The sequence below is a fragment of the Diadema antillarum genome, unplaced genomic scaffold, assembly GCF_040938485.1.
Source record: "Diadema antillarum isolate AM-2024a unplaced genomic scaffold, OU_Dant_1.0 scf00000109, whole genome shotgun sequence".
NCBI lineage: Eukaryota > Metazoa > Echinodermata > Echinoidea > Diadematoida > Diadematidae > Diadema > Diadema antillarum.
Window position 1 is genome coordinate 477,708 of NW_027270998.1, and position 132,859 is coordinate 610,566.

Below are 132,859 nucleotides of genomic sequence, written 5' to 3' on the forward strand. Positions count from 1 at the left end.
ACAAACTCACACAAATTACATATTATTCTAAACAAATTGATTTAATTTTGGTAAAAAAACAAAACAAAACAAAAAAACACTAATAATCTTGCACTGATAGCAAAGACAGAGTTCAGTGTACGCTACCTTCAATAGGTTACAAAGATGTACATGTACAATGTACATGTGTAGCTACCATTGGGTAGGCAGCTGCATGTATTTAACATTGAGTCTCCCATATCCAGCCAAATCCCTCATCAGGATGAGCGCCAGTCCAGATATGTCCGGATAGGAAAGGTCAGACTGTATGTCCTTGAAACTGATAACTATAACTGCAGTTTTTTTGCCACTTCAAAATGTCACGACTTCGTTAGTTTAAATCCCAGTTTGATAAAACTTTGGCTGTACTCTCAGTCTAATTTTACTAATTCTACTGAAACCAAATCGTTTCACATGGTGTTTTATTGCAGTTTAAAGGTTTTATAACATACAAATGCATATTGATTTCTGTTGATTTATGATGCCCGTAACATCACTTTTAAGGTGAAATAAATATCTAGAAACAATACATACATTTTAAAAATAATTTTTCTTCTATTCTCCTTTAGATTACTTGGATACGCCCACAAAAAACCTTCCGAATCAAGATTCTTGTTGTGACCTCATCTGTCAATCACAAAGTACTGATATGTCTTAACAAAAGACACTGGAATGCACCTTCCCCTCGACTCGGCATAACTCGCATGTTTCTGTGATATTAATATGACTAACAAAAGACATGGTGAGGGAACATGCAAGTTATGCTCGGTCTCAGGCATTCCAATGTCTTTTGTTCATATTAGTACTTTAGCAATGATTGACAGATGAGGTCACAACAAGAATCTTGGTTCAGGTTTTTTGTGGGCGTATCCAAGTAATCTGAAGGAGAATAGAAGAAAAATTATTTCAAAAATATACGGATTGTTTTTAGATATTTATTTCACCTTAAAAGTGATAATAACGGTATCATGAATCAACACAAACCAACATGTATTTGTATGTTACAAAACCTTTCAATCTCTGACTGCTATGTGCGACATTTCATAGAATTTTATGTCGCATAATCTTAAAGGACACTACGGGGCCAAGACAAAACCACAGGATCAAAGAACAATGCTTGCATGTATATCATATTTATTTTAATACAGCCGATGATATCCCATCTCGTTTTGAAACAATACATGATCATGATGAAGGGATTTTCTGTAAACACAGCTACCACATATCTTTTTTTTTTAAATACATACGAAAAAATACTGTACATGGTTGCAAATATATATATCAACACTGCTAGGAGTCACGAATTTCATTCACAGAAATTCATCAATTTTACACATCTTGTTGAGCAGGCAATCAATAATCTTAATTTCATGAAAGATAAATTCAAGTAAGGAATGAGTGGGTGGTGAAATGTCTTGCAACTTAATAAAGTTCATGTTCAGATGAGTTTGCAAGAAAAAAAAAAATTTCACCCAATACCACACCAGCCTTTTGGAGTTGTCCAAGGTTAGATCACATAATATCATTTATCATGAAGTGAAAGTACCATGTGACTGGGATACCAGCATCAAATGAACAGGTAATTTACATCTGACTGCAGACAGTTATTCGCAATTGTAAGAGGGAAGAAGGTTGATTTTTTCAAAAAAAAAAGGGGGCGTACATATGTTGCTTGCTTCTCATGGGATCATAACTTTTTAAGGAAACGGAGGATTTTGGTCTGTATGATAGGAATGGGTAGTGCAGTTTTGGAGGGGATTGCCAAGAAATCATGATCAGGACATGCGGTTCTTGCAAAAGAACCCCCCTCCCCCCCCCCCCCCCCCCCCCGAAAAAAAATCACAACAACAATCCATTTGCCAAACAAGGTAACCCAGAGCAACAAAGAGAAAGTTGTTGAGTGCTGAGATGAGAAATGAGACTCATCCCTCCCTGAAAGTATTAAAGGGGAAATCCAGCCCAAATATAAGTTTGTCTGATAAGAAAGAGTAAAATATGAGTTTAACAGTAAAATTTTGATCGAAATTGGATGAAAAATAAGGAAGTTATGACATTTCACATTTTTGGTAATTCAGCATGTCATTCCCTCAGAACTTGCCATACAGTTTGTACATAAAATTTTGAAATTTCCAGTTTTTCATTCAAATGCAATTACAGTGTATGCCCGAGTCTCAAATCCTTATATATCTAACTGATCACTATTCTGAAGTTATTCAACCAGGAATAACATCATGATTCAGACCTCAATGACAGAAACATTGAATTTTCATTTTTTTTTTTTACACGACCAATGGAAAATTGTGAGGGCAGGGCTCGACACTAACGGTGGCCCGGTGGCCCGGGGCCACCAAAAATGAAAGTCGGGCCACCAAATTTCAGAAAAGGGCAAATTTGGTGGCCCACCTTGGGCCACCAAAATTTTTTGAAAAGTGTGTCAATAAATTCGTAACTTTTTGCGCCGGAAATGCATAAATGCATGCAGTGAGTGTGCGACTTATCACAAAAAAAAATGGACTTTTATCAATTTTTTTTTCGGGCCACCAAAAATTTGAAATTGATGATTTTGGTGGCCCCATCGGGCCACCGAAAAATAAAGTTAGTGTCGAGCCCTGGAGGGTATGACATGGTTAGCTCATGCATTTGCATATTCATAGCCACTGTACAAGAACTGTTATGCAGAAATTAGCAAAACTTCAAAATGTCATAAATTCCTTGTTTTTCATCCAATTTCAGTTAAATATTTATCGTTAATCTCATAAGATTTTACTCGTTTTTTTATCACACTAACTTATATTTGGACTGGATGTCCCCTATTAAATATGCATCCACTGATTGGACTTCCAGTACTTTCCTCAAGCATATCATTCTAGAGTATTCCAGAATATTCTGGAGGATGACCAAGTGACCGTTGAGGCATACTGCCATCAAGTTTCCGCTTGTTATCTACAGATATTTTTAGCCATATCCATGACATCCTAGTGGACCCAAGTGATCAGGCACTCTCACCAAGACTTGATTACCTATTTAAACTCTTCAAACCCATGACTTTCAGCTCAAGGTCAACTTTCGCCCAACAGCTTGAAGTGTTCTTGGGTGGGCATATTAAGTACATACCAGTGCAATGACAGGAGAGGTCAAAAGCTCTATCACAACATTTTGTCCGCTCCAAATGGATTCCTCCTCAAAAATACATACTCCTTGTAAGCGGAATCTATACACCATAATCACATTTTTTTTTCATGAATATGCACCTCTTTGAAAATAAAGGAGCTTTTAATATGCATCATCACAAAAATAAACTATATATCATTGCAACATTAAGTAAACATTTTGGATTGTTGCTACCTTTGGAATAAGTCTGATATACATACGCAATCGCAAAATATCTATGCAGTTTACATAGTCTGCATTTGCACAATTTGTCTTCCTATCTGGTATCTTACGATGACATATTTTTTTTTTAAAGGCAATTATTCCACTGGCTGTACTGTGAAGTTAATGCCTATTTCAGTTCTCCTGTGATTTAACAATCTTGCATGTTGAAGATCAAGTGCTAGAACTCCCTGTCACACTTGCATCAGGCAGTTTTCATAGTTTTGTGAAATTAAGTAGTCTATTTGAGAGGGAAAGTGGGTAGCAGGGAGACTGTGACATAAAACATTAGCACAACTTTTTAGCAGGATGATAATCAGAAATCCACTGAGAATTTAGCCAGCCCAACTCTATATTTGTTTGTTTGCTTGTTTTCATTTCAGATGCATTAAGAGTTTTCCATTCATAAGTGCTCATGGCCATGAATATACCAATTGTAATGACGAAACACAGAATGTTTGGAATTGGTGAGAAATTTGGGACACTGTCTTTTCAGTCTAAGATATTCTTATCCATGTCTCAAGTACATCTCAAATGCAGCCACACTGATCTGTATATATGCATATACATACATACATATATATATCTAATACTGCTGCTAATTTATATACGTTCAAAATGTACAGATATATAAAATACAACTATCCAGTTCATATAACTTCTACATCTAAACAGACTGATCTAAATGTCCCCCTCTGGAGTCTGAAGTGTTTCTGATTATGTGCATTATCATGAGACAATCTGAACAAATCATATAGTGGTTGTGGCTTACATTCATATTTATGTATGTGCAAATTCTGGTTGATACATTATATACACTCAGATATTCAGTAGTAATTATTTGCATCAGAACGACACCTGTGTCAGTAGTTGGTAACAATACCTCGATAATTTCCACATCATCAGCACTCATTATACACAGCATCAAATTAGTGTACTGGTACATATAATATCATCATCATAAGGAAAAAAAAAAAGAAGGAAATGGACCAAGATTCTTCACATGTCAGTGATGTTGCACTAGCTGAACTAGTATGTGACACAAAAGGCACACATACTTATATCCTAAACTACGATGTATGTACAATACACGTGATGAGGCTCGACATTAAAGGTTAGCACAGACACAAAGAGAATAATGTCGAAGAAAGAGACACAAAAAGAAATTATAATAATACACCGTGAGGGAATCTCCCAAAGGAATGCATACCAGTACTTTATCGTACAAGATATCTTCACAGAGCATAAAATCACTCTCAAATTGATTTACTGCTTTCCCTTGAGGATCGATTATCGCAACTACCTGACTATATATTTATAACATCCATCTCAATCGATGTAGGCTCATCAAAATGAATCACACACTTGAACATAGAAAGGGCTTTGCGTACAGTAGAAATAAAAGCAATTAGAGGGAAGATGTCCGTGGATGTTGTTTCTACGTTATTTTCTTTACAAAAAATGAGACATACACATTGGCAAATCACACAAGTCTCTAGCACCTTGTCCATTAAGACACTTTGTCAATGTTTTGATGTTGCATTGATTTGCTCTTAAAAGATATTTCCAGGATTTCATTGCTCTCTGACACCACAGTGATTTACACCCTTCAAGGCACGTACATGCAAAAGACTGCATTCTGAAACATGCAAGATTCTAGTCTCTGGCATGTCTTGTCATTCCTATAAATACACGCAAAATGATTTCGTAGAGTAAGAATATACTCCACAATCAGGCAAAATTTATAATTGTTTAAGAACTACCTGCCATTCCTACTCCTATAAGCATGATTGCATCAAAGCACATTGCAATGATGGGCTAAGGTTGAGATCTGTAATGATTTTGATGCTGTGTAAAAAAAAAGTAAATCTATCTTTTTGTCTGCCATCCATTTATAATGACTGCCTCACCTTGGATTTTTGGAGCATTCAACTAATCAAACCATGAGCTGTCAATCGAGATTAATAACTAGAAAGAAATTAATAACTTTTTGTCCACCCTGAAATATGAAATACATCAGGACATCCACAGGTAAGAAGCAAAACAATACAGTCCTTTACACAAAGAGTTCTCCAAAATCAAAAGCCTCTTTTCTATGCTGTATAAATGCATCATTACTTTGCTTGGACTCTTTTCACCCTGTATGGCATGTAATGAGTTGTGGCATCTAGCCATCTCATCTTGCATTCACCTGGTCCTTTTTCCTGGGTCAACAATCACGAGACAGCATACAAAAAATTGAAATGTAAACTCCGAGAAAGGTAAAAAATGTAATCCTTCAACCATTTTCTGATTTCTGTATTACACAGATCCCACATCACAGCTTTCTGACGTCTTTATATTTCTACAACAACCTCTTTCGATACACAAGACACATCATTGGTGACATCTCGTGCTTGGCATAAAAAGCACAACACACCTTTCATCTTCTTGATAAGGAGAGATATTCATCAAAGTAATCCTAGCCCGGCGTCTCAAGTGGTTCACAGCTTTAGGGAGATCAACAGACATAATCAGTGTTGCATGTATACAAATACACCTATACCTATAAAATATATCGGTATATATACATGTATATATATATACTGCATATGTACACACTTATATGATGTATGAACACATGGTATCGTTCATAAAAAAAAGACCAGATGCACAAGCCAGAGAAGTGACACATAATATCACAAAACCTGAGTAAACGAAGGTCGTTGAATAATAGAGAGGCACCAATAGGTGTCTGGAGTTTGTCATACATCTCTTAAAGGCCCTCATCTTGTCATACAGTAATAGGCAAGCAACAAACAAAGTACCAGGGAGGGACATCTCCGCATATTTTGCACATGTCAAAAAAATACAAAAACAAATCTAGTTGCAAGTCAAGGACTGAGCAGATGTCTGCATTGCGAAAAGAAGTCTCCAAACAAAAATGAGAAAACACTGCCCCCCTCCCCCACAAAAAAAAAAATTAATGCATACATGTTCATATTATAAGCATACATATTTGCTACCTTAAGTCCTCTCAACATAAAGATAAAATATTTGCGCTCCTGCAAGATGAGAAAACAAAGACATAACTTCCGACTCGGTATGTTTTTGTTTCGCTCACACAGGAGCAGTAGAGCTGAACTGAAGTACTCTACATTTCAAAGAAAGGACAGGAAACGGGCCAAGTGATGCTCCATTGACAACTCTCAATAGCGTTGTATCTCATTACAATAAATCTTCATTCCCTCGTATGGAACTCCCCAGAGAACATTGTCCCCACTAGAAATGACATCATATAGCATCATCATTTTCCGTCATCATTGTGTGCTTCTCGATTTTCCCACCTGCAAATTTTCTACAATTTTCCTCTCGTGGATTTGCAAGAGCCATTCAATTAGTGACAAAAATCACAGCGTACTCAGAATCACAACAAAATACAGCCAAGAACTGGCAACCAACTGAATTTCTCTGCACACACTTTTCCTCAACTTATCCCTTGTCCTCTTCTTTTGTGCGAGCACAACGTGGCAGATTCTCCCACTGCCATAAACATAATTTCTACAAACTGCGTTATCTTAATACTTTTTCTAATTCTTAGTTTAGGCACCCAACTTCAGCAGTTGCAGTCCGTATTCGGCTTTACATTGTCACTCTGTCACTTTCAGTTGATTAATTTCTTTGTTAGACAACCGCTATTCAGGTGTAATCTTTTTTTAATTTTGTCTTTGTTTGGGAGGAGCTGATTTTCACGTTCAGATTCAAAATTGTGAAAAGAAAATAACTCATTGGTAGACACCTTGACATTTTGTCTAGTAAGTCATGAAAAAAAATTAAAGTTTTTTACAAAATTTTGATAGTATATTTATGTACAATATGGCATAATATCTATGATCTCTCCACACACAGTTGTTACACACAAAATGCATCATATTTTTCATTTTAAATGTAAGTTCTCAGACTGGTACAAGTACACTCTTTCATCCATCCTGACCGCTTCCCACGATGCAAACATTCACTGCTTTGGAAAATCCTTTTTGAGCACGAGCACATTGCGCAGACTACACCGTACTCCATTACTAATTATACCTATTCATCACTTTGGCAACCCCAGCCTTGGCAGATTTGCGAAGACGTGAAACAGATTCTTGCAGACTACGGTGGAGAAGCTCCGTATCCATCCAACAGCAGCGTGGCACGCGTTCGGAAAGAGTCTAGGTCCTACAACGTGTATTGCGAAGGACGGTTCAGTTGAGCTGCTTGGTCCTGCTCCTCTCACTCTATCATCACATCAACAGGAAAAGATGTCAACACCCTTGTTCCCTGGGTAAATATGAGCCACAAAAATTCCACATTTCCCACAAAGAAAAAATAAAGTGAGAAATAGCATTCCATGATGGCTAGAAATGCACAGCAGGTGGTGTTTCCACTCAAGGTACCAGTGCACTGCAGGGAGGGGTGGGGGTGGGGGGAACATGATAGAAAATACTGTACGTTGTGCTTGTTTGGGCGGGGGAGCAAAGGGGGTGACACTGGCCATCTTGCTGCTCAAGACATGGTCGGGTTGGTGAAGGAGAAGCCGCGGAACTGGCGCTGGTTGATGGAGCTCAGCATGGACGTATCTGTCGGGGTGAGGCCCACTTTCTCCATGGTGAACTCTGGGTCAAAGTTGCCAGCATCACCATCACCTTTCTGTTGGTGAAAAAAAAAAAAAAATCAGAGAGAAAATCAGATGTCAAAATACAATATGTAATGTTTAAGTAATTAGACCATAATAACAATACCATCTGATTAAGTCTTTGTGGTCATGGTGCAGTGACAGGCTCATCTTATCTATCATGATCATCTCAGTCACCCTTATTAACAGACCAGTAAAATTTCTCCTCTAATCTCCACTCCTCTCCATGTCCCTGAGACTCATCCCCACCACTCCTACATTTTTACCCTCATCATCCATATATTCACAATTTTCATTTCCACCAGAACTGGTGTAGTACATAATACCCCTGAGCTGAAATGAAGTTCAGTCTCATATCATGGCCCCTCTTGATACCTGTTAGTTCTTGGTCATAGAATGAGTCGCAAAAATTTAGAGAAAACTAAATCGAAATAATGCAACCAATTCTTCTCTTTTATTGTCCACAATCATTACTCCATGGATTAATTATGTCTAGTTTACTACCTTGTAATATGTACAAATTGAGAGACGATGATGGATATCACATCAACAACTTAGAAAGCAAACCAGCAAAATAGTAAAAGAAAATAACAACCCAATCTTAGTACTGTAATATATGGAGGGAGCTGTGTTCTGTCGAAGGATCAAGTCAACAAAGCAATGTTTCTTTAGTTTGGTGCTGTATGTATTATCTCCCTTTTGACTTTTCATTGTTAATGTCTCATGAGTTAGACTAAAAGGGAAACTCTTTCATTTTGTTGTTGTTGTTGATGATATTGCTGCTGTTGTTGATGTTGTTGTTTTGGTTTTATTTTTCGTTTTGTTTTTTTGTTTTTGTGGTTTTGTTTTGTTTTTCCCCTACCACCTCAATGGGCGGGCGGCACTACTTACGATTTTGGGCTTGAATGGGGGCGGAATCTCCCTCTTTTCTAGCCTGTCGAAGTCGATGGATCTAAAGAAGGGGTGCGCACGGATCTGGCTCTTCACTCCAAGACGAATGTCTGGATTGCGTTCCAACAACTGCAGAGAGAAGCAACAAATTGATAAACATCAACATGTTATAAAATGGGTTCAAGAATGTAGCCAATAGGAAGCGCTGAAATGAGACACACCTCCTTCCTTTACTTCAGTACAATTGCACTGCCTGTAATCCTATGGTAGATCGCCGATCGTCTGTGCGCGCGGCGGCTCCTTTGATGAATTGCATGCATACGCGCTGTCAATCCTGTAAACAACTTCTAGTTCGGGCTGCCGGCCGGCTGGCCTGTCTTCCCTTGTGCATAACATGTGTGGCGTACGTACGTACATATACTCTTACTATACGTACACTTTGTACAGTACAGTAGACCAAGCGTTATGGGACCGGACGCGTACATGGAGTCACTTTGAAGAGCAAATCCAACGATTTAGCAGTTAATTCTCACGCCGTTTTAAGAGTATGTTGTCTAGTAGGCCTATATGAGGAGTCTATATCAAGTCTTTAAAGGACAAGTTCACCTTCATAAACATAAGGATTGAGAAAATGCAACAATATTAGTAGAACACATCAGTGAAAGTTTGAGGAAAATTGGACAATCGATGCAAAAGTTATGAATTTTTTAAATTTTTGTGTTGGAACCGCTGGATGAGGAGACTACTACAGCTTGTGAGTCATATGCGTACAACAGTATAAAGAAAATATAAAAGAAAATTCAACATATTTTCACTTTTTTCGCATAATAAAAGAGCAATTGACTTGCCTCTTTCTAAGGGCAGGGGGAATAATATTACCCATAACATGTATCGGTAACGAGTCAGGGGAATGTGTACTTTTTTCAAAAGATCGAAGTTTGTGAAATTCTCTTTATATTTTCCTTATATTGTTGTACGCATGTGACATCTAAGTTATTCATACACTGCAGTAGTCTTCTCATCCAGCGGGTACCGCACAAAAACTTCAAAAAATCATAACTTTTGAACGGATTGTCTGATTTTCCTCAAACTTTCAATGATGTGTTCTACTAATATTGCTACATTCTCTCAATCCTTATGTTTATGAAGGTGAACTTGTCCTTTAAGGTAAAGGGTGCATATTCTATGTAAAATAAGTAAGTTTTCATGCGGGAACTTAAGTGTCCGGAAACCCAACCCCCCATTATACTTATACTGTATGTGCGGGACTTCCGCGAGTGCGACGTGCGTAAATGTTTGGGACGAACATCTTCGGACGTCTTGACCCACAAAGGTACGTGAAAAACGCTGAAAAATGATGTTAGTTTTCGAATTTTCGACCCATTTTATAAAACAAATGATGCACAGGATTATTTCGTGGCGTTAGTGGAGGCGTAGCTCACTCTCGGGTATTTACAATGTAGTGCAACATGCACTCGGCTTCGCCTCGTGCATGTTTCACAATTGTAAATACCATCGAGTGCACCACGCTCACACTAACACACTCTATCCTGTGCATCATTTGTATAATAACGCACGTCTTGCGTGAGGCAGAAGCATGGATTTTGTGGGTGCAACCGATTGTGGGCAAGGGGGGGGGGGGCGATAACCAAGGCATGGAAGAACTTATAGTTGCAATGACAAAATGATAGAATAATCCATTATATGCAGTATATACAAGTATTTAACTCTGTCATGATGTAACATCTTTAACAAACACATATTTACAGGGGTCAAAACATGCAAATAAGATGGAAAAAAAAATCTCTACAATCCAAAAGATCTAATTCTCCTTGTGTTGTTTCATTTCTATCATTACATCTGTATGATGCAAACTGGCTCAATGTGGGGAGATATCAGAAACCATGGACAACTGTGTAATTGATGGTTGTGGCTGATAGTAGACTCACACGGATTGCTGGCATACAGTCAACCCACTGTTCCACTAGAGGAAATTGACTAAAGGTTGACGATTGTTCACTTGTATGTACAATACTGCGTACCAAGACACTATTAAACAATAGACAGGCTAAGTCTCCATCTCGACCGTACCTGAAGGAGACACGAGTGTGCATCCCTGGACAGCCATCTGGGGTAGTGTGGTGCCTCATGCAGGATACAGTCAAAGAGTTGGTCCTCATCCTCGCCATGGAACGGAGATTGGCCGATCAGCATTTCATAGAGAAGGACCCCAAATGACCACCAATCGACCGAGGCAGCATACTTCTGGCCCTTCAGAATCTACAAAAAAAAAATGTTTGACATTCAAGAATATTTGACGACATACACAAACCAGAGAAGCACTCTGAGTGCGCAGACCTCCGCCAAGTAGCTATAATTTCCACCAATAATTATCTTGTTCTGCCATGGAGATCAGTGATTTCCATCCATTCGTATGCATGCTGAAAATCGAACGATTTCCCAATATAGAAGCTGTTACGTCATAAACCTTAGCTGCGCGGCGCACCTCACCCTAGCAGAAACTAGAGCACGCACTTTAGTGCATGCATGAAAACCTCAAAAATGCGCAGCTTGAACTCCCAAATTCATTGACCCTACCTGCCAAAATATTGAAAATCCTTCATAAAATCCATGAAAATTTCTGGATCACTCCCAAAATTTAATCATCTGTTCCTTGAGTCATTCTTGACCTTTCCTGCAAATTTCATCGAAATCCGTTTCCAACTTTTTGAGTTATTTTGCACACGGACAAACAAACCAATGGTAATGAAAACATAACCTCCTCCCTTGACGAAGGTAAATATAAGCAAGTCTTGGCAATCCCTAAAACTGTATTTAGAACAAAAAACAAAAAAAAAATCAGAGACAAAAAATGAAAACCTAACTGAGAATCCTGTTGATTATTACCACTCAAAAATGAGTGACTATTCAACTCACAATCATCCCTGAGACCAAAATGTTTGAATTATGGTTGACAAGACAGGATGATGTGTGAGGTAATGTCGGCCACTTGGCAATGGGGAAATACGAAGAACGAGTTTAGCAATTTTTCCTCATACCTCAGGAGCTATGTAGTCCGGTGTACCGCAGAAGGTGCTGGCCTTCTGGTCTCCCTGGATGTTCTGCTTGCACATACCAAAGTCTGCGATCTTGATGTGTCCGTCTCGGTCGAGCAGGACGTTGTCGAGTTTCAAGTCGCGGTAGATAATGCCTCGTTTGTGCAGGAACTGTAGACCACAGATGATCTCAGCTGCATAGAATCTGTCGTTGTGGCAGATGAAAAAATACATAATATTCTCTCTTCTCTGATTAACTGTGTCCCCCTCTCTCTCTAACACCATATATTTTTAACTACCCTCTCATGTCTTTCATGGATTCTGGCTCTTGAAGCTTGCAAAAGTCTTGTCTGCTCTTCAAACCGTTGAGGACGGGCTGATTTTGCTACAACACACATTTCCCATAGACGCCTGCTCGCGTATACTCGGGACTAGTCTTCAACGGGTTAAGAGATGAAGCTCTTCACTCAGAGCACTTTCAGTGTCTTTAAATAGAGAGACCTACAGTAAATATCCCACTGCTTCTCAAATCTGGTGGTGAGAAGAAAACATTCCAAAATATTTTTGATACATGTAAATTCCTTCTCAGCATCAAGCCATCTTTCAATCAACTTGTCACAGAATAAACAAATGTTCTCATGTTATTATCATGATTGTTAGGGGGAAAAAAATGGCCAGTTCCCTACACCAATAAATCTTATCCCAAACCACTAAGATGAAATACCAACTGCTGGTATGTCTCTACTTATTGCATGAATCTAAAGCAGTACCACTAGCAAGAAACAGTCCTGACTGTGTCGTGGTGCTTTGTTTTGGCTGTACCCGAATCTCAAAACAGCCAACAGCTTACCATGGCATATAACCCTTACCTTGCTCTCTTCTCCTCAAATCGGATCGAGGACTGTATATGGAACATCAAGTCACCACCGTTTAAGAACTCCATAACAAAGAACAGATGTTCCTGCAGAAATGAAGAAAAAAGCAGCAGAAACATTGAGGTGTTGGAATATTTTGACGATGAGATTCTATATATGTAGTATAAAGAGCAACATGAATAGCTTAAATTGATACAATTCTATCAAAAGAGCAGCTCACAGGAAGCTCCACAGCTTTTCTCCAATGAGAACATACCTTATGTTTTTCTCTTCTTAACCCGTTCCGTACGGGAACCTGGTGGCCTGCATATTAAGTCTATGGGGATTTTAGAATTCGGTATGGAATGGGTCAACTCTATCCTATCTCTTTTGGCATGAGATCCACCTTTTATTAGGACCACTTTGTTTTGTGATATCTCAGCTATTCAAAATTGATTTTCATCAAATTAACTTTGAATTCCACTTAAAATTGTATGCTCTTTCATATTTCATAGGTGCCATGGTTTCTCATTATCTTTCAAAAATTTCAGAAACCTGAAGCTCAATCTCAACCAAACCTATACCATCCATTTAAGTTTTTTTCTCCAACATAAAAGGAAAGTAATGACAGAATGAGTACAGACTGAAACATAACATAATCCCATACATATTTTGAGATTTACACACATATCATGAGTTGATGCGAAACTCCATGCATTCTGTAATGGGCAAATTCTACCCCCCAAAAAATAATAATAATAACGAATTAAAATAAGTAATTAACGAACTCTGAAAGAAAAGGCATCTTGAATTACACCATAGAGAGACAGAAAAGTCCTGACTCTTCTCCCCTCGATATGACTCCTATTCAAGTTTAAGATCAGACATAATCATCTTGGAAGGTGGCAGAGGGGGACTGACCTTGCTCTGAAAGGTGCAGTAGAGGTGCGTGAGGAAGGGGTGTGCCCAGGCCATGCCCAGGACGTGACGCTCTACCATGGTGCACTCTATATCATCATCCTCCAGGACCACCTCCTTCTTCAGGGCCTTGATGGCAAAGAACTTGCTGGTCCCCTTCTGCTGGGCAAGCATCACCTGCGGGGGCAAAAATTAAAACAAAAAAATGCGGAATATGACACTGCACTTTGGGTATAATATGCCACTTCATTCATCTTATTATTTTCTTTCTTCCAATCTTATTAATCCTGGATTGGAATGGATTTCGATATCACTCTACACATTCAAGTAAAGAAGCTATCAAGGGATTATCAAACACAATGTAAGTCACAGAAATGATTTCTCTTGCTAGTCTCCTCCCAATGACCAGCTGGCAGGGATAAAATGTCTTGGCTCGGAGAACTATTACTGCTGCCAATGGACTTGAACAGAGAACCTCAAATCTGAGAGTCTTCAATCCTATCCACTGAGCCACAACACTGTGTATTCTTGTTTCCTTCACTTCGTGGTGAAGGAAATTTGATATGACATTATTAAAAAAACAACAACTGACCAACACAAACTCAGGCATGTAATATCACAAATGGTTGACAAAAATCCACTAAAAACACAAAGTATCATGTAAACCATGTCTATGTCTTGTTAAACACAAATAAAGTGTAAGAGTTTTGAGGGTGAAAGGCCACAAGGCTTACATTTTGGCATGGTGATTTGTTGAATGCCATCCAGACAGTTCCATTAACCAGGAGCACCAAACAGACACTTTTTTCCAACCATGTTTGGTCAATATTACCAATAACATCACATGTACCTTCTCTTCGTAAAGGGTTATCACACTCGCACCTAAGAAAAGCACTCGGAGAGCGCAGATCTCCATCACGCAGCTCATTTCCACCCATACATGCATGCTGAATATTGCCCAATTGCAGAAACTCCAACTCCAAGCACCTGATGATCTGGAGATTCTACCACCTGAACCCCTCGCAAGCGTGAGACTCCAACTTGATGTGCGCGAAGCCCCTTGGGTCATAATAGGGTTCTATAGATGCTCTCTCGTGCTATCTCAGGCTTATTTTCAACATACGATGGTACTAAGTAAGCAATAATTCTATGAATCAAATAATATATTTTGGCTTTAAATAATAAAACTTCATTTCATATATCATGTGCAGATGCTCTTCACGCATGTGTATTATGAAATTGACTGGCATCTACAAAACCATACAAGCGGGTGACACAGAGCAAGGGCAGGAGAAATCAAATCCAAGCGGTGAACGGAAGATTTTGTGAAAATGGGTTTTCGGCGGGAGATCTCCCGTCGAAAGCGGGAGAGTTGGAGTCTCTGCAATTTACCCAAAGAAGCCCTGTGTTTACCTCATCAGCTTCCTGCATGCTGCGTGGCGCCTCGAGCAGAGCATGCGCTTAAGTGCACGTATGCAAACCTCAAAAACGCGCAGCTTGAACTCCCAAGTTCATTGACCCTATTTGCCAAAAGATATTAAGAAAATTCTTCAAAAATTTATACAAAATCCCGGATCACTACCAAACTCTAATCATCTGTTCCTCGTGTCATTATCAACTTTTCTTGTAAAGTATCATGTAAATCTGTTCACAACTTTTTGTGTTATTTTGCAACAGACAAGCAAACAAACAAACAAAACCTATGCTCACAAAAACATAACCTCCTTGGCAAAGGTAATAATACATTTCCAAATGTCAAGAAATCTGGCACAGACATTTAAAGTCTGTGCCTCCAACAAGCACTCTTGTACAACAAGAATTGACTTGAAAACAATTAAAAAATGAATTGAAATTTACTTTACTAAGTACACAAACAAACAAAAAACAAACAAAAGGACACCACTACTATTGTATCTGCCCCTTATATCTCACAGCTAGACCAGACTGAGACACCACGTACCTTGCCAAAGCTCCCCTTTCCAAGTACTTTCAGAAGCTGGAAGTCCTCAATGGCGTACCTCCTTGGTGGACTAGTAGGTTTGTCAGGTGGCCCATCAGTGGTCCATAGAGGCTCATACACTGCCCTGGAGAGTTAAAAGGGGAGGGGGGGGGGTGGGAGGTTTGGAGGGGTGCAGGAAGGGAAAATCAATAAAGCATTAGTCTCCACATGAGGAAAGTATAGTACATTTTGGGTTGATAAATCAATGACATGAGAATAAAACATGTCTCCCTCTAGTAACAATTTCAATTTGCTTTTAGGTGATTGATAACTGATTGATTGAGAAACAAAGATGGTCTGTCCATGGACTGAGAAACACTGGTGCAGCCAAGAGGTAACTCGCAGCAATTCTGAACAGAATCTTACAAACACAGAAAAGTTGCTCACAAATGACATATTTTGATAATAACTTTTGTTCAAACAAATAAGGGAACTTTACGAATATGTGTCGTGGTATATTTAGATTAAGTTATACTGGCAACACGTGTGTGTGGGGGGGGGGGGGGGGGGGGGGGGCTAAAGGTTAGTACCAGTGAGTAAACCCACACTACATAGTCCACACTACAAGTGTTTGACCCTGCCCAACTGCATTCACATTGCCATCACACTTACTCATCGAGATCCTCATCGTCGTCTGGATCCACTGGGGGGAATGTGAGTTGGCCGTTGCCCGCGGCCCCGGGTCCCGCTACCTTTCTTGCTTTCTGCGAGTATTCAAGCAAAAGAGTGCAACCAGTTATCGTACTGATGTTCCTCCATACACTAGATAACTTGGAAAATAGGATAGAGGTCTTTTGTCATATCCTCATTTCTTGTCACTTTCCTACACATTCCAAACTTACGTCTCCTTAGCTGTACTGATGTAGCATTTCTACTTACCTCGTAGAGACAATGAACTACTCACCCACAATTTAGTATGTACCATCTACAGGATTTGGGTAGATTGCTATAAGTTATTGAAAACATTCATGTCTATTTGGACTTTCCTGACTTCGTAAGATCAAAAGTATACTCTGTATCAGACTTTTCTGACTTCTTAAAATCAAAGCTTCATCATTCTTTTTTTTTTTTTTTCTTTTTTTTGGGGGGGGTCTGTTGTTGTTGTTTTTTTATTATTATTACTGTGAGATACACTTGCATTGTCAACACATTTGCCGAACAACATGACTGGTGTGCCTTGCATTTGAGATAGTCACACTTTTTTTAGCTTCAGGAACACTCTCATATAAAATTGACTGGCACAAGCAATACGATTTTCAGCATTAAAATGAGCAAACGACAGCATATGCCGAGTCTCTAAAATGTGAAAAATGATTTGAATCTAAAGCAGCAACTATGTCAAGAGTTACACATTTTACAGATTGGGTGATGAACCAGAATCTGTTGAATAAGTAATACATCAATGCTCAGAAATGAGATCTACTGGGGGCCATCACATTGTGAAATGAAAGTCTAGGAGCTACGGCAATTACATACTCGATGTGACATGCTTGTGATGTAGTAATGCCCTTGATGAAATATACATGATGGAATGCACACTACGCAATGCACATCATGATAATGTCATGGACACAGACTAATACACAATGTACACTTAGACTATTAAAAAAGAATGATCGATTTACAAAAGTGTACACACTAAAATGTTTTTGAATGGTTGAGGAAGAGGAATACATGTAACCATGAAATTGATGAAATTGCCATCTTCACTTGATGATCTTACTCCCATGTCATCTCCTCTCAAGGACAGTCCTGAACTATGCTTGCCTGTAATCATACAGATTTCCTTTGGACTGATGATGATTCCTTTTTTTGTCATAAGAGTACCAAAATGTGATGTCACAGCCATAGTCTGGTTCCCGACATCCTCATCTGGCCCAAATATCTGAGAACACTAACTGTTCCTAACCATGCTTGCACCTGGTTTCAACCCAAGCTATAACAAAAGACCGTGACATCATCACTTTGATACTCTCTAGCAATTTATAGAGTGGAAATACACACAGCTGCTTTCCATCTCCAGTAGATGTATGTTACCATGGTAAATACGAAATAACAGTACAAAAACAATGAACTTTAACATCAATTATCTACATCACAAATATCAAGAATAAGTGTGTGTGTGTGTGTGTGTGTGTGTGTGTGTGTGTGTGTGTGTGAAAGAGTTAATCATACCCTATATATGGTGGTCTGTTACACACTAATTTAAAATGGAATTTAGAATACCATGTTACAGCTTAAAATGTGGTTTTAACATGCCTTTCATTTCATGCATATGAGCTGCAGCAAGATAAACTCTTTCTCACTTCTTAGAAGACTGAAGCAGCTCATAAAACATGCGAGTAAAATTAGTAAGTAACAAATTATGTACTTTGTGCAATTTGTGCGATTCCATCCTCTATTCACCAGGTGTTCTTTTTTGGGGAGGGGGATCGAGGGAAGGATGTTAAGAAATAAATATCTTGGAGAAATTCTGAGTTATAGCAAAAACAAGCAAAACATAAACCAAATAAACACAGGTAAAATTGTGCCTCCTTAATTCCTTTATTGTTTATCATTATCAGCCTTTTCTTTTCACGGTGTAGGTAAGGAGGTGGAGGGGGAGAGAGAGGGGGAGTGGGTGGAAGGTTAAAAGATGTTTCTTGTCATCTCTCTGCATCACCTTTGATTAGGGGTCAAGTACTGAACACTCATGCACACCTGTTTAGTCTTAATAAGTTTGAATTATGCCTCTGAAGCATATTTGGCATTAAGAGCAATTATAGCTAATAATTTACTTCTGGTTCTTTTTCTGAAATACTCCTGTCAATTAAGCTACTTGTGGGTCATTCGCATTTTTCTCACTTTTCCACTATCACTTCAAATATCATCCTCTCTCTCTCTCTCTCTCTCTCTCTCTCTTTCTCTCTGTGAAATGAAAATGTATGCAACACCAGTTTGATATTTGTGGCCATATTTTGTGATTATGGCATGAAACACACAAGCATGTGGTGTAATGTTTTATACAGCACTGTATATGTTTCTATGTTTTCCTCAGATGGACAATGGAGTCTGCCATGGATATGCAAGTGATTGTGGTATATATACAGCACTCTGTCCTTGAATGCATAACGACTACTGTAGTAGTATTCCAAGCAGAAACCTACAAATGTATTGAGCTGCAGCAAGAACTAGTTAACCTTTTAAAAAGAGAGTGCATGTTTTCACAGAATGGGATTTTGACAGAAGAAGTATATTTTCTTTTTTTCTTATTAAACAATATGGTTCATGCCATGCAAAATCATTGGACTGAGAATGCCTTTGTAATATAGTCAACTATATGCTTTTATATGGCAAAAAAATGCATACTATTGTTTAATAGCACTTAACAGTATGAACATTGCTTACGATACACCAAAACAAATTACATGGGAACAAACTACTAAATTAAGCTATCATATAACAATAGAAGGCAAAAAATATATAATGGTTTAAGCACGAGTCCTATTTAGAACAACAAAAAGAGTGAAAAGGGAATTCACTCTACATTTCAGAGCAAAAAAGGTATAAAATATCAACTGCCAAACTATCAGGTAGACTCAGATACAACGATGCTTTAAATGAAAACTTAACAGCCAAATAAACAAACAAAACAAAACAAATAAACTAATTACCTTATGTCAAGCTGCCACTTATGATCACTTAATTAATATGGTCATTGTAGTGACACTGTAGCGACAACTATCTGAGAAAAAAAACTGGACTCTGTTGTGATGTTAGTGTGTTCATTTTTCTTTTTTTTTTAAGGGAAATCGGGGGCACATTTACGTTAGATCCTTTAAAGAACTTTCATTCAAACAGATTATGCATGTCATCATATTTTACTGCTTGAAAAGTTGAGAGTGTATACACCATGACAGCTTACAATAAATACGTAAATGAATAAATAAATAAATAAATAAACAAATAAATAAATAAATATGTAAATAAATAAATAAGTAAATAAACCAGCATTATTTCTCACCAAAATTAATGCTACTCACCACACTATTGTGAGGAAAAACAATATTGGTGCACTTATGCAGCATGTGCACACAAAAATTATATCATCAAAACTTCAGAAATTGTAGTTACCAAACAAATTATCATCCAAAACATAACATTCATTCTTCGAAAATCACAAGTTTAGATTATTTCAATATGCCGCATATATTTCTCTGTTAGTTGTGCATCTTTATTGGCCGGGATCCATTGTCAAAGATTTCATCAGGGACACGCTGTTACTAGTAATGTCATAGTTAAATTGTGTGCGTTGTCATGCTGTACCTAGTGCTGATATACCTTCACAGCCCAGCAGATATAATACCTACGAGCATCTTTAATAAATGGTACTGTCTGCCTAGAAATGATGAAATGAGGATTTTTTTAAATCACAAAACTGCACAAACTGAAGAACGCTCGCATGGGTTTGGTTTGCTGTAACAGTAGTGATACACAGGTGGCAAGTTCTTTCATTTTTCTTTTTTTTTCATGAGGCATGTGAAATAGGGGTAAATATCAGAATCACTTTCTTACCATAGATCTGGTGACCTATTCCATATGAGCAAAATATAAGACAAAAAAAAAATACAGCTCAGAAAAAGATTAAGACTGAGTATCATCAGAGGATTAATTCTACATAGAAAGAAATCCTGATATATATTTGTGAGAAAAAAAGAGGAAGAAGTTCATTGAGGAAATGCATTGCATTTCACAGATCATTTTTAAGAGTTCATCTGCAGGTGTTGATTAAAATGCTGTAGCATTTACATACCATTCACATTATACATACATGTGTATATCAGGGTTTGACACTAACTTCATTGTCTGATGGTGCATTCACGCCACTAAAATCTTTAATCTGAAATTTTGGTGGCCTGAAATAAAAGCAAAATAACAATTCAATTTGAATCTTAGTCGCCCAATTAAGCCATGAAAAGCTCAATCTGATGGCCAGACACCAATTTTTAGTGGCCCCACTGCTAATGTCAAGCTCTGCCTATATGGGAAAATATATACAGCGTATACAGAAGAAAGGCATTCCTTCTCCTTAAAGTTCACCTAAAAGGGGCTGTTAAGTCCTCTGATGCAACCGTCATGTTTAGCAGATTGAAAAAAACAAAACATAACACACACATGTTAGATTTATCAACATGGTTGCATTTATGTTGAAGGTAACTTACTGTCAGCTGAAGATAGACAGATTCTTTCAATTAAATGCATCAGACTGTGTCATCAAGAAGTGAAAATTGTCGCACGTTCCCAGCAAGGGGTTCAAAATCTGGACTATGATGCACCCATTGCTGACCACCTGATGTCTTTTGGGCCTGTCCTATGACGCAATAATGTCAATCATTCGATACTGTGGCCTGTGCCAAAACATATCATGACAATCTCCCTCATGAATATGTATTAAACAGACTACCTTTGGATTCCCCCCAAATGAGGACCATTTCACACGCCATGTTTCTCTCACCTCAATACTTGTGAGGGCTTCTGACAGTAGCTTCTGGTTGACACCACATAGGTTGGGCACCTTGCTTTTACACTTATGATGTACATTCACATTACACACTGCAGAGACAGAGAGACAGAAAAACAGACAGGTAGACAGACAGATAGATAGATAGATAGATAGATAGGTAAATAGATAGATAAATAGATAGATAGATAGATAGATAGAGAGAGAGAGAGATAGATAGGTAAATAGATAGATAGATAGATAGATAGATAGATAAATAAATAAATAGATAGAATGACAGGATAGATAGATAGAAAGATAGATACATTGATAGATGGAATCATAGATAGAGATAGACAGAAAGATGGATAGACAGATAGATAGACAGATAGATAGATAGATAGATAGATAGATAGATAGATAGATGGATGGATAAACAGAGAGGGAGAGAGAGAGAAAAAAAGGTCATATCAACATTCTGTTAACAGATACATTGTTGATATATCTACTGCTGTGGTTTAGTTGAATTATTCTACTTGTGTGGCATGCCAATAGCTACACTCTTTCATAAATTGAAACTATATCTCTTATCCTATATACCGGTATAAGTAAATGTGGAGCCTCTGGACCATGTATTCAGCCCAACAACTCATATGAAATAAGTATTTTAAAAGATCATTGTGTAAAATATCAAATGCATGGTTGCATATAATTTATGGAAATTAAAGCTATATCGTATCAGAGACAGTATGTTTTGTGGCTCTACAAAAATTCTGTGTCAGATTGAAATTGAAACGTAAACAAAAATTAATGTACAACATGAGCACTCTTATTAATGTTTATTAATTTATAATGTTATTAATTTTCTTTTCTGGCTCAATACAAGCAAGCTTGAAGAACCTCTACTCCTTGCTATACCAGAGGCCATGATAAAAATTTGAATTTCCCAGCTCTGACATCAAGTAACGACAGTAACGGGTGACTCAAAACGCTCACCTTCACATTTGACACCCTGCCTGAATAGACCATAGAGCATAGTCCCACAATGGTCGCAGAAGGTGGGGCTCTTGTAGTTGTTCACCTTGAATCTGTGCGGCATGTTTATATTGAACCTCTCTTTCAGTTTCTGGGGGGGACGAAGACAACAGAATAAACACACAAAAGCTGACTACCTGGTAATTAACATGCTTAACCCATTAAGGACGGGCTAATTTTGCTACAACACGCATTTCCCATAGACACCTGCTTGAGTATACTCGGGACTCATCCTCAATGGGTTAAGGTCTTGGGAGGAAAAAAAAATCTTGCTTTTCAGGTGACACTTAAGTGATGTCTATCTGCTTGATGAAAGATATTGGAGCTTATATCCAGCACATATATAGGCCTATTCTTCTCTTTGAGTTTATGTACATAACAATACCTACCCTGCCCTATAATCCTTTAACTATTAATAAGAAAAAATGTGTCCTTAAGAGAGACATATCATCAAAAATCAATCAATCAATCAATCAATCATACATACATACATACATGTACATAAATAAATTAATTAACAAATAAGTAAATAAATAAATAAATGCACACTCACACACACCCACACCAAAAAAACAAAAACAAAAAGAAATAAGACACACTTTATCACAAATAGTGCATCATGTGTTGTGAGTGATAGTCTTTGTATACATTGCTACCAATTCTTTCTGAAACAGTATTTGGAATCAAGGAAACGTCTCACAGCACTGACTGCTTAAACACAGCTTGACAGTGCTATGAGTGCATTGTGCGCATTGAGGACGCTGTCAACTATTATACCAAAACTGTGCCAGATTGTCTCCACGCCTTTATGACCTCATAAGTTAATGTCACTAGACCATCTATATAGAAGACGTCTCTAAATGGACTGGAAAGATTTTTCTGATATTCAAGTAATCTGATGATACACATCTCACGTCACATCATAGTGAGCAGTCTAGAGTGTGTGCGTGAATGGTTTCCATGGCGATACCTTTGTTTCCATCGTGTCCTTGCCAGTACCCGGGCATTTACTCAGCACTGAATCGAAGCATCGCTTGTGAACGGAGAGCTCGCATTCTGCAGAGATGACAATAGTCATGAAAGTTGAGCTTAATGAGGAAGAATCAAGTTATGTACTGCATCACATCAAAACAGCATGATAACTGCATGGGTTTTTTGTTTGATGTTGTTGTGCTTTGGGTTCTTTTTTTTTACCACTTAGTAAGATATACCTTACAATGTATGTGGCTTTTTTTTCCATATGACAATAGTACATGTATGTGCACTTTAAAACAAGATCATGAGATCAAAAGACATTTTCATTATTCAACTCTGACTCTCACCAATTAAAGTAAAAAAAAGCAGTCCATTTGTAAGTCTTTTCACATGGAAATGTTTTCATTGCAAGATACTACTGATATATGAAAATGAGATCTGAGGCCAGTTTCAAAGAGAAATGAACAAATATTGAATATTCTGAAAAGTACATTTTTCACAGCAGTATCTCAAATTCTCCAGGTTCCTTTGGCTGCTGCTTGGCTGCTGAATAAAAGGTAACTGTGATTACTAGATGCTGCAATAGAGTACTACATCAGTAACATATTCTGAAGCTTAAAGCTAACCCTGTTAAGCTATGTCAAAAGTGCAGGTTCATTTTGGTCTACTTTTGTGGGTTTTGAGAGAGGCAGTCACATGTGATTCTTAATCTTTTTTTTTCTTTTTTTTTTAGAAACAAAGTTACAACATGACTTTCATGGAAAGCAAAAGACTTTGAAGGATCAGTAAAAATAAAAAGTCTTACCTTGGCAGTGGTAACCCTGCTTGCCAACGACACCCCTGTCACAAAACAAAATGGAGAAAACTCTCAACTTGATAACAGGTATTCCGTACATTCAATAGCTGTCACATTGTAGTTACTACAAATTGTATTCACCCAAGCTCATTCTTTCTTTAAACAGTTTGTGCTAACCTTAAACTGTGTCATCAGCCTTCAAAATTTTAGCATTCATCTCAGATTATGCTCTATGTAATTGCACTTGAATATTATCTAACAGTCACTCATTTCAATCTTCATCCTTCAACAGTGAGGGTCAGATATGGTAAAAAGAAAAAAATAAGTGAGAGATAATGAGGACATACAACGTGATGCTTAAGTTAGTGAATACTAACATTCAAACAATCTAACCTATAGGCACTGTTGGCTATATTGTGCCTAAATATTCATTGACCTGCTAAAAAACTGCAACTTTTTGTACACATTAAGGATACATGTATGTCTTCTTTTATGGCTTTGGGGACCTCTCTGTACATCATTCAACTTACCATAGGAACTCATTACAATAGGAACAGTACGCGGGAGAGCGGAAGTAGTGCGCGATGAACTGATGACCCCTGTGTTCGTGAACTTTGGCCTTTCGGATGGCCACACGGCGACGGGTCAGCCCACCTGTGTCATCCTTGTTCTCCATGCTGGTGTCTTGGCGAGTCGGGGCTCTTACACTGGACATGGCATCTGACCGCAGAAAGTGACCAATGCACCAAAACATCATTAATAGTAAAGCAAAATGGGATGCATAGTGTGCACACTTAAACTCAGAAATGCAACGTACATGTTTAGTGTACACCAAAGGGGATTTAACCATGATGATCCACAAAATTCATATGGCAATTCTTTCCTTTAATAAAACACAACAATAGAGAGAATTTGATAGGATTGAAACGTCATTTCCACGGCACTAACAACAAAAAGGAGAAAACATCAAAAAAGATTAACTGGTATTTGTAGACCATAAAGTTGTATCTGTTATTTAAGAGTGAGAGGACACTTTAATCTTGACGGTCCTATGTTTACTCAACATCACCAGAAAAGTCAAGTGAAAGTGAAAACTAAACGCTGACTAATTTCTCCTGAAAACCAGTTTCCCTGAACTCTGATTGTGTACCATTTTGCAGATCTTAATGTCTGCTCCCCCCCCCCCCCCAACCCAAGGAAAAAAAAAATCACATGCTGTTGTCTACATTCTAGTTTGGTTGAGCAAAAAAAAAAAGTGAGGAGTAAGGAAGAAAAATAAGATTCACAAAAAAAATTTCAGGTGAATAATTTCAGACAATACAGTTACATGGAGTAGATGATGTTTCCTAACATCATAATACAACAAAAACTCCAGGAGCTGATAAATATTTCTTATGTTTGAGTTGGTCAATTAACAACTTTAATGCCAAAATTGCAATCAAGAGAAGCACTGGTAGTCATAAAAAAAAACCCCCAGAACTATTATAGTCAAAGGGTACATCTCTAATTACAGTTGGGTAACAAGTTAATATTCCTCCTCTCCTACCCCCCACCCTTTGCAACCTCCCACCCCTTCCCCCCCCCCCCCCCCTTTCTCTCCCATTAGTAGAATCATTCATTCTTCAAACAGGCATTTGAACTTCCTGATCTGGAATAATTGCTGTGTGTGCCCAAAGATTTCCACTTATAGATTACATGAAATGTAAATCAGATTCCACTTTCTGGTGAGATGAGAGCTGAACAAGACAATCATTCTTTTTCTTGTACAGTGAAAGAAGAAAGTGAGAGTTGTAAACTCCATTCATTGTGTGGACAGACAAAACATTTCCTACAACACTTCCTGAAAACATGACTATACCAACCCCAACAGTCTTGACAGTCCCTGGTATTGGCCAGAGCCAATTGTATTTATACAAAGTGGAGCAAAATGTTTTCTTTGAATCTTTCAATTACTTCTGATTTTCTCCCCATCCTGCTTTGGTTTGGTTTGTTTCACTTTTTATTCATATAAGTGGCTGGTGGGAGGATGGGGGGGGGGGGGGGGGGGGAGGGTAGGGGAGGGCTAGGGGTATGTGAGAGCATGCAGACAGTTTGTATGCTTGGCTGTTCAGAAGTCCCACCCCCTCCAGGCATTCATCATGATCTCCTCACCTCCGCCTGATCCCTCCTCGGGAAAGCATCGGAGCTGGACCTGTAGGCGGCCGCTTGGTTTTAACTCCAGCTGGAGAGAGAGAGAGATAGAACACGGATTGAGAAAAGAGACAAACACACAGACAAACAGACAGAGAGACGGTGAGAGAAAGACGGACACAGATGTAGAGATGGAGAGAGAGAGGGGGAGAAAGTCCATTTAAGGTCATTAATCACGTGGTTATAGGAGCTAATTTTGACACCGCTGAGAGTCACCCTCATCACCTGATGAGATGTAATTATGCCACTGATGAGATTTAATTTAGTCTATTAAAAGTGAACACTTCTTCTTCTTCTTCTGCTTCCTGTACTGTGCAGAACCTCTGAAGAGTATACTCGCACATTTGATAGGCTCTCTCTACTGCCCGCAGTCATTTAGAACAATCACCTTAAGTTTCTTCTCCACAAAGTGAGTAGTGGTTACAAGAAGCGGGTGTTCATGATATTAAAACAACAGCTACAAGAAATATGACGACTGGAGGTTCAATTATTAATCAATATTAGATAGAGCAGCGATACACATCTAATTCCACTCTCTTTTAACTGTAACATTCTTGGCTTGTCATCATGGTAACACGTAAGGGATTGCATCACATTAACCCAAATAAGCATTCCATACAACTGTATGAAATGAAGCGGTGGATACTGTGTTATCATGTTCAACTGAAATTAGCAGATAACACAATCAATGTTATGAGCATAGATGTCCCCCAAACATGCTGTTTGATAGATCACAGAATTTCTGGAATGTCTACTCCCGACATGAATTATTCTTGTTCTGCAGCTTTCTCTGTCCTCTCGGATCCTTCCGATTACACCTAACCAGTCCAGTATCTCTGGGCATAGTAAGAAATGTCAAGATATGTGTACTCCACAAACACATTGTGTATTGTGAAGAAAACTAAATGTTGTTTAGCATCCTGGAACCATGCTTCTCTACCAGTGGGCTGTGAAGCTTTATCATGTGGGTAATAATGTTGGACCCAAAAAAATAAATAAAAAGTATTTATTTTTTATCTGACTGAGCCTCAAAAGAAATTTAGAGTAGCCACAGTGGGCCTCCAGTTCAACAGGTTGAGAAGCGTGATTCGAGAGTATTGTTGATCAAAACCACTATCAATGAATTACCTCTTTGGACTGATAAAAAGTGCGAAATTCACTCACCCATTTTGTTTCGATTTTCCCTTCCATGCCGCACATGTCGGCCAGGGCGTTAACCTTGAAATTGGCCTCGGCGATGTAAGACTCGGGCCGGTTGTATATGATGATCTGGATGACGCGGCCATCGTAGAGATGTGAGTCGAAGCACTTGTTCCACTCCACGTAGGCCGTCTTCCTCCGCTGCCGAAGCTGGGACTGACCATCTGAAGAGAGACAGAGATTGAGGAGGAGCATCAATGCATAGACAGCTTTCTATCATCAAGGAATCTCTGATCGTTTGGGATGCCAGCACGCTGGTGGATGTGATGGAGGTTGTGACTAAGGTGGTAGTAGTGGTTGGACAAGGTTCAACATACAAGCCGTGGTCCGGGACCATTAAAAATTGGTGTTGGGCCACCACATTCTCAAAAAAAGGCTATTTTTTTGGTGCCCCAACTGGAAACATAGGAGTCAAAATGGATCAGTTACGTTTTCTTTTATTATTGGCCACTATGTTTTTCTTTTGGGGCCACCAAAATGTCGGTTTTATAGATTCTAGTGGCCCAAATGGGCCATCAGACAAAAAAGTTAGCGTCGGGTCCAAGCAGATGGGGTACAATGGTGGTGATATTGTTGATAAGACAATTATCGATAGAGTGGTTGGTGTGTGTAAGAAGTAGCAGCATTTACATCTCATATGCTTAGTGGTAGAGAAGACTGATGTAGAGGTGGCAGAAGTGGTATAAGATTATGTCAGTGATGATGATAGCTGGTGGCTATTGTGTCATGGATGTGGTAGGAAAAGCAGCGTTAATGGTGGCTATGGTAGTAAAGTTTATGAGGAAGAGAAGGCGAGTCAAGGATTGTGGATTTGGTGATTACTGTGGTAGTGGTGACATTGGTGGACTCCGGTGCAGGTGGTGATGGCAGAGACACTGGTGGTAGAGAAATTGATTGAGGTGACAGAAGAGTTGTCCTATGGGAGTGATTCATCGAAGCCTTTAGAGGATTTGGTTTATTTACTGGTAGTTAAGGTCATATTTGTGGTAAAATTAAATTGTCATGCTCTCATATTAAATCACTGTATATTACTGATTCTTCAAATTCATTTCACGACGGTTGCAGTGCAAAGATACACGAAACCCCATATTCAGTGGTCTTAAAATGCCTACCAACACACCATACATACATTCAAACAAGATTTCAGCAGGTTATAACAAACTCTCTTCATAAAGCTCATTTGTGTCTGCTAAATGCACTCTCACCTGGGAAGATTTCAATATTGAGTGATTTACGATACTAAAAAGATACTACACAGTACATTTACTGCACTAACATCACTTTGCCTCTGAAATAGTTAACATGATAATGTAATTCACGCTACTATTGCACAGAACTTTGGTCATACTAGTAAAAAGTACCAACAGAAAGATGGCATTGTATTTGAACATATTTCAAACTATCACAATTAAGCACACCACACAATCTGCCTAGTACGTAATATACATGGACCCATCAATTATCCAGTCACTGCTGAAATGGCACCTCTGAATTTCACTTTAACATCTGAAAGTGGAGATCAGAAAGATTAGATGAAACTGGTTAGATTCATTCAATCTGCAACCCAAACTCAGCCTGAAGTTTATCAATGACAAATGCCAATTTGAGAGAAAAACAGCAACTTTGATATTTCAGGGAATGTTGCCAATTCACAAATACATTGTAGGTTGATTTCAGCAATGATCGAGACTTTAGACAGTTCTGCAACTGTACACCTAATATGAACAACAAAGGGCTCAAGTGAACACAGTTATTATCATTATTTTTTTTTACAATTTACTTTATGATATACCAACAGTGAATAGTACATAGTCAAGCACTCAAACATAAAAAAATGTGGTTGACTTGTTGGGTTAAGAAAAATCTACATGCAAATCAATGGCGATCATGGCAGTTATCAACTATACATATTGTATGCCTAGGATGCCATTTTCCCCCCTAACCCAGTACTTGTGAGAGGGTGGTTTATTGCTCTGAAAAAAAAGAAGAAGCAAAGTGTATATCAATAAAAACAACAACAACCATACCCTCTCAGGGAAGGAACAAGTCCTGGCAGAAAATGAAGTTACACCAGGGAGCACCTCCCTGGTTACACCCAATGTATGTACACTAAAATATAGCATGTAATCTCACTGTAACAGCCTATTAACTAATGCCTTTGGTTTTCCCATAATTTTAGTTTACTGTTGGACTAGCACTCTTCCAAGAATGCAAACATATTCAAATTTCTGTCATGACATCAACCTCATAATACACGACCTTTACTGAAAATTGGGATGTTTGCTTTGCCTATGATGTTTTATCAAACATCGATTATCAGTACAGTGAAGTACTAAATAAACAGTCTGTTCGTTCTAGTTCAATCTACTGTAGGCAAAGCCCTACTAATATTGACATTACAAAACTGATTTTTCCTCAACCCTTGGTATCAGATCCTGTATTAGATTTCAACAAAGCCCACGTAATTCTCAGATTTCAGTTTTAAAACAAAATCTAAAGCAATACCAAACAACTGACACAGACTGTCTCCAAACATGTCCACGATTATGAATTGTTTGCTGTTAAAATTCTACATTTAAACACTGATCATCTTGCACAAGGGAGAATATAAAGGCACGAATGACAGACTGGCTATCGCCATAACACGATGACTTTTTGACAGCTACACTGTCTTTTTTTCAATCTTTGAAATACAGTCTGAAACTGTCTGTTGAAGATGTGCATAACTTGAGCCACACTCAACTCTGACACAGTCTCAACTTCCATTTCCTTACAATAAAAACTACCTTGCTGAGAGCAGAACTTGCTGTACAAAAATATCTCTTCATTTACACAAGACAAAATGCAACCTGCAATACATTTAATGGTTGTATTTCCTCTTCAATTGATTTCTTGTTTTGACATCAATCTTCATTGAAGCTATATTTGAAGGATATGGATTGTACACAAATCTCTGTTACAAAGTAAAAAATAAAAAATAAGAAAATGCATGATTTGTAAAGGCACAGCTGACAGCAAGTAACAGAATGTGTTAATTTTTATTTTGCGTTGAATTTCTCCTCAACACATCCCCCCCCCCTTCACACAAGCACAATTGATTTGAATCTTGCATCAACACCTTACGAGTGACTGCCAAGTCGATTCTCACTTTCGTTGGAAAATCACTCCACAAAGACATTCTCAGTGTACATGCATGAATGCCGCCCTTGCGCCTCAAGCGACATTAATGCTGGATGTGGTGTACCGCAGGAGGGCGGATGTATTATGTCGCAGCTAATACTCAGCGGAGTCACGTTGGCACGTATTACCTTCACTCTCTAACTTCAAGGCACAAACACACTCTTACAGGTGTATTATATACTCCCTTCATAATCTTAGTCTGTCACACATGCATTTCATCCTTTCCATAGCATAAGATCAAACCCACCTCCATTTAAATGTTTGTGAGCTGAAGAGATGTTTCCATGCTGTACTGACCTACACTTTGCCAAACATCAGAAAAATGATGTACCTGAGACCGACCATATCATTTCGAGCACAAACGGTTAGCCTTCCAATATATCATTCAAGAAAATATGCATGCAAACTTTTATCAGATCTTAAGGCTACATTATCTGAATATATGAATCCTAAGTGTCTTTCATTCCTTGGAAACTTGCAGGAAGGACTGACTCAAGATTCTAGCAATGGGATTAAATATGGGCAAAGCCCCTAAAACTTAACCCCCCCCCCAAAAAAAAAAAAAAAATCAAAATGCTATGTCATGACATCATCACTTAAGATGCCTCTATCTCTCTTCTTGTTCCTGTATGTATCCTTCCTCTTTTCCTTTCTATCTGGAAATAAGGAAATTCTGGTGAAAACATTTTTTTGAAAAAAATTACTGACTGCTAAGTAATGAGTCTGCACATTTTTTCTTGTACCTCTGGAAGAAACAGCCTGAAAATGCAAGACACATTGAGATGCTTCCTCTTTCCACAAACTTGTCACTTCGTTTCGTTCCTTCTTTTCTGACGACAGACACACCCGTGGCTATGCGAGGCAAGCGTTAAAGGCGGATGCGAGCGTTCACGGTGCGTGAACAGACTGAATGGCATGCCTAATGGAATAACTGCATGGAACTACGGCAACATGAACACGCCAACTTTGACAAAGTTTATCCCATCGACTGCTGAATTTAGTACCTTTACATCACAAGCTGTATTTACACTGGGCATATAATGCATTGGAAAAAAAACAACACACAAACGTCAGCCTCAAGGGGTTAAAACCAGAAATGTTTGACATTCTGCATTTCCTGATTATGCTTGGTTGCTTCTCGGTATCAAAGTCTTTTGAGTCCAGAGAACCTAGCACTGGCATTGGGTGCAGCTATGGAGTTTTGCTAACACCTGCTTTTCTGCACATATCCTTAAGGATCTGCTATATTTGTGGAAACTCTAACCAACATCACAACCAAAAGGAATGTGTACAACAAATGTGCTTTTATAAGGTACTATTGAGAATATATGTACACTCTAAACCTGCAGAATATTCTTTGTTGCTGTGGCTGCTCTGGGCAAATTTCATACCGCAGACATAATAAAGGGGAATGATTTCTCCATGACAGTTTTACCAAATATCGATATTCAGAGTCAGCATGCGAGAGGGGGCTTTACAGAGAGAAGGTCTTGCAGGTGGGATAACATAAAAAAAAAAAATTACAATAGCTCTAAATCACTGTTCTAGGGTTTGTGTAAAGTTTTTCTTTTTTCCCTGTGGCTAATCTTAGAGTCTTCAGAGGCAGATACAACCAAAACAATCACACTATTTAAGAGAAGATTTCAAATGACAAAATGGAGGGTGCTGGTACTAAATGACTAGCTAAACACACTATGTCTGAATTAAAAGCAACTTTGTAGTTATGCAGTCATAATGTAAAATATGAAGGATTTAAGGATATCTGGCATTGATAAATTTAATACCAAATCTTGCTAAAAAATGCAGGTTTTACAAATGACTTACCATATACTTATACTAGTATAGTAAACCAAGAAATGTTATTATGAGGGACTCTTTTTTTAATATTTTAATATAGTTTTTATTCATTTGATAACAACACTTTTAGTCCTACAGGGAAATTTCACTAAATTGTGACTAACATCTTCTTCATTACAATCAAGAACCAAAAGAGACACTTTGGAGTGTTTGTGTGTGTGTGTGTGTGTTTGTGTGTGTGTGTGTGTGTGTTTGTGTGTGTGTGTGTGTGTGTGTGTGCGTGTGTGTGTGTGTGTGTGTGTGTGTGTGTGTGTGTGTGTGTGTGTGTGTTTTGGGGGAGATGTTGTGATTGCTGTTTTACAAAACTAGAGGCATAGTTATGGCAGTGATAATTCATGAAAATTTCATGCTGTGAATATTTCTAATGTACTTTGTGGTAGATAGATGATAAAATACATTTGAATTTTGCTCACTTTATACATCTTGCTCATATCTTGCCACTAGAAATCTTTAGATAAAAGTCCTACACATACACATGAAAGAAATTGAATAATTACAGTAGATGTCATTACAAATAAAGCACAAAGTGGCAGATATACATATATTGTGAATTAAAGTCTTCTATGATGCAAGGCCAGTGATCCAAACATGTAGATATGCCTCAAAAAAAGAGAACAAAAAAGGGGGGAGTCAACGAAATTTGCGCAGGGAATTACAGCAGAAAAGGAGCAAGCACTGCAAGTAATATGGAATGTGGCTGCACATAGTAGAATTGATTCTCCCTCGCTCTCTTGAAGTGACTTAAGAATAGGAGTAGATGCCCTTGAAGGAATGCTGAACATTCTCTATGCCGTTTGAAATAATCTGGATACTACATGTTCACTATGACATTGATTTTCCACAGGCTGGCTTTCCTGGTTAAAGCACTGTCATATCCATACTTTGTCACAAAAAAAAAAAAAAATCATGGATGAATACAATAATTTCAACTGGACTCTGCCCAACAGTATCCATATTTATTTTGTACTCCCCATCTAAATCTAATCAATAAGGGTGACTGAAAGTGGAGAAATGAGCTGAAAATCAGTGACTCCACTTTCTTCTGGTCAATAATCCACATTTCAGGATGTCGTACTCTAAGCTAAAAATGTCAAGAGATTCCCAGCCGTGGGAGCCGACACAATGTGCTCAGTATATTTTTTTAGCTCTCTCTGAATTCTTTTCAAGCGATCCTTTCTCCCTCCACAGACTTCTCCTTTCTATTTGAATCTTCTCATCACCAAGATAAATTCCCTTCATCTAACCATTTCTTTTCCCTCCTTTCCAATTTCTACCCCACTTCATTATTTTTCGAATAGCTAAAAGCAAACAAAATCTATTAAGACACTAACCAAATAAAAATATATACTTGAAATTACTTTACAAAAGAGTGGTTTTCTTCCTTTAATGCAAGTATTCACAGAAGAGTAACTGTTGTAAAAACAGGAGAAATATCCTGAGCCATAGGTATCAGTTTCCTGCTATCATTCAAATATTCCTTTATAGAACACTGATCAAAATTTCACAGAAACATGTGCTTTCTCATGGCTAAGAGACAAGTATGTGAGCTTACCATGATAGCCTATGAGTACAGGTAGCTAGTAATGTCTATCATCAATCACGCATTGATCAGGTTCTGTAATCACAATACAGTGCTCACCTAATAATTGGGAACCACTTTAGCGGAAACGCCGCTGAAGTGCAACAAAATTTATTGCAGCAAACATTTTGATAAGTTATTATAACCACTTAAACGGAACCACAAACCGCTTTACAAAGTTGTGCTGTCTCTGAACCACTTCCATCCTTCCTCAATAATGCCTAAAAAGAAATGACTAAATCCTTAGAAATAATCATGGGTAGAGATTTCATTTCCTTGAATACCAGAAGGGTACACATTTTCTGAGCAATCCAAGATATATTCTGCCTATTACATGGTCTAAACATTTATCGTTGGTCAGTAGGGCCCTGTGCTGGTGGTAACACACTTATCTTCTACTCATATGCAATTCAATGTAAATATGGAGTCACCTTCCTCACGTGCGGTTCATACTATGATTCTGTGTACAACATCTGAGTACAAGTAGCGTGTGTGTGTGTGTGTGTGTCATTTTCAGAGAAAGAAAGAGGGATGATTGGAAAAAGATTGCGAACAAAACATGTTAGTTGGTAAGTTTCATCAATACTGCACATGTTAACAAAAACAAGATCAAATTCAACAGCACTGCTGCCTATATCTTGGCACTAGCAGTGTCCTAGATATAATTTGAGAGATGTATAATTTGATGTGTAACATGACCTCTGATGAGGTTTGTTTTGTGAGGGAAAAAAAAATCAGTGAAGGTTTGCTATAGCAAAGACATTTGTCCACACCATAGTATGAGACTGTTGTGTGATTTCTTATCATTGTTTCATTTCTAGGCATTTTAATCAGGCATGTGTACTTGTTGTCATGGATACCAATGGGATAGATATCTGTGCATGGTTTAGTGTAAATGCCAAGATAAGCGTGTTTTGTAGGATAATATGCCCCGGTCAATACCAGTCACTGTTAGAACGGGAGAAAAGTTTGTCTACAGATCCCTCCCAATTGAAATAAGCAGGTGGTTGTATTGTACTGTATGATTATATGTCTGTGTGTATTATATGGGCATATTGATGTGTGTCTGTGTGTATGTTGATGGTGTGTCTGTGAACACACTTTTCATTTATTCATTCATTCGTTCGTTCGTTCGTTCGTTCGTTCGTTCGTTCGTTCGTTCGTCCGTCCGTCCGTCCATCCATCCATCCATCCATCCATCCATCCATCCATCCATTCATTCATTCATTCATTCATTCATTCATTCATTCAGTTTTCCATGTACCTATGAGAAAGAAGCAGTGTAAGCATGAGTCATCTGTATATTGCCTAATCACTCCATGAAACTAGTACAATTCTATTACTCTATTCATTCTTAGTCAACTGAAACATGGGTTGATCATTCATTTCTATTGATCTACAATGTATGTCTCTGCTCTTGCCTAGACATTTGTGGAAATCCAGCACATGTACAAATTTGGCATACAATGTATATTCATCCAGTTCATATGTGAATGCACTGTGTGATATTATGCTTGATTCTACAATTCACTCATACTCAATATGCATAGAATACAAATAGACTGTAGACAGATAGCACTAGCCGGTGAACCACATAGGATTGGGGACTGAATAGATTTAGAGGGATCGTATAGTTTTGCTTTGTCATCTGGCTTCAGGTTTCTAACTTTTTGGATGAGATAATGAGATCTCTCCCATGAAATATCAAAGAGCATGTAATTCCAAGAGAAATTCAATGTTTACTTAATAAAAATTGGTTCTGAAATGGATGAGATTATACATCCAAAACAAAGTGTCCTAATAAAAGGTGGGACAATCCTTTCATTAGGATCACTTTGTTTTACTTTGTTTTTAGATATTTCAGCCATTCAAAAACTGATTTTCATCAAATAAACTTTGAATTCCTTGTTGAATTGTATGCTCTTTAATCAACCAATTGAGGACGAGTCCCGAGGTGTCTATGGGAAATGCATGCTGGAGCAAAATCAACCCATCCTCAACGAGTTAACATTTCATAGAGAGATTTCTAAATATCTCACAAAACGTTAAAAGCTGAATCCTCACCTCAACCAATACTATAACATCCCTTTAACTCCTGTCCTGCTGTGACCATTTCCTCCCACCCCACCCCCACACAGGAAAGAAAAACATGAGAAAACAAACAACCAATTAAGACCTCATTGTCCCACACTACAGCTGGACTGTTGTATAGTTACCTCCAATGAGGAAATGTAACATTGCTTGAAATCAGGAACTCCGAAAATCACACAGAGTTTACCACACAAGGATGATATATCTGGCAGGAGGTCAGTAGGTCAACAGGTATATACTGTATTTGACCAGATACACAATTCAAAGATGGAAACAGATGGGCAGATAAACAAATAGCTGAATACAATAAGGATGTTGTTATACTGTATACGCCACATATTTACCAAGTCTAAATTTTTGGGACTTCCCGACGATTTCGCGAGTGTTTAATTCGCGATCGTGGCGTACTGTACTGAACAGAGAAATGTAAACCTGTGTGTCACATTCATATTGGGATCAGAGTCATTATTTTCGCGTGTCTTTAATTTCGCAAATAGCACCTGACTCATGAAATCCGAGAAAATAAAGACCTCAAGAAATATTCGCCATACAGTATTTCATCACACAGAGAATTTAATGATACTCGTCAAGAGTGATATGTAATCAAAAAATGGATGTTTCGAGAGTAATTGAACGCGAGATAGTCTGGCTAGTCAAGTAGAGTGATGGAATTTAAGAAAGATGAATTGGCAAAGACTATGTAATTGTAAAGGAGAATTTAAGATCCTGGATTGGACACAGAATGTTTGGACTTTCATGTAAATGCCCAACTTCAAAGGAAACCAAAACTCAAAGAGCAATGTGGATTGAGTGAAAGTAGCAACATTAGTAGAACACATCAGTGAAAGTTTCAGGAAAATCAGACCATCACTGCAAAAGTTATGAATCTTTAAAGTTTTGGTGTTGTAATGACTGTATAAGGAGACTACTAGAGTTCATGATGTCATCTATGTGGACAACAACATAAAGAGAATATAAAGAGAATTCAACAAAAATTCATTTTTCATTAAAATTACACATTCCATCAACTTGATACTGAAATTTGTTAAGGGAAGTAATCATTCCCCCTGCTTTTTGAAAGCGGTTTGTCAAATGCTCTTTCATTACGCTAGAAAAGTGAAAGCATGTTGAATTTTCTTTATATTGTTGTCTACACATGATTTCATAAACTCACAAGTAGTCTCCTTATCCAGCGTTTCCAATACCAAAACTTTAAAAATTCATAACTTTTGCATCGATTGTCTGATTTTCCTCAAACTTTCACTGATGTGTTCTACTAATGTTGCTGCTTTCAGTCAATCCTCATTTCTCCTTGGGTTTTGGTTTCCTTTAGCAAAGCCTGGGGGAATCTTACTTGCGTCTTTGACGGTCTCCTTGACGTTCACGGCGACAAACGGGTCGAAGATGACTTCATTAGGGAGCTCAATGTCCTGCTTGTCCACCTGCAGGACTCTCACGCGAAGAAAGACCATGACAGACAACGGGATCCGTCACCCAGCACACCGATAATCGCTTGGCTTAGGTTCGCTCCTCCACGGTCTTCTGTTACGATTGAACACCAGGAAGAACACACAGTGTAAATTAGTGAATGCCATTCACAATAGTAGGCAGTCTGTTGTGTCAACATCAGGAAATGAACACACAGCTTTCAACGCAAACATGAAAGTGAGTAGAACACTACACCATTAATGCCAACCTTGCCAATGACTTTGTCTTATCTACAAACTAGTACATGTATGTAGTCTGTTTTGAGCAGACCCGCTGCAGTAACTGCATCTGACTAAGAAGAATGTTTCCATAATATGTTGATTAACAGCTTTCATATACAACGCTTACAGCTACTAAAGGATTCATACTACACCCAAAAAGCTTGCCAACATTACAAAACTGCTGAATGGATGCTGGTAGAGCGGGTTTTGTTTTTGTGTTGTTTTTCCCCCTGCGATGTTCATGTTCTATGAACAGCTAACAAACAATAGCCTCAACCATTCCTTTATACATGCTTTGGTTGTTTTGTTATTGTCATAGCTAAGGAATTCTTTTGTCCTAAAATAGATATTTGTGCTCTCAAAGTGATTCTTTTGATGTACTCTATTCCTGAAAAAACTCTGGGAGGGTCCACCAGGAAAATATGAAGAAATAATACTATTGACGACCAAAAGGTGTGAAATTCAATTCCTTTGTTCAATAGCGCCCAGGGCATTCTTAAAAAAAAAAAAAAAAAAAAAAAAAAAAAGGAGAGAGAAAAAAAAGCCAGTGGGGACCAGCTTTCAGAGCAGGAAATGACTTCGTAACATGGGCAGTCTATGGTATGGCATGGCAGTATTCCACTACCTTTACTGTTTGGGAGCCATTCTTCCTGATGGAAACGGGGCTTTTGCCTTGGCCAGTTTCCTACTGCCATTTTTATTAAACGCCATAAAACTTTGTTTGTGAGTTGTCTTTCTTAACCTCTCTCCCCCTCTATCCAGGAATTGCGAAGGATCTTCTCTCCCTGTATTTTGATGCAAGCAGGCAGAATATCTACTGATTTGAATACCCATTGTTCGTTCCCTCATGAATATTCAATGGTTACACTGGAGGCCACTGTTTAGAATAAAAAAATCAAAAATTCTCTCTACCTCATAGGGCAAGTCGTATTACCCATAAATCATACACTATGATAACTGCTCTTGAGGTGAAATAGGATTTTTAAGAAAGCAATATTTTACATGTTGTTGTCCCATTTATCTATCTGCAAAATGAGATGAAACAGATTCCATGCAGATAAACACATTACACACTGATACAATGTACGATACAAGGCTCATTTTGTGGGTTGGTGTGTGTGGGACCATTTTCATGGACAGATTTATTACTTATCTTATTTGTTCAAGGATGCATTTCTGACTTACACACTCATGATATCTTTCTTGGCACCCTACAATTTCACGTAATATTTCTGTTGTACACCAAAACATTTATTGGTACAATATGCACTGTCTCCTAGTATTTTTTCTCAACATACCTTATAAAAATAGAGTTAACTAGAAGTAGAATAAAATGTCAACATTTTTGCTTTCCAAAGTAGCAAAGGGTTTGTCTGAGTTGTGTTATGATTTACACATTAGATCTGGGCAATGTATACACATTCACAGCACATTCCCATCACTGTTTGTATAGTGAAGTCCATATCTAAGTCCATGGTGTCCGTTGAAGCAAATGTCAAAGTACTGTGCATTCATTTCTTCAGATTAGGCCAATAATCAACCTGTAGTCCGTGATCGAACATTGTGGTTATCCAAAGACACAGATTTTAATGCTGATGTTTTGATTAATCTGGCCCACATCTTACAAAATACAAGACATGCTCTACAGAAAGAGATCAAGGGGGAAAAACAAGTTGCAAGTAGAGTGTAATGAGACAAATACATTAGCTAATTAAACATGTGCCAGCTTCCTCATTGACAAGGGCTGGGGTCAGTTTACAGTGTTTCTTCGAAAAGGTCCCAGGTCTTATTTATTATCATATAAAGGATCTAGAACTCAAAAAACAAATTTCTTTGGTCTCACAGAGCATCTATTACAACAATCTATATCTCAATTTTTATTAGGTGATCCGAGTATCCTCTCGGATCACCTTCTGTATCTGTACGGATTCTTTGTTTTTCTTCTTCTTCTTTATTTCTCCTCAAAAGTTGTGCAGAGGTTAGCTCAGAAAGTGCATTGCCTCTCAATGTCAGACTTATACCATATATGTATCATGTCGCAAAGACGACAGCGCAAGTAAAATCATAGTGATCAGTCGACCGTGACGTCACTATGACGTCATTATATGAAAACACATTTTCATGCATATCTCATTAATGGAATGGAATGTTTCAATGAAATTTACGTCACATATATTTCAAGTCAAGCGCATTCTACTCATATTCTCAAAATTCATTTTTATCTCAAAACGCGCGCGTACGCGCGCGTTGAAATATTTGTATGCTCAAATCCAGCTCAAATATTTTTTTGCACACGTTTCAGACCATTTGGAGCATTTTTTGAAAAATTGAAAAAATTGGACGGACGCGTACGCGCGCGCACATATACGCACGCACAGCTAATATGAAATAGAAATTTTCAATTTTTTCACACGGATCGGATGTCCGAAATTTCAAGGAATATTTCTACCAAGTTTCAAGTCGATCCGACTCAATATGACGTCATACGGGCCCGTCAAATTCAAAATTCCGCGCGTGCGTCAATGGGGATACACAGTGCAACTATGCCAAAAAACCGCCAATTTTAAATCGGATTTTACTCGTCAGGATGGACGGTGACCCCCCATTTTCTTTACATATTCTGAAAGGTGATGAGTTGTACATGTCATTTCATGGGCTGGCTATGCTGATAAAATGATTAAAAGATATCAAATTTCTTAATAAAGTAAAAAAAGTAAATTTTCAAAATGACGTCATCAAATTTCAAGTTTACTCGAGCGTATCTCACTAATCCTTTGCCAATTTTCACCCAAATTTCAATATGTTGTAGCTTATGAAATGCTCTTTCATAAATGTGATTAAACAATTTTGATTTGATGACGACATCACCTCGAAAAAATGGATTGAAGGTAACCTTGTCAAATTTGACCAGTTTACGTGTAATCTCTATGGGAGTGCAATTTTTATGGAAATGAAAATTGACATGACTATCTTTATCAAGCACTAGCTCACTTATGCTTCGGTGAATTTCTCTAAGATTTTAATATGTTGTAGCTGAGATGTAGGGCTATCGTAAGTGTGCCCTTCGTTTTTTCATACGTTGTCGGGATCACGTGAAAAAACTTGGTTGAAATTAAAGTTTATCTTCGATGTATTGAAATATTTCTTTCTTTTTGCAACTTTCTTTGCAATAACTCAAGAAAAACAGCCCCTATCACCTTCATATTTTGCACATGTTTAGTTCATGTCACGAAAATTATTTCATAAAATTACAACTACTTGATCAGACGCCATCTTGGGTATGTAAATTAGGGTCAAAGGTCATAGATGTTTCATCCTGTATATTGGTGAATACATGTCCTATCTTTCCCATATTTTGCACACGTAAAGACCATGTTACAGGGATCATTTCATAAAATAACCACTTTTTGCTCAGATGCCATCTTGTCTGTGCAAAGTGGGGTCAAAGGTCATATGTACTTCTTTTTCTATCTTTGCTATGACATGTTATCTCTATGGGAGGGAATTTTTTAGATGTGAAAATTGACATGACTCTCTTTATCGAGCACTATCTTACTTATGCTTCGGTGAATTTCTCTCAGATTTTAATATGTTGTAGCTGAGACTTTGCAGTATCAGGACTCGAATCATTGATTAAAAAAAAGATCGGATCACCTTAATTTGTCAGTGATGACAAATTACAATCTCTAGTTATTTGTTGTTACTGTTTCATAAAGTAGAATAAGATTTCTCTTCTACTTGAACCCAATTTTGGTCATTATGCACATTGCAGCTGTTTATCATGGTTGCAGACCTATCAAAAACCTCTAAATCATTATATCCATACTTGTACCTCATCATTAAATTGGCAATATAGCACAAAAGAATAGAGGCAATCTGTCTGTCTCTGATTAGTAAATTGTTTACATTTATTTTTTTTTAGCACTCCTATAAAACAGGATACACAATAAAATCAACACTCATACAAACAGTGGTCAAACACGCCTAAAGAAGTAACAAAACAAAACAAAACAAAACAGGTCAGCAGAAATGCTGCCAAGGAAAATATGATTTGTAACTCTACCAATGGTAGGCATTGTGTTCATAAACTGCATGCAGAGTTACCAGAGATCGTCATATTCAGAAGCACTTACTGTACAAAACATATCTGAGAAGTGTGGGAGTAAAAATCCCTTGAAAACAAAATGAAACAAATTAAGACTACACATGCAGTGTGCTATTACAAAGTAACTATGTTGAGCCTCATGTAAAAGGAAGTGGGTGTTGTGATCAAAGAGATATGATATGATCAAAAAAAAAAAAACTACACAAAACCATCAATCGTACAACGGTGTATCTCTTATACTTTGTGTCTTTTCCTATTCAAGCTATGAGCATGTGCAATGCATGCTTACCGGAAATATCATGGCATTTCATGAATGACAGCAATACAAAGTCAGAGACTCCAACTCTCCCGTTTTCGACGGGAGATCTCCCGCCGAAAACCTATTTTTGCAAAATCTCCCGTTCTCCCGCTTGAGATTTAATTTCTCCCGCCCTGGCTCTGTGTCTCCCGTTGGAAAGGATTTCTTACTCATTGCTATTGTATGTTGAAAAAATAAGCCTCAGATAGCACCAGAGAGCATCTAGAACCCTAGGAACTTGGCGCTTCGCACACATCAAGTTGGAGTCTCCCGTTTGCTAGGGGTTTCAGGCGGGAGAATCTCCAGATCAGAAGGTGCTTTGGGTTGGAGTCTCTGCAAAGTAAATTACTGCTGTATCTATAATCAGAGCATGATTTCGTCAATGAGAACCATGCCAACAAATTACTGTGGTATTCAATACCATGGTAATTCTAACATGAAGGCACTTAATATGTTGCATAAACCAGGAAGTTTAATATGCATCACAATAGATGCACAACTGGCTCACTGTGTTGGCACCCAAGTGACTGAAGTCCCACAAACACCACATCAGTGTAATGTTATCATTGTATGTTCTGTTCCAATAGCAGCATCATGCGTATGGTGTGTTGCACCGTTTAATCCATGTGCACTGAGCCAATGTCCACTTCCCATACTGTACGCTGCAGAGAATCTACATTTCTACGGACGTCTCTGGTAATCTGTGGTCAGTACAGACGTACACAATTGTACAATGTATCATTAGCTGTTGAATATGTGCACTGATAGCGTACGCGTACAGGATTACAATACCCCAAACAAGTATTTGTGTGAATTCCCAGAATGCAGAAATAGGTCGTAGAACATGTCTGTGCAGTTTGAGGAAGATTGAATAATACAAGTACAATAAGAATTTAATGACTTTTTACAGTGTTTTGATTAAATCCATTCACCATCATCCCTAGATGACAAAGCTACAACAAAAGCTACAACAATGGTGTCAAGTAGTGCAACGAAATAAAGAAAATATCCCTTCCGCAAAACTGAATTTTATAAAACATTTACACACATTCCCATAACTTGTTACGATCATCTAACAAGAGCGGTTTTACTCCTACTGCCTTCTGATGGCAGTAAATGGAATTTCTCATTCACTATTCTAGAAATATGAAAATATGTGAAATTCTCTTAGTATTGTTTTTTATTTCACTACTGTGATATCATGAAGTGTTGTAGCCTTCTTATCAGACAATGACGGTAAATCGATGACACAAACACTTTACAAATTCATCACTTTTGAACAGATGGTCTAATTTTACTTAAACTTCACTAATGTTTTCTCGTGATATTTCTGCATTCTACTGAATTTACATATTTTGGATTAATTCCCCTCTTTAATAGTCTATCCAGAAGTTGAAACCTCCACAAATTTCAGATCCATTTTCTTTTTGCACTCCACCTCGAAACTAAACTGCCTTCTACCTTAAAATTATTCTGCTGCTGAGACCATTCTGAAATCACACCTGACATTCAGTGATTGGCCATCTATTTCTGTTGCTGCCAATGGCTGCAACATTACACCCTTAAAGAAATGAGGCAAGTGGCTTCTCTAGCCCAAACCAAGAACCAGCTAAAGAACAACAACAACAAACAAACAAACTAACAAAAAGTGCCAACTTTTACAGTCATAAAAATGAAAAGTGCAAATAAATGCTTGGGAATACTGTATCCGCCATATATTTAGCAAGTCTAAATTTTCGTGAATCAGGACTTCCTGACAATTTCACGAGTGGTTAAACTTGCGACCGTAGAATACAGTACTGAACGGTATGCGAGAACAAGAAATATATACAATACATGCATGTCTCACTCATATCGGGATCAGAGTCAATATTTTTGTGTGTCTTTAAAATTGTGAATAGCACCCGACTCGCGAAATTTGTGAAAATAAAAACCTCACAAAATATTTGCGTATACAGTAAATCAAATGACTGCACAGTTAATTTGACCCTTGGAGAGCTGGTGCTTTGAAACATTACTAATACACACTATAGGTACTTGCATTAGAATTGCTATGGCAAATATATGACAGAATTTCAGCACTACAAAGACATACAGAACATATTGCTGCATACTAAATTTGCTACTATAGATAAATTTAAAGCGTGTCACAAGCTTGTGAAAAATGCAGGCAGGGCAAGGTATCAATGATGCCAGAATTTCTGAACTTTGAATGTATAGCACAAAAAAATGTGCAGAATGCAAGAATAAAACACACACAAACACACAACGACTACAGACAAATGCATGCTTTTTGCATGTGTGTGTGTATATATATCTCAAATAATTTAACAGAAAGAACCTGAATATAGGTATCACAGAACCAGAAGTGAGGAACAAGGAATAACACAGACAAACACAATTAGTTCAGATAAGCCTTTTTTTTCTAGGTGAAAATATTGGCCATCTATACAGTGAACAACTCCAACCTGAGGAAAAATGCCAACTGGAAGCTTTGATTTTTTTCCTTTTTGCTATCAACGCCAGCCAAGAGAAACCAAAACCCGGCAATGCCTTGCTGAAGCCAAAGCATATTTCTGGAAAAGCCGCCCAAAATAGATATTGGAAAGATTCCCTTTTACGTCCCTGTGATCTTCTGCAGGATTTCATATGACAGCCGTGTGATGCTAAAGTGTTGACTGATGTGATAATGTAGTAGACATAGTCCACAGCTCTTGCTTACTATCAATTGATAGAACTACTCTCTTTATTAGCTTGAAGTACTGATCTGATTCACAATATTTTTTCCCCTACATTTTAAAATAGCATTATTTCTTTATCAGTACCCTCAGCAGCATTCATAGCTTCCCAATGAATTTAGGTGATCATTTTCTCTACCACTCAATATGGTCCAAATGCTCTCACACAAGCATGGGATTTTGTTCTAGCCATGTTGTATATAACCAGTCATCTTTAAATATGACTTTTGGACAATTCTTTGTGAAATTATCCCTTGCTAGAAATGGATTCAAAATCCCCAAACTAATGCTCATAAAAACTAATAATAATACCAAGTGAGTACTACAGGCAATGAGATTAGTTCAGAACACCGAATGTAACCTCACTCATCGGTGATGTGCATGTCATCCAAATGCAATCCATGTGGGAGCTCTTCATCCATGCACACTAATTATAGACAAACGTCAGGGACTAATAATTAGGGGTATCCTGCTGCTGGGGCTTGGGTTTTTTGTTTTGGGCTCAGTCGGGTATTGTCAAATTTGTCCACCACTCTCTCCACAAAATTGGGAAAGTTGTAGCAATATTGTACTGTATACGTGTTTGATGCTTGGACAATTTCTAATTGAGAGTATTACCTATTGTGAAAGTGTAATCTAAAAACTTGGGACTGTCTAGGCCACCTACTCTTTCTGACCTCACAAATGTTTCGCTGGAATTTTGCAGAATACCCCTGCATTTATCACAAAGTTGTAAGGAGTTTTCAGATTTCCATCGATTAAATTTCTGACAGATTTTATCATACATAATTATGAAAGCTCTATCGATACATTTGTCATCAAATTTCAAGATATTGCAGGAAGAGTTGTGTTATACAGAGCAGCGATACTCAAATGCACCAGCACACTTAAAGGATTATTTTTCATTTACATATAATACAGAAATTCTAGCATGATTTGAAATCTGGCTGGGAGCTTCAATGATGCTGAATGGCATCAGCACTTTCAATTGCCATGTCAAATTTGGGAGTTATTCATTTTATAAGATTTTGTGGCTTTGTTCCAAAGGATACTATGGCATGTCACAGCAATGATTCAAATGGGGTAGCATGTTTATTTGATGAGTCATCAGTAAAATCTGCTGCAGCTTCCTCAGCACGACATCTTAATATATAAATGAAGATTTTATCCTTGATATCAGTATCAATGGGAAATATACTGAAATGTAATACATCTTTAAAAATATTTTAAAATCCTGAATTGAAAGGTCCATTGGTGGTCGCCTACACTTACCAAGTGGTCTGGCCAAATGACCGATATTTTCAAATGATATTCTGCAAATGCATATCAACTACCTTACTTTTATTGTTTCACCCCCCCCCCCCCCCAAAAAAAAAAAACAAAAAAAACCAACAACAACAACACACACCTTGCTACAAGATATGCCTGCAGTATTATATGTGAATGACAATCTTTCAAGAACAGATGATGAAAACTTGTGTCATTTCCAAGAGTTCATCGTGCTCATAAATTTGGCTGCCTATATTTTTTGTGATTTTTAAACACATAACAAAGGTAGTTTCACTTGTTATCCTCTCTGTGGTGAATATCCTGTGATATTAATCTATGCTTTGAAATGTAGTGTAGTATACATACAGGAAGAGAAAGCGGAGTAGCATTATGTTGACTTTTTTTTTCTGATAACCAAACTATATTCTACCTTTTTTCACATATCTCTGGATATTTCTTTAAATAACAATGCAGGTGTAGCCAGTATTGACTGGATATTTAGAGGTTTTATAATTCATTCAGAAAATGAACTGCATCATTTGAAATGATTTATTGTGTCTTGCAAAACACAAAAGCATTTTTATCATCCTAATACCACTTTATACCCATGGTGAATAAGAACTTTTTTTCTTCTGTGGCAAAGCAAATTCCAAACTTCTTACGAAATGAACAAAAATTCATCACAATGTGACAGGGGGAGGAGGGGGGGGGGTTATCGCGTGATTCGGGGTCACTTCTCAGAAAGAAAACACAACAACAACATTCTACAGATGTTCTGAATTCCAGGGCATTAGAAGGCATCGTCTATAACCACACCATCAAAACTGTAGCAAAGCTGGCATTAATGATGACGAAAATATATCCACAAGTGGTCAGTTTTGGTCACTGATCCCTGACCAGCTGCAGTATCACAATGCCACATGACACCCCACAACTATTCCTCCAGCACACCAGCTGAAAATACACTGAGTCATATTATTGTAATGACAAGGTTTGATTACAAGCAGAGTATTCACCTTCAAGAATGAATTCGATCTTGACACAGTCTCATGAAGTGGTGTCCACTGTATCATTTGATAGGCCTACAAATCAAAACCAAGTGCTTCTTTTAATGCAAATCTGCCTGCATAAGACTCTAGTAAATGTATTCTATAATTATGCAGGATAATAGTATTCTAAAAACGTGCCTACATGTGTTAAACTTAAAGTCACACTTCATTACTTACAATGCCTTTCACTTTTCTTTCCTGAAATTGTTATTATCCCTTAAGTTATGTTAACAATCTTGAATGATCTATACTAAGATATAAATTACATTTACAGTGAAACAATGATTTTCAAGTCTAAGTAAATCCATTTGAATTAATGTCAAAGATAAATCACTTTTGCCTAGTATCCCACCCATACTTTTAGAAGCAGCCTAGAAACTGTACATACTGTATACAGCATACATTTAGAGAGTCTAAATTTTCACGAATCTGGATCGAGTGGCTAAATTCGCAACTGTGGAGTACAGTACTAAATGGAGAAATGTGTATGCGCAGGTCATGGGATTAGAGTTAACATTTACGCGTGTCTCTAAATTTGCAAATAGCATCTGATCGTAAAATTTGCGTGAATAAAAACCTCAAAAAATATTTGCCGTACACAGTACAAGGCTTATTCACACACAATGAGCACTCAGATTTAGGATTGCATTGCAAAACTTTATATTGCCACCATTCACACATGCAAAAAAAAAGAAAACAGATTAAAACATTTTGACAAAGCCAAAGCGCCTGAAATCTTTGCACATAGTCATGCATTTAGAAGCAATGATGGAGCATGATAACCTTGTGCACCCTAGAGTACAGACCTTATGTGACAAATTGTGTCATTCGATGGAGTCGAAAACTCAACGTTTTTCTCATGCTCCGTTCACACATGCTTTGCCAGACAAAATTATTGTGAGATTGTCAAAAACAAAACAAAACACCAGATACAGCTGTATCAAGATGGTCTTATTCTTTCATTGCAAGGCACATCTCATATGACTTAACAATTTTGTGGTGTGTGTCCACACAGAAGAATTAAACAGTTTTTGCATCACGTTGCAAAAATTAACTAGTATTTGAAGGCCGTTACTTTCAGATGCATGTGAACGGGACCTGTACAGTTCGAGGTACTAAGGCACTCTGTCATAATGATACCTTCAATGGCTTTGAATTATGCCACCTGTCTCAGTTTATTTTCAAAGATGACCATTGATGAGCCAACCTGATTCAATGCTAAACTGAGAATACAGAACTATCTAGGGCAATGGGTATGACATTAATGAAGGGGGGGGGGGGACAGCGCACATCTAAATCAGATCAATCAGCCATGTGCAAGGACAAAGCTCTTTGGAGAACTCATTATGGGAAGATCGAGCTGGTCATGTAATGCATCCTATAGTGCACGGACAAGTCTTCAACTTAAAGGGCAAGTCCACCTTCATATAGGTCCCCTACATAAGCATTGAGAGAATGCAGCAATATTAGTAGAACACATAAATTTATAAGCAAAAGTTTGAGGAAAATTGGGCAATCCGTTCAAAAGTTATGAATATTTTAAGTATCTGGGCAGTCAATGCTGGAAGAGAAGACTACTACAGTGTATGATGTCACATGCGTACAACTATACAAGGAAAATAAAAAGAGAATTTCACAAAACTTTACTTTTCGAATAAAGTGCACATTTCTTCGACTTGCTACTGACATATGTTTAGGGCAATATTATTCCCCCTGCCTTCTGAAAGAGAGAAGTCGAATGTTCTTTCGTTATGCGAGAAAAATGGAAATATGTTGAATTTTCTTTATTCTTTCTTTATATCATTGTACTCATGTGACATCACAAGCTATAGTAGTCTTTTCATCCAGCAGTGACTGAGCAGAAACTTCAAAAATTCATAACTTTTGAACGGATTGTCCGATTTTGCTCAAACTCTCACTGATGTGTTCTACTAATATTGCTGCATTCACTCAACCCACATGTCTATGAAGGTGAAATTGTCCTCTAAACAAACAAAAAAATCCATATTACATCTATGTGGATGCAGTCAATACAACAGATTCATTGAAAGGGGAATTCATCCCAAACACATTTAGGCCTATGAAGTGGATTCAGTGAATGCGCAAAGGATTACTTAATTTAATACCCAGTAAAAATCTTGGGAATATCAGATCATTGATTCAGATCCTGTTTTCTTTTTGTTTGGTTGCTTTTTGTTTTGTTTTAATGATGGCAATGGTGTGACATTACTGTGAAATCTTCAAATAATGCAGTGATTACACAATTGCAGAACAAGGTATGAAAATACTGAATGAAATTAACAAAAATCCTTTTTTTTTCAAATACACCATAGATCAGCATTAGAGTTATTTTCTACAAAAGGGATATTAGATACAATATTAGTCTTTTGTTTATCTCAGAAACAGGGCCAAGGAACATAACATTTTCATAACAAATTCAGATAAACGAATGTCTTTGTTTATTTTCGAATCATCATTTGACGACTGTAAAACATGATATATTCGCGGCATGAATTTTTCGCGAATTGGAGCCGACAGCCTTTTTTGCGGCATGAAATTTTCGCGAACTGCCACTGGCCTTCAGTGCATATAGCGTACACAAGAACTTTCGCGTGCATTTTAATTTCGCGAATCTTCACGCTCGCGAAATTCGCGAAATTAAAATGCACGCGAACATTTCTCATTTTACAGTATTCTGAACAAACAAATATTAGAATTCCCATCTAGTAAGAGGCATATGGAATTAGCAAAACTTTAAAACCTTGAAATTTACAACTGAGCTACAACCCATTTTCCAATGCTCCTTAAACTTTCATGGAGTACATCACTGATCTTCCAACAATTAGCAAATCTTCACATACATACAGTGTATTTATTGACTTTCCCTTTAGGGGGGAGCACTTTCAAAACAGATCAATCAGAAATGTGCAAGGACAGAGCTCTTGGATTCAATGCACACTGTGGAATGTGCTTGTCATGAGATGCATCAACCCTGCACTGGCAAGTCTGCATGATTTCCAGGAAAGCAGGCTGCCATAGCTGAAAATTATTTAGACAAAGTATAGACATTTTAATCTGTCCATTATTTATCAACACTGTAATCAAACAGGTCCTGTGAAATGACACTGGTAATTACACCTTTCCATGGTTGAATTAGCCTCCATTATGAATTTTGTATGATGATTGTGTAAACACACAAGGCGCTTTAGTACAATCTTTTGCTCACAAGCAATTGCGTTGTTTTTGCACAAAATGCACCATCCAATCACAGTGCACCTAAGTGTAGGTCACAATGACATTTCTAAAGTCGCAAATGTTATGTAGACTGTCTTAAAGGGGAAATGTGTTTCAATGGATGTTTAAAGGCATTATTTACTATTTGCAGATGAAACAAAAACCCAGCTTTAGTGCTTCAAATTAGTTCTAAAATGTGGGTTTGGGATAAAAGAAACCAATGAAAAAATTTGAATCAGTATAATCGATGTTTAGTATTGTTAAATATACAAAATGTGAACAATAGTTATGATAACAATGGTTCTAGACTAAAAAATAGTGATATCTCCTCATATTTTCTGATTTATCACAAAATTTCTCTATGGTAGGATGTTTTATGATACAACTGACCTACACATATATATGCATCAAATGTGATATCTTAACCTGTTGAGGACGGTTTGATTTTGCTACAACACGCATTACCCATAGACACCTGCCCGAGTATACTCGGGACTCGTCCTCAACGGGTTAAACATTTTTCAAATCACTGCTCCCAAAGGTAAACAGGACCTTTATATGCCTGCAGTGCCGGCTTCTTGCGTTGTCTTCCATCCATCCGATGTTGGCAAATCTGTTCTTTCTCCATACGTAATGAGACAACATGTGTCCAGGGCTCTGTGACGCTATTGATCCCCATCGCAAGATATTATTCATGCCTGGATGAAATGCACGATACTCATCAGCAAATTTGCATCCATGTTGCTTTGAATCTTACACACTTCCGTAGGGAACGGAATCATTAGCTAATACATTGTACAGTCGTTTCAAAGGCTGGTGCACGGACAGATAATGATTCTCTGCATACAATACATTATAAGTCTTGATTTCTGTGTAAAGTAGAATGTAGTACCATTTCAGGCAAACAGAAGTATTATGTGACTTCTGAAAATATAAAGGGTAACTAACGATATATCTCTGATACTACATGTATTTCAGAGATAATGGTTTTGCCATTATTGTACACATTAACTTCTAACAAGTACCCTGTATTAATGACAATTAACCACCCAATAGTCATTTGTACTGTAATGGAAAATATTTGTGCTTACATAAAGTGAAACTGGAAGCATTTGGTGAATCAGAACAAACATGGAGGAACAGCTTTACCTAAAAACCAAAGTAATTACTACTATGATATTAAAGTACATACGAAAAACAGCATGCCTGGGGAAAAGAGCATTTATATACTCTGGAAGCTGAACAGCTACAAACGCTATTACTCATAAAACCTCCCGTGAAGCTTTCAGAAAATAGAACAGCCATCTAGCCATAATCCATCATGTGGGTGTAATATCAGAATTAATCCCTCGGGGATATTTCATCCCAAAGCTTTTAATTGCTCTAGTTTCCATCACCCTCGATACTCACTGGATGCTCTCTCGTCAAAGACCTGCGGCTGAACACTCGATCAAATCATAGTCCGTTGCCAGGATCCTTGCCAAGTAAATCTAAATCATCTTTCACATTCAAAATGTTGTACGTCAGGGCTCCTATGGAAAATATTAACTGCTAGTTGATTTCATTTCTGTTTATCCTCATGATCTTGCAAGCAAAAAAAAAAGTGAAAACTACAGACAGTTGAGTCAACAAATCTGCCTGACTAATTCATATCAGTGTTCACTGCTATCAATAAAAGCAATCAAGTACAGGTATTTACGAAAATCATTTTTCTATCAGGAAAAATTACTTCAAGGATGAGTTTCTGTAACCTCAAGATTAAAAAACAATAAACAAGAGACCCGCGGGTCTAGCGCTCACCTGAGTATCGCAAGTTCACCTTTCACGCAGTCACTAATCTAAATTATTCACAGCTCTACCAAAATTTGACCAGGCATTCTGAAGTAGAAGATGAAAATGTACAATAAGGGCCCAAATTTTTAAAGATTCCTTAATTTGGGGGATTGGGGGCCCCCTGGGGCCCTCTGGGTGGGGCATGGTGCCCATTTTGATAAATTGAGGATCCTGACCCCCTAAGGATGCTACCTGCCAAGTTTGACGAAAATCTATCATGAGGTTTTCAGGAAGAAGATGACAATGTACGATTCAGGCCCCCATTTGGACCTTCCTAACCAACCCCCCACCCCCACCCCCCACCCCCCCCCCCCCCCCCCACCCCTGCCCCCAAGAGGGGCACCCCTGGATCTCCTATGAACAAACTCGAAACTACAGTCATTAATGTACTCACTCATAGTATTATCTTAGCTGTATAACTTCTGATTCTAGAGAAAATTTTTAACGATTCCTTCATTTGGGGGGTTTGGGCCCCCCTGGGGGCCCCCTGGGTGGGACATGGTGCCCATTTTAACAAATTGAGATCCTAACCCCTTAGGGATGCTACCTGCCAAGTTTGGTGAAAATGGGTCATGGGGTTCTAAAAAAGAAGATAAAAATGTACAATTTAGGCCCCATTAGGACCCCTCCTCACCTCCCTCCCCTGGGTCCCAAGGGGGGCACCCCTGATTCTGCCATGAACAAACTTGAAACTGCAGTCATCAATGTACTAACTCATAGTATTAACTTAGCTCCATCACTTCTGGTTCTAGAGAAGAAGATTTTTAAAGATTCCTTAATTTTGGGGATTTGGGCCCCCTGGGGGTCCCCTGGGGGCCCCCTGGGTGGGGCATGGTGCCCATTTTAACAAATTGAGTTCCTAACCCCCTAGGGATGCTACCTGCCAAGTTTGGTGAAAATGGGTCATGGGGTTCTCAAGAAGAAGATGAAAATGTACAATTTAGGCCCCATTAGAACCCCTCCCCACCCCCCTCCCCTGGGTCCCAAGGGGGGCATCCCTGATTCTGCCATGAACAAACTTGAAACTACAGTCATCAATGAACTAACTCATAGTATTAACTTAGCTCTATCACTTCTGGTTCTAGAGAAGAAGATTTTTAAAGATTCCTTAAATTTGGGGGGTTTGGGCCCCCCTGGGGGCCCCCTGGGTGGGTCATGGTGCCCATTTTAACAAATTGAGTTCCTAACCCCCTAGGGATGCTACCTGCCAAGTTTGATGAAAATCGGTCTTGGGGTTTTCAAGAAGAAGATGAAAATGTAAAAAGTTTACGCACGACGCACGACGGACGACGGACGACGGACGACGGACGACGGACGACGGACGACGCACGACGCACGACGCACGACGGACGCCGGACGAAGGGCGATCGCAATAGCTCACTTGAGCCTTTGGCTCAGGTGAGCTAAAAAACCAGAAGATACAGAAGATGAAAAATAATATCTACTTATTGCCCAAGCCTGTAGAAATTTGGTTAGCCATTTTCAAATCTGAGAAATAATTTGCTGAACAGTATCTGTCATATGCAATACGAGGGTGTGTGTGGGGGGAGGGTTTATAGCCTGTATTGCTGAACTGTACTACCCTACTATTCCTTAGATTAAAATGCCAGCCTAAAACATTATTTTGTACACCCAATAAATACATACACACCTCATGAAGTCCTTTTGAAACCATGTCAGTGTATTTTTCCTTCCTCTATCATATTTCACTATTTAAATGTCCATGTAAATAAATGTAATTCTGTGAAGTAATGCATGCAGCAATGATTACTCTTTTTTTTTGTCCTTGATTTGAGAAAAATCAACCTTGTCATTGTGAAAACAACACATATCACCCTTGTGCTTTGCTCAATCATGGCATGCATGTTTAATTGCATACGGAGACAAATAGTTTTGACTTCCTTTGTGCAAGGCGGTGGCTTGTACATGTGACTGATTTCCTGTGACTCTTTTTTGCCCTGCAATCTCAAGTCCCTATTTTGTTGATAGTATGTGAACACCTGCAGAATACTGGGTGTATTCTGAGGGCTTTTGATACAAATCCCTTTCCCCTCTCTCTCTATTCTCTATTATGCCTGATAGACTCACCACAGGCTACATTGTGCTGATATCACAAAATGCCTCCTTTTTTTACAATATTCTTCAAATATTCATGACAGGGAAGGAGAGACTACACCTGCACGCAAGCAGCATGTGGGCCTCATTCACATCGAAGAAGTAAATCAGGTTTTGGGAAAGAAAAATTGCCTTTCACAAGAGCCTTAGTGTGAGTCTATACAAAGTACAATATTCCTCAATGCAATTTTGCTTCTGAGAGAGTTGGTGTGTATACAGTGTAATTTGCTTCAAGATACTTCAGCTCTCACTTTAATTTGAGTATGTGAAATTGGTCTTTAAACTGAAAGAGAATTGAATGCTCAAACTAAAAAAAAAAAATTAATCAATTAATAAAAAAAGATGCAATGGTAACTGCAGAGTATAACTTTCAATCCACTACAGTGTAAGATAGCAGGGGAAAAAATTATGTATGAAATATCTCTAAACAAATCTCAGTTGTTACAATTGAAATGTTTGCTTGTCATAAGCCTATGGCCAAAGTGTTAAATTCTTGTTTTCCAGTGAACCAACATCATTTTGATCCACTTGAGTTCAGTTCCCTGTTCCTTGAATAGTGCCCATTTTTCATTTTTATTGCATATTGCAGATTTAAATAACCAGATACTGACAGAAAGTGAAGCAGAGCCAGATAATGAAACCTTTATTTTGATATGAGGAGGGATAGCCCCTCATTCTTTTGTTGTCTGAATGGTAATTTGAATACTTCAAGGAATGTTTGCACCAATATTATGTTTATGCGTGTTGGTGCAACTGCAGCCGCAGAGGAAGGAGGCCTTTTCCGCATAGCATTGCCGTCAATCGTTTCACTTTGGCAACCGGCAATGAGTTAACGGCTCTTTGAGGCTCAAGCCTTGAGTCTCCTAGCGCAGTGTACCCGCGGATTTCCCCTCCGCTAACCTTACCAGCTTCCTGATTTACCAAATAGCTGATTAGCATGTCAGCCGGGTACATTGCAATGCAATAATAGAACCTGTTTAAACCACATATGTGTCAAACATGTGTAAAACAAGACGGCCGGTGTGTGTTAAGATGGCATTGTTCTTTTGTGAGCCCAGCTACCGATGACAGGGGAGGGGAGGGGAAGGGAGGTGGGATGGTGTGGGGAAGATGGAAAAAGGAGATGGGGGGGGGGGGGGTCGAGGTGCAAAAAACAGTATGAAATCAATCCACAACCCTGAGGTGCAGCTCTGCTCTTGCCATGGCATACGTAATGCACTGAACTTGAATAATTCACAGGGAAGAAAGCCACATTATTTGCTATTTTCATAGAATTCAAAAGTTCTCCTCTAGAGAATTGTGGTGGCCATAAAAGTCAACAACAAAAAAATACCCACAGGTAGGATAAAAGATGGAAATCTTTAGACATTTTAAACAAAAGATTAATACACAATATTTCCTACAGCTTGAGAAGTACATGTATCCTGAAATGTAGTGAATACACATCTGTTACAATACAAGCATAAATGCACTGGCATGTTTTTTGTCCTTCCTCCTGATATAAAAACCAGTCCTGAGACAGTAAGAGCCTTTTAACACATTATGTGCTAAATTTCTTTGAAGACCTGTACAATATTAAACCGTATTCCATTCTCTCTCTATAAAAAAAAAAAAAAATGATGTATATTATCTTTAATGTTAATTCTGTCCATCACAGATTGTTTTAAGTTAATAATTTGGTCCAATACCAGAATCCCTGGTCATTTCAGGCTCTTATGCATTTTCTCTCACAGAATTTATCTAAATGATAAAATGAACATTACAAACGATGAAGCACTGCACAGCTTATCTTTAATAGTGCTGTACTAGAACCTCTCACCTCTACTTCTTCCGTAATTAACCCTCAAGGGAAAAAAAAAAACAAGTAAAACTCTCCTTGTTTCTCCATACTTTCAAAAGAGAAAACACTAGAGTTGACATCTTGAAGTCTACTTGTACCTTTCACCTTTTGAAAGAGAAAACAAGAGCGCTGAAACCAAAGGTGTGCATAACATGTCTACAGAGTGGCAGAATTACAAGTGTACCTTCATCCCTTAGAAAGAGAAAGACAAGAGCATTATTTTACATACAAGGCATCCTATACATCTACCTTTAACCTTTGAAAGAGAAACTGGAGCATTGCATCAAGGCAGACTGGAGACCATCCTAGAGATGAGGCATCAAGGACAAAAGAAGGAAAATTCAGTCTCCAGAATGACAGCAACCCACACAGCCTAGCATATAAAACACACAGAGACACTGTGTCCAATACACACTACCATTTGGTAATCACGTGTAGCAGTGTGGGGGGGGGGGGGGGGGATGTCTAGGGCAAATATCCCCTCTTTTCCCCTGGCCCCTAATCCTAATCCTAATCCTGAACCTTATCCTAACCCTAACCCAAACTGTAAAACCCTAACCCTAATTTTTACTCTAACCTTATCACTAACCAGTATTTGGAGGGGGGGGGGGGAATTGCCCTGATACGGTCACAGTGACCTCTGCCAGCTCCAAGTCATCATCCACAACATACACATAAACACACATATGCACACACACACAAACAGACATACCCATACACATAGAAACATTTATACACACTAACTATAAACAGACACAATGCCAACATGCATACAAACCCATGCACACATGGTCTATTTTCTATAGGTAAATGTACAGACATGAACAGGTCCATGATCAAACCTTTTCCCATTTTTTTTTTTCTGCAGGAGGTTCAAGCTATTTCCTCTATCCCTTGGACTACATTGTATGTGGGACCTAAACCCCATTTCAACATTTGTTTTTGTTTTTTATCACCAGTGTAAATTTTTCTCACTCCATGGGGAATTTCCCTCAAGATAGACAATGCTGACAAAAAAAAAAGGTACTAAAGGCAATGTCTATGGTTTCCATCATCAGTTACAAAGTAATCCAAAGCTGGAAAGGCTTATTCACATTGTAGTGTAGCAGCCTAATGAATAGCTTTTTTCAAAGGTTTCTCATGCTTTTGTAGGCATGAACAGTTGCGAGTAAATCAAACCGCAAAGCTGAAGCTTTAGTGCGTCAGTCCTAGCTCCTTTTGAGATTTGCAGGCATATTTAAACTATTATTCATAAACCAGGGGAGAGCTTTGAATACCCGTGCATCATTCCTACGGAATATCAGCACTGACTAATGAAATTAGTCATTTTGACTACTAGAATTGCTGGAGTCACACATTAGCCTTTAGAGTTGCTTTCCATAGGGCAGCGTGGCTTAGATCAGGGAAGTAGAAGAGATTTATTTTCCATACCCCATGGATGACTTATATGACACTGGTTTGTCACTGTGTAGAATGCCAAACAAGCGATGAAGGCTTTAACCCATTGAGGACAGTTTGATCTTGCTACAACACGCATTTCCAATCTAGACAACTGCCCGAGTATACTCGGGACTTGTCCTCATCGTTTACCATTGGGCGCAATGATTTAAAAGATGTTCGAGTTACCACATTAGATGCGAATGTGTAGGTCAGTTGTATCACAAATCATATCATTATATGATAATTTTGCCATAAAACTTAAAATATAAAACATATAAATAAAATAAATTTATTTATTCATTAAAATATAAGGAGATATCTCTAATTTTCTCAACAAACCATAACTGTAGACAGTTTATTCTAGAAACAAATTTATTATAGAAACAAATTTATTGTAACTATTGTTCACATTTTGCATATATCTTACAATACTTAACATTGATTATACTGATTAACATTTTTACATTGGTTGTTTCTATCCCTGACTCACATTTCAGATCTATTTTGAAGCACTAAAGCAAGGATTTTGTTATATCTGCAAATGTTAAATAATGCCTTTAACTGTGTACTGTTTTTTCAGACTTACATCTAAATGTCCTCCCTAAACCATGCATTTATGAATAATTTACAAGGCATATCTGCATCATTCATGTTAAGTGTAGCAGCCTACCAGCAGTGCTTCAATTCACTGCAATTAATTATTGGTCGTTTCCCAAGTGTCCTTCATAATTATCAGACAGGGAACTTTGGGAACACAGGTGTCTATGTTCTTTTAAAGGGAGTATTTTGGATTGCACACTTTTAATACAACTGATGAAGTGATAACTATGCATCAAAATGTAATTATACCATAGCGACTGCATGCACAGTATTCCTTCACATAACATAGATGATTCCAGCAAAGGCCTGAGACAACATACTATATAAATATACTTTGCCATGAGAGTTTATGGTTAACTTATAGGCAGAAGTAACTCCAAAATAGGACTGTCATTCACTGAGGGGCACAGCCCCCAAACAAATAGCACTATTTTGGAGGCACTGAGGCCTAAAGTTTTAACCAGAAACTCAAAATTAGGCAGAGCATATTCATATTGTATTTTGGGTACAAAATTTAAACAAAAGAGGGGAAAATGTGAGGCAAGAAGTCGCGTGGTGGATGCGATGATGTGGAGCATTCCTACACTGACTGTACGAAGCAGCCAACAATGTCAGATTTGCTTTCTGAAGTCACAAATGTGACCTGCTACAACAAAATGATCCTAAAGTCGGGCGAGGTCGATTATTTGAAAATTGCATGATATAATCCCCTAATCTTTCTGCTTTAAATTGATATATAACACATTTTATAAGAATAATCGGCTGCGGAGATATCGATGTTTAAAAGAGAGCAAGTCGAGACGTCTGGAAAATCACTGTTTCGAGAAAAGCGCCCTAAAAGTCTTCCTTTCGACGCAATCGCGATCAAGGGACACGCAAGTCAGTTTTCACCTCTGGACAATAGAAGGTAAGCCGTAGCAACCCCTGAAGAGTTCATTCAAGCAGATCAGCGTCGGCGGTCTCCTCACCAACCAATCAGTGACCAGGATGTGAGAAGCGGCTGAGCATAGCGCACCCCGCCCGCACGCACCAGTCGACTGGGCAGTGTGCGAGCTTCACGCTTCGGTTAACAGCAAGCAGCAAACTGACCAATGAGATCACTCTGGTCGTTGTTAGGGGCGGAACCTATCTGTGGCGCTCAATCCAAATTTTCGAACCAGTTTCTGCTTCGTTGAAATGCCCAAAAAACATGGCTCAGAAAAACGCTATTTTTTGGTCTTTCCTTTGATCATTTTGCTTCAAAATTTCGACAGATGATAGAAGACATGTTAGACTCCAATAATATATCAAAATCAGAAAATCGTAAGTTTTGACCAATTTTAATGCTCTGACTTCAAACTCGATTTTCACTGCTTCGACCGTGCGCGACTTTAGGACCTTTTTGTTGTAGCGGGTCACAAATGTTTTTGTTGAAATACAAAGGAGTAGGTGACATCAGAATTGCTTTATGATGTCACAATTGCTTCATGACATCATTTCACAAGTAGTACATACTATTTGGAAAACGTCATCACAAAAGTGATGTTTAATATTTTGCAAATAGTATGCCATGCAGCGTCAAGCATGACAACATTCTGACATACCTAAAAATGTGTCACATTGTTAATAGATCAAAAATTTATCCTCGTGATTGGTTGTATTTTGCAAAAAGTACGCCATGCAGCGTCAAGCATGACAACATTCTGACATAGCTAAAAATGTATCCTCCGTAGGTACAGGTATACCTATAATCAGGTGAAGCCCTTTCAACCAATCACGAGGATAAATTTTTGATCAAACTTGTAAATCGCACTATTCAAATATCACAGAGAAAAGACTCACGTGTGTCTTGTCCAACGACAACAGAATGCATTGTCTTCAGCTGCGTAAAATCTGCACACTGAACAAAGACTGATGTCATTTGGATGATAAGGTGCCTGATTGGTCACTACTATTTTAATTGAGAAATTGAGGAGAATCTCTTTCACCCTTTGTCTGCTCTGTTAATAGTCTTGAATAGGATGTGAGAATGGAAAACGTACAAACTTAAGTCACTTTGGGCCTTTACTTACAGACCATAATTAGAGTGAAATGACAGAGCTCTGTTTATAATTGCCATTTTTGCCTAAAAAATCCTGGTAGCAAAATTTGGTAAACATAAATCAAGAGCTTTGTACAAGTCCCTACATGCTCTCCTAGTTGGGGCACACTCCTCACTGGTACTTGTGGCTTCGACTGTGTCTCATGTGATCATGTGATCTAGCAATTTTATTACAGCCTAAGTGCCTTGAACAAAGGCTGAACTATGAATGACCATAGCTGACTAAGGAGGAAAACGGAACCTCCGTCAAACAGTGAGTTTTCAAAGATAATAACTTAAAAATATAGATTGGGTAAACATAAGTATTCAGAGTTAAGCACTTACATTGTACATAGCATCGTGGGCAGTCTTAAAAAATGACAAGGACAAAAAAAAAGTAACATATTCATTCTGTACCTTGTGCTGTTATCAAAAGAAACATGAGACACAGTGGGTCTTAAACACTCACTTGAGTATCGCAAGTTCGCTTTCTACGCATTATCAATACATGAGAAAAACACAGCAAATCTCTGATTTTTTAAATACTTTTTTGGGGGAGGGGGCATTGTGTCCATTAGAACAAATATCACGCTAGGGATGCTTCCTGTTTGGTGAAAGTTTGGTGAAAATCTGTCAAGGGGTTTTCAAGAAGAAGCCAAAAATGTCAAAAGTTTACCCAGGAAAGAAGAAAAATGCAGGACACTTGATAATGCATGATTGCAATAGCTACCTTTGTAGCTCAAGGTGCTGGTGAGATACAGATGAAAAGGTGCCCTTTATGTGAAAAGTAGTAGGGGGAAAAAATGTGTACATGTGTACATTTTTCAGTACTGAGAACATCCAGAAGAAAATTTTTAATAGAAATTGAATTTTTACATGTTCAGGTGGTTCACAGGCCCTCTAGACACTAGTGTCAAAGAATGAATGAGGTGATAATCAGATCTCTAATTTCACACATGCTCTCCTATCATGCCTCTCTGCTTCTTATGAGACAACACTTCCTGCTTGGTGGTCTTCTCTACAGATGGGGGTGGGGGTGGGTGTGGCTAGTCGAAAAGTTTGCAATGGACTAAATATCCTTGATGACAGCTTTTACCACTGTACATAGAACAGATTCTCAATTCTGACAACTTACAATGGTACTAGTACTGAACTATTTCATTTAATCTATTCTAGTCACTAGCGAAAACCTAAAAGCTGACGAGGTTTTGTTAGATTGGTAGCATTTAGAGCAGGTTAATACTACAGACCTATCACACTTAACCCTCAGCTTACTGAAACCGAATCAACCATATTTTCACTGTGAGGGAACTACTACATTTCGCAGGCAACAGATTAAAAACAAGCAAAGTTTACCCATCAGCAATGAGAAAAACAGCCAAGGATGAGCAAACTTATGCATGGCATGATTACCATGAGATCTGTGTTGGCATCACTGTGCCAGTGCGGCACATTAGCTGTGGTATTGTGGACTGTCCATAAGCAAAATAGGACATCAAAGGTAGCGCTTACAGATATGAACTTTGGCATTCAGCTGCCGCTCAATTTGAATGCAATGAACTTTGCATAATTTGTAAATTCTCAGATATCGGTAAAAAAAAATTGCAGACGGCACTTCTGTGATTAAAGACGGGAAGCATGATGACAATTAGCTTCTAAATGATGTGGGGGGAAAAAAGGGAGTACAGCAAAAAGAGGGAGCAAGATTTAAGAGAGAGCTTGAAATTCAAGTCACAATCAAAAAGAGCAAGAAATCAGATAGAGAGAGGAGAAGAGAGAGAAATCAAAGTTTGTATGCATGCTTTTTAATATCACAGGATTAGTTTGTCAGCAAGGCACCAAAACGGTTAGGATGCAATTTAGATCGCTTTCACCCTCCAAGTACCAGGCACCATCCCCTTTACCCTTGAGCGTGCAGCCAATAAGTGCACTGAAGTGCAGTTTTATGTATTTCAATCAATTCCAAGCATTTCCTGGACTTATAATACTTTAATATATATATTGTTAATGTTTGAGAAAAAAAAAACAACAACAAAACAAAGAAAAATGAAAATATGTTTAACAGGACAGGGAATAAGATGGGATCATGTACATTCTGGAAAACTTTTAATTTCTACATTTGAAGGTTATGACTGGAACACTGTCTTGTCAAGTACAGCTATATAATATTTGTGGTTGTGCAATCTTCGTTTGTCTAATTACCATACTGATACATCACCATTCTGGCTTCTCTCCTAGAAATACAACCACTTTTTATTTCATTTTGCCATGCTGAAATTACCTACACTTTGAATCAAGCAGTGAAAGGTTATACAAACATTTTTGCTGCCGAAAGGAACAAACACATACACATGTGACTCTATATAAAACATGACGTGTACATTTTCACACATTCATTGATAAAAACACAATTCCGCACCCATATTTTTAGGGTGCATTATATTGTGTACAGCACAGAGCAGCACTCCATGACTATAGAAAGCGGTGTATACAAAAGTCGTATGGTCTGTTACCATCAACCTCAACCTACTCACACATGCATTATGGGTTTTAACCCGTCTCATCATATTTATATGTCTTGCCCATGTATATATACGAATGTAGCCTTTGGATATCATTTCTATTTGGTCAAGGAGGTAAGACAAGCTTTATTTATTAGGATCTTCCCCTAGTATTTATACCACACAAATAGAAAATTCAGCATTCACCACCATCCTAGCAAACAAGAAAATCATTAATCAACACCAATCACATAAACACCTCTTCACTATAAATACAAACTTGCTTCAATTTATGTTAGTTCATGTCCTGACCAGTACACAACTCTAACGTAGGATCATCATGTGCATGTACATGTAATCTGAATCTTTCAGAAGATACAAAAACATTTTTCACATGCATCTGTTGCCAAGAACTTTAAAGGGGATGGCTAGTAACTGATCAGTGGGAATCAGTGGGAATGCTGAGGGATGATTGTTCCAATCCTTGTGGGATTCATTTAAGAGTACATTATATATCTATTCTTGTGTGAAAGTTATTTGCTTCAGAATGGTCTCATATTCAAGTAATGTGCAGTTTAATGTTTCCAGGTAAGCGTCCCTGGTCAGTGACGGGGCATTAATCTGCACATTACTTGAATATGAGACCGTTCTGAAGCAAATAATTTTCACACAACAGTAGATATATAATGTACTCTTAAATGAATCCCACAAGGATTGGAACAATCATCCCTCAGCATTCCCACTGATTCCCACTGATCGGTTACTAGCCATCCCCTTTAATCTTTTTTTTTCCTTAAATTAAATTCAAGATATCCATAGTGAAGTACAAATAAAAAAACAACATCTTCAATTGCAAGGTCCCCGTAAAAGGAAAAAAGAAAGAAAGAAAGAAGAAACACATTTAATACAGAGATGGATGGTTTCACTAGTCAGCTGTCCCCTTCCAAGAATTGTGGCAAACCTAAAATATACAAATGGCTCAAGCTCCAAAGAAACAATTTCAGTAATACTTACAAATCAAACTCCCTGGAGAAATCTTAACAGGATTTGTTCAGCGATTAATATCTACCTACCCCTTCCCTACCCCCCCCCCCCAACAAACAAACAAACAAACACAGAGATTTAATGCTCATTTCTTTGCTCTGAGCAAAAAAGCTTCATAACTCTTTGGAGATTAATAAAACCAGAGACACAACACCAAACTGCACTCTCACATTACTACAAAAGTACAATACTTTAAATACATCTGAACTTGTCATGCAAAAAGGAATAATTTGATGGCTGATAATCCAGATTTTCTTGAAATTGAGATTCATCTCCCTTCTATTTGCTGCAGGCATTTCCTGCATTAGGCTCGACTGACAGGTCAAAAGAACAATATCGCACACCATTTCAGGTATGCAGCTGGCTATAATCACAGACATGATTGCCAATTTGACTAATGAGCATGCTGATGGCCGGGCCTCGATTACGAACACAATGACAGCTAAGTCTCATCCTTCCAGGGCCCATGTACAATGTATGAGTATTTCACAAAGCAATACGATCAGATCGAAGGGATGACCCATTTGTTTTGTTTGTTTGTTTGTTTGTTTGTTTTATTTTGTTGTTGTTGTTTTGTTTTTTTTTTTGTTTTTTATGCTGCTGCTTATAGGTATGTATGAAGAGTCTCGTAAATATCCGAAAGTTGCTAGGATTGATTGGTAGCTTCAGTTGTCGACATATCTTGCATGCACACATATTCCCAAACATACAGACACACAATACATAGTATTTCATATAGTTAACCTCACAATATATGACACTGATGGAGAGATAAACAGAGCTCATAAGTCTTTCTCTCTCCCTATAAATTTACCTATCTACCAGCAAGATTCATTGACATTCTAAGGCCTCGAATTACCCGGGAGGCAAAAGGCAATTTGCCGCAATGCCCTATCTACTTGCTGCAATGCCTCTCTCAGAATTACCATGCTTACTGCAACTTTTCCTTGCTACCCTTAAAATTTTTGAGAGAGAGTGCCCCATTTGCCTGTCCCTATTAAAAACTGGCGAAATTCGAGGCCTGCGATGATTCTCATGTCTGCAACCCATTTCCTTTCAGCACTGTAAATGATGCAGCAGTCTATTACCACTTTGCCAATTTTGAAGACTATTCACCTCTCTATCAAGCACATTGTAGAGCATTTGTAAACCAGAGTAGACTTCATTAAAGCGTCATTAAATGATTTCTTTCATACTCAGAAGTGACGTCATGCAGTAGAGTGACATTTCCACAAATGAAAGTCATTCTGTAATAATGTATAATATAGAATATGTTGAAAATATATGAATAATAGTTACATTACACACTTTGATTAATGAGTGTTACTTACTACCATTTGTAACTGTTTTCAAACAAAATTGAAGTTCATCAGGACAGGCAAATTATTTTTTGCAAAATTCACCATTAATCTAATCATACAAATAATATGTAATAGATAAGGGGAAGATAAAGTTGTACTCTTAACAGAAAAACAGAGCAATTCTGAAAGGGACAGTGAAAGTCTCACTGAACCTCAAAAAAGCACAGATAATAAGCACAGTATGGAATATTTCTAGGTTCCTCACATTTTCACCTAAGGGCAAAAATGGTTACATTCACCATCATCGCATAAAGCAGATCATATCATATCTTGGCCTCATAAAACACAGAGTCAGTGAGATTGGGAAGGCTGTGATTTACAACATCAATCCCATCCACAATATCATCCTCCCATCTGCCCTCAAGGAATAGAATACACGGTTGTATTACAATGCAGCCAGCTCGTCCATTCCACTCGCAAATGAAAAAATCGTATTCACCTTTATTCATCAATCACTGGCACAACATGATATCTGTTACATTGACATTTGTAGCCTACGGCACTGATTGGAAAAAAAAACAGAAAGGAGAAAAGATATGAGAATTTTTACAGTGCTAATGAATGCAAGAGTGACATAGTTCCGAAATATTAATTTCTTATCGAAATATCAAAATTACTATCTCTCCCACATACGTATGTACGAAGTAAGAGTTTTCAACAACTACAAAATCTCACAGCTGTATTTGAAACAGTACAATACATCTTTACTCTCTATGGTATTAACAAAATCCTATCAGTATTGCAAAAAGACACATGAACTGCAAAAGCACACATCAGAAAAACATAATTGATAAAACTGTATGATAAGGCCAAGTAAAAAAAGAAAGTAGTTTCTCGTCCGGGTTTTTTGAGCAAGGCGATGAGGGAGGTCCTTACTATTTGATATCTTACTATTTTTTCAAGGATCGTCAAAATGAAAGTAATATGTGTTTCTCGTCCGGTAATTCTGAGAAAGGTAACGAGAGGGGGCTTTACAATTTTCTATATTCAATTTATGAAATGAAATATCACTCTGGTAGCTGTGTTATGAGACCAGGTCCCAAGTGTACGTCTTGCCTGCACTCTGTGCATTTTCAAACAAATAGATATATGTGCCATGCTTGAAATGAAACTTCATGCATGCAAAAATACATTTGCTTTTTCTTTCCATAACAGATGTCGAGGGAAAATGACCATCTTAATACTGGTATTTAGTGTTGTAATGGCTTTTCTGATACCAGTGTACTTGCAATTCTGATGTATTGTGCTATTAATTGAAACAGGTATAAAACATGTCTTTCAACAAATGTACGACTGAAATAAATTCCATGATATTCAAAACACTGCTTTATTTATTGGTGTTTGTGACTTTTTGTGTCCACACAGCTGGTATGTATGCTGCAGTTCTTCACAGTACAATTGTAGCACATTCAACTGGAAACTGGCTTGTACAATTGCAGATGGATGTCAAAATGATACTGATATGGCATTCTAGCATTAAACGTTTAAAGATGTTTCTTCATGTTCTAAAAAGACATTTGATAATCACTCATTATTTGGATGATGAATGATTGTATAACAGTACACACTACAGATGATACCACTCACGGCTGTGTCCGTGAATTTACATCGTGAAGAAAAGTATCCCGCTGAAATACGAGACAAACCAGAATCCGTGGAAAAGTTATTTATTTTGTAGATACACCCATTTAATAATTCTACATTTGCTGGAAAAGCTCATTCATTTTCTCTTCAAAATAGAATGAATCGCCGTGACAGACCAGGGGATGGGGACCCTGGACAGCTACAAAACACGCACACTTCTTTGCCGATATACGGTGCGGCACGGCCACTGCACTGGCACCAGGGAGGTGTGGACCTCCCTGCTGGCACCGTACCTTCCGACACTGCACACACATGTACATAGTCACAATGACATGAAAATGTATACAAACTCGATACCGTACAATCCTCACAAGCATTTGTACAGTACAATTCATCCGCTTAAAATATCAGAAACGGGGAAAAATACGAACAACGCGCGAAATATGCGTGGAATAACAGCGATTGTTCGCAAAAATGTTGCCGCTATCGCGTTCACGACGTACCGAGTGCGCTGTACATCACAGCCCAGTAGGCCGGCCCGCCGCGCCGCCCATCCAACTACAGTGCAGTTCGACTGCTTTGTGGGTCATTCCTTCTTGCCGATCGGCCGAGCTCGCAGTGTGAAATGCATGCGTTATTACATACGCACTACACACAGAAGCTACAGCTGTACTACAGTCTACAGCTACAGAGGACGCAAGGCGTAAAAAATTAGAAATGAGACGTCACGATTGGTAGGTGAATTGTCGATCTCTTTTTTTTTTCGGCGGCCGAAAAAATAGTAAATATCAAAAAAAGTCGATGCGGCAACTGAAAATCGATGCGGGCGGGGAGCGGGCTGGGACGAAAATTATGAATTTCTTGGTATTTTCAGCGCCATTTTGAAAATAGTAAATAGTAAAAAAATCGATGCGGCGGCCAAAATCGATGCGCGCGAGGACGAGAAACTGGTTTCTTTTTTTACTTGGCCTAACATGCACATGAATTGTAATAGAGCAACCTTCATTTATGTAATATTCACAGCAAGAAATGCAGCTGGTTCAGGTATTTGAAGCTGTAGCTTTTGCTGCTTGATTTAATTTTGATAGTAGATTTTGCAATAAGTTTACATCAGGAAGAATTAAGCTTCACAATGAACAGATTTTACATGACTTATACAAAGCTTGCATATCAATAGCCCTCTATTGCCTTACTGAAAGTGGGCTGTGAATACTGTGATGGCACAATGTATCTTTTATCAAAGGTAAATGTGGTTGAAATTGCCAGAATTAAGGGGTGCTGCTCCAAAAGTTCTTCACCTTAAATTTTGGGTTCGCTGGCTTTGGTATCTCTAACTTTATTTAGTATTTACATCATCATGTACACTATTCAAAGTACTATGAATCATATAGCAGTCATACACCTTGTATGTCAAGCAACAAGGATCTCCACAATCAGTGGACAGGCTACATAAACACAAGCGCATTCTCATTGTACAATGTACATTTTGTATGTCTTGTGAGTCAGAAAAATGGTTCTTGCACTTATACAAGAGAAAAGAAAGAAAGAAGAGGATTTCTTCTTGTTGTTCCGGTGACATAGACAAAGCAAGCCACAGTCTCAAAATAGAGTAGCCATCACTTACTGAGTTCCCACAAGTCATTGTGGTGAGGATGAATGGCTCATTACGTAAACAAAGAACTTTAATTGTTACTATCTATGATGTGGGTAGGGGAAAGGACACTGTAGAATATGTTCAACAGCAAGCAACACACAAAGGCATTACATTACACATATATACCACCTCAAGGCTCCATTATGGCTCCAGGTGCAATGCCAGTGACTTAAATCTTCACAATATACTATCCTTATAGTAGTTACAATCAAATAGATTTGATTTGTTAGCAAATGGGGTCACCTTGCTCTCTGACAAGTTTTGCAAATTGCAAATGAGAATGGCTGGTGCATAATTATTACTTTCATTGCTCCATGCTTCCTGTAATCTTTCAATAAATCATTCATTTCATCTCATTTCAACATTATGAATAGCAATATAAATGTTTTGATATTGGAATTACACTGTGTTATGACACACAATGAAATCTGTTCTCTTCAGAACTTCTCTGATTCTTAAATTGAAAAAAAAAACTCAGGTACAACTAGTTCAAAGTTATCGAATAAATAAGGAGTAAATCCAACAGGAACTCTCGTGAAATTTGTTTGAATGGATAAGTACGAAAAGCTCTAGACATTGCCTTATTTCTATATGGAACAAATGTATAAATATATTGGAAATACATTGTAATACCCCCAGTTTTATGAGAAACTACAAATGTGACTCTGAACTTTCCTTCATGTTTTTTTTTTTCCCTTCTACCAATGGCTTGCCCATCAAAGTCCTAAAGGCCTATATCATTATGGAAAGATACATTATGGTGTGATCAGTATTTCAGAAGGACCTGGCCTCAAACTGGCAAAGAACTAGTATGCCGCTGCAAGTGCTTAGAAACAGATTTCATGTAACATGAGTAATTTTTGGCAAATCCGAATCTCCACTTGAATGATGTTTCTCCCAAGCACATCCGTCGAACGACATGCGGTCAATCATGGCCAGAGATGTTACCTAATTAATATAAGATGTGCTTGATTCTATGTGCACATAACCATTGCAGTCAGAATATTAAAGGAGATTTATTCTGGTGTCTCTGCTCTTCAAACACGTTCCAAGAAACATGATTAAAAAAAAAACACACAAAAAAAAAAACTTCTTCTGTAAGAGTGAAGTCTCTCATCGTCTTTAATCATCCAAAGAGTGTCCCAAGCATGCTCTCAACATCCTTGCACAGTTCTCAATAACAGTGACATATGCAGGCCCGGGTGGTCTCGATAGAAATCATCGCTAATGAGCAGAGACCGCCAAACCTGGCAACAAAAGCGCTGTCTACACAAACACATAAGGTCACGGCATCAACACTCCACTGCACACCTGAATTATGAGGTTACTCAACATCAATGATGTGGAAGATGCTACAATGTACTTAGATTAGCAGACACAGACTGCAGTGTGTTGGGGGAGGGGGTAATGATAATACGGACAGTTTTTGATGCATACAATGTAGAGCTTTATATTGCATGAAGATCTTTCCAGACACAGAATTTTTCAAATTTCAAGCATATAATGACTCTTAAGCTACACCTATTGGCTATGATGTTATTGTGTACAACTTGAAGTTTGTTTGCTTGAAGTTTTTTTTGTGTGTGTGTGTTTTTTTTCCTCATAGTCATTGTATTCAAAGGATACACCAAAATAATCACTTCCAGGATGTGAACCAGAGTTCAACATCAGTGCTTTCCTGCTTGGGCAGGGCAAGTAAAAATATGAGAATGGAGAAATTTACTTCTCCGAATAGGCAAGTAAAATTACAATCATAAAAAATGTGAAAATAAGAAAAGACCTTCCCCAAACATAATCAACTGAGTGCAGAATTTGCTTTCATTTAAAAGTCATTATTACCAAAAAAAAAATGAAAAAAAGATATGTCAGGTTAGAAGTAAAAAAATATACATACATGTAAATGGTTGAATCTTACTAGCCCAATTGGGCAAGTAAAATTCAGAGCGTTCATGAGGGGGAAAGATCTGTCGAAAAGATAGCCAATAATGTGTAGAATTTGCTCGCATTAAAAGTCATGATTACGATGTATTACCTGAAATGGCAAACCTCGAGTAATCACTAGCATGTCTATGAAGCAACACACACACAGACACACACACACACACACACACACACACACAATGTGACTATTACATGGATAAGAACAGGCAGGTGAGAAGCTTACCTCCCTGACATGAAGTAGAGATAGTACTGTGCTGTTAATGGTGGGAGGCAGCATAAATTTTTTTTCCACTTTGGTTTGAAAATGTGTCCATCAATGATCATGAATCATCATGCCTTTTACCCAAGTTTCAATATATACAATGTACAGTAACAAACCTATTACAAATATCATAAACAGGTCTTATTGGCCTATGCTAAGCTGTTAAGAGTAATTAGAAATGATTATTTCTAATACTTAGTGTCAGGCAAGTAAAGAAAAGTGAGAAATCAAAGATGATTTTCTGTAGTAAACTTGAATACATGCATCTCCCTTTGGGTGCGCAAAACATGAAAAATCAAACAACTTTCAAATCTTCTCTTATCAATGTCAACAAGATTTTAATTGTGTTCACAAATCTATGGTGATCGTCCACTATGCTATATTATAGTCAGAGACCCTAAATCTCACTTTTATATAAAAGTCTATTATTCTGTGCCCTTACATGCAGTGGCAAATGTTGCTTACATTGTACTTACATAAACTTGATGTCTGGATTTTGCTTGCTAGCCAACAGTGAACCAAATATTCCTCAAAACTTCTTGCAAACTAAACTCCTCCGGGTCACTTGGTGTGTAAAAATCCAAAACAAGTTGTTTCTGATTTTTAGGCAAACCACTCTGTAATGTAATTGTCAGCTCGTCTTGATTGTGCCTTGCACTGATTGGTAACTGTTTTCCACAAGCTCATTCTTGCTATAAATATATACATCATGAGCTAGCACAGATTAAAATTACAGTATACCTCAAACCAGTTTGAGACTGCACCATGTCATGGGACTGAAATAGGTGCCCTCAAGAATACTCAAGAGTGAATCATCAACAATTTCAGAGAAGTCATATCGCAGGTCCTATTACAAACACACAAATCCTACTACTAACACAGGTCACCCTGATTTAGCTCAATTGTATGGGGGAACACCTACGCCCCATGTCCTATTGCTCAGTTTTGTTATGCTACCCAATTCACATGGCCCAAACAAAGCTCAGTGCCATATATGGAAGAGAGGCATGTGTGCGTACAGACGTAACCCATACGTCAATGGAGACATGTACATCATGTACGTGGTTTGTATTTACCGAGATAGCGGACCTATTGTATGGCAAGAGAACTTTGTCCGAAGTGAGCTGCTCACTGGAGCGAGAAGCCACTCCAGCTCACAAGGGTTGCCAAGAGTTCGGGCACATTCACACCTGAAGTTGTAATTTGATGTAAAGGCTTCAACTTCCTTCCCACTTCTCATACATGTTTGAGGAGTGAAGGAGGACTTCATACAAACTTCCTGTCTCATTCTTCTCTCCCTATGGTCACTTAAGAACATTGATGATATTGAAATGGCAAGAGATGTTCAAATTATTCTGACCCGACTTATTTAGTCCACTTCTAGGAAAATATGAACATTTCAAGCCAAAAATAATAAATTCCTGTTCTTTATACAGCAACATGATCACATGACAGCACTCGTGCCATGTAACGCCATTTATAATTTCTCTTTTTTTTAGATTTGCAAGTGGAAGCTGACACAAATTTAGAAACAGCTATCAGGATCTAAGAAGAAGGACTATATTGTAGAAAGAATAGACAAGATGTTATAGAAATTTTGGCATTGCTTCCTGCTATAAACCTGCAATAGAATACCTCATTAAATACTCATTCTTTCAGTACCAGTACATCAGAAAAAGAAACTAATAAATATCAACATAAAAATGCAACCTATACAGCTTATATCTTGTACAACACAGTCTACATGATTTTCATATTGTTACCATCCAATTCCAGCTTCCTCCGGAATAAAGACTGATTATCCATCTATCGTAGATAGCAATATTAGAGATGACTATTATATCCTTTATAAGTTCAATGTGAATACAAGTTTGTATAGATATGGACAACAAGCGCAGTAGAAGCAGGAGTAGTAGCAGTAGTAGCAGCAGCAGAAGCAATAGTAATTAGTCATTCTTAACATCAACAGAAATAATTTGATGGAAAATACCAAAAAAAAAGTGTGAATGACAAAGTTTAAGATCAATCATCACAGACAGATGATACATTTACCAATGATTGATATGTTCCAATTATTCCATTCTTCAATGGTGTGTGGTCCACAGAGAAATCAGCCTCACTCCAACAAGTGCCAGTGAATCGTTTATCACCACCGTGTTTACACTTGCGGTCTGTGTATGAATACAGACAATTTGCACTCCTCCACTGTGATGTCACTGTCCTCCAGAGGCCAAGCCGTTTAAGCACAACACCAAATCGAGCCAGTAAACAATGGGTAACGTCAATATCCTCCATATATTCCCGGAACTGTCCCCCAAGAACCCAAACTGAAAAGAAATGCCTGAGTGACAAGAGAGGTGTAGGAGTGCTTGGCAGTCTATACCATGGGCGGGCAGGCAGGCAGGCAGGCTGAATGGAGCTCAGAGACCCACCATTGGCCTGTTTTTAGCCCGTCTGGTGATTTGAGCTCCCCTCAAGCAGCATGGGAATGACTCATGATGTCTATAAACGTCTTCCCATGGCATACTCCCATCAGGATGACTATTACTCACCTCTCCAAACTCCCGAACACACGGGCACACTTCCACACGACAGTCAAACTTCACCGCCTTTTTTGTGTGTGTGTCTTTTTTTCCCCATTTCATTCATTGCCATGTCATCCTGTCTTGACATCGATAGGGTTTTACCGGCATGACTTTCTCTTCCAACACTTTCTCTCATTTGAAGAAATCTGGCATCTGATAGTGTACCAGGACTATGAACAGGATATTTGCGCTGCTAACAATTTTATGGCCATAACAGTCAGCCCCTGCTGGATCAGAAGCTGCTTTTACAGCTCTAACAGGTATCCATGTCTTACAACCTGATAGCCGGACAGTTCCCCCTGTTTACCTGTTTGTGCTTTCTCGCTCAATAATGACTAGATTTAAAAGACACCAATGCCCGTTATGTAGGTTGAGTGAAAGCAGCAAAAATTGCTGTAGTTGAACACATCATTGAAAATCAGACAATTGATTCAAAAGTTATTAATTTTTTAAGGTTCAGTGCCATCATCGCTAGATTTAAAGGAGACCACCACAATTTATAACGTCATTATGGACAACAATATATTAAAAGAAACTATAAGGAGAATTCCATAAAATTTCATTTTTCATGTTAAGTACACATTCCATCAGTTTGTTATGGACATTATTATGTTAAGGGTATATTATTGCCCCTGCTTCCGAAAGAGATATAAAGTCAAGAGTTCTCTCACAATGTTAGAAACATAAAAATATGTAGAATTCTCTTTATAATATTTTCTTCATATTGTTGTCCACAATGATGTCATGAAGTGTACTAGTCTCTTATCCAGTTATGATGGCAGCAAAGTGTAAAATAATTATAACTTTTGAATCGACTGTTTGATTTTCCTCAAACTTCCAATGATGTGTTCGACTAATACTGCCAAGTTCACTCAATCCACATTTCATCACATTTCTGATGTACAGATTCATACAGGCAAACAAGCCTCATTCTGACACAAAATTTTTAAAAAATGAATTATAAATTTATTTTTTTGAATATGAGAAGATCTGAAGAGGTACTGATGGCTTTCTCCCTGACCCCCTCCCGACATTTTCTACAAAAGCTTGCTACGACTGCACAGTTCAATGATTGCTTCAATTTCAAAAACTAGAAATCATGGCACTTGAATTTAATAACACATGCTCTGACCTTGCAGCACACAAGTGAAATAATCGGATTTACTCCCAACCTCTGAGCACTATACATTTCTACAATCAGCTTCGTTCCTCACTGTACAACACACATTAATGTATGTGCACATTCAAGGTAAGGTGTACACGTCAAACCATTCATTCACCCCTTTCAGGCAGACATAGAAACCCGCAGGATTATCTGTGGTGCAGGCAAGCTCATTTTGAGCCTTGAGAGGTTTATTGTTTGTTTTGTTTTGTTTTTCAAATCCTTCAGATAATGTGGGGTTTTTTTTACAAGTACAGTTGTATCTCCTCTTCAGAAATCTACTGTCTAGCAGATTCAAAAGGGGAATGACAGGCATTCTTTTAATACTTTGTCTCCTGTATGAATGGTATGAGGAACATCCACAGACACTGACAAAAACAGCAGACAGTCATAGGAATAAATGTTTTTAAAGAGAGTTAAAAATTCAAATTTTGAAGTGGAAGTTTGACAAATGCGGTAGACGTTTTGCATTTCAACCTCATTCTATTTTGCCAGAGAATGTTTCTGATTGAAAATAGAGGGGGAGACAGAGAGAGGAAATAAAGAATGAAAAATATAGAAAATATTTCCTAAACAGAAAATGACGTGGGATGTCCATCATAAACCTGAGAGGATACTCCTTTTGCTTGTGAAGTGATAATCAGGTCAAAAATGTTTTATGAACACTTGTTACATACAGCAGCCATTATCCAAACCAAGCTTCCAGACATAATAAACAAAACTTGAAATTCATACAAGTACCATAAACATAAACTGTACATATGACTGGTAAGCATAAACTGTGTCACATACTCTTATCAAGAAATAAGAAAATTCAGCTCAAATTTTTCAACCAAACACAACACAACACAACACAACACAACACAACACAACACAACACAACACAACACAACACAACACAACACAACACAACACAACACAACATAAAGAATCATCAAACTGACTGTTACTATGGTGATTCAAGTTGTCAGCGCTGACAAACGTTGATGAAACACCCCCCAGTACAGGCAAACCTCTAGACAGCTACATGGCCCTACATGTACATCCCACAACTGCATGCAGCTGAGAGAAGCATTACAAAGTTAGCATTACTACAGTATTCAAATCAGGGAAATCTGCAGCAGAAACAAGCTAGAACTTTTCTTTCCCTTTTCTTTCCCTTTTCTTTCATGATTATCATCATGAAAGAAGCCCGATATGCTATCATGTGCACAAATAAAAATTAGGTTGAGGTGAAAACAATCAAAAGATGGCACATAAAACAACAAAGAACAGTAAGGTGACAGTTGCTTTTTAGTACAAACTGGAGTAGCTATTAAAGTGCAGATCAAAACTAGAAAACTGCATTAGTCTGGTGATTCGACAATCAATGAAAGAGTTGAGCAGTTTGTTGTATGCCTTTAATGACACTGCACAATAAAAAAGAAAAACAACTTAAAGATCAATTTGTATCGCAGTACTTATTTAATCAAGGCAGTATGTGGTTAGACTCAGAGCCTCCAACAACCTGTTCCCACTACGATGTCATTTATGACTTCACATTATGTCTGACAAGTCATTCGGAATTCATGTTCTAATTCAATAAAACATCACGCTTAATGTCATTTTATACTGTATCGCCAAGTCAGCAGGCACACAACACATGCACTGCAGTGGAAAAGACACTGTGAGCCAACACAGAAGAAAAACAGCAAATATATCATTGTCATTATAATATATGTTAGTAGAACTGGTTCATATACAAACCAGCTAAATACTAGGTGTCTATAAATAATACAATCACATCAATTTCACAAATGTAATAAATGACAACTGATGCTTCAACATCAGTCAGTAGACAAAACTCTTTTCTGTGTATTTGGAGAGAATTGTATTCACAAATGAATCTTACTTTCACTATCTATATCAGCTCATATGATCTCAAATTTCTCAGACATCATTTTTCAACACGAATTTCTTCACTCTTCCCTCATTCCTAGATACCTTTTGATAGAAAGATACTTTTCCGAATTAAATGTAGACACTAGACTTCAACCACAAGTAAATGAAATGAAACGCTTTCCTAGTGCTGGCGTGTGTACGAATGGGAAAAAGAAAAAAAATATGAGCATTACTATATTTGTACAACCTAGTCAACTTCAGAGTCAAATACAAATGTAGATGTCAAAATGAGACATTCTGTACGGTTTCTGTCTATTTCTGATCAGTTTGGCACTGGCACAAAAACAGTCACTGTGCTTTGTATAATAGCATATCTGGGTAGAGCTGGGAATGGGTAAAAAAAAAACATATCATATATATTTATATACATTTCATGAATAGAATCCTTGCTGCAGCAGAAGCACTCGCAATGCTTTCAAAAAGCGTGGCTGCTCCCACGAGTCAGGAATAAGGCAGGCTCTTAAAAGCCTCTCATAGAGACACGAGCACAAAAGATCTTTGCTATCACGGATGTGGCCGAGCGTCGCCAGAAATGGCAACCCCATTCAAGGGTCTACCAGTTCTTTACTTCTTCATTTCTTTTATTATATTTATATGATTCAACCTTCTTATCTCCATATCATTTTGACAACTAAATATCTCCGCTGAAAGAGAAATTTCTGACTCTAGAGGTGAGAACTGGAGGAAAACATCCATCTTAACTTGCGTGTTGGCATCCCCAAGTTATTGCTTTGTGTTAAATTGCGCAAAATATGCAACGGAGTATTAACTAGGCCTCTATCAAAAGAAATATTCTGCTGAAAATGAAACCGATAATAGTAGGTGATCATTATGTCAATCATTATTTTTAATCCCATGCTTCTTTAATACAATGTCTCGATGCATTCTGTCTTAGTCATCACATTTAAAACTGAGCAATAATTAATTAAAGTACTGTACATATGACATGACACTGTTTTAGAGGGATATAACAATGGATGAATACTCAATTAACTCTACATACTAATCATTGTAGTATCGAAGCCATGTTTTTTTACACACATAATCTGGCAAATTATGAACACTTAACTACTTCAAAGTTTCCACTTTATGAAATGAAATGGACAGAAATCTGAAAATTTATAATCAACTCCAGTTACAATCTGCATTATGCCTGTCACTTTCATCTGATGAATCTGGAGCAATCTGTACTGTATCTAATCAAAACATTACCAAAAAAAAAAAAAAAACATTTCTGTGTATTCAGAAGCCATACTAGTAAGCTCAAAATGTCTGCCTGAGTAGGAAATTAAGATTACAAATTCTGTTTTCTGTATTGGACATTTTCAAGCTATTTAATACTACACTGTAGATCAATCACTATAAAACTACACTTCATGCAAACAGTAATTCATGTATTCATTGTAGCAAAATGTTTATGGATAAGAAATAAACTAGTTCATCTCATGAAAACACATCTTAACATTCATCTATACTAAACTATAGATAGCACCTAAAGCCTTTTCTTGATAGTTTTAATTTAGCTTTTCTAGAGCTACAATAACAAATTAATTCTGAGAAGATACTGTGTAAAAATCAACCCTCTTTGCTGGTTAGTTATTGTATCTTATTTTCTTACCCCAAGAACTCTCCAAAGAGAGACTCACTGAAGTTGAAGCTACAAGCCACACAACAGAGATGTGCAACTCCCTCTACATTTCCATGACAACACAGTATCATTGTTACGTGCCATTTACGTACGACTTGAGAATACACCCTCCTAATTGGATGCTTGCATAGGGAGAAAGTGACAGATCATCTGCAAGTTATTCTTGGTTCTCAGTCTATCAAGGTTATCCTTGGTTATGAGTAAAGCAAGGTTACAAAGAATGCATGGGCAACAACTGATTGCTGCATGTGTATACTGCATGGTATGTAAAAGGTATGTGAATTCCTTCGTTGTCTATGATGGCAGCCATTGGAGAGAAAATGGGGGAGGGGGGCTACCCAGTAACAAAAAAAAAAAAAAAGAATTCAATGTCGAGCTAGGTAGACAATAAAATCGTAGGATTCCAAAGACATGGTGCAATTTATACAGTGAAGTTTGTCTTTAACTCATAAATGCCACTGAGATGAAGTTCCTTAGTTGATAAACTATAAAAAATACAGATTTTGCAAGCAGTGCAACTGATTGTACTTGAAAAAGCAGAAATGGGCATGACCACAATTCTTGTTGTACATGCCTGAATGAACACTCTGGGATCAATGAAAGATTCTTCTTCCTTTCACTACCAGCGGAATTATACAGAACTATACAGAAATTTACACTTTCATGGAGAAAACAATATCATCCCAGACCTTGCTTACCAGTTGTTGTTTTTCTTTGCCTGGAAATGAGAAGTCATTGCTTGCATAGTATTATCAAAAATGTGAAAACAAATAATTCATCTTAAAAGATTTACACAGCAGCTAAAAAATAATGCCACTGATCGACAGGCATCTGCTACTGTTTAAAATTTAGAATTTTTCTTCAAAAATCCACATGCCTCAATTTTACTCGTATAATAAAATCTCATACACACAGCATGTTTTTGGTGCAGTCAGTCCATTTGACCAAAATTTACAAGACAAATTCAGAATCCTTCCTACGAAGCAATTCATTTGTGGATCCCAATTCGCATAAAATTCCATACAGTATACCATATTGGCTTCGATATTTTAAATCAACAACAGTAGATTTTTTCCTACTTCAATCTTTTAAATGCATTTTCTATTCCCATCATTTAAAGGCATAATTTACCATTTGCAGAAGAAACAAAGACTCAGCATTAGTGCTTTAAAATAGGTCTAAAATGTGAGTTAGGGATAGAAACAACCACTGTAAAAATTTGAATCCTTATAATCGATGTTGTTGTTAAGTAATGTTAAATACACAAAATGTGAACAATAGTTATAATAAAAAACTTTCCAAACAACATTTGTAAACCGTCAACAGTTATGGTTTAATGAGAAAAATACTGATATCTCCTTATATTTGTGAATTTATTGCAAAACACTGTACACTACAGCTGTAGATGCATCAAATGTGATATCTTGAATATTTCTAAAATCACTGCTCCCAAAGGTAAACTGGACCTTTAATCACAACAGTACCGGTACCTGATTTTACATACTATCTGGTAGCACAACTAATTAGTAGATGATTAAAGATAATAATGATGGTCATAACAAGGATAATGACCAATGATTAAGACAATAAAATTCACTCATGCAATCAGGTTAAAGGGGTGATTGGTCTGTTCTACAAATTATCTAAAAATGATTTTAATAGGGATCCTTACATGCAGTATACAGATTGAGCCCCGACAAGAAAATGACAGTGTAGGGCTTAGTATGATTTCTGTAAAATGAATGGGAAGTGTCTTCACCAACACATGTCCAAAAGCCCCAATGATATACTGTTTGGTTGGTTTTGTGTATTTCTTGCATGTTGCCCCATTCATGGGGGGGGGGGGGGGGGAGGGGTAAAGGGAAATATTCTTTGTTGACACATTGTTTTATTTCTGCAAAGTGGAAGCTCATTAAACATAGCCAATGTGAATCTTTTACAATGTAGGTCTGCTTTGATGCTGTATTGATGTACTACCATCAGTCACAAGATAAAAAAGTTTTAGTAAAATGGCACTCACTCTGAAGTTGACTTAAAATGTAGCAAAATCTAATCTAAAACAGAGTGACAGAAATCAAGACATACATGTAAATGCTATATTCCATGTTCAACCTGGAAAAAACAAATAACTGAATACTATTATTGGAAGAAATGTCTGGGTTTTTTTTAATCCCATTGTACTCTGCCCAATGGAGAAATACCACAAAACAAAAGGTTTATTCGGGCAAGTAATGTACACTTGTAAATCTGCATTCTGGTTTGATGAACCAGCCATCATTCAAACACTGCTGGATTCAGTTGTGTGTAAAGTCTGCATGCCTTTCCAGTCTGAGCACAGAGACTGTACACAAATATGTCATGTGGTTTTAGAATAAATGTTCTTCAATTTTGTAATGTAGTGATAAACAACTAAATCTACTTCCTTGTCTACTGATGGAAGGAGTAATTTTGCCCTTGCCCCCTCTCCCTCCCATTCAATGCACTCACACTTAGTACTTTGTTTTTGTTTTTCCTTAAGATTTTATTGATTTCAGTCAAATCACTATAAATCAACCCATTCTGGGTATAACATGAACATATACAATGTACATAAAAACAATTAACAAAAATGAAAAACAAATACATTGTACAAATCTGGAATGAAATCATTCACAAAAAACCCCCAAACAACCCTTCCCCTACACTAATACACACACACACACACATACTACACACACAAGGTGAAAATACAACTGTATACTTGACTTCAAATTCATTTTCAGGGTCTATTCTGATTGTTACAGTTTCCTACACTTCTCAGTTCTAATTCTGTCTTGAGAATCAAATCACTTTGATCAAGGGGGTGTGGGGCTGCTACAGAGCAGTTCCTGTTGTATTGAGATTAACTCTTCATGTGCCACGTTCGCACATCGCACGCCGTACTCAGTCGATGGCGTGCCAACTTCGCATATTCTGCTCAAACGCACAAACCCACCCAAACCGAGTGATAAATCGCCAAATACCACAGTACAAACCTACAATGAAAGCGTTTGTCATGATTCCATTCCTCTCACATGTAGCTTGCTTTTTATGTAATAATAGACTAGCAAGCGGTATCCCCTACTGGGTTTGCATATCCATACATTTTAAGTTTCTGTCACAGTTTTGTGTGCAAAATCATGCCTTTACAGTGATATAAATAGAAAGGATCTAGCTATAGGCCTACTGGGCATTTGAAAGAAAACAGTTACATTTATAGAGTTTTCATACACTTTCTCATCAAAGCAAAGTCAAAGAGTGGCATTTTCTCTACAAATTTGCTCACTGCATGTCCAATTCATATAAATCTATAAAAATTACATAAATTATGTGGCACTCAGGTGGATTCCACCACATGACCATGGCACATGAAGTCTGAAGACTTACCGGGTAAGTATAAAACTAGGCAAATGTTGTGCCATAACCATGCAAATTTGCCACATAATATTATAAAATAAATCAGTTTTACTCATGAGACTAAACACCAGGAGGCTGGGGCAGTCGCATCAAATTGCCGATCCTACACAACACACATGAAAATCTTTTCACCACTACAATATTCTTACTTCCGCCTTCGCTGTTCCACAGCAGTTGCCGACGAGTCTGGCGTCACACGCGCTCACACACCCGACTGAAGCCCGAGCTGATGGCTCGCTGGGTGCACAAAACACGCAAACAAACTTCGTAATACCCGTTCTGCTGCAACGAGCTCTCCTAACGTTTTATAAGAATATCCGATCTACTCTTTGCTATCCAACGACAACGTAAATTGAAGTGTAACAACTACACTTGCAGCATGATAGAAATGGCAATAAATATTACAAGAGTAAGTGAATTAGCAAAATATGTGTTAAATAGTAAGATCATACTTACGATTCGTTTCGCAGTGAAGATTCAGTCAGTTGTGCTTGTAACTATCTACGCTGCCACAGGTGTTACCCTACTACCCCTTCTTGCGGTGCGTTCCTCACTTCGCCTGTGCTGACCACCGAGCATACCAACACACCACCCTGCCTCCTTCGGCGCTTGGAGCGAGAGGATTGTATACTGTTTCCCTGTAAAAGTACACTTACTGAAAGGCGGGCATGACCTAAAAAACGATGGGCTGGAGTTTCCGTACATACCATCACCCACCCGGCTACCGAAAATATACCGGGCCTCGATTTAGTTCCGCGTTGCTCAAACCCACGCAGATGCACACCATGTACCACCGGGTGATGCACACACCATAGACACCAAAAAAGAACCGCTCCAAGAAGAGGGCAGTATACACATCTATCTCAGCGACATCCTTGACTGATGGTATAGGGCAAAGAGAATAGAAGCTACAACTTTTTGGTTTACTAGTAAAATGTATTCAAAAGGACGAGACAGACTCATGCTAGTACTGTAACTCTAGGAAATAATATGGAGAGTTTGTTCGCAAAACCGATAAGTCCATTTTTAAAGATTTTGAAGTACAGTCTCTGTCATAAAGTACAAAATAATACCTTTTAAATGATATATAAACTGTTGGTCACTACGTACATTTTTGAAGTTATGGTCAAAAGAAGCAAATCTATTTTTTCTTATTAATCCCTTTATTTTTCTTGACCTTCAATCGCAAATATCTCCATTTGGCAAATATGGATTTATTGGTTTTTGTCAACAAACTCTTCATATATCGATCGAGTAGGCACACCCTATTGATGTTGAACTGCATTAGGACTTCTTCACAAAGGCCTAAGTGTTGGAAAGTTGAAATAAAATTTAAGTGCATTGCATCATTATTTAAACATTTCTAGGCTTCTGTATGGTTGACTTCATGGGTTTGAAGGTGGAAATTGTGAAAACAAGTTGGCTTCTAAACTTGTTGCTTGCCCAACAATCGTGCAAGCGTTCACGTAGCAACCTGAATAAACATTGCGGAGTTGTATGATAAAAGGGACAGATTGTACTAACTGAATTATTGTTCAATAGATGAATGAATCAGACAATAAATAAATATGACTCTTTTTGACCACTAAGATATACATGTAATATGTTTCATATAATACATAATACAATGCATAATGTATGCATACATAAATACATACATATATACATATGAAGAGTTTGTTTGCAAAAACCGATAAGTCCATTTTTGAAGATTTTGAAGTACGGTCTCTGTTATAAAGTACAAAATAATACCTTTCAAATGATATATTGGTCACTACATATAAAGGTCTATCTTTGAAGTTATGGTCAAAAGAAGCAAAATTTTTCTTATTATTCTCTTTATTTTTCTTGACCTTTAATCGCAAATATCTCCATTTGACAAATATGGACTTATCGATTTTAGCAAACAAACTCTTCATATATTCTTATATGATAAATATTTACATAGAATGCAAAAACAGATATATATACATTGTTAAAATTTTGAGATATTTGAGATTTAATCTGCAAAAAAAACAAAGAAAATAATTCAAGTATATGGGATGATTTGAATGACATCTTGAAAAATATTTCTCGCCATGTAATGAGTGCAGTATCATTGAATCGATTGTGTATTTCTTTCTTTGATGATAACTTTACTTTACACAATTTGATCATGACATTTATCTGTTCCAGCATTCAAAGTCTTCTAATTTATGAATATTTATTTTGATTAAAACCAATGAGAAGGCTGTGAGGTAATGACATCATTCCTTCAAGTAAGTTTAACACGTGGCTGTGATTTAAAGAAATTGAAAACAAAAATGTAATATTCACAAACTGCTGTACTTCCAAGTCCGATTACAATGACACTTGATCCACTCTGTTTGATGTTAGGCCACTTTACAATATGCTTTCTAGAATATCCTTGGTGGATTTTTTAGATAAACATATTTAACAACCCATCTCCCTGTAATACAAAAAGAAACAAAAAAGAAACAAAGACAAAAACACACACACACACACACATAAAAGAAAAGAGGGTTCATAATTAGAAGATATAATTTTATTCATCAACACCCCCAAAGCTAGTACTCATGTGTGACCACAGATACATAGCTTTGTCTCTTGTATGAAAGTTTTTAGTGAAGTACTCAACGAGAATACATAGTACTAAAATGACAGAGATAAAGTTTCATAAATTACAGGAAAAGAAAGACAACAACAATACCACCTAAAGTCCCTCTCTAAGGAAAAAAACAAACAGAGATATTGCACAGCAAAATTAACATACATCTAGGATGAAGAGAACAGAGAATACTTGGTTTCACTATCGGAGGCTTACTTTGTCATATATGACGTTACTATGGAGAAAGACAAAACACAAAAATTTTCCACAAAACTGCACATTTGAGGAGAGGAATGTGAATACGCTGCTCTACTGTCAAGCCATTATATACAGATATTCGTTGGATGAAAGTGCACATTGCAAGGCAAGTATAAACATTCTTTATTCTCTGACAATGGACAACTGAGATAGAAATAGCAAAGAATATATTACTCCCATTTCTTTCACCCCCCCCCCCCCCCACCCAAAAAAAAAAAAAAAAAAAATGACTCCATCTACATTCCAATCTCACACTACTATGCATATGACTGCTTACAACACTTGGCATTTTGAAATATATACCCCCTCCCCCTAACAAACACAACAACAACAAAGTAACAAGCAAACAAACTTGAGAATAAACAAAGAAATGACAGCAATAAACATGCTTGGGAAAAGTGAACCTAAAACTAGACTCAAAGTTCATCATATGAATTCAAAATTAATGTCTCTCTTCACTTCAGTACACTAATCTGGACTTTCAGACAGTCTGAAATCTGTGATTTTTTCTTTTTTGTTCCAGGTAATAATTAAAAAAAAAATTTTTTTTGTCACCTTGAGTGCAGCAGGCAACCATTGCTTTATAATAATCTATTATTCTGTCCCCTGTCTATCCTCTGACAATATTGATCAAATTGATTTGACGCTTGAAGAATATTCTCAAACAATATGTAACTGATATTCATGCCTGCAAGTATAGACTTGATGACAGATCAGATGGAGACACCAGTTTATACATTATATCTCATAATGTAGGACAAGCCAATAGGTATTGAGAGCAACATGACTCACTGAAAGTTTTTTACAACTGCCTACATCCCACATGCAAGGCATCCCCATAATTTCTGATAACTTCTAAAACTGCTGAACAAAATACAAGATGTAATCTTCTTCTACACATATAGCACATAAACTGGAGGTGTGGCATGGGACTGTATTTTACCAAGCCTTTACTAGCTTCATTCAGATAGCTAATGCTGCTCTCAGGTTGCTGTGGAAACAGACAAACAAACATTAATGATGCTGCACAGATGGATAACCTGTAACAACTATGTCTCCCACACCCTAGGGGAAACACAGGAAAATAAACCAGCATATTCTATCCACCATCCAAAATTTGATTAAAAAGAATACTGTTTATAGAAAGAAAGCTTGAACAAGTTGAAAAAGCAAGAAGAAGATTATGCTGTTCATTAATATGCAGCATTCTCCAAGTACTGCAAAAAAAAAAAATACACAAAAAATATCCAACCTTTGGCATGGTCCTAAATCTAAAATGAAGAACTCATACAAGCATGAATGTTACCTGTTCAATACAAACTCATTTTACCTACTTGCCATGGGCAAACAACTTTGCTGCTGGCAAATGAAATGTCAGAACACTTCTCTAGCTACCAATATTATGAATTACAAACATGCTGTGCTCACAAACACAAATAAGGCCAGTACAACATAAAGCTGATATAGGTACCAATCACTTGGAGTGCAGCACGAAATTCGATGAAGTATTTAGTGTACATAACATTAAACATATATACGCAATACTTGTTTTAGTTTCATGTGTTGTGTATTTTTGTATTGTTTTTCTTTAAAAAAGGAACTATTCTACCAAAAAAATACCATTCACAGACTTTTCTGATCACTCAAAAGACAAAAACATTATGCAGCATCCTAAAAAAAAATATCTTGTGAAGGGATACTACATTGTATTTTCCCTTTCAACATTATCAAGTTTGTCTTGGTAGTGAAAATGTTAAATTACATGCACAAATAAGACCAGTTCTGACATCACCTCATGTTCTACATGCTTTGCTTGAGCAAAGACTGCCAAATGCTATTTCCACATGAGACCATAATTTACATGATGACATCTAAAAGCATTGAATGTAAAAGTTTGATCCCACCACGTCACAAATGAATCTAAAAAAAAAAAAAAATAAGAAGCAGACTTTACATGAGTACACAAGAAAATGTAAGACTTAAATTCAATTTCCCAAATTCTTATGGGAATTTTCTGATCTGTCTTAAATATAAACATAATTTGGCTGACAAGCATGTGGGACCATGGACATAAAACAAGTACATTAAAAAGAATTTCAGAAGATGCAATATATTTCTGTATCACTGTAAAACAATCACATTAGAGCCACTTGCTTATCAAACCTCAGGAACATAAACCATACATTCTTTGTAATAACCATGTCAGCAAATCAAATCAGAATATCATATTCAATACTGTCAAATAATTTTTGTTCTTATGACATAGTAATGGTCATAAATACTTTATTGAATGTCTCACATAATTTATAGACGTATGGCTCTCTAGTGTTTTACGGCTGATGAGCAGTAGTACCATAGAACTACATGATAGTACTAATGTCTAGATACATGTAGATGCAGTTGTGGCTAGGCTGCATGCATAACCTGTTAAGTTGAGAACTATCGTTACCACTGAATTGTAGTCAGTGATATCTGGGGTCAAGAGGGTGAATTAAGAACTGGAAAACCTTGATAAGGTTGTGAAGGTACCAACATCATACATACATTGTATAATGTGATAACCATAGGATTAATTGAAATGGATTTGACATTCTTTGCAAGTACAGTAGCATCTTTACTGTTGCTTGATGCAAACATATTTCAAGCTCAGAACTAGTATCTTTCTAATACCATACTTGTTCTAGTAGTAGAGCATTCCACTGATAAAATGTACACCAGATACGCATTGTCTCCTTCAGTCACTTACGCCTTTATGCACTGCCACTTAACTCAACTTGCCAAGTTTTCCCATCTGCATTCACTACTGTAAAGCATGATATATTCGCGGCACGAAATTTTCGCGAATTGGAGCCAATGACCTTTTTCGTGGCAAGAAATTTTCGCGAATTGCCACTTGCATTCAATGCAGAAAGTGTAAATATGAAATTTCGTGTGCATTTTAATTTCGCGAATCTTGGTGCTCGCGAAATTCGCGAAATCAAGATGCACGCGAACATTCCTCGTTTTACAGTAATCCTTCCAAACTTGACCTAGTTGGAAAGATAGCAAGCTCTCTTAGGAGTACATGAAGCAATGTGCCTATGTCCAACAGGAAGGTCACTGTGACACAATAGCAATTAGAAGGATTAATTTACCTCTATTTACAAACAATTACCGTTACTTTCCACACATCTGTGCCAATGCCAATGGGCAAAGAAATCACAGTAAGGCTTAAAGGGATCATATAGTTTTGGTTGAGACCTAATTTCAGGTTTCTAACATTTTTTGGTGAGATAATGAGAAACCTCTTATAAAATATGAAAGAGCATGTAATTTCATGAGGAATTCAATGTTCATTTGACGAAAATTGGTTTTGAAATGGCTGAGATATGCAAAAAAGAAAAGTGTGGGATCCACACTTTATTACGATCGCTTTGTTTTACTTTGTTTTTGGATGTTTCAGTCATTCCAAACCCGATTTTCATCAAATAAACTTTGAATTCCTCTTAAAATGGTATGCTCTGTACTATATCATAAGTGTTTTCTTGGTATCTCGCAAGAAATTAAAAGCCCAATTCTCATCTCCACCAATACTGTACCATCCCTTTAAGCGTAGCCCTGTGGTTTGCAATGAATTTCCCACGCACCATAATATGATGGCACAATAGCAGTGACCAATAAGCCTTTGTATCAACACGCAAGGTGGTCACTGGCACAATGAGTGATAATATGCTCTGGTTCAGTTTAGTATTTTAGTCGATCATTGTGGAATACGAGGTAGGTGCAGTCTGCTTTTGAGAAAGGGTGGACTTCACAGCAGATGCTTTTGATATTAGAGAGATTTTTAAAAAAAGGGGGGAATCAATAGCTTTTGTTGTATGCCACTGTGAAACAGTTTGGATGTTTTTCTACAAACTATTATCATTTCAATTGACAAAATAATCACAAGAACTGGTCACTTATTTTGATACTCTATGCACACACACACAAAAAAAAAGCCACTACTTTCCGGCTCATTTTTCTTTTCTTTTTTCTTCGCCGGTTATAATGTTTCCTTTTCTTTCAAAACATGCCTGGCACACAGTAGTTAAAAGAACAGTTACGATTACAACATTACCTTCTCGTACAATATTAAAATTAATATTTGTTCATGTACCATACACTTGGAAAATATATACACCCAATGTTATTTAATTGCAGGCCAACACACTGTAAAGTCTGAGTCTGTCTCACATCTATTAGCTAATAAGAGCTTCTGAATATGCTAAAATCATTATGTCATTCACATACTGTATGTTTCTTAAATAATTGGAATGTTACACACATCTATCCTTCCTCTAACGGAATGGTGGTTTCCTTTCATTCATTGCGAGCACATATTTCGATTCCTTGGACAAGTCTGTGGACTTGAGACACATTGGGCAAGATTTAAGGTTGTGATAGGGAAGCTGTGTGGTTTAAAGGCATAGTTTACCATTTGCAGATGAAACAAAAACCCAGCATTAGTGCTTCAACATAGTTCTAAAATGTGAGTTAGGGATAGAAACAACCAATGTAAAAATCTGAACCAGTATAATCGATGTTAATTATTGTTAAATATACAAAATGTGAACAATAGTTATAATAAAATTGTTTCCAGACTAAATCGTCTACAGTCACGGTTTAATGAGAAAAATAGTGATATCTCCTTATATCTTAGGTTTTATTGCAAAAATGTTATATGGTAGGATGTTTTGTGATACAACTGCCCTACACATATGCATTACCAGTGATACCGAGAACATTTTTTAAATCACTGCTCTCAAAGGTAAACAGGACCTTTAACTGTTCACATAATAATTTCATACAAGATTTATATTCATCAACAAGGGAAAGAATCATGTTTGTGCATGGACATTTTGAAAATAAGTTACAAAATATCAAATGATAAAGTTGAAGGTCTGTCTGGCATCACAATAAGACTGCTGGGCTGGCCAACAGGTATATCAAGTGAAAATACACAACGGGTACTTTTGTGAACTTTTGAAAATGTATTGTAGAAATCTGCTCAACCGCATTGGGAAAAAGAATACAGAGCTCTACAGGTCATTTGAATTGTGAATCAAAGACACAAATGGACAATATAACACACATGGTTTCCAGCCAACTGTTACGCACACCATTCCTGGACTTTTCCCACACGCCTGAATAGGCAGCATCCAACGTGGAAATAATCAAATATTATACTTATGTCCAACCCCAGCTAAAATAAGCAATAAATTTTTCAATCAGCATTGGAAGGTGTGTGTGCATTATATTTTCGACTCCCTTGTTGTATTTCTACAGTTTTCCCAGGCCAGGTAAAAAGCTGAAACCTAAATTCTTTGACTCTCGGTAGAATTAAATTTGGCTTTGGGTTTCACATATTCAGTTTTGATTGAGGAGTTGTTTTACACGGTATAATGTCGCCTTTTTTTTTTTTCTGGAATCATTATTTTTTAATTAAATGAGATTTCTGATGTTAATCTTATCTCTTTTCACTTTCAAATGGTGAAAAGTACAACTTAGACTTGCATGTAAGCCCAACACACATTATCTGGCTTGTGCGTGCCCTATTTATCATCAGGTCATCCATTTTATCTTCCTCTCTCTTTGACTCTTTCTTGGAAACTTTCACTTTTTTCAACCATCTACTTTTTAAATTGGTCACTAGGTATGAATTTCTGCCACATACAGACCCCTAAGAACCAGTGTGTTGGTAAAACATTAATCAGCCAAGTATTACACAGTGAAATTACATTGCCAATCAATTTTACATAACCAAGTAGTCATAGTCAGCCAAGTGTCCGCCATTAAAAGCACAAGCAAAGGCTCTCCTATACATGTTTGTGCACAAAGTGAAATGATTTAGGAATTCTTACGAGTATACACACTGGCTTCAATCACCCATTAAAGCAAGCTAATATTGATATGCAAAGTTTTTTAAACATATATCATGGCTCGTTTAGCATTTTCTTCAAGCGAAATCTTACATCCAAAGGCATGGGTTACCAGTAATATACTTTATGGCCACAAACAAGTCAAACTCATGCTGTGAAGTAAAAAATATCTGGAATGACACATAGCAGGTAAATATCTCTTAGATTCTTGCTTAAAACATTTGAGTAAATATTCAGATGTGGGTTCAACTTTGCTCTCTACTTACACAAAAAAGATGGAATGGTGAATTATTGCACAAGATGAAAATAGTACAAGCCTGAAAATGCCCGACTTCATGAAAATGAAAACAATGCCCTGACATGCCACTAACAGGACAAAGTTTCCTCCGAGAGGCTGGTGAAAACAACAAATTTACCACCAAAGTCATTTAAAATATCAAAGTACTGTTCACTTTCTGTCTTGGAACTGCTAGTCATGAAAACAACAATACTTCACTAGAAATTCCTATTACAGACAACATAGTATTAGCATTTGTGGCATAAGGTTAGAAACAAGGTTTTATATTTGACATTCAAGAAAAAAACAGTATTGATATATGATATATGATATTTTTATTTTAGAGGAACACACATACTCAATGTACTTGCAGATGCCTGGATCTTTCTCTGGGTCAAGGCATTTATTGCAGCCATGGTACTGCCATAGAAAACTGCTGCCTCTAACATCATCGAAAATGCACGCAAAAATCTCTATCTTCCACTATGCATTTTTCACTTATGGAAAAAGAGATAAAATTGTGACTGAGCAAAACTTCCTGTTGAGATTTTGCAGTGAATTTAAGTTACACTTTGAAGATTGTTTGAGTCAGGTAGTGACTTCTTAAGCCATGGTAGAGAGACAATAGGGTGAAAAAAAAAAGAGAAAAAAATCTAATCTGTTGCAGTTGGTTGATTAGACACATAAGAGATTGCAACACAAGAGAAATATCACCATTTCAACTATCTACCGTTGTATGCTGTCCTATGTCTCAATGGTACTTTTCTATGCGTAAAAACACTACAAAATCAACCATAACATTATCTCTGTATCAGCCTGACCTTGACATTTGACCTTTACCAAATCTATCCAGAATCAACCGAATAGAAACAAAAAAATATAAATATATATGTATATATTTGATCAAAATTTATTGAAAACTATCGGTACTTTACATTATTGCTTGAAATATGAAATGACAAGCTTTCCCAACTTGACACAAGACCAATAACCTTGTATCCCAAATCTAAAAGCACTGCATCTGAAGATATTGTCTGTGGATGTACCATGTTTCCTTACACAGCATCTCAAGGTGAGGTTGCTGAAATCATCGTGAGTAACGAAAAATATTTTTGAGTAAATGGAAACCCATGTCTCCAGTGCCATGATGGTGAAGAGTTACATTACAGCACCAAACTAGAAATGTCTGTTTCGTTTTGTTCTGTTTTATAATCTTTTGTCTGTTTGTTTCCGGACTATGATGCTGCTCTTTGCTCAAAATGAGAGAATTGGGCCGTTCCAAAGAATTATTACAAAGTCAGGCCCCTTCATACATGTTTACACGATACTGAAACAATAATCAGTTGAATAGGTATCTACAGGAATGCCAATCAGAATGCGTTCTTCTCTTGAATACTTACTGGCTTCATGGCTCTTTACACAAACACAGAACCAGGTAGAGGTTTAGTGTGAGAATGAGCCACACAAAAGATGAGACACCTCATTTCCTCAGTCATGTCAGTTTGTGCCCCTTGCACTATTGCCACTAACAATAAAAGTATCTTATTGCTACCCAACAATGAAAACCAAGAACAGTCATTCCTGCCCTAGCAAAACACTGCCTTCAGCAGCCATTTAAAAAAAAATGCCCTCATAGAAATTAATATGGGCAAATGACCCTGTGCATAGTCGCCATCTGTCTGCCACACAATTTGTCTCCTGCAGTCGATGTTACACTACATTATGTAATTTGCCACCAAAACACTCGGTTCAGCTCTTAATATTCATGGATTGAGTCACTTTCTGTGTGTTCCAATCCCTGAATTTCACATATTGGCCCCTCTTAGGGCAAACTAAAATAACGAAGAACAGAAGAGAAATATGAATGAATGAAGGTGTTTGGACTCACTTGCTGCTTCGACAGAAAATTTAGTCATATCATACATTATGATACATTCATGTACATGTGTGCAAGGTACACTAGGTATGAGTCCTGTGGATGTTCACTACACATAATATGTGTAGTACGTAAAATTGGTGGACAATCTGTGTATAGTGGCCACCTGTTTACAGAGATCATTTCTCTCTTCTTCTTTTTTTTTTTAAGTGGTCTCTGGAGACACAGAATATCAAGCATTTTTGGATTAAGTATACACCGAGAAGAAAAAAAAATGCAACCACTGAGATATAGGCCCTTATTTTCATCAGTGAAAAAAAAAAAGGTTTAGAGAATGTCAATTTTTCATTCGGGGTTACATAATGTGAAGAGACTTTTAAGCATTTCAAGAAGAAAAGCAAGTTCAAAATAGGTTTGACCATTACACTCCTAGGGTTGCTTGCTCCTCATTTAAAACCTAAAACCATAACAGTAGCATTGTTTAATGCACTGTCAGTAATAAATTGAAAATTTTGCAATGTAACTCGAGATGCAAATGCAGTTGCTTCGGTCTCTGTGGCTTACACAAAAATGAAAATCCATTAACATAAGCAATGTCCATGGAAAAGGCATATCTCCTTCAAGGATTAAAGTAGCCAGTTTGGAATTTTCCAGGCATCACAAGCATTGAGTTTTCGCATTCTGTGTTGTTCTATAAATTTGTGACACCTCCTGATTGGGTGTCACAGACAACAGTGAAGTGTGCATACAATCCTTGTAATATTTTAAGAATGTGAACACTTCAGGAAGACACGGGAGATTTCATGATCACTTTACATCATATAGATTGTCATATGTATCACTTCAGCGTCTTTTACACCCTTATTACTAGGCCTACATCATGAAATATGCACTGTGATTGAACGTGTCTAAACAAATTTGTCGTTTTTGCTATCATTCTAAATATCTGATTAAATAAGAAACACAACTCACAATATTGGTCACAGCTCAGGAAGATACGTGGTTTAAATATAAACTATAGATATCTCAAACTTTGTATACTTTTGATGCTTGCGAATAATTATAAATTGACACATCTTGTCGTTCAGAAATCATGACAAATACCTCAACTGCTGAGTTTTATTGTTCTTTTGAAATCCTGTGAAAGCTGCTCGGCACGACCGTCCTTTGTCGTAGAGTCAAGTTTTGCGTCTTTGTTGTGACCTGGATACAGACCCAACTTCATCCGCGTGCGGGTCCTGTTCATGGAGCTGTGTAGCGCCCTCTTGGGGAAGGGATTGAAGACGACTCTGTCCAGCGGTGACACTGGCTCCTCACAGCTGGAGCTGCTGCTACTCTGCCGTCTTCTGGAGGCAAAGCTCTGGGGGAGATCAGCACTGACACTATCCTTGTTACCAACACTGCCATTGGGTTCCATCCACGGCTTCTTGTCGTTCAGGCTGGTGGGCTCTGAAGCCTCGGAGTGCCTCCGCAACGAGGACCTCAGGATGCTCGGCTTGAATGTCTCCACGGCACAGTTAAAGTCTGGAATGGATCTACTGCCAGTGATGCCTCCTGCCCTGGGGGACCTGAAGGCTGACACGCCCTTCTCTCCTTCAGGATGGTCGGGTAAATCGCCAGGTACCTTGTTTGCGTTCAGGTCTTGCGCTGACCCGGAAGTACTATCCTCTCTGGAGACAGACACGTCACCAAGACTGCTAGAATGCTTCACCCCCAAGCCATTGCACTCAGAAGTTTCACTGCCGTGAGTGGTGTGACATCCGAACCTGTTATTACCATCGTCCAAGTCGATCAGAGTACCTACAACAGGCTCCGCAGACTCTTGGGAGCATGAGTTGCCATTGTTCGTGGAAGACGGACTCTGGTGCCCTTGTTCCCTCTCATCGTCAACTGACGACCTTTCTTCTCCCTCTGTGGCCGGACGTTGGCCAGTGACACCATCCACAGGACTGATGACCCTTTCACACTGGTCCTGCTTCTCATCCTCTTTCACCCCAACGTTCTCCTCTTCTTTGTCCTGGGAGAGAGCAAGCTGCCTGACGTTGGGCTTGGTGTTGATGTGAACGCGTTTGATGGGCGTTTCCTTCTCATCGACCCTCTTGGGTGGCGGTGCTATCTGAGGGGTGGAGGCAAATTTGGCATTCTTCCTTCCAAGGCTTGTCTTGCCCAGAAGCAAGTGGTTGACCGCAGCTGGACTCTCAATGGCGACCGCCGGGTTCTTCTTGTCCGACAGAGATTTCAAAGCTGTCCAGGTCAACAATGAGAACAAAAATATCATTAGAATGTATTTACCGTTTCTAATTCAAAGCTGTGCAACAGAGCATACATAGTGAAGCGCAGTGGCAACAGATGTACTGACAAATTTATGCTACTAAAATTTGCTACTGATGCTTCACACATAAGGTCCTCATATATACCTGTCTAAATTGAGTTTGTAAAATAGCATTTTTGACAAGAGCTACAGTCTCCATGTAGCTAAAGATTTATCTGTATGCTGCTATCCTTTGACAGATGGTTAAGAAAAGCATGCCCTTCTTAACCTGTTGAGGACGCTTTGATTTTGCTACAACATGCATTTCCCCTAGACACCTGTCCGATTATACTTGGGACTCGTCCTCAACGGGGTTAAACAACATCATCAATGGCACATGTGTCAAATGTATGGGGGTATTACATTTGTTTACATATCCATTTTCATATTTTCAATGCTTTTCATAATTCTAATGGAAACTTCCTGAAAATGTCAGAAGTGATGAAACAATGAGTACTGATTTGATATGAGATAAATGTAAATAGCACGGGAGTGAAAAACAAACAAACAAACAAAAACTCACACTGACACATTTTTGTCTATAGATGCTTAAGTGCACGCCAGAAATATCAGCAAAATCAAGTAATAAAACTACAGAAGAGTGCTCAGTTCTTTTCTAAATTCCAAACTGTCTAAAGACATCATCATGGAATATATGTCTGGAGGCAAAAATAGACAACAATCACTCATACTTCTGGTCATCAAAATAGTGACAAATTACATGTTCAATAAAGGTAAAAAACACACAAACAAAAAACTTTACCATGAGGCTGTCCAACATACATTTGTATATCTCTCTGCAGTGTTAACAACATATATGACTTGCAGTTAAGTGTTACATGTCATGTTTAATATACTGGGATTCACATTCACTATATCATCAACAATTTCTTGGCATTTGTTCTGAAATACGTGATGCACCAGCCAGTCCAAGCTTGCAGCTTCTTAAAAAGAATTAATGACTTGCCTCTTTTGCCACTCATACTGCTCGGGCCATATATGACGTGCGCCCTCATCTGCCGTCGCTGGATGCGCAGGTACTGCTTCTTCAGTGACTGGACGTCCATGGTCATTCTCTCCATGAGGGCAGCAGATAGGGAGCTCAGGTCCTCTGAACTTGTGCCGTATGCACCGGGGCTGATTTTGGCGATGTCGTCGGCGGCAATAGCCGTAGACTCTTGGCGTTCAGCTGGAAGAAGGGAAGGATACAGATGGCATGTTCAGCTTACAACTAGTACTCAATAGACATCCATTCAGATAAATTTGTAAGACTGAAGATTCGTATCCTTCTCAAAGCGAAACTCATACTATTCTGTGTTCATGTCGCACGTAATCCTGCCACGTAAAATCATGTGTAAAATACACCATCAGCACAAAGGCCCTAGTTCACATTGGAAATCTAAATTTAATTCATTGTGTAAATTTTGTCCATGTATTAATAAAACAGACATGAAGGAGACATTCCTTGTACATGCACATGTCAGCGTGCACTCATCCCGTGTCGTATGTGGCATTTTTCATACACTCCACCCATAAAATTTTGCATAATCCATGGAATACATTTCTACCGCCTTAGTTTGTGACTTCACTCCAATATATTTATGTAGGCATGAACCAGAGTTTCTACAGAAAACAATAACAATAATTTTCATGAGACTACCAAACACACTGGCATTGTTAGCACACAGGTTCATACAACAGAAGGAACTTGATCTTCAACGTACCTCAAAGTAATATTCTGTCCCACAAGGTTCGGAAGCAGCAAAGCTTCATTCAACTCTACTCAAATCCACAATGATTACAAATCAAACCCTGGGAACCATTCATCCGTAACCTCTCCCAATGTGGTCTGTGGACTTACAAACTGCCATTAAACTGACAAGGTTGGGTTCAAAGAAGTTGGCACGCTCCAGTGAGCAGACTCTTTGTGCAGGAGACAAAGGGCAGTCATAGGTCAGGGAACCACTAATCATCTGATGTGAATGCAGTAAAGGTTAATCTACTAAAGAGGGAGGAAGCCATGACCTGGTACTCGCTCACGGTCATGTGACAGTAAGTGAATGGAAGTCAAACTGGAATTTTTCCTTTTTTTAACGCTTTCCTGAACGAAACAATAATTGAGGAAGGCAATTGACTTCACACAATGATTCAGAACAACTGTGCACAAGATATGTATTATACAATAATGGTCTAAGAATATATGATTCACAAGTATTATTCTTACTAACTATCTTTACTGGTTTTTGGGGACTCCCATAATGATCAAGGCAGCCCAACTGCACCCGTTAACTCTACCTTGAAGGTTTGCCTAAAGTACTGTGATTGCACAATTAATGCATGAATAGAATAAATGTGACCCGCTACAACAAAAGGATCCTAAAGTCGCTGACGGGCGAGCCGAGCATAGCCCAGAAAAATGCTATTTTTAGGCCTTTACTTTGATCATTTAGCTTCGAAATTTCGGCAGATGATAGAAGATACATTAGACTACAAAATTATGTGAAAAAAAGAAATCCGAATGTTTTGACAGATTTTGGTGATCTGACTTCAAACTCGATTTTCTCGGCTCACCCGTCAGCGACTTTAGGATCCTTTTGTTGTAGCTGGTCACAAATGGATGAATGAAGTAAGTTTTGCTTCATCAAAAAACAAGGATGTCATTTATGAATTTAAACCAGGTTTCTAATTCCAGTCTCCACACAATCACAGAAATATAACATGATAGCATGAGCCAGATGACAGATGACAGAACAATCACAAGGTAAAGACCCAGTAGTGTTGGGATTCATGGGTGGTCCGATTCATTCACTGCCCACCAGCATGCATTCGAAAACCACAAATAGCACTGGTCAGCGAATATATGCATTGATGTGTACACTCATCAGTAATGGTCAACTCCAGTCACAGGGCTGCCAACCTTGAGTGAGAGTTTGGCGTGAGACACTGCGAGGGAGCGGAGCGACCTCCTGGCTAGCGACTAGCGCCTGGCGGCCTGCTGTGCGGCCGTACGTACGCACGTACTACGTACACAGTCAGTGTATGTAAAGCAAAGAGGTTCTAAGTAAAGCGATGTAAAGCACACGTCATAGCCATACATGTACTGTAATTTGCCAAAAGTACAAGCTACGCTCACGTGGTATAGGTAGAAAACAATCGTAATTCAATAGCTCGTCTTTGCGCGCGAACCGAAAACGATTATTATTGGTTAAGCTTTACACCCGCGGGGGAAAATCTCGAAATTTTGGGCGTGGGCATATCGATATTCGGACTATTTCAGAGTATCAGAGAATTTAGAGATATATTTATTTTTGTAGTCATGTACATTCCATTTTGGGGGTTTAGCGTGAGATTTCATTAATCAGAGTGAGACAGTCAAAATTGGTTGAATTGCGTGAGTCTCACGCTCAATGCGTGAGAGTTGGCAGCCCTGCAGTCAAGATTTTTCGGCTGTGTATGAACTTACACAGAGATCAGTGCTAAACCTGTGCACAATTCATTACAGGGATTCTTGAATATATTTGAGCCACGCCAGCCTTTCCACTCCATGATATACCCATGCGATGAGGTCTTTAAGACATATTCAGCATGGATATCATAAGCATGTATGCTTGTGCTGCTGACACATGTCTACACGGCAAGGCCGTCAATGAGGCCATTTACTTACTGCCATCTTGGATGCGATAAGGTGAGGTTGGGGGAAACAGCCCAGTGAAGCAGGTCATATTCGTCAGGTCCTCCTCATCAAAGAGCTCAACCTCCTCATCACTGTGGCTTCCCGCTGGCTGGGAGTAACCTCGGGAGCCTTCCTTGAGCTTGGCCGAACCCGACGAGGGCACTTTCGTGTCGATGGCCGACGACTTCTCCAGAGCCCCCAGGGGCGAGAAGGGGGTGATGCTAAACATGTACTTCTCGCGGATTTCGTTGAGATGGGGGAACGGAAATGATGCCATGGAATAGATTGTCTGCAATGAACAAGCAGATGGCATGTCAGAAGAAAGGCATTTACTACAAACAAGAAACTCCACACACTACAAGCAATCCTAATGACTGTATGTTCAAATGTCTCGGTTCTAAAATACTGCACAGAATATATTAAACTCCAGCTACCAATTAAGATATTTTTACTATCTGTCCTTCAGTGTATACCTGTACCATTAGCACAGCTATATCATCAAAATGAATGGAACAGCCTACACTGTACCTAAGATATTCACGGAATATAGTGGAATTAAGGATGCTGTTACCCAGCAATGATTAATCAAATACTAGATAATCATGTTATCAGTACTGCAAGAAAGCAAGCTTTTGCTTTAGACAGTTCATTTGTTTGGTTCTGTTATCAATCATGTGCAGGGAATCTTCAATTCAAACAATGCATGCAGAGACTGTCCGAACATCACATACCAACAAAAAAACACAACAACAACCCCTTCTACAGTGGCATTACTGCTGCAGTGAATGCATCATCCTGAATGCATGACTGCATTCATCTGATGAGGAGTGAGCGCATCAATGGTTTTCTTGCAAACACGTCTGTCTTATCACTCCTATCTCTAATGCAATAGCACATGGAGCACAATTCAAAGGGTAGATATGGTTAGTGGAAATCACCAGAGAAAACAGGCAAGCACTTCATTCATTTTTCAAAATCATGTTCACGAGAACCTTGATTCATGATGATGATGAAAGATTGGTATTTACAAGGAAATTGCTTTAGATCATAGTCCATATTTCATATTGTCTGCAGTCATCTTATCATACAGCAACTGTAATACCTGATTGATTTGCATGTCTTGGATCAGTTCCCCCACTGTCTAAAAAATTGCAAAATCATTTTTTCCTCAAGAAAAGATTATTGAACTCTAAGCTCCCTCATGTCACATGTCACAGCAATCATGGTCAACTATGGATGAAGCTTCTTTACTTATTGTACACATCCTCTGTTGGTGTATATAGGTTTGTTAGTGTTGTGCTTGCTCTCATTCTTCTGAAGTAGGGTTAAACTAGAAATGTCGCTATGGCGACTGATGCCTCCGCCATAATGCATGATTCTCCCAATGGGCGTATAGTGCAATGTCTTCACAATGTGTGATCCATGACAGTTTCACATAACTGGCAAAATACTGATATGACAGGTTTGTCAGAAATGACTTGAATGTCCGCTTTCCTTGAACTGGGTTTGCTATAATTGTCGAAGAGTGCATGTACACATATTTGGGGAATTAAAAATTTTTACTTGAATTCTGACGGACCCTTTTATAAGTTTACGCATTGAGTAATTTCCAAGGTATGAAGAAAGAGTGTAATTACAGTACAAAATAGATTTTTTTTTTTTTTTTTTTTTTGGGGGGGGGCATTGAAACCTGGCCTTTGACCCTTAACCTTTGACATTCTGGCTGGAAATTTCCTGGAGAATCTCCATTAGGTAATGCATGTATATATTAAGTTTTAAAACTAATAATGCAAGCATTTCATATACTAGTGTATGAGGGAAATAGTAAAATTTTGAGGAATTGACCTTGACCTTTGACCCCATGACTATTGACCTATGACCCCTAAATTCCCTAGATAATCTCTGCCAGTCAGTACATGCGTATGTATCAAGTTCCATGAAGATACATTGAACCATTTGTGAGAAAAGTGATATTACAACATTTTCACCTAACCTTTAACCTTTCGACCTTTGACCTTATGACATGAAACTCTCTCTGGAGAATATTTATGCAGTAGTACATGTCTACACCAAGTTTCAAGAAAATACCCTTGGGCATTGCATAGATATTGGGGAAATAGCAACAATTTTAGCATTTGACCTTGACCTTTTGACCTTTGACCTCTTGCCAATGTTACTAAAATCTACTCAACTAATTGTCCCATCATACATCATCCTTGGACCAAGTTTGGTGAAAGCTGCTTCATCCAGTTTTGAGTTATCACGTAAACAGATAGATTTTAGGATTTGACCTTGATCTTTGACCTTTGACCTCTGTCCGATTTCACTAAAAAACTAATCAAGTAATTGTCCCATCGTACATCATCCTCCAACAAAGTCTGGTGAAATTTGCTTGATCCAGTCTTGAGTTATCGTGTAAACGGATACAATTTCATGATTTGACCTTGACCTTTGACCTTTGACCTTTGGCCGATTTCACCAAAAATCTAATCAACTAATTGCCCCATCATACTTTATACTTGGACCAAGTTTGGTACAATTCAAGTCAATATTACTCAAGTTATCGCGTAAACGAAAGCGGACGGACGTACGGACGTACGGACGTACAGACGTACGTACGGACGTACGTACGGACGTACGTACGGACGGACGGACAACCCGAAAACATAATGCCTCCGGCACCACTTCGTGGCGGAGGCATAAAAAAGACAAAGCTGATGATTCTACCCCACACTCGGTTTTCTTCCCCCCTCCTCACCCACTACTAACAACTAAAGTGGCAGAATAATGTCCTAAATGCAGTACAGGTATGCATCTCTAAAACATGCTCAATTAAATGCCACATTATAGGTATGTGTCCACACTCAATAGTTATGACATGCTGTTCAGTCTGGTTGACAGCTCTGCATGTACACTGCTTTTCACACAACAAGTATTACACCCTGATGAGTAAGCTCATGAATACAGGGAGTGACTCTTTGAACTGTGCTCAGGAGTCTAGCGTATGAATGCTGGTAGTCCACTAATCCATCCGAAAGACTTTCTAGCTGGTAGATTTGATTAGTGTTGTTGTTTTGAGGGGGTGGTTTATGTTTTGTTTTTGTGTGGATTTTGTTCCACATGCTGCAGAAAGGCTTCCTTGAACCTTTCAAATTTGGCAAACTCACTCAGGCAGGATATTTATCGAGCTTGCTAAAAGCTGTTTGAGAATATGAGGGATGACCCTGGAAGATTACTGTATTTGCATGACACAGAATGCACTTTCCATCGTAAATAAGTTTTTGGGGTCAAGTGCTACCAAAGGCAGTAACCATTCTCCTACTCAAACACAGAAAGAAAGAGATAGAAAAAACAACAACACAAAAATACATATCATTTATTGCAAAGTTTGTTTTTTTTTTCTTTTTTTTCCTTGCACATATCTGATTACAATAAGTAATGCTTAATGAGTTATTGTGCAACCCATATTGGTTACTGACCTTGCCAAATCCAGACAAATTTTGTATTTTCATACAAGCACTACAAGCAGACACAGAAGTCTCATTGGGCTACTTCTGAATAATGCATGCATTAAGATACAGTAGCAAAAAGTAACAAACACACAAATAGAACAAGTGAGATAGAATAGTCTGCATTAGGAGTTTGCACACATAAAGGGCATCAAGGAGGTGCAGGTTTGATCTCACCTGTACAAGGTCGTCACCATCGATGAGTTGGTTCTGGAGCATCTCGCTGCAGAGCACCGCCATCTGGCTGTAGAACTCATCGGCACTCTTGATCTCTAGAAGAGGCCTGAAATAAGAATGTTAGTGACATACAGTAAGGGACTGGTTATTCATATTTTTAGTCATGGATGGTTACGCCCCTAAATTATCTCTGAATCTTCTTCATACTTTACATACGTTTTAGATAATGTCTGATGTGCAACATCTCACACATTTTCTCCACAATCCTACTTCACACATTCTCTTTCTGATACTCTATGCAGTTTGTTTCAACTTACATCATAGAATCAACTTCAACAATTCCCCAAAGCAGATTCATGCTAATGTGAGGCTATGGCTGCTTTGGTAATGACTCTTATACCTTGCTGACCCTTTCTGTTGATCATAGCTCATCTGAGCTTCAGTTTTTGACAGCTTTCAAAGAAAAGGCCTGGAGGTATTTCAGCATCTTATCTTCAAAGCACTACTTACCTTTATTTGTCTAGCTTTTGAAGTGTCATATTTTGAAGGAAAAAGACAACAACAAAACTAGAAATGTCGCTATGGCGACTGGTATGCCTCCGCCATAATGCATGATTTTCCTAATAGGTCTAGATAGTACATGTGGACAATGTGTGATTACATTTTCACAAAACTGGCAAAATATTGAAATGACAACTTTGTCACAAATGTGTTGAAAGTTCACTTTCCTTGACCTTGGTTTAATTGGATGAATAGGAGAGCATGTATTTGGGGATTTAAGGACTTTAACTTGACTTTGACCCATTCATACATTTATGCATTGAGTAATTTTCATGGTACCGGTATGGAGAAAAAGTGCAATTTCTGTACTGGATAGTAAATTGTTACCATGTTCATCTGGCCTTTGACCCTAAAATTCATAAGATACTAGTAATCACTTTCAGGTAGAACATGCATAAATATGCAGTAAATTTCACAATAAATCGAGCCACTTCTGAGATATGGAGGAAAAGTTAGTTCAGCACTTTCACTTGATCTTTGACATTTTGACCTTTGAGGCAAAAAAAAAAGAAAAAGAAAAAGAAAAACTCTCCAGAGAATTTCTATTAGGTTACACATGCATACACCAAGTGTAAAAAAAAAAATAATAATCCTGCTGGCATTGCATGAACATGAGGGAAATAGTAAAATTTTGATGTGCTGCACTTGACCTTTGACCCCTGACCTTTGACCCCATGAACCCTACATTCTCTAGATAATCACTGCCAGTCAGTACATGTATATACTATGTTCCATGAAGATACCTTGTACAATTTTCCAATTTACAGAGAGAAAAAAAAGAAGTTTTAATACTTTTACTCGACCTTTTGACCTTTGACCTTTGACCTCATGACCCAAACTTTCACCAGAGAATCTAAATTGGGTAATACATGTATACACTAAGTTTCAAGAAAATATCTTCTGGCATTGCATAGATATGGTGGAAATAGTGAAATTTTATGTATTTGACCTTGACCTTTTGACCTTTGACCTTGAGCACGTGCACCCAAAAGTTGATAGGCACAACTTCACCCCCTAATACACATACATGCCAAGTTTCATTAGGATACCTCAACAGGTTTTGATAGTTACCTTGTCCACAAAATTCATTACGGACGGACGGACAACCCGAAAACATAATGCCTCCGGCACCACTTCGTGGCGGAGGCATAAAAAACCCTCAAACATTGGTCAAACTTACTGTGAGAGTTTGGCCCAGATGGCCAGTGCCACCCTGAGGAGGACCTCCGACCCCTCCAGGAAGAGGGTGTCCCATACCCGCAGGACCAGCTTCTTGGGGAGGCAGGTGGCAAAGAGGGTGAGGAACCACTGCATGGTAAACACGTTGGTCAGGGGAGGCTCGTAGCTACCTGTTGCATGGACCCACAAACAGCATCACCAATAAATGATAGTGTGACAATACATGCACAGTGTAAGCATGTAATGCGATAAGAATATCACATGACCACAATTCTTGAACAATGAGAGCTGTGAGGGTTGAGTGATGGTTTCCATCTGATGCATGTACCTGCAGAAGAATGAGCTCAAACTGTGATTTATCACTGTTTCTCCCTTTGTGTATGTAATGGTTGATTATATTTTTGATGAAGTTTTGTTTTGTGCCATTTAACATATATATGTATGTGATATTTATAGCATGATTGTACAATACACATATTTTGTAAACACTGTGTAAGCCACTGTAATCTCTTTTTGTGAAGGTGGCATGACTCAATCACTCAATTCTTCATTGAGAAGTTATAGTATCACTCCTCATTTTCGCGATATCAATCTGCCTCCTTGTTGAATATTGAGAGAATAAAAAATTCCCATTTCCCTGAAATATTGGCATCATTTGTGAGCAATTATCACATGACTTGCTGGCTTGACTGATGTCATTTCGATAATAAATTCATGAAAGCAAGGACATGACTGCAGCTATATTTAGACCACGCTATTCCCCTACTACTCGTAAATGCAGCAATGCTCATCAACTACAGCAATGATACAGAAATTGGTGGCATGTAGAGCATGGCTGCTGCCTGTAAAATGGACCTTTCTCTCCATTTGACAGCACTCTTGGTTACGGTAAATAGGGGTTGCCACCTTTCTTGTGGCCTCAGTAATGTTATCTCTATAATGTTATCTCATTATTGCTATAATACCCTTTATCCACAAGGGAAGGTTTTGAAACACACTCGAAAGTCCTCACGTTCACTCTCAAACAGCAGTCGTCTTAAGAACTCTGTATCACATTTCACAAATGATTTATAATATTTTGGCAAAGACAATTTTTAGTGTGTATACTTTTACAAGGCTAACATTTAAAGAATGAAGCCAAGTCTGCTAGGTTTACAAGTAATATTCAGGTCTCTAGACTTTGTAAATCACAAAACAAACATAAAACAGAAGACTGAGGAAAATCATCAGCGAAAATAAAAGGAATATGCAATCATATGGTCAGATATTGCAAGCAACAGTCAGAAACATGCCAAAAAATTAAAAAAACAGTTTAATTAACTCATTTGATTTGAAATCAAGGTGACTGGTTATCACAAAAACATTTGTAAGATTCACTGTAGGAGAAAAGGAGTTTATACCTGACAAGCCGTCATTAGCGGACTTCTGTAGTTTGTCGAGGTGCTGAGCCAGCTCAGGCAGCTTAAAGTGAAGCAGCTCCCTGAAGACGGCCATGTCTACGGAGAGTGCCCTCAGATTGTTGGCGAAGTAGCTGTCGGGCAGCACGTGGTCTATCAGGAAGATCATCACCTATGTACAAATAATCAAAATAGTTGACTGAATCAGGGCTATCCCAGGGAGGGAGGATGCTTCAATCTCGAGAGTGATTCAAACACAGATCTCTAAAATTTGACTGGAAGTTACACGACAGAAATCGCAGCTCTTCTGTGGTGAAAATATACTATTGCAAATCATCACAGTAAACTCCACACACAGTTCAAAGACAAATTGCTCTACAGTATTCCATTTTTACTGACCTGCCAACATTTTTCATTGTCAGTTGTATGACCCTAAATTCAATTTAGCCTCAAAATTTCTGAAAATTTCCCCTGCTGTACTTTTCTGATATCTGCTATTAGACTATTCCCTACACATACCACCTCAAAGAAGATCTCTGGATGATTTTCAGACTATTACATTTGAACAATCATGATAAGTTATGTTGAGTACAGAGTTTCAAAATTTATAGTGATTGGGATGAGGAATAAGAATGCTTTCAAAATTTATAACAAATTGCAATGAACAAGGATTATGACATGGCAGCCTCAACATAAGAATGCATGAGTTGGGGCTCAAGGAAGCAGAACAAAAGAAGAAGGCATGCTTAGATTCTACATAGGTGAACTTGTCGCCAAGCGCTATTGTAATAGAATTACACTGTTACATTTATGAAATATGTGAGGCTCCAATGTCATCAACACTGTTCAGTGTAATTTGTTTCAGATTTTTCAGAGTATTGGTTTCTCTGCTCAAGGACCACAATTAATTCCACTAATCTATACATGGAGCTGTTGATTTATGTACTACATGATGTGAAATTATGAAAATCGTCTGGAATGCCCCTTTAAATAGCATTCATGCTATAGCGAGTAACACTGGCAAAATACTAATAACCATGAATGTAATGCACAATTAATGAGACTCATTTGCCCTACAAAAAGCAGAAACAAAATAATGAATTCACTAATCATCTACAAGGTGATTATCAATTCATGCACATACTGCAGGTGTACAGTACCTTTCCAGGTATATTGTACGTTAGCTGCCAAGAATGCTCCTACTCCCTTTTCTACTTTTTTTTAAACTTTAATGGGATAACTGCAATTCAATATAAAGCAAGTAAACAGAAATGGGTGTTTTTGTTTGTGATGCATAACAAGAATAGGAACTTTCAAAAATGCCTGATATTGCAAGCAGAACAAATGTCTTTTGTAATGCCCGGTCGCTTACTGGGGAACTTGTATCATGCAAGTAGCCATTCAAATAATTGTTACTTTTTTCTTCTGGTTTTAAAAAGGGAATTTTTTGGCAGGCCCCCCCCCCCCCCCCCCAAAAAAAAAAAAAAAAAAATAATAATAATAATAAATAAATAAATAAATAATAAAAATAGAAAGAAAAAAAAAGTATGCATTCAGCACTCACTTAAATGATGCAACATTAATGTTAGTGGACTTGTTGTTTAGTACAATAAAGCAATTCAATATGGTGACTTTATTTAAAAGATAGTTTTGAAAAAAACATCAGAGTACAGACAAAATGCTTTAGTTTCATATGAAAAGAATGAAAAGTACTTATGGCCTTCACAAAAGTTCAGAAACATGTCATTTTTGGCCAGTTTAGTAGTCATGTAGCATCCACAAACAAGGAAAACACTTGGAGAGAGCAGACCTCCGCCAAGCAGCTCATTTCCACCCATACGCGAATGTTGAAAATCGCCCTTATTTCTAAACCAGAACTATCACTGAATGTGATGAACAACCCCATCTAGAACTGAAGGAGTTAGCTCATCCCACAATATTTCACACAGATGCTGAAATCATCCTTATTCCCAAATGATAAAGAAGCCTTACTGTGGTGTCTCGGCAGAGTCTATCTCATTAGCAGTTACTGTAAAAGTGGATATTTTCGTGCGAGTGATTTTTCGCGCTTGGCGGGGTAAGATAAGTTTCGTGTGTTTTTGATTCCGTGAAATCAGGACATTAACTCCTGGGACATAAATGGCATGTAAAAATATTCGCGTGCTTTTATTTTTGCGCTAGCTTCTGGTTGGGGGAAATGCACGAAAATTTCTACTTTCACAGTGTCTGCAAGCTGTGCCACGAGTGTGCGCTCAGTGTGCATATATATGCACATCTCAAATATACACACTTTGCGGCTTGAACTCTCTCATTCGCTGACCCTATTTACCTATGATCATCCTTTAAAAAACTTTGGGATCCAGACAGTTATCCATTAAATCTCCACCAAAATGTAATCATCTCTTCTTTTTGTCATCGTCAAACAATCCTTTAAGTTTCATTCAAATCCGTTTACAACTTTTTGAGTGATTTTGAAAACAAACAGACAGACAGACAAACAGACAAACCAACACCAACAATCACACAACCTCCTTGGTAGAGGTAACAAATGACAAGGAATTAAAATCATCTGCAAACACCCTACGTGAAGACAAACATGCCTTACAACATTGTGCACATTCACATCCAATTCCTTGTCTAGGAAAATGCTAACAATCAGGAGACAGCATTACTATTTGCATTCCACGACACAGTCATTTTGACAGTGCAACGAAGCACCAAGCTTTTTATCAAACAAAGACATTCAAGGGTAAGCAAACTTATTCTATCATGGAGGGATAATGTCAACTGAATGTGTGCACACATTGAGACTCCAGGGCATCAGTTTATTCAGCTTCCTTTCAGCATCTTGGTGATTAGGGGGGGGGGGGGGGGGGGTTGGGATTAAAATGAGGAATGATTAGTGCTAGGCCTTGCTCGATGACGGATACACTTTAATAATCTGGGGGCACAATGAGTCCCGTTTAGGCACACATGCTACAATGCTTTGTGTCTCTTTCATTCATTCTTGATCACTCTTCACTGCTACCCATCCCTGATTTATTGCCATCCCTTGTCAGGATTCATAAAAGGACTGACTAACAAAGATAGGTGACAAACATGACCTTACAGAGCTACAGCATGCCAATTCTCATACGAGGGACTGTGCCATTATTTCAACTCTGCCATTATTTCAACTCTGCCACCTCCCCTGGGAATTCAGTAGATGTGTTTGCAATCAAATTAAGCACACTCTAGATACAAAGCTCCTGCTCGCATAAACAATATGTCACTTCATTCTGTGCATCAATTTCTGTCCATCTGTTTGTTTGTTCTTTCTTCTCTTTTTCTTTCTGTCTCCCTACTCTTCTCTCTTCTCAAGCTGTTGTGTTCTAGTGCATGTACAGTGTTGTACATTAAATTATTGTTACAGACATAATAGCAAATGCATAACAAAAACATGCATGCTCACATGTACATTAATACAAGATATTTGGAATGAGAAAGCTCATTCTCTTTCATGGATGACATTGTCTGGAACTGTCTGCATTTAACCTCCTCACTCATTTATCTAATTGGCCTATTCCATTGCTTTGTTATTCCAGCCTCAAAGCTGATTTTAAGTTTATTAACAATAATGGAATTATCATCAAAAGTCACTTATTTCAATGAGGACTGTCTATTGCAGAAATAATGTTTCTTTCTTTTTCAAAGGCACAACTAAAATTCTATTGAAAAACACACACATATAGGGGGAAAAGTGCTCGATAGTGAATCATTTTGGGTACTACTCCCAAATTCTTTGGCACACCACATATTGGATACATAAAAGGAACATCTGATCATGCAGTAAATTTATCAGTATGCATCTGACTGAAGTTTAAATGGAGTTGAGCTGTAATCACCATTCCACAGAAAGCTAACATATGGGACTGATGATGTAATCGCACAGCCATGCTGAATCTCATGGAAGCTTCCGGACCTGCCAGCATTTCTACACTCAAATCCGCAAGGTTTCAGAGAGCTATCAGGGGGACATTTATCAATGAACAAAAGTATATAGTACAAATCCCAAATGAGGGAGACTTTTATAAATACTCTCTTGCCTTGCTTTCACATGTACCAAGAGTGCTTAATTTGAATGCTGAATTACAAACAAGATTGCAATTGTGATTCAAATCATCATTCGTTCATAGGACCGAGGAAGGCTTTTCGGATTCTGCAGTTTTGAATTTCAGAGCGAGGAGAGAATGTTTGGCTTATTTCAAAGTTTCAATCAATAAACTCTTGAGCCATAGGTAGCCTGCTTTGAGCCTGCACTTGAGGAGTGCGGTCTTTCTACAGAAGTCATTGAAAAGTCGCTGTAAGCTCCGCTCCAAAGCACCATTGGAGGTCAATTATGTTCACATAGTTGTTTTGCTGCTTAATTCTGGAGAAACATGATTGAAAAACACCTCCGAACCGAGATTTCAAACACAATTAAAATTACGATTCACATCGACCTCTGTGATTCCAGTTTGCATTCACACGGCAAGAATGCTTAATTTGAAACAGGATTCAGGTGATGCATCATAAGAATCATGTTTCAAATTAAGCACCCTCTGTACATGTGAAAGCTACTGTAGGTTGGATAATGAAGAGACATTTCAGCGTTCAGGGAGCCACCTGAAGAACGGTTCAAATACTCACAATTACTTCCAACTGTCTAAAGACTGAAGGGTCTGTTTTACTGCATATATATTGCCCTGGCACCATAGATTGTTCCATGATGTAGTAAGTTTATCGTATAAGCCACAATATTAGGACACAACATGACCATTTGTTAATTTAGACATGCCCTATACAAAGTTTGATTACTGAGTGCCTACAATCCCAATGAATTCTACCCTTCTGCCCAACAGTTTTGTATACCCCTCTGATGACCACTGACCACCTGTCTGCGCACTAGAGCGAGGAACTCACCTTTAGGGCATCGTCTTCGATCCTCTCCATGACCTCCAGTATGAGGGCAGCAATCACGTTGAAGCCCTGGCAGTATCCAACGGACTTGTTCCAGCGGGCGTAGGCCAGGAGGACTCGTTTGAGGACTACGCGGTCTTCCTCCGCCCCTGGCCGCAGAACCCACTGCAGCCGGTGCGGTGTAGATCCTGGTGGGAGGTGCCGCAAAAACAATTGGGCATCAAAGTCGCAACAGGTTTGATGGGTTATCTCGTCACAAGAGCATTGACCATTATTCTCATAACGTCACACAGGTGAGATCCAACTGTTTCAGCTATGTTCGCACATCAAAATACTGTACACACGATGATCCTCTAGTTCTTACTTTATATACCAAATCGGAACAAAAGTCTTTGAGGTTATGGTCATCTTTGAAATCACCTCTTGAATAGACAATGGATCAACCAAGACAATATTAATAAAATACTCATGTCTGAATATATTTTACTGGGTTTCTACCTTGGATTATGCCACACCGCACAGTAATATCAATCTATTCCGTTGGAATTCACTCAGTATCAGAAGCAAAGGGAGCTTAGTGTGAGTGCAGTGTTCATTACACGAACAGTATGACCATAAGGCCAAAAAAAAAAATTGTTGTATTGGCGTAACCCGCCCGACCCTATGTTTTTTATTATTTTTTTTGCTATCGATATCAAGTATCTTGTTGACTGCGATCACGATCGCAAAAAACCCGGAAGTGGAAACGGCTCTGGGGATATCGGATGTACGAGGGAGCTCCGGAGAGATCTCGCTAGCGCCTCGCATAGCCTCGCTTGATCAGTACGTCATCTGTTTCCAACACGGATGCGTACTCTATCAAGATTTATACAGTGTATACTTTAAGCATTCAGACTGCAATGTATTGTGCACAGTTTTGCCATAGGTTTCTTGTGTGGAGAACTTACACGAATCTGTATATGTGGGACTGTTTTAGAGATCGCCGTGTGTGATGAAAAGATCGTACATATGGGTCAATTTGCATCCATCTTATCTAAGTCAAAATAGTAAAATATGAAGTGAAAACATTCAGGATAGGGATTTCATCATCTTTAAATTCTGTGAAGGGTATAATTCAAGTAATATCGGCCTCATAAATGATTTGTAGAATAGATGAACACAGCACATACGGTGCAGCAGTTGTAACTGTTTACTGAGCACGAGTTTTACACGTAAAATGCAGGTAGCAAAAAAAAAAAAAATCCGCCCGACTGACCATATTTGAAAATCTCATGTTACGCCAATACAACCTTCTTTTTTTTTTTGGCCTAACCTGATGGTTGATGAAAGCTCTATTCCGGGGCGGGGGGAGGAACTTACTCTTAAAGCAGTATTCAAATGCAGTATAACTACAACAAAATAAGTTTATATATTGAGAATTATGATTGAATCAATCTATATACCACTAACCTTGGTTTACATACAATACATCTCCGATGCCAACACTTGTGCTTCCATTTTTTAAACATTAACGTCTGAAAGCTGTAATCAGTACCACCCACCACTGAAGGCAACTTTTCTTTCTTTCTTTTTTCTTTTTTTTTTCTTTTCTTTTTTTTTTTTTTTTTTTTGGGGGGGGGGGGGTATTCTGATACATGTTGTAAATCTTGTCAATATCTGCAGGCATACAACAAATGAAGGGACTAACCAGAAGCATTTTTGATTTCTAGGACAGGTGATGATAGATTTGTTTTCCTCAATTGATCATGAAAAAGACAGAATAAAGAGGAGTAGACAGAAAAAAAAGGAACAAGCTGGGTCAAGTGACTTGCATAGAAAACAGGCAAGGGCATGGCATACTATGGGGGATTTACCTTGACAATCTGCACTCCAAGCTTATCATCATCCGGGTTGGAGTGGTCATTGAAGGCGACCCGCACCGTCTTTTCCCAGTCCAGCTTGAGGTGCTTGATGTGCTTGTCGGCCAGACTGAGCCACACTGCCTTGCGCAGCTCACGGGGCAGTCCGAATGGTAGACGGGCTACCGCTCGCAGTGCGTCGTACCACTGAATCACAGAGACAACCAAACGTAAGACACAAATTTGAGCAAGTGCCCCCAATACTTTGAATGGGCAAGTAAGCCATTCATTGCACTCGCCTATTAATGTATTTCATGGGGCCTAACTTATTGTGTACAACTTACAGCATAACAAGCTACATTCCATATATGTGTGGATCTTATTCTTATAACAAATGAAATGAGGCACAGTGGGTGCTTCATGTAACTGTTGTAATGATCCAAAATTTGTTGGACACTTCAATAGTGTTGTGATCTGCTTTCAAGGATGATACAAGTGCATCTTTTGGTGTGTTACAGTAATTCATTGCATGACAAAGAAGCTACAACCTGTAAATTCCATGCAAATATATACAATGTAATATCTAATTCTCATAACAATTGAAATGAAGAACAGTTGATGCTTCATTGTTGATGCTTATAGTTATTTAATGAAACGAAATCTCTTTGAAACTTCATCTCAAGATTTTTGACCCTTTATGTGTATTGCTTACTGTAAAAGTGGTTTCTTTCGCGTACAGAAACTTTCGCGGTTTCCATCGGTGCCGACTTTTTCGCGTGTGTTTAAATTCGCGGTCGGAAATGATAGTGTTGTAACAAGCGACGAGTTCAAAACATTTTCGCGTGATGTTAAACTCGCGGTTTAACCTCAAAGCGCGAAAATAAAACCACCGCGAAAGAAACCACTTTTACAGTATTTAGAATGAGAATATTCTCTATTTTCAAATTGAATAGTAAAATAAAATGTACACGTACCATAAAAGATTTGTCAAAATCACAAAAAAGAAACACAAATTTCAAGCCTCTTGTGTTTTCCCAGAACAGTGATACTGGTCACTATAAATCATGTAAAAAAAAATGTAAGTGAGGTGAAAATGTCATGGCCTCCTAAGACTACCATTTTCTTCCACACAAATCTGCACATCGTTTTTCGTTTTAAAATGGACTGAGTTCAATAAGTAGTTATGTATGCTATTAGTTAAGTCAACACATATGATAAATCCATTCATAAAGTACAAAACCCTATGTATATCATACTCTTCTATGCTGCAAAAGCTTTTGATATGCTTGACATCAAATTTTTTTGGACATTGTAATGATGTAGCAATGGTGAGTTTGGGGGGGGGTGGTAGCTCACTTATTGACAAACGACAGATTGTTCATCTATTGATAAAGACAAGTGGGAAAAGTGAGTGTGAACAAACCAATGAACACATGCAATGTAGCTATTAAATTTGCAGGCTATGATACAGTATACTGCATACATGTACCATTAAGTGAGTGCTACTGATAATCACAGTTTCTTCTTACAGTCTGTATGTACGAATACATCATAATTAGGTTTTAAAAATTTGGTAAAACTTCACTGAATCCATTTGCTTTACGTTTACTCTTTCAAGCAAAGTCAACTTCAACAAACAATGGAGTTTACTTATCACATTTCCTCAATCCTGACTGGTGTAACATCATCTATAGTAATTTAATTTCTACAAGGCAAAGTGAAACAACATAAAAACTGCATTTTCTTTCTCATAGAAAGGGCAACATACAATGATTATACCACTCAATGTCAGCAAACTGAACACTGCTGTCTTCTTTACCATCACAGTACTTTCATTTTACAGAGGCAAAGTGAGGCAATACCAAAGCTGCCACCATTTTCCTTCTCACAAAGATTGTAATCTTCATTTGAAAACAAGTGTCCTGCATACAGAAAATATAACAAAACATGAAGAAAACAAATGCTCACCACGAGAAATTGCAATATCCCTCCTTGAGTAAAGTCAACAACAGCTGTGCTCTTTACTCTTCTTTATAACACTTATATTAGAGATGACACACGACGGTCTATAAATGCAATTACATAAACTTGACTGCTTTCGCAAGAAGGACAAGTCATAAATTGCAATTCTATAAATCATGCACTTCTCTTTTTAGCATCTAAAAACTTAGAACCCCCCCCCCCCCCCCTGGAATGTGCCAGATTCAGATTGAGCTTGAATATCCTTTCTCAACAAGAAGCCAAAATTAAATACAAGTGATAGAAAAGGATAAAAGGCAAACATTCAATTTTTTAAAGGAATGTGGGAATACATTGTACATGTACAATTGTATAACTCAAGGTGCATGTAAAATGGCTTTTTTGAAAAAAAAAATGCAAGTTACAAATGTAACACTGTATCTGTCAGCACTATCATCAGCATGAATTACAATGCAGACCTAAACAACAAAATAAACAAATGCTTACCTACCCAGTGGGCAATAAAAAAGTGGATACTATGTGACATCAATGCTTCCATGACATCTACTCCTGCGACAATTGCTCCCATAAAATATCTGCACGCTACATGTATAAAGCCAAACGTAATTTCTACCCACAAACATACCCCTAACCGCAAGCCAAATCCTCACATCAAACTAAACTAAAACCCTATCACAACCCTAATCCTAACCCGAAGTCCTTGGAGAAAATAAGACCGGAGCAATTGATAAAGACGTCACACTACACTGTGTATTATACACACTAACTTTTACATTGTAGAATGTACAGTGTAGGTGATGGAGAACTCTCTTCCCCCTTTTTGTGTCCCATGAGGCGCCCTTGGCCAATCCCTGCATAGGAATCAGATCGGGGTTCCAGTTTGCGCATGAGTACAAAAAGGTAATTTGCACTGTGACACAAGCTGGTTTTTCAATTACTGAGATAAGCATAGACCCCTGTGATGTTATAATTATCATGTACTAGTAATCCTTATAAATGGTACTTGCCAGTACATCCACCTGGCAGCAAGCCTGGTATTTGGCAATGTTAAAAAAAAACAAAAACAAAAAAACATTGTTAACCCATTTGATACAAAATAATGAAATGGATGATTCCCCCGAGTGTTGATTGATGAACCATTCAGGTCACCTGGTCGATGCAGGTTCATTCTTTGTTTGAACACCAATTCCATGAATTGCTATATTGGGCAAGCTGATGTATTATGTCACTTTGAATCGAGTAAGGTGCCTAATCAACTGAGAAAAAAGAAAGGTCATTTGCACCCATAAGCATGTGAGCTATCTCGGAACTGGCTGATTCTTTTTGACATGAGGGCTACTACACTCACCTATATCATGAGAGAGAATGGTGGTATGCTCCACTTCTCCCATGGGGGTGGACGGACTGATGCGGTGCGTGTCGCTCATGGCTGGCAGGAAGGGTGGCAGTTGCAGACCAGTCATCAAAAGCTTGATACTTCGTAGCCGCATGTATACTTAGATGGTTGTCATCATAGCCACTTTTGAAAAACATCAGCTCCTGGGGATCAAAACACGACACTGTTTTTTCATGTCTCATGCTCAAAACCACCAAATTGTTAGCTTTTGCACCAGGTTGATGCTTCATTGTATTTTGTGCATGCATGCAATATCAATGCATAAGTGTACAGCGAACATGTACCAGGAAAGACATTCTTGACAGACACATTGTACTATCACATACTGATACAAGAATGCAACTTAAGTCTTCTTAGTGTTAATTGTACAAATCTCTATTATTTTAATGACATGTTCAAATGCCATGTCATCTTACACTGTATGGCTTTTAAGCATACCCAGTTATGGAAACATTTTTTGCTGACTGGAATGTTTCTACCAAGTTCAGTTCTAGTACAGTGTACCCGGTATTTGTCAAACACTGCAACAAAGTTGGCAGCAAACCAATCATATGATAACATTGCCATGCTTATCATGCTAGACAATATAATAACAACTGAATAGGGCTTACTACAATGTATGTGGAGGGGGGGGGGGGGGATCCATCTCTGCTACAATTCTGCTGGCACCTCAGCATGAATCAATGTTTTCCAGCATTTGTGTAAATCGAAAGTTTCTGAAATAGTCTTAGAACAAGTGTATCTACAATGTATGTGTACATTGTACACAGTACATGTATTCACAGTACACTTGCAAATGTTAATTTCAAGGGCAAAAAGGTCTTTTCCATAGATGTTTGTAGTTGAATTCATCATGTCTATTGACATACAAATTTTGCAAGCTATCAAGTTCACTTTAATACACAATTTCTCTCACATAACTCTGCTCATACAATGTACTTGTACATGTACAGGTACACGTGTACATGTACATGTACCAAGTACTTTACACTGTACTTGCAATTCCCCCACAAACTACATGTATTTATACTGTAGCAGTGGATTGGGTGAAGCAGACAGTTTTTCAGTGTTTTAATCCTCTTGCTCCCCTCCCCCTATGTGTACTTACATTACATTGTACATGAATATACCTGTGAGTGAGCTAACAACCACAGAAGCATAATACCATTTTTCAACAGCTGTTTGACAAATTGGTCCAACATTCATGTGATTTCATGGTATGAGAAACAATGACTGTGTTTGCAGCATGGATTTTGAGACCCAGGAACACATGTCCATGGACATGTATCATACGGTACACATGACATATAACTGCCTACAGGCTGTGAAAGATGCCAATACACTTTTAGTGAGGTTTTTTTTGCCATACGGTACGCATGGCATATACAGTAACTGCCACCTACAGGCTGTGAAAGATGCTGATCCACTTTTAGTGAGAGATAGTTTTTTTGCAAGTCAGTTTTCATGGCCTGAAAATTCTAATAGTTCCTTAGCCAAAATACTGTTTCTTCAAATGAGATATGAAATTGTCACACCCCTCCCCCCCCCCCCCCCCCACCCCCCACAAAGCGCAGATATCATGACGTTCACTAGACAGGTAACCTGTACATAAACATTTTGATTTACAATGTATAGAAAGCAAGCTTTTAGTATCAAAGAAAAAATTGAGGTCAATGGATTTTGCACTGCATGTCACAGAAACGATATCAATCTCCTGTCAAGTGCAATGTCTGCTTCCATGGATCAATCTATAGAGCATAATATAATACGTACAGTAGTTTGTATGATTTTTGTTTTTATTTTTGTTTTTTGCTTCGATCATAATGCTCTAGTCACATGTCAAGGCAAAATTTCCACTGGCGTGACCATTTTACAAGTCTTAGCACTGATGAGACAGGAATTCCCTCCTGCAGTCTCTTTGTTTTGTCTTTTTTTTTTCATTCATCAATTTAGAAAACAGAGAAGCATCAAAGATAGTCACTTCATAGAAATGTTTGTCTGTTGAAGAGATGATATACACACACATAAAAGGAGAAACACAGGGAGAAAATTCTGATTTCAAACATTGAAAAGCCATCATACCCACACAATAGTGAACATCACAGTAGCAATTTCAGCAGAACATGCACAAATACAATTGTGCATTAGATTATGATACATCTACAAGTATTGCTTGACAACAATACCAGAAAATTAATGTACATATGATGCAATATTTGGTACCCTGGGGTACCAAATGAAAATTCACCATTTTGTTGAATTAAACATTTTTTTTTCAGTGCTGTACCCTGGCTTACCAAAAAATGTGTCAAAATATTTTTTAGCATTATTATGCACAAAAATGTTTTCTTATTTGTGATTATGCAACAATTAATGCATGCAACTGATAATTATTTTCAGCTCTGTTATACTCTGAACTGTTTGATATTATTGTACATATTATTGTTAGTACTGATTTTAAATTATGTTGAATTTGAATGAGATTGGAAAGTAAATTTTGTTTATTATCCAAGACAGTGTCAATTTGATTCATGAATGTTCTTGCATTGAGTGAATGAATGATCAAGTGTGTTTTTATTAAGAGAGCATAAAACATCTTACATACAAGAAAGAAACACAATGCTCTTATTGAATTTGAATCGAAGCAATGTTATTGTGGGCTAAATTTCTTCACTTTCAATTATGATCTCACAAATTTGGCATGACACAATTTTCTCAAAAACTTCTTTCACAGTAACGTTTCAGTAACAGGATGAGCAAGAATGTATGCTTTAACACAGCTCTTCAATTGAAATAAATATATCAAATTATGAATAATAAAATTATGAATATCAAATATTAATATCAAATATGATCTCACATAAATCATTTGGCAAGACACAATTTTCTCAAGAGTTTCAGAAGCAGCAATGCCAGAACACTGGTCCTTGTATCCGCTGCTAGCACGGCCATCACTGCACGCAGACGCCGTGACTATGGCCGTTGAGCTGGCGTAATGCTAGCATTCGTGCTTATAATTACGAAGCGCAGTGTACGTGTAATAATCAATTGCAGACGAAGTTGCCAGTCTACTACCCCGTAAATTAATGAATACAAAATGAAATAAGAAAATCATTTGAATGAAATATTTCTGATAACATTAGAAATCCACGTAAATATTTTATTAATCTATAACGAAATAAATTCCAGTTAATTAATTTGAACCTTTTTCTTCGCATTTCATCTCTTATTATCGACCATTCGCGCACGCGTAGAAGATTATAAAGATGGCAGCCCCCATGATCAAATTTTGAAGAAATACAGTTGATTTTGGGGTAAATTTTCTGGGCTTTCGGTGATTTTTTTTTTTCTGAAAATAAAAGTTACGGTAGATGATGTTTACAAAACGGTGTGGTGCTAGAAATTACTTCGAAACACACCTATGGTGCTAGTTCATTGCGACGACTTTGCCGTATCCGAATTCGGAATCGGCGTATCTGAATTCGGATACGCATTATAAATAATGGGCATGAGATGGCGCTATACAACGCGGTACCTCGGGTTACAACGGTACCCCGGTGTACGGCGTGCCGAATCATACATTCAAGTTAAAAACCAAGCCATACACGAATATGAGTGTGTGCGGAGACTTGCCCATTCACAACGTGTTCTATGTATGCACATGATGAACATGTTTGTACGTTCTGATGTTATCAACAGCGGGCCATCTAAGCCCACAGACATTACATAGTGGCTGATTTATAGGCAGGATTCTTGTCTAGCGGTAAAACAGAATACAATGTATGCATGAAATAAAATCCTGATTGGTAGGTGAATTTCCAATGTTTTTTTTTAAGCTAGTAAGTATTAAATATCAAAAAAGATGATGTAGTAACTTTAAAAAAGGGCCCTATATTATCAGTATGTGATTTCACCCTAATCTGAAGCAGCGCATGCAAATCTGTTTGAGTAAATACCTTGCACTGTGGCTATGCGATATCAAAGAAATACCTTGGGCCATGGCATAGGAATACATGGATTGAGGGACCGATAATAAAGGGGCCCTAGGCTAAAGACTTTAAAGTGCACGATTGCCTTACTTCTTTTCTTTTTTTTTTAAATTGACCTAGCAGTTCTTTGATAGGCAATTGTGCACTCACGGCCCTATAAATTATCATCGGTGCAAGATTTTACCCTAGATCAAGCAGTGCGTGCGAATTTGAGTACCTATCAGACACTGCGGGTTCGACAACATGTGTTCCGGTACTGTGCTGTGTGCATGTGTGTGAGATTTCGCGTTTGGATGCAGTGTGTGTATGTGTCAATGTAAACAGGTGTGTGTAATGAAAGCACTAAGCACGCACTTGTGAACAGCGACAAGGATGTCCATCACACACACAAGCCTCGCCCGCATGTGGTTTACGCGATTTAAATGGGGTCGGGATGGATGATGGAGGCATAAAAATATTCCCGTAACCGTTGTGGTTTCTATCCAGGATGTTCAGAAATGGCAGCTATTTTATCACAGTCACAGACTTACTGCCAACTTTGTCAAATTTTGCGCCTGAACATGGCAGTTTTCTGCGAGGTAACAATACAAAGTGTAAAGCTCGATAATCCTGCAGCGGAGAGCAAAAGCATGCAATATCGCGATCACATAGTGTTCTATGTGTCAGCAAACTAACCGTTAGAAGCGCAGCGATTATGAGTGAGGTGGCTTTTAGTGACCTCATCAATCATCAGATGCTAAATGGTTAGATGGCCTTCCACACAGCAAGAGAAGCTTGTGCTCGCCAGCTGCTCAGTGCGCGGTGGTTCATGGGATATCTTGGCATACGGCATTACGGGGAATGACGTACCGATAATATAGGGCCGTAAAGTGCACAATTGCCCTTTGATATTCATTTCAACTCAGCTTGTGCCTTGCTGGGGCTGTCAAGTATGTGGTCATGCGCATGCATTGCAAGCGTCCGAGGCCCAGCACACCACAGCACAGGCAGAGTGGACAAAGTTAGTTAGTATACAAATGATGCACAGGATAGAGTGCGTTAGTGGAGGCGTAGCGCACTCGAGGGTATTTACAATTGTGAAACATGCACTACATTGTAAATACCCGAGAGTGAGCTGCATCTCCACTAACGCCACGAAATAATCCTGTGCATCATTTGTTTTATAAAATGGGTCGAAAACTAACAGCATTTTTCACGTACCTTTGTGGGTCAAACCAGTCAGCTACATGTAGCACTCACTCGAGAGTCGAGTCAAGCATGTCGCACTCGGAAATCCCGTACATGTAAGTACTGTACGCAGAGACTCCAACCCCAAGCACCTTCTGATCTGGAGATTCTCCCGCCCGAAACCCCTAGCAAACAGGAGACTCCAAGTTGATGTGTGCGAAGCGCGAAGTTCCTAGTGTTCTATATGTTCTCTGGTGCTATCTAAGCCTAAGGCTTATTTTTTCAACATACGATAGCAATATTGCCAATAAGTAAGAAATCCTTTCCACCGGGAGACACAGAGCCAGGGCGGGAGAAATCAAATCTCCAGCGGGAGAGCGGGAGATTTTGCAAAAATAGGTTTTCGGCGGGAGATCTCCCGTCGAAAACGGGAGAGTTGGAGTCTCTGTGTACGTATAAGAGTACTGTATACGTACGCCACATATGTTATGCACACAAGAAAGGCCGGCCGGCAGCCCAAACTAGAAGTTGTTTAGGGTAACATCCCCAGTATTCGGTCACTTAAGCTTTTTTGAAATATTTTTCAAACTAAAATAATACAAACATACATCATATCTACAGCAATGTATGTGAAATATATCAAATTTCTTTAATCTCAATTTTTATTTTGTTAAATATCACAAAGAATTTCACAAAATCGCAAAATATATCACCTTGAAAATTCCCCAGTATACGGTCACCGGCTCCAGTATTCGGTCACGCGATATGCGCGTTCAAAGTCAATGCTTGTTCAAGGCAGCTGAAAAACGCGCGCGCGCGCTACCTTGTTGGCGCAAAATTGCATCGGGGACGTTGCGGCGCCCGTTAGTGACCGAATACTGGGGACTCGGCACTTGCATTCAACCCTTGTGCATTGAGACACTGTATCGGCACGTACGGAAATTTAGTTTTTCCTTTGCGTTTTTGAGGATACCATCACACTCCAAGCTTGCGATAAACAAAAAATCCCGCGAGAGAACGGCCTATTTCTCGATTTTTAGCGCTTTTTCGGCGACCCGTATTCTTAAGACTGGGCCTTATCCGCGCGCGCTTTTGGAAAGTAGCGCCGATTCTGCACTTTTGACGGTAAAATTTGGGATTTTGGATGGATTTTTAGAGGGGGCTAAGGGAGTTTCCTGTTGTGAATGAGTGTGCAAGTATGTGAATTAGTGTGATTTGCGTGTGTTGGAACAGTTGAACTTACTGGCTGGTGACTAGTAATAAGTGACCGAATACCGGGGGCTGACCGAATACTGGTGCCCTTACCCTACAGGATTGACAGCGCGTATAGTAGCGCGCGACGCACTTGTAACAACTGATTGAGTGCGCACTGGTACTGCAGTGCAATGGTACCGAAGTAATCAAAGCCCACGTGACTCATTTCAGCGCTTCCTATTGGCTACGTTCTTGAACCCATTTTATAAACGATCCTACTCACTGCACTACTGTACTGAACACTGTCAGTGTCACTGGCATGAGTGTCACTCATCGCATATTATACTGATAGACATAGTTCTAAATGCTAGTCATTTGACATTTTACACCGATCAAGGGTTAAAGTCTACTTACCAGCGATTTCTACTTTCTTCATAAATGTTGTACTAGCGACATAAATAGGCTACTACGCGTCCTCAGCTCAGCTCAGCTTCTTCTGTGTATCTGGGCCTCTAACTCTGGCTCATCAGAATTCCAAAACAACGACCAACGTTAGATCGAGCGAGCCGCTCCGTACAAACGTTAGCATCTGTGTTTTTCTAGTCGTGCGTGCCGTGGACCCTACAAAAAGATACACAACAGTACTACTACTGTACTACGAAATTACGCTTAGCTCCTGCGACGTGACCTTCTATACTAGGCAGCAAGTACTTGTATTTGTAATGAAACAAAAAGAACGAACTGATAAGATACCTGGTACAATACCACAGAATGAACTCACGTTAGTTAAATGTCGTACAACTTCACAAGAGCACTCGGCAGCGGCCGTCGTGTCATCAATGCAAGCACTTAAGCTAGCATACTACAAGTACACGTAAGTGATGTGTTGAGTGCGTGTGTGTGTAAATGGTGGGTCGAGGTCGGTGTACCGATGCGTACGTACGACCTGTATTGAGTGAGTGCAATTTGGTGCATGTTTTATGCACGTAAAGTAGCAATAGAAGCGCACGCGGCGCACTGCGTGGTCAATGGGGAAAATCTCTTTGGTATCCGAGGTCGGGACTCGGGGGTGTCTGTCGGCGTGTTTTTTTTTAGACGGCGGAGATTGGGGACCCTAAAAATCTATTGGGGACCCTATCCCTAAACCTAACCCTAATCCTAATCCTAGCCCTAACCATCAAACCCTAACACAGCTTAACACTAACCCTAACCCTAACGAAAAACCCTAACCCAACGTTTTTCCCATAGTTTTTCGTTTCCGTTTTTCGCCATGCCCCAATCTGTGCCGTCTTAAAAAAAAACGCTGTCGGGAGCTGGAAGAGAGATCTTCCGTCCTTGGATTTGTTTGAACTAGATGTGCACCGTCAGCGCACCAATCTACATCGACATCAACGAGGTTCCATCAGTGTTGCCAGATGGTGATTTCGGGAACCAAAAAGGGTGAAATTTGGTGATTTTTGAAGTTGTTTGGTGACAAAATTTTAGCCTGGTAACCAAATCAAAATTTGGTGATTTTTGGTAACTTTTTGGTGATTTTTAGACCCATGAAAAATAATCACACTAATTGAAAACGAAAATGCATTTTGCCCAAAGTTTTCCCCTTATTTCCTGCAGAAACATAACATGTGCCCCCCTTTTTTTTTTTTTGGTCACAGCGACACACACAAACACTCATAGTCATATATCCATACACATCGTACACATTTTGCACTTAGTGTGTGTGACTACGGTGCGCCGAAAATTGCACCGAGACTGGCGCAGTGTTTGATAAAGGTTGATTGATATAATTTTGTCTTGAAATTGAAGCTTTACCTACGCTTTTCCAAATTTGGTGATTTTTGATGGCTTTTGGTGATTTTTTACAAGCCTTTTGGTGATTTTGCTCTGTTGGGACCTGGCAACACTGGGTTCCATATTATTATTAGTGCACGTATGTAACCTCTTTAATCGGCAGCAGTGAAAAAAAAAATCACAACATCCAAATTTTCAAATGACCCGCAGCCCAGGAATAAATCATTACAAAGATATTCTGGTGAAATTATCAATCCTCGTGCTTGATATCCTCTCCTCTCTCTGTATCTCTTCTTTCCCCTCTCATCTCAGCTTTCCTTATCTAATCCCTCTATTTCTTATATCCAATATGTGAAGTTTGGAAATGTTAAATCTCAAATGCAAACTGTTAAATGTGGTGTGCCTCAGGGTTCCATTCTTGATTCGCTTTTATTTATATTGTATGTAAATGATGTTATTAATTTGTCATATAAGTTGAAATTAATTCCTTTTGCTGATGATACCAGTGTGTTTATGTCTTTTAAAGATACTCCTAATATGCAATATACAGAGTACATTTGTTTTAGTGTTTGATAAATTGGTAAATTGGTTTTATATTAATAGATTGGTTTTGAATTATAAAAAGACAAATTTTGTTTTTTACAAATCGACTTGTGAATACAGATAATATTGAAATTTAGGTTGGAAGTTATAACATTACAAGAGTTTCCTCCGAGAAGTTTTTAGGAATTATTATTGACGACAAATTATCTTGGAATGTTCACATTGGTGTTATATGCAATAAGATTGGGAAGTGTTTGGGTGTTTTGAATAGGATGAAAATTTTCCCTCACGAAATTTTATTAATAGTATTATAATTCTTTAATTGTACTGCATGTAAATTATTGTTTACCTGCTTGGGGAAATTCAAGTGAGAAAAATATGAACAGGCTTTTTAAACTCCAAAAAAGGGCTGTCAGAATTATTTGTCATTCATCCTTATTGTGCACATACAAGACCTTTGTTTTTAAAGTTAAAGTTTCTTGATATTTGTGATATGTATAAATTTCAAATTGCAATTTTTTGTGTTCTTACCGAAATGATTTATTACCAAAGTCTTTTCTAGAGTGTTTTAAACTTAATAAAAGGGTTCACAGTTATAATACAAGAAATGTAAATAATTTTCATTTGCCACAAACTGGAACATCTGTGTATAAGAGATCTGTATTTTTCTTATGACCGCACTTAAGAAATTATTTGCCAGAAACTGTTCAGAAAAGTCAAAGTTTTTAACTGTTTTAAAAGGAGGTATGAACATTATTTGTTGAATAATGGGTAATAATTTTCATAGGAAACTATATCATTTGTATAATTGGAACATTGCTTGTGTGTATGATCAGGTATTCTGTATATTGTAATTCCATACAGTTATAGTGTTATGTGATTACTGCGTGTGAGTGTGTGTGTGTGTGTGTGTGTGTGTGTGTGTGTATGTGTATTGTGTTTAGTGTATGATTGTTATGATTATCTCAGGGTCTCAGCTTTTATATAAGGCCTCGGCCTTTCTGCTGATTCTTTACACTTGCATAATTTCTCCCTTTTTGGTACATGAAGTGTCATGATCTTTGCATTGTCTTATTTTGTGATGTATCTTTGTATGTTTTATGCCAAGTGTTAAACAAAAGAACTAGAACAAGAACTAGAACTTGAAAAAACAATCCTCTCTTCCCATCTCTTTCCCATAATATGGAGTTTAAGTTTTGTTTTGTTTTTAAAATGCCAATTTGGTATGTACTCTGTTATGTGTTTAATTGGCTCATTATGATATGATTTTAATTTTTGAGGGCCTAAGTTATAAAAGCCGTGCTTTTTGTTTAGGCTCCACCACTTTGGTTCTTATGACTGCTATATTTACAAATTGTTGCAAATGTCAGAATATATCAGAATTTTTAGAATGTGAGGAAGCTTTTGCTCATTTGAAATTGAAATTCATTGATCAGGGCACACTCTGGGTGGAATATTTAAAGTGTTCAATCTAACAAGTAAGACATGAATATTCAGGGACAATCTTAAGCTTTGTAGCTGTCACCTCTTGATCCGTGTTGCATGTCAGTGTGTCTTGACTCTTCACTGTATACTAAATCTAAAGAGATGGACCAAGGATATCTCCCCTTGATCGCACACGAGGAAGCTCTTGCATTTCAGAACTGAAATTCAACAATCTAGTGCACTTTGGATGAAATATTTGAAACTTTTTCAATACAAAAATATTTTATTTCCATCACGTTTACCAATTTTGAACAAATTAGAAGATACAAAATCCATCAAATCCTAACAAATAGAAAAATAGGGCGAATCATCTCATAAGAATATAATCGTGTACTTAGTTTATATAAATGCAAACACTTTTTGTTTCAAAAATTTTCAGTAGGCCTACAATACAGAAGTACAAATTATTTTTCTCTTTTCGCTTTGGGAACCTGCTAATTGTATAAGCTTTGCTTTCTTTTTCTTTTGCAAGTTCCCTCCATATTCCTTTTAGTAGGCATACTATTTCACTTCACAGTGATTTCAGAAGATCAAAATAATATTTGGGACCTACGCTTAACAAGCTTGCTAGGTTCCATCATATTTCTTTAGCATTTATACATAGAGCCAAACTTACAAAGATTGACCGCCATGTTTTATATGTTTACATTAATTTACTGTGCATCCAAGCCAGATATTATGATTCCCTCCATTTTATCATATTTGATGTATGTTCCTTCATCGAGAAATATGAAAATAAATTGAATGAATTGAATTGAATTGAATTGAATTGAATTGATTTGTAATTGAATGCCTTGCAGATATGTGTCACAGCAAATTCAAAACCCTCTACATGACCAAATGCAAAACCCAAACAGTGTGCAAAACTTTCCATCTTTGGGAAGCAGTTCACTCACCAGTAAAATTCTCCATAAATTAAAGAAATCATCTGCATTAAATGTATGAATGCTATTTTTGCCTTCACCAAAAAAGAAACAGGCACTGAAGTGGACAACCACAAGACACACATATATACAGATCCATACATTTCCATCATTACATACACCTCATTTTTCATTATTTTTTTTAGTGAACAAAATAAGCAAAGAAAATGGGATTCCATGAGGATTTCCATCTGATTTAATACATATATGTTGTTTAAATACAATTTACATTTGAATTTAATATTTGCGATTAAAGGAACATCGTTCAGCTTTCCCCTCTTTCATTCACACACACACACACACACACACACACACACACACACACACACACACTCATACAAGGACATGCTTACATAAATGACAACTATGCTTGCAATATTTCAGATGTGCCAGCAACATACCAAAAGAAGTCATTCATTTTCAGTTTGTATCTTACTCTTTTTCATTAAACAAAACTGTGGAAGACAGTATTGGCTGGACTTCACTGCACTGTTTCATATATTGCAAATGCGGTATTTCAACATTGCTGGACATTCTGTGTTCGAAGTGCCCATGGCAAGTCCAAGTTGTGGTGTAAGTGCATACATCACGTAAAGTGTAGAAGTCGTGGTTAGTCAGAACCTTTTGGTTTAAAGAAGACTGATACAAAGTTAGAGGGTATTTTGTTAACATTACACACAGAGAACACAAATATGAGAACAAAAGGATGAAAACATAGTGGATTTTGATTTGTTTTTATTGAAAACAATGACTCAATATATATCATAAATATGAGCTATCATAACATTCATAATCATCTTTTTCATTTTCTTTTTCCACCTGATCAACAGGGTTCATTCATTCATAATTCAACAGTTTGTGGTTTGTAATGCTAGTACTGTTCATAATATCAATTGCTTTATTGCTTTCAGTTGATTCAATGGCAAGTAGTGTATATTTTGATGATTTGGCAGACTTGACAACATGCACCATGTGCAACATTTTAAGTTTATGTTTCCCTATTCTGGTGCTGCACTTATTGTTTGTTATTATGGAGTGATCTACAAAGATAAAGAGGTAAGAGTCTACAATCATCTATGGTATGTGTGAGTAAGGTTCACTCTCCACGATCCAGGAAGGTTTGATAATCAAGGGTGAGCTGTTATACCCCATAAAGGCTTAAAATCAACCCAAGCAGAACTTGCCAGAGATGGTGGATGTGGAAACGACTTGAGACAAAGGGGGAGGAAAAAGCCACACATTCTCATTCACTGTGTGTTCAATCATTAGCCATCTCTGATAAACCATCACATCAAACGACATCATAAGAGGAGCACAGAATGTTCTTATTTCAGATGCAACAAAGCTTTCAAAAGCATCCTTGTTATTCCTTCCAGCTACACAAAGCCAGGAAGAAAATGTCTTAAACTGATTGGCTTACCAATAGTTCAGGGGAATCTCTAATGGACAGAGAATGAAATCTGAATAGAGGACTGGATTCATGATGTGTGAATGTAATGGAAGTGGAGGTGTTGAGACTATTATAACCATGACACAAACTGCATGGTGTGATTTGCATGACCTTGCCCAAAGAAGAATATTACAGTCAGAGATCTGGCAAGATGGTTCAAGCCATTTTCCTGGTGAAAGTGTGAAAATGGGGTCCCAAAAGTTATGGCCACTGAAACATAGGTGATCATGTACACTGTTAGCAGAGACAATGTATTATGCAGAGAGAAAAATTAGTCTGGATGTAATCTTAACCAAACAGCCTCACAATGATGAGAGGGTTGGCTGGTTGTTCTGATCCAAGTGCCAAAGGAGGTCCAATAGATCTTTGTCACCAAAGGTTGCTATTGAGTAGAACGGTAAATGGATATAATGAGACTGAAACTGCCTGATAGCCAGGACTGTTGTACCAAATGATGGTCAGGGAGTAAGGCGATAATGTAATCTGCAAATTAGATTTAAAATTATTGAATGGTGATATCTACCCTTGTATGTGAATTCTAGGAAGATCGGGTAGAGAAAATAAACCCTGTGTGGCAGAAGTCAAAGGATCTTAAGGTACAGTATTAATACTATAATCAGGAAATAAGATTGGTGGAAATATTTGTCAAGGTGGGTGGACAAATCATGTACCAGGGTACAGAAGATGATGATTGGACCTGAGATTTACTGCTGGAGTTCACTGATACAGTCATAGAATGGTTACAGGCTAGATGAAGTCATCCTGAACAGATCTGAAGGACAGACATGGTGATGACCATTTCTGTACCCAGGGAAAAGTTACTCTTACCCAACATGCCCATCTGTTGTATACCATCTGTTGTATACCCCCCCCCCCCCCCCCCCCCCATTTCACCCTGGCTAAATACTGGTTAGTGATAAGGTTAGAATAAAGATTAGGGCTAGAGTTAGGTTTAAGGTTACAGTTTGGGTTAGGGTTAAGATTAGGATTAGGATTAGGATTAGGATTGGGATTACGGTTAGGGGAAGGGGAAGGGGTAATTGCCCAGGGAGCAATTGTCCTAGACCCTCATCTGTACATCCTGAGTGCTATTCCTTACCAATGGTGGAGGTCAATGCTTGATTGATCAAAGGCTACAAGTAGACTGGAAGTGAAAGGTCCTTACCTAGGAAAATCTCATCAAGCTGAAAGGAGATGAGACAATTACATTGACCACAAACTTTGGTACTGGTGCAGCAATCAATCCAGGAACCCAGCTCATTTATCACAGTACATTGTCAATATATGGCTTATTTCAACATTTTTCTTAATTCTTTTACTACATTTTGTTGCTTTTGCTTTTTCTCTTGATATAACTTAGTTCCCTTGATTTAAAGTTTCACATCATAATACAATCTCAACTTTTTTCTTTATTCTTTTACTACATTTTTGTTGCTTTTGCTTTTTCTCTTGATGTAACTTAGTTCCCTTGATTTAAAGTTTCACATCATAATACAATCATAATCATAATAACTACATAAAATATAGTAATTATCTACTCTTACGCTACACATTCAAAAATAGCATATAAAAACAATGATATATCAATTTCAAATACTTAGTTAACATAGCAATATAACAAAACTATGATAAAGAAGTAGGTGTCCAGACCTTTTGCTGCACCAGTACTCAAAGCTGGGGAACAGAAATAAATGTACTTTCACCAATCAGTGCTAGGGAAGAGATGACATACTATTTCCATAAGCCTATACCTTAGATGGAACAAAGGGTATGATCTTTGGTGAACCAGTCCCATGATGGAAAAGAGGACCTGTTGTTTAATTGACCAATCCTCAGATGAAGCCAGTCCTTGGGTGAAAAAGTGGACTGGTATATTGTTTCATTGACCTGTCCTCGATGGAAAAGAGGACCTGTTGTTCAATCAACCAGTCTTCAGATGAAAAGAAGACCTATTGTTTAATTGACCTATCCTCAGATGGCCCAGTCCTCTGGTGAAAAAATGGACCAGCATAATGTTTCATTGACCAGTTCTCAGATGGTAAAGAGGACCTGCCATTTACTTGACCAGTCTTCAGATGGCACTAGTCCTCAGGTGAAAAGAGGACCTGCATGTTGTTTCATTTACCAGTCCTTAGATGGAAAAGAGGACAGGTTGTTTCAGGAACCATCCCTAAGATCAAAAAGAGGACCTGTTGTTTAATTGACCCATCCTCAGATTGAACTTGTCCTCGGGTGGAAAAAAAAAAGGACCAGCATGATGTTTCATTGACCAGTCTCAGATGGAAAAGAGGACATATACATTCCTAAGGTGGGAGACAAAGCAGGGAAGTTCATGTAATTCATTCAGCAAGTGAGAAAGGAATGCATTTTAGCTCATGTTAGTCATTGATTTCTCAAATGGAATGGAAGGTAAAGAAACCAACATTACTTATTCTTATCATGGAACGGAATGCATGTAGGAGATGATAATTGAAGAGATAATAGACCTGTACAGCTGTCTGCTATGGTAGAAGATATTTATGTATAGATGTGAAGGCATTGATGAAAAACAGTTTAACAGTTTAATCCTCAAATTGGCTCAACCCCCCCCCCAAAAAAAAAAATAAAATAAAATAAAATAAATAAAAAATAAAATAAAAAATAAAAAACTAAAAAAAAATGTGCATGCATCTATCTGCCTTCCCATCCTTCCATAAGTTACCTGGTGAGCAATCTGTATTTTGAACTATCCTCTTTGAAGACCACCCTTGCAATGTTCATGATCTAAAAGTAACAGTGGTAGAGCCAGAGGCCCAAGACTGATGATGTTGTGATCTAGTTATCACAGGGGAAGACAATGATGGTGAAGAGCCAATTCATTAATTCAGAAACCAAATGCACCCACCAGGCAAATTATGAAAGAACAGACAGACATATACACAGGTCTGTGAACTCCTCAAATCTTAACACCTTTGCCAAGTGTGATGGCGACAGATTGCTGCCTACAGCCTTCAGATGGCAATCTTTGCTGATTTGAAATTTTGCCAAAGGTTGTTTTCTGTTACTCAATATTAAGCTAGACAGTGAGAGGTTTGCAAGATGGAAATCATGATGTACATGTAACTGCTAATGATGTTTGGACAACCTCTTTTGACCCCACTTTCCAGCTCCTCTTTCTACAATAACCTCATGGGCAAGGTCCCTTTCATGTCAGGAGTTCACATCAATTATTATTTAAGTTATTGCTAAGAAGTGCTGTTGTATACAAACTACCTATCCGAAATGATGCAGATGGTTGGAAGGACAAAGGCAACCTCTTGAAATATAGCTGCTTGATGCATGACATCCATAGTTAGTCAAACACTAAACCACACAGTGAACCATTCTGTGCAGCCCATTCAACCCCTTTGCCTCAAAACCGTTCCACATCCACCCCAGCTGGCATTCTCCACCAAGATGGATCTTTGCCTATGAACAAACCTTCTTGAGCCATGGCAAGCAGTGGAACATTGCACTCACATGCCAAGATTCTTGATGACTCTTGCCCCTTACCAGTGAATCACATATCCTACCTTGGTAACCACACGATTTTCAGTGTGATGAAGACATTGCTAGCAGTTATAATAACTTGATATCTACTGAAGATTTCTCTCGTCATACTGTAGTTTTAGACAAATCATCACACTTGTTTGTTGCTCATGGTGCTGTGAAAAACTATTGCACTGTTGAAGTTGCTGTTGTTTTTGTTGCTGTTGCTGCTACTGTTGTTGTTGTTTGTTGTTGTTGTTGTTGTTGTTATGTTGTGAGTCTATTTAGGAGGCCCCATGGGAGTGCAGCTGCGAGCCCTGAGAGCTGCATCTTGCTTGCGCTGCATCTCTTTGGCCTTCTCCAGGCGCTCCTGCCGCTTCTCCTCTTGGTTGAGCTCCCATCGCTGCTGCTTGGCATCAAGCTTGATGGCTGTCATGACAGCCCGGTGGGCCTGCAGGTCCTCTGCCTTCTGCCTGGTTTCGTAGGCCCGCATCTCATGCTCCTTGCATCGGATCTGGATGCCAGTCTTGATGAACTGTGTTCAGAGTGTGACAAAGTAATATAATGGTCATGTCATACAAAGGCTTTATATCATGGAAAATGGTGCTGGTTTGGCACCCATTAACATACAGTAATTACTTATTGCCAGGATGATGAATGTGGATGAAGCCAAACAAATATTCAAATATTATCCCTAAACTCAACAAAGGATATCTTTATCATCTGCCTCATACAACCTTGACTGAATATAAATCTTATATCCAAAGTTTCCCAATACTCAGGAAGTGACTATGTACTTGCAAGCTCACTGTGATAGAAAAGGTCTAAATACTGCAAGACATGTTAAAATCCAGCAACATTCTCCTCCAAGCATTTTTGGACTTCGATGACAAACAACTTAGAAATACCGGTACCAAACTCTTTATATTTACTGGTATTGGCAATACGATTTAAAATACTAGTCACTAGTGCACTGATCTTAATCAGTACACTGTACAATTAATTGCCATGTGGAACACATAGCAAAAAGTGCATAGCAACCCAGATTTGTTACACAAGCCTGAAGTTCAACATTTATTGGTTACTTAGTACCTCTTGCCGCTCTTGTGTTAACTTCATGCGACTCCTGATCTTTGCCATTCTCTCCTCTGGAGTCGTTTTTGGCCTCGCCTGTAGCAGGGTCTTGAGATGTGAAGGAGGCTTTTTGAGTACGGCAAAGCCATCACGAGGGTCATAGTACTCGAAGCTCAAGCCCCCGGCTTTAACTTTCAGGGAGCCAATAATACCCTGAGTGTGCTCCTGGACCCTGATGTTTTGGGTTTTTGGCTCCCTGAAGGTGCTACTCTTGGCAGAGTTTGGAGCAGCACAGGATACTCCATAC

General features: G+C 38.0%; 2 protein-coding genes across 3 annotated transcripts; both read right to left on the bottom strand.

Annotated features, from left to right (window-relative positions):
- Nucleotides 1-7,820: 7,820 nt before the first annotated feature.
- On the bottom strand, nt 7,821-82,280 carry LOC139719325 (protein kinase C delta type-like). 2 transcript variants are annotated; one of them, XM_071630740.1, is made up of 18 exons: nt 82,011-82,280; nt 37,502-37,689; nt 27,405-27,604; nt 26,202-26,271; nt 24,581-24,770; nt 24,060-24,094; nt 23,250-23,335; nt 22,241-22,370; nt 21,260-21,357; nt 20,320-20,334; nt 16,378-16,469; nt 15,727-15,850; nt 13,770-13,943; nt 12,864-12,955; nt 11,998-12,199; nt 11,030-11,218; nt 8,939-9,067; nt 7,821-8,061 (listed from the first exon to the last, which is right to left on the bottom strand). In XM_071630740.1, the coding sequence occupies exons 2-18, from the start codon at nt 37,617-37,619 to the stop codon at nt 7,918-7,920; spliced, it is 2,088 nt and encodes a 695-aa protein (XP_071486841.1). In that variant the 5' UTR covers nt 37,620-37,689; nt 82,011-82,280; the 3' UTR covers nt 7,821-7,917. The 2 variants fall into 2 exon arrangements, with proteins under 2 accessions (XP_071486841.1, XP_071486842.1); XM_071630741.1 differs by lacking the exon at nt 20,320-20,334 and having other exon boundaries at nt 7,822-8,061.
- An 11,245-nt stretch (nt 82,281-93,525) lies between these two features.
- On the bottom strand, nt 93,526-115,523 carry LOC139719348 (TBC1 domain family member 30-like). Its single transcript, XM_071630762.1, is given in 11 exon segments — nt 93,526-94,714; nt 95,749-95,970; nt 98,446-98,743; nt 102,141-102,246; nt 103,882-104,050; nt 105,281-105,449; nt 110,219-110,361; nt 110,364-110,403; nt 112,069-112,260; nt 113,884-113,975; nt 115,382-115,523. Coding segments are annotated over 11 exon segments (2,712 nt in total). The 3' UTR covers nt 93,526-93,575.
- Between the last annotated feature and the right edge of the window lie 17,336 nt (nt 115,524-132,859).

Bases quoted from the DNA above. Each gene is read 5' to 3' on its own strand.
- LOC139719325 (XM_071630740.1), bottom strand. From the start codon at position 37,619: ATGGTCTTTCTTCGCGTGAGAGTCCTGCAGGTGGACAAGCAGGACATT. The intron at 24,771-26,201 runs GTGAGGAGATCA...TTCTGCGGTCAG, and splicing joins CGAGGAGGGATCAGGCGGAG to ATGCCATGTCCAGTGTAAGA. The intron at 11,219-11,997 runs GTATGAGGAAAA...TTTTTTTTGTAG, and splicing joins CGGACTACATAGCTCCTGAG to ATTCTGAAGGGCCAGAAGTA.